General features: G+C 40.3%; 7 protein-coding genes across 9 annotated transcripts; 5 read left to right on the top strand and 2 right to left on the bottom strand.

Moving 5' to 3' along the window:
* Positions 1 to 2,321: 2,321 nt before the first annotated feature.
* nup98 (nucleoporin 98 and 96 precursor) lies at positions 2,322 to 48,460 on the top strand. Of its 3 annotated transcripts, none has more exons than XM_020048276.2 (33): positions 2,322 to 2,525; positions 9,983 to 10,089; positions 15,299 to 15,397; positions 16,060 to 16,107; positions 17,001 to 17,183; positions 19,091 to 19,239; positions 20,321 to 20,428; positions 20,540 to 20,726; positions 20,820 to 20,995; positions 27,584 to 27,727; positions 27,855 to 27,987; positions 31,554 to 31,646; positions 31,799 to 31,939; positions 32,216 to 32,537; positions 33,488 to 33,607; positions 34,620 to 34,803; positions 34,886 to 35,087; positions 35,179 to 35,317; positions 35,612 to 35,789; positions 35,871 to 36,026; positions 37,127 to 37,354; positions 38,399 to 38,528; positions 39,195 to 39,454; positions 40,100 to 40,281; positions 40,438 to 40,670; positions 41,605 to 41,871; positions 42,538 to 42,695; positions 43,055 to 43,341; positions 43,544 to 43,765; positions 45,372 to 45,613; positions 46,078 to 46,232; positions 46,778 to 46,889; positions 47,056 to 48,460. In XM_020048276.2, the coding sequence occupies exons 2-33, from the start codon at positions 10,011 to 10,013 to the stop codon at positions 47,241 to 47,243; spliced, it is 5,505 nt and encodes a 1,834-aa protein (XP_019903835.2). In that variant the 5' UTR covers positions 2,322 to 2,525; positions 9,983 to 10,010; the 3' UTR covers positions 47,244 to 48,460. The 3 variants fall into 3 exon arrangements, with proteins under 3 accessions (XP_019903835.2, XP_019903834.2, XP_010864364.2); XM_020048275.2 differs by having other exon boundaries at positions 27,852 to 27,987; positions 31,802 to 31,939; XM_010866062.3 differs by having other exon boundaries at positions 27,852 to 27,987.
* A 3,178-nt stretch (positions 48,461 to 51,638) lies between these two features.
* Positions 51,639 to 54,740, top strand: LOC105007227 (olfactory receptor 1052). Its single transcript, XM_020048277.3, has 3 exons — positions 51,639 to 51,782; positions 52,417 to 53,079; positions 54,024 to 54,740. The coding sequence occupies exons 1-3, from the start codon at positions 51,639 to 51,641 to the stop codon at positions 54,186 to 54,188; spliced, it is 972 nt and encodes a 323-aa protein (XP_019903836.3). The 3' UTR covers positions 54,189 to 54,740.
* Positions 54,741 to 55,459: 719 nt separating this feature from the next.
* Positions 55,460 to 57,247, bottom strand: LOC105007226 (olfactory receptor 13H1-like). Its single transcript, XM_010866070.5, has 2 exons — positions 57,180 to 57,247; positions 55,460 to 56,427 (listed from the first exon to the last, which is right to left on the bottom strand). Exon 2 carries the CDS (start codon positions 56,399 to 56,401, stop codon positions 55,460 to 55,462), a length of 942 nt encoding a protein of 313 aa, XP_010864372.5. The 5' UTR covers positions 56,402 to 56,427; positions 57,180 to 57,247.
* Positions 57,248 to 74,552: 17,305 nt separating this feature from the next.
* On the top strand, positions 74,553 to 77,763 carry LOC105007225 (olfactory receptor 1052-like). Its single transcript, XM_029120658.2, has 4 exons — positions 74,553 to 74,673; positions 75,105 to 75,300; positions 75,561 to 76,223; positions 77,584 to 77,763. The coding sequence occupies exons 2-4, from the start codon at positions 75,157 to 75,159 to the stop codon at positions 77,761 to 77,763; spliced, it is 987 nt and encodes a 328-aa protein (XP_028976491.1). The 5' UTR covers positions 74,553 to 74,673; positions 75,105 to 75,156.
* A 1,535-nt stretch (positions 77,764 to 79,298) lies between these two features.
* On the bottom strand, positions 79,299 to 80,240 carry LOC109615920 (olfactory receptor 8U9-like). The gene has a single exon (XM_029120659.2). It carries the CDS (start codon positions 80,238 to 80,240, stop codon positions 79,299 to 79,301), a length of 942 nt encoding a protein of 313 aa, XP_028976492.2.
* A 6,607-nt stretch (positions 80,241 to 86,847) lies between these two features.
* LOC114839453 (olfactory receptor 1L3-like) lies at positions 86,848 to 87,786 on the top strand. The gene is made up of 2 exons (XM_029120660.1): positions 86,848 to 87,201; positions 87,331 to 87,786. The coding sequence occupies exons 1-2, from the start codon at positions 86,848 to 86,850 to the stop codon at positions 87,784 to 87,786; spliced, it is 810 nt and encodes a 269-aa protein (XP_028976493.1).
* A 17,732-nt stretch (positions 87,787 to 105,518) lies between these two features.
* On the top strand, positions 105,519 to 106,430 carry LOC106024369 (olfactory receptor 1L3-like). Its single transcript, XM_029120661.1, has 2 exons — positions 105,519 to 105,845; positions 105,975 to 106,430. Exons 1-2 carry the CDS (start codon positions 105,519 to 105,521, stop codon positions 106,428 to 106,430), a joined length of 783 nt encoding a protein of 260 aa, XP_028976494.1.
* Positions 106,431 to 112,100: the final 5,670 nt, after the last annotated feature.

Below are 112,100 nucleotides of genomic sequence, written 5' to 3'. Positions count from 1 at the left end.
TAGATCTCATATGTAAAATATTTTATAATACAACATTCCAACATTGTTGCTTTTTCTATTCCAAATATGTAACATTTCCAGTGTTTTATCCATTTCAATTTAAGGATAAATTTGGAAATTCAAATACTGTGAGGCGATACTTACATTTAAAAGTGCTATTTTGTGTGACAATCGCATATTTGCATATTACTGGAGGAGGGTTTATCTGCAGATCTCAAATCGGGGGCATAACTTAATATGGGGGTTCCTTAATATTAAGTTACGCCCATTGACAGTTGCCATTGGTGTGGTGTTTTTTGATTTAGTGCATGCGTCTATGAAGGAAAAATTACAGGATCAATGACGAAGATTTCAGTAAGTGTTTCCATATGACCAACTCTAGCTATTTATTTAGAGATAGTTTACATGTTCACTAATATCGCTTATCTACTAAATTATTTTAATCCGAGATTCGAATATGCTTGAAAACAGAAAAGACAACAACCCTTATACCTACTTTTAAAGACATCTAGCTACGCGAAGAGGTAGGCTACTTGTTAGCCAGCTCTAGTCAATTTGTGTACATTATAACTAACTAAAGATGCATGATGCACCTGTTACTTTATGCAAGCAGGCAAGATCCATTTATTATTTAGCTTCATATACACTATGTTGTCATTATTTGAAAATACCATTTAATTTCAGATGTTTTGGTACAAGATAATAGGACTAGAGCGCTTTTTCAACATGTAGTCAAAGCAAATACACTTTTGTTTTCTATATCAATGCTTGAACCGCTTGAACCTAGTGTTGTATCTTGACATAAGATATTGAATGAAATCACATGGACTATGAGATAAAGTTGTAACATTTGGTAACTCTTCTTCCTCCATTAGCACACTCAACGTAATGACGTCATAACCATACATACAGTAACACCTAGCGTCGAACCGTGTGTCAAACCAGGATGTCCCCAAACTGACCAATGGCAAACATCAGTGGGTGTAACTTAATATTCAGGAACCCCCATTTAAACTGACCAATGGCAAACATCAGTGGGCATAACTTAATATTCAGTGGGAGTAGCTTAATATTCAGGAACCCCCATATTAAGTAACGCCCCCAACTTGCGGTCTGCAGATATACCTTATTGGATTACTGTCGCGTGGCTATGTCACACAGGCCTGTGTATGTTTCAAGACTGCCACGTTTTTAGGCTATTAATGTGCGCTTGCTAGTTCAACAAAATAGAATAAATGCACATTTGTTTCCCAAATTTTGAGAAATACCAATTTTCTGCATTTAGAACATTACTGGGATCTTTTATTCAGCTTATAAAACATGGGACAAACAGTTTATGCATACATATTGAGTTTATACATTTGTTCAGTTTAGACAGTGCCGTCAAGATTTTATTCACACACTATGAAAAATATATTAAATAGAGTGCATTCAGAAAGTATTCAGACCACTACAATTTTTACACATTTTGTTCAGTTACAGACTTGTTCTAAAATTTACAAAATATTTTTTTCCACATCAATTTCCTCAAAACCCAATAATTAATTTTCTGTAAATGTATTCAAAAATAAAAATATCAAATGTACACAGGTATTCACACCTTTTGCTATGACACTCAGAATTTAGTTTAGGTACATCCTCTTCCCATTGATCTTTACAGTAATCTACAAGTAAAATAGACAGTGGTGTGGTGCTCTCTTGTGAAGCTGAGTAAGACGCGCACTACATACAGGGGAATCTGAGGAGACAGAGAGGAAGTAAGCCACGAGAATGGTTAGTACAGAAATTGACATTTTTCACTGAGTCTGAAAAAGAACCTGAATATGCTTTTCCAGGAATTAACATTAGAAATTCTACTGGGACAGATAAACTTGATCAAGTTCTGCTGCTGAGTGCTGCTTTTATCTCCAGAGCTCTAAAACACATTATCAACCTTACAGTAATTTCTGGGGTCATTCTGAAATTTTGGAAAACCGCCCATGTACTGCCACTACGCAAGAGTGGGGATACTTAGACTACTATTGTCCTATATCTAAACTATCTTACATTGCTAATATCCTGGAGTATTTACAGTTGTTTTCTTCTCATCTGAAAATTGCATTTTGGACAGATATCAGCGCTATTTAATGAACGAATCGGAAAGATCCGAGTCACTAGAAAGAGTCGAACTTTGCATCACTACTTCTTACTAAACCTTTTATTCAAACCATCTTTGTGTGTACTGGAGGACCTATAAGCTCCGCGAAAAGAGAGGGGAAACGCCCACTCATCAAATTGGACCATAGAAAGCAGTTCAGCTTATAAAGATCCACCATCTTTGACCGACATTTTCAAAACGTCTGTTTGCGTCGTGACGCATTTTGGCCTCGTTACTGCAGTTTCCCTCGTTGTACGACGACATAGCCGCAGTTACGAAAATATTGCTATTTATCTATTCCAATTGAGAGTTGCTGGCCTTATTTTAACCAGTTTGTGATACGGTCACAAGGCACGTAGGCTCTGCATCGACCACACTTTTATTTACGGTGAGTTTTAACGTTGTCCTTTGATTATATTTAAACCACGTTAAATGGTCTTTAGCTAGCAGGTTAGCACAACAACAACACTACCAACGGTAGCTATCTAACGTCCAAGTTAGCATTTTGAAAAAAAAACTTCACATTTTGTCCAGTTTCAGTAGTTTTAAAGTATGCATATCCACAGTTTCAACACTATTACACGGTTATCTTCCCAGTTTAGTCGCTTGTGTAACATAATTCCAGAGTTTAAGTTGGCATTAACAGGAGGTCGTGAAAGTTATCGGAAGCATGTTAGCTGATCAGTTAGCTAACTGTTAGCTAGCCAACAACGTTACGTAGCACTAGCAGCAGTGTTTTGTGTGTCTCTCACGGCAGAGTCGCACCGTGGTCAAAGCTAGAGCATATTGTTATTATAGCACATGTAACATTGGACACGTAAGAAGAACATCTACAAACCTCTACGAGGCAGATATTTTATTTGCTTTTACTTATACACGGCTCGCTTTCCTCCACAACGACACACCATAATAGAGTAGGAATATACTGTACCTGCTCTATGCCATGGTCCTCTAAATTGGTGGGAGTATACGATTTATTAGTAATCCTGCTGACTGTGACAAAATAATATATTTAAACATTTGTTTCGTTTGTGGTGTTGATTATTTATCAAACAAATATTCACACAGAATATAAAACTATCTAAAAACTGATGGTTAGAGAGTGCGCAGCTCTAAATAGTTGGTCGTCAGGAGCAAATCACTGAAGACCGACAGGTTTAAGACCTAGTTGGGATGAATGTATTTGTAGTATTATAATATACCGTTTTCATAATGTATTCAGACTTACATTTTCTCAATGTTCAACATGTCACAGACATAATTCATGTTACTCGAAATGTTATTATTTCTCCCAGTAATCTACACAAAATACCCCATAATGACAAAGCGAAAACACATTTTTAGAAAATTGTGCCAACAAACCAATATGTCATGTACGTAAGTATTTAGACTCTTTATTCAGTACTTTGTTGAAGCTACTTTAGCAGCAATAACTGGTTAGTTTTCTTGGGTAGGTTATTGCCAGGTTTGCACTCCTGGATTTGTGCCGTTTCTCCTTTATTGTAGGTCCTCTCAAACTCTTTCAGATTAACGGGTGGTGTGGATAACTCCCCACAGATGTTTAAAACCCTTTCTAGCCTGAGCAGAATGTTCAATTTCTTTATTGACCCAGAGCTGCTGTTGTATTAATGGGTATAATTTAGTGTGGCAACACCCTATTTGAAAACATGATAGGTATTACATACTATAGGAACCCAGTCAATGAACTGTTGATCATACTGGAACTGCAGTTCTCAAAAGTAACTGCAGGTAAAATAGTTGTGACTGTGCCGATTGTTGGTTGGCCAGCAGTAGGAAGCAGGGCCAATGGGGAACTTAATGAAAAGACCAGAAGGAGTTGAGGAAGATGAGACGAGGGTGGTGTTGGTCTTGAAAGGGGCAATGGGAGGCCAGGGAGGGATGCTGGGTCACTGGCAGACCTAGTCAGTGTAGACAGATGGGCAGCCAACAGTTGGATGTCAGTGACCTCTTCCTCTGCTTATGCCGGTAAACGTTAACACCACCTCCATCCATCTTTACCTACTTATACAAAATGTATCACAATACACTGTAGTTTTATTGTTTCATAAATCCATAACATACTATAAAATAAAGGGCTTACTAAAAACAAATGGATGGAAGCATCAGGGAAGGTGATACAATAATGAACAAAACCAATTAAGTTATTATATAAACAATTTTTGATTTTGTAATGTAAAAGTTAACTAAGTACAGTAACAGTGCCATACTCTTGTAGAAGTATAATTGCCATGATCGAAAACCACATCAGATTGAAGATGACAGCACCTTTTGCCTAGTTTGTAGATACAGTTAAGCCCAAAAGTCACATTTTGAAATAGTTACATTATTAATTTGTATCTCCAGCACAATGTCTTACTGTGTTTTGTCACTTGTTTATGTAATTTCCAGCCAGAAATCTGTCTCAAAGTACTTTTGGGCTGAACTGTATTTTTTACATTGATGGCAGCTAATAATGTCTAATCAGACATGCTTTTTCTAATACACCATTCAATCATATGATACACACCTCACCTAAATGTGATTTTCAAAACGTTAGTAGATTTACTACTGAACAGAAAGTAAATTATCTGTAATTTTGGCTTGATTCTTAGCTTGCGGCTACTGCACCTAATTAGCTAGGTTTAGTGTATTTGCTGAAAGTGGGGACATACTCAGCTCTATCAAACCCATTGCTGTGCACAACATATTTTTCTATTTACATCATATATAGAGAGAAATAGCCACATTCATTCTAAAACTGTAAGTGGGTAACTACTAATGTAGAGCAGGCCAAATAGCTTACGTCAAGCTAATTTAAATGTTAAACTGGTAGAAATTCAGTCTTGGAAATCTGCCTTTTAAAAATAAAATGTAATCTATTTGTAATAAATTGTAATGAGCAATTTTGTCTTTACCTTAAATGGTTGATTTCGTTTGTACTTAAAATCTACAAAAGTAAGAAAAATGGGGGCAAAAGTAAGAAAAATCACCTCAGGAAAATGGGGATTTTGCTTCGTCATATTTAGGTGCCGATATTGCACTAACCAATTATCAGTTTGTAGCTAATGTACTCTTGTATTTATGGCAGTTTTCCGATTAAAAATGTGGTTGGACTGCAAAGATATTAGGAGTAAAACAATCAGAATAAGAATTCCCAAATTTGACCTCTCCGGCTGGAAAATGTTAATTGAGTTCAAGTCCGGGCTTTGGATCACTGAACATTTATCTACAATATGGCGTAAGTTTAGGCAGCTGGCAAATCTGGCATCTTAGCTTCTGCTCCCATGTTTTAGAAAAAAAGTTAGCTTTGGATCCTGACTCAAAGCTGCGATAGGTAGGATTTTTTTCTGGTGTTTCCACGATTCTCTCGTATTTTCATGAATGAAACATAATTGCTGTGTCATGACTGTGGTCCATGAATGGTTTCACCCACTTCACAACATAATAGGACGTCATAATTCATTTTTTAATTTGGCTACGCATCGCCTCATTCGTTAGGAGCAGGTGGATGTTCATTGGTGCAGCCGCAGGGTTATCAACAGTGTACGAAACTAACTAGCTCACCTGCCCAGGGGACTGCTAGATGAAAATATCCACCGGATTCTCTGGCTAATAAATTGCCTTTTTGTGTCACATATACATTAATTTCACAACACTTCATTGAGATTTAGGTATTATGTTGAGTACAAACTGTTTATTTCCAATGACAAATTAGTTGTTTCTGCTTTTGTCTTTAGCCTACTGGCCACGCACAGAACAACACATCACCACAGCCTCAGCATCATACTGTAGCCAGCCTCTTGAAACTCCTTTTTATCTCCAAACCTCCAATTCTCACAAAGCATTATAATTCTGTGTGACGCTACAAAAGTTTTTTTGCTGGACCGCGTAAGTGGAGCCCTCTAAGAGCGAATGTCTCCTACTGAGTGACTGATTGACTACCCTTTGTTAAATAGCGTAGTGGTTAGAGAAGTGGACTTGTGAGCTATTGGTACTGAGTTCGTATCTCTTCGCAGGTGATGCGTAATACGCATTATGAATTATTTGGTATTGACAGACTTTGTTGGCTAAACCCGTTAATATCTACGTTATGGTAACCCTGAAATAATAGTTTACGATTATATTGCGACTGTTTCTGATGGATTTTCAAAGGATGCATCCGTGCATGCGTTTTGGGTCAGGATAGACAAACACATTTTCTGGCTTAACAACGTAGTTAGGATATCTTAAGCCCTAACTGAAACTCTATGGTTATATTGCCACTAATAGTTCATCTTCGGTCTCGCTAGCGACTGCTCAAATCTTTTGATTACTCCTAGGAAGGTAGTAGATACTCGAAAGCCTATTTAACACAATCCTCAATGGAGTCTAGCGACTGCTGAAACTTATACTGCTGTGGCGTAGTGGTTAACGACTGTCTCTCATATGGAAGACCTATGTTCGATACTATTGAGAGCAATGACATTTATTAATTATTTCTGGTTTCTGGTTTCTACGATTCTCATCTTTTCACTTGATGAGAAATTTAGTAATCATCGCCTTTATTTATAGTTATTGTATAAATGTAATTCACGAATGACAGAAAAATGTGTTATTTTGCCTTGAAAGAGAAAATGCGTTCCTGTGCCATGAAATGAAATAGCTTTGGCAGACTCGCTAGCAATTGCTCAATTCTTATGACTATTCCAGTAAGTTAGTAGATACCGGTAAAGCTTATTACTGGCTAGTACGCTGTTAAACGGCATAGCTGCTATTTGTGGTCCCTTTACGCCAGTATCTCTTCCATGTCAACTTTCTTAACATTATTTGACAATACTTAAACACCTTTCCCTAATAACCTAAGTACTCCCCCTCAATTAACCATTCTCTAAAACTGTTCATGTATTGCCTACCAGATTTATAACAAATCCTCTCCTAAGCTAATGAGCAAAAGCAAATTAACAACAATTGTTATTTTATATTACAAAAGTTCTCTACATTACCTTAAGCTCTAACCATTTCTCAATGTGCTCCACCTTATATTCCTTACTTTATATAGTGTTATTAAAATATAATTTGTTAAATTTATATTTTACCCCAGGTAGTTTTTCCTTGTGACAGTTGGGTAGTCGCTCAGATAATGGCTACCTTCTTTATATCAATGTGACAGCCACTTACTGACAGTTCAACATAAACATGCGCATGCACAGACACAGACAGTTACTTTTCTCTGACCTCACTAGCTAGCTTGATACTCCAGAAGTTGTTGCTCTGCTCTGATGCTCGTGTGATAGTAACCTGCGCCCGATGGAAAATGAGTAGCATCATGCGGGCCACATTAGAGATTCCGGAGCAACAATAAGACTTCTGCCTTCAAAATAGAAGTCAGGGGTAAAACGTCATTTTAATAATATTAAATCTATCGATTTTAACACTTTGCTTAGTGTATATTGTAAAAATGGATTGAAGGAAATGTTCAGGAGAGTGTATAGAATAATTATATGCAAAGAAATCAAGGGGCACTGTGTATTTGCAATTGTTGCTGGCATTTTACTCCACCCACCCTAGATCCTATTGGCCACAATGTAACTCAGTGGATAAGAAATATTTCCCTATAATAAAAAAAAAACTGTACTATACGCCGCAGTGAATGTATTGTAGGAAATGGCAAGGAGACTCTATAGAGTAAATATATGGTGGTTAGCCTTTTGTGATTTCCTCGCAAAGCATAAAATCTTCCTGCATTTGATGCTTGGCAGGTGTTCATTGTGGACCCTGGTTGTCAACATCCTGTTTAGCTGCAAATGCACGCGACATGGTGCAGGGATATAAGATTAGGTTTTTGGTTTTTTTGTAGTTTGTTCCCTTTATAAATGACCCTGCCTTATCGGCTTTCCTCGGGAATGTACAACATGAACGGCCGTACGTGTCCGCTGCCATTATCATTTTCGACCAATGGAACCTGTTCTTTCCTGGAAAACAAAAATGATCACATTTGCTTTGCCTCGTACGATATAGGGGTTGGCGGACCGATCCCAAAATATCGATACTACAGATGGTTGATTCTAGCGTCAATAGGATCAATACCAGTTTCAGTTTTTCTCTTCTAAGTTTTACCCATTTTATAAAAGAGTATAACTATCATTATGTGCAAACAATGTTCCGTTATCGTAAACACATCTTAACTTCTCCGGCTCCCCTCCTGTTGCTGGTGGCGGTGCACTCAATGAACATACACATCGCGCAAGAGCGAAGCCGCGCACCGGCCTGACTACCGGTGCCAACTGCCAATCCAACCCATAGGCCTACATTTAGTGCATGCATGAATGCCATGGCTGAATAACTATCGACTATATTCCAACATTCAAATAGTATATTAATCCCATTGAAACTTATCTAAATTACTTATTTTAATGGAATTTAAAACCACATAGACCTACCTCAAACCTAAAAGATGGAAATATGTAGTTGGTCATAGGCAATAGAGGTAATTATTTTATTTTACCTAGGTGATTCCCCAAGAGCTCTGGATATTACAAGAAGCTGTCCCCTAGATAAAATTACATAAGACACTTTTTTTTAAATAATAAAATGTATCAGTATTGATATTGGTGATTCTGGCCCTGTATTACTTGGAATCAGATCGAACCCAACATTTGTGGTATCGCGCACCCTTACTCTATAATGAACTGTGATTGGTCAAAACAGACGAGACATTGAATATTATTGGTCAGAAAGACGGACGGCACCAGTACTGTACCTCACCAAGGGGGGAGAGGAAGCGTCACAGACTCAATTTAATGCGAGAACAAGTTGTCTTTGTCTCCTGGCCCGACATTAGGTCTTACTGGCCCCGGGCCACCGGTTGATCTTTAATGTTGAACCCGGCTTTGCGGGCTTTGTATTGGTACTTGGCATTGGCACATACTCCTACTTGTACTCGGTCTGAAAAGATATCGGTGCTTCCCAAATATTTTTTGTTGCACCATTCTTCTTCCATAAAATAACCATATGTAATCTCAGTAGATTGTCTGTTGTTGATACTGTGCCATCCCCATGCCCTCAGCAGTACAGTAGTAAACTGGCTCAAGTGGGAATCAGATTCGTGTCACGTAACCGTGCAACTGCTCAACTAAAAAAGAAATATCGACCAACATCCTACCAGTGTGATCAGCCCCAGTGACAATGCAACCGGTGTGCTCTGTTGCACCCTGACTCAACTGGCCGTGCCTGTGTGTCCCTAAGTTTATTTTGTCTGTCCCCACTGTTGTAGATGTGATCATGATATATCAAATTGGACATCTCTAATAGCCAATACTCTGAATTTAGTTTGAAGTGGACAATTTTTAACTAAATGCTATGTCTTCTCAATCAGTCAAGCTACCTTCAGGTTGCAAGCCTAACCTGGGTCAAGGCCCAGAACCTGAACCTCCATGAGTCCCCGGGTACCCACTCTTAATTGCTGCTTCGCAGGCTGACGCAATTATGCCAGATGTTTTTTTGTGTGAATGTTTTTTATATTTAAGGAGTTAGGATTTAAATGTTCCCCACCTTACTGACAAGGCGGCACGGATGAATTGGTGGAAATCACATGCTATTTGTACGTGGATTTTGCAATGCTTGCACTCGTCTTTGAAAATATGAATGTTTTTTGCGCCATGACTGCTAGTTACTGTATTTTGCCAGTGCCACCTTCTGCTTGAATTCCTAAGAACATACCTAAAACTTGTTACAATCAATTGTTTCATGCTCAAAAAGCATACAGAGTGGTAGCTATATTGACCTACATATTTCAGTAACTTCAAATCTGTTTGTAATTTTGGTCTATTTGCTAATGTAAACTGACATTTGTCTTATGTTGAGCAGACATATGCAGTCCTGGTAGCAGGAGAAGATGTTCAACAAGTCATTTGGTGCTCCCTTCGGGGGAGGGACGGGAGGATTTGGCACTTCATCTAGTTTTGGTCAACAAAGTAAGTAAAAACTCGGGTTTGTAATTAACTTCAGGCTGACAGGTATTTTTTCCTTATCAAAAAGCTAAATTCATAAATGTTCCCTCCAGTAATTGCAAAGGGGTTATTGAAAATTGTTGAATGCAATCAAAAATAACTTTACAAAATACATTTATTTGTAAGCATGGTCTCTCTTACTTGATGGTTTGCCAGCCTTTGTGGCAGGTAAATTAATATTTACCCGTCACTGGAAATATTTTACCAATGAAATTCTCTCAAGCCCAACCCATTGACAACATACACCAATAACAAATTACTATGTATAATATTTCTTAAAGAAATATTAGTCCCATGCAGTATCTCAATATCCTTTTGTAACCTGAGTCTTAAAATCTCTCTGTCCGATGCAACTTTTAAAAGGCTAATTAACCCCAGAAAAACATTATGCAAAGTTTTTGTAAAAGGCTTTTCCATCAGTTGGTAAAATACGTTCTGTGGCTGGTAAAGCATGTTAGTGGCTGTTAGTTTTAATCTGTTTGCCATGGTGTCTGGTTTACCAAATAAGTTTATTGCAGAGATTTACAACATTTCCTGATATTATTTTTCTTGATAGTACATGTATTACATTGTTGACAGCACTATAAATGTACTCTATAGTAATTACTTTCTTAACACTACAAGAATTATAGGGATATAAAATCCTCAATGCATACTGATCCTGTAAGATTATTAATGGCTAAATCAACCCAAGCAAGATGAAATGTTTTCTGCAATTGCTTTTTTAGGTCTTAGTTTGGAGCCTGGACATTGATTACAGTTCATGAATCATTTCTGCCTTTATTGCAAATATTTTGATGTCTGCTGTGTATCAAGTAGCCTACCAATCCCTGGTTTGTTCTGGGTCATGCAAATTTACAAAGCCTACTGTGCTGTATTTGACTGAATAACCAATTTTTTATTATATACTTTTTTGCACTCAGTCTGCAATAAATTACCCCATTAATCTTATAATGTGTGTGAATCAGTGGCAGAAAGTAGCTCTGGTATGTATGGTCCTTGACCTTAGGATACAGACTCGGGATGGGCATGGTTAGTAAGAATAACCCAAGTTAAGGTAGTACTCGAGTACTTTTGTGTGTTCGGTTTTGTCCCATAATTATTTTGCATTTGTTTTTTTGTTGTTGAAATGAATACAACCCTGTTTCCTTTACAAGTTGGGGAGCTGTGTAAAATGCTAATTAAAACAATGCAATGATGTGCAAATCATTTATTCCTATAAACAGTTGAAAATAGTACAAAGACAACATTTCAAGTGGTATTATAGGGTATGGTGTCACCAGCCCCCAACATGCAAAAAATTCCCTCGAAATAAGCTCAAATGTTTGTGTTCCGTTTGTGCATTAAAATGTTTCGTTCATGCGTCAAAATATATTCCCAAAATGCCCAATTAATTGCATGCAAACAATAATTCTCACTTAACAACCACCTGGAAAATTACAATAAACTCAATGCACAATCAGAAAGTGTGAATAATGTATATAGATCAAACAAAAGTGTTGCCGTACATTTGTTATAGATTCTGTTATTTCAATAATGTTTAAAGCACATAGTGTTTGCAGACAATGGTTTTCAGAAGTGTTCCTGAGCTCATGCAATGATGTCCACTACAGGATCGTGTCTGTTTTTAATGCAGTGGTGCCTGAAGGCCCAAAGATCATGGCCATCCAATACTGGTTTTTGGCCTTGTTCTTTGTATATGAAGATTTGTGTTCACTGAATCTTTTAATGATATTATTTACTGTAGATGAGATTCCCAGATTTCTTGCAATTTTACGTTGCGAAACGTTATTGTAAAATTCTTGCTCTATTTGTCTGCGCATCAATTCTCCAATTGGTGAACTCTTCCGCATCCTCACTTCTGATAGACCCATCCTCTCTGGAATGATCTTTTAATACCCAGTCATGTTACTAACCTGTTTCCAATTGACCTAATTAGTTGTGATATTCCACCTGGGTTTGTTTTAACGTCACAACCTTTCCAGTCTTTTGTTGCCTCTGTCCCACTTATTTGAAAATTCGCAGTGGGTATATATTTTTCAAGGAGCAATTTTCTGTGTACTTTTTTTAAAATTGAATATAGGGTTTAAATAATTTGCTCATCATTGCACTCGGTTCTTTACATTTAAAATAGCGTCCCAACTTTTTTGGAAACGGTTGTAGTTCTGTAAATCATTTTTCTTAATACTAATAATTCTAATCTAGAATTTCTATATGCGGTAATATAGGTCCACATTTACGAAAATGTTTCTAATTAATTTTTATGGCATGCTTTCCTTGACAAGTGTTTTTGTTAACAATCGTCAGTCAGAGCCCTAGGGGTGTGGTGGCCTCATCAGTATATTTGTGGTCTAATGTTAGCAAGTGGATGAAGGTAAACTAATTCAAGGGAAGATGTAATATATTATGGGAAATAATTGTTACTTATGGAAATTGTTTGGCTACAAAACGCCATGTGAAGTTAGGCTGTGGAATCAAAAGGCTGTTGGGTGTGCTTAAAACGGTGCGTTAAGCAAATAGTTTATAGCTGGCTAGCTTAGCTATCTAGCTTCTCTACATTACTCCATTCAATTATCTCAATGTTATGCATTGATACATTTTGGCTTCCAGTTCTGTAGCCAAGCTTTTCTTGCACAAATGGCCATTGAGCCAACGTTAGATTAGAACGACCCCCACTCATTTGCGGCTATCTAGTAGCATCCATGTTCTATTAGGTAGTTGTAAAAAATTTAAGTATTTCGGTTATCCGAATACTATTCGATTAATGACAATTGCTATTCTGATAATATTGTTATGTCCAGTGACGTAATCGCCTGTAATTGAATGTCTAATATATAAAATACAGAAGCAGCACAAACACAAATTTTAATGGCACAAAGCGAAACACAAACAAATCAGACTATTTTGATTGATTTTTGAATGGTGTTGGGAGGCTGTGACTGCATAAAATATTATTTAATATCTATAAAATGATAGCTGCACAAAACGAAAGATTTTAACTGCACAAACCAGCACAAACGTTTGAGCCTATTTTGTCAAAGTTTTGTGTTGGATGGCGGGCCACCTTCACACAGGTGACTGGTAGATGAAAAATTCACCAGGCAAGGATTTTTACCTGCCAAAAATAATAAATTGCCTTTTTGTCTCTCATACATCAATTTCAATGCATTTCCAATGACAAATTAGTTGTTTCTGCTTTTATCTTTGGCATAGTCACACACAGAACAACTCGTCGCCTCAGCATCATACTGTAGCCAGCCTTTTGAAACTATTATGTATTGCAATAATGTCATCCCTTTACACCAGTCTTGCTTCCTTGTCAACTTTCTTAACATTATTTGACAAAACCTTCTGAAAATCATTCTCTAGTAATAACCTAAGTACTCCCCTTCAATTAACCATTCTCTGCAACTGTTCATGAATCACCTCCCAGATTTGACAATCCCTCTCCAAAGGTAATGAGCAAAAGCTAATTAACAACATAAAAAAACTGAATTCTCTACATTAACTTTAACCATTTCTGTGTACTCCACCTTATATTCTTTACCTTATATAATGTATGTAAATAGTAATTTGTTATATTTTGTAGTTTTTCCCTTGAAAATTTACACAATGTACACTACACATCCCAGACATATTTTGAAAGTAAAATAGGAAAATCAGATGTCCTATTCTTGCTGACAAATGTATATAATGTTTAACGGCGGGCTTATTTTAAAGGCACAAATACGAAAACCGGAAGTCTTATGCCCGTTCCAGTTACCTCGGAAGTTGGAACTCTGCACTGGGAATGACATCACACCCGACTTAACCCAATTTGATCGCGTTCCAGTGTCCAGAGTTGAAAAACAAGATGGATGCCCCCATTAAAGCCTTTGTGGTGCTTGCCCTTTCGGGAATATATACAGTGTGTAGAAAAATGTTTTGACCGCTTTTTAATCAGCCATTCCGTAACCGATAACAGCTTGTGCATCAATAACTCACAGCCCTGCTGTGCAAGCAAGAGTTTTTAGTGTCTCTTCATGGCGGAGCTGACTGTCTTTTTCTGCGTTTTGTAGAAACTGCATAACATCATCCACTCTTGCGTTTCTGAGATGGCATTAATGACCACGTTGGTGTGGAAGATGTGCTGGATGCAGGGCAGTGTCAGCTATAGCAGTCACACTGCTGTAATGGCCTAGTGTCTACTAAAAACATCACACCATGATAGAGATCTTATTTCAGTCATTAATTTACTATATAGATAGATTTATAGACTTGCTCTACATGTTCGAAAGTCAATCAAAGCTGCTTGGTCAGTCAAAGCTTGGGTTGTTGCTCAGACGATGGCCTCCTTTATATGAATGTGACAGCCACTTGCTGACAGCTCAACACAGATGTGCGTTTGCACTGACACAGCCCGTTTCTTTTCTGTGCCCTCACTCGCAAGTTTGATACAACTTAGCTATTAGCATTACAATAGGAGGGAAACATTGGGTACAAACATTGGCTCGCCACTGTGGCGGATATCCTTCTCAGATTTAGTTGCCAAACGTAAAATCTACCTGCATTTGGCGCTTGGCGGGTGTTCATTTTGGACACTGGTAGGCTCCCATATCTATATGTTTTGACTTGGAAATGTTCCCATTTCTAATGTGTCCGGCTTTAGAAAACATTTGTCCGACCGAAATGTTTGGCTATGTGCTTAAAATCTGACATTTTGGTGTACTGTCGTGTTCCAGGGATCTCTCTTGACTTTCTGATGTTAATGGTGCTCTCCTGCTGTCATTTAAGTGAGGCTTGCAATGTTCAAGCATAGTGCTCCTTGTTTGTCATTGCGCATGTTTCATTGTTACAATCCCAGCTGATTTAATGTCAACTGACAAAACACATGGGGTTGACCAAAAAACTGTCCTGTTAACAATAGCATATGTTGGACTGCCCAGCCTAACTATTTATTATTATTTACAATATTATTATTATTAGTGCTGTTAAATTTTTGTGTCACAGGCAAGCATTAATGAGTCCTAACAAGGTGAATACCAGTTCCCTGTATTTGATGTTTACCCAGACAACTTAAGTACCTTTTTAAGGATTTGCACTTGCCTCATCGTCTTCAGCTTAGCCTTCACTTTCAAATCAATTTAAATTGTTGTGGATTATAAGAGGGGTGGTGTTGACCCTGTGTTTGCAGACACTGGCTTTGGGGCTGCAACAGGTGGTTTCGGGGCCTCTGCGTTTGGGGCGACCAACAACTCTGGAGGACTCTTTGGGGCAACACAAAATAAACCAGGTTTGTCACATCTCCCTAAAGCTGACTTTAACACACGTTACGCTCGCAGTAACCACCTAGTCCTGTCGGTTATCAGAACTTTTCTATTTTAGTTAACTTCCTGTAGTATGGGGCGGCCATACAGTAGTTCCTTTCCTTTGGTCAGCTGCGGCCCAATAGGAATGTGGTTTCTGCCACTTCATACTGGGTTTAGGTCTAGGCCAGTATTCTCCAATACTGTGGTTTTGGAGTTGACTCTGCTGCCATCTGAGTTTTCAGGGCAGCCATGTACATTGGAATGTATTGCCACAGGAAAAAAAGCATTTGGTATAAGGTATTTCGTGTAACTTTTGCATAAGCACTGAAAAACAAGTTTCCATTGTAAAATTTCCTACTGGCATATTTACACCATAGCTTCAGGAGGTTTTTCATATGTCAATAAGATGGCACCGAATTATGTACAATGTACATAAGAGTATGTGCTGTGACGTCTGCCTGAACAGTGAACCTGCATGATCACACTGCCACTCGCAATATACAAAGAGAGGTGACTATGTGCTCTATACGTTATTCAATACACAATGGTGAGTGTTTTCTGTGCCCGCTGTGATGCTGCTACTGTCTGCTGTGGTGGTTGAATATGTGTGTCTAACCCCACCTGTAATGCTTTACTCTCTCAAAAGTGGTGACAGCCAATCCTCAGCAAATCCACACTGGTGCAGGTAGAGGAGGTAAGCATGGGCTGCAGCGCGCTCACACACAATCCGCTCTTAAACCGGCGGCTGTGCACACACAAAGGCTGCACACCCACAGTCCCTCTTACTGTTGAGGGGCTTATGTGCATCCAAAATATATCTATGATATGTAGAATTTCTATTGGAGCAAAGCCACAGTCCGCTTTCTGCACTTAAAGGGAGTGTGATCATGTAGATGGGTGGCACTGGGTATGGCCCTATGGTCTGTTTGTATGTGAGAATAAGAGGTGTTTGTGCTTTGAGGGTTGACAACTAGGTGGGGTTGGCAGGATGAAGTTATCCATGTTTTGAGGCTATTTGTGATTATTAGAGTGTAGAGGGATACTTGGGCATTTTTGCCAATTTTCTAGTACCCAACGTCAGACTAATTCATGTCAGATAGTATTTGTCCATCTGTGTGCAAGATGGTTGTAGGTACCATTTGATTAGCTCAGCACAATTATTATAGAAACAAGAAATGCAGCCTAGGAGAGTGCCAGTTTTGAATCTTGCAACCATGACTAAAGATTATCTACCCTGCCCGAAGGCATTTCAAGCTATTAATTAGCTTCACTGATTATTTTTTATTTATTTTTTGTCACTAGTATTAAAGATTTATAGTGGTTGTTCTAAGCTATCCAAATTGTATCTACAACTTTGCTTTTAGGCAAATGGTTTCCATGAATTTGTCTGACTTCCCCAAATACTGAAGTATCAGTTTAAACATTTGTCTGTCCTGGCATTATTTAGATCACCAATGTATAACTTCTTCTAGAGGAACCCTCAGGGAACATGAAACCATTGGCTCAGGCCATAAAATTATCCTGTGGGGTTCCCCTACGATTTATAGGAACGTTTATGTGAGTTTTGATGTGGTGTGTTCCCTCCAGGTGGCCTGTTTGGTTCCAGTACGTTCAGCCAACCTGTGACATCGTCTACCAGTAGCAGCTTTGGGTTTGGTGCAGCCAGCGGCACGTCCACCAGCTTGTTTGGCAGCACCAACACCGGTGGTGGTGGACTCTTCTCCCAGCAGAGCAATGCCTTTGGAGCCGCCAAACCAGCTTCTTTTGGCAGTCAGTTTCTCTTTTGAGTATAGCATGGATATTTTTTAAATAGGTGTACCATATAGGTTTGCCTTGTAAATAAAGTTGCAATGGCCACATTTGAAGTCTAATGTGACTAAAACCTGATTTCTGACTAAAATTTGACTATAATCAATTTCTAAATGTTATTTTTTGGTATGATAGTTGCATCTGGATATTACTGCATTATATAGGCATTTCACTGTTTGGACAGTGGAATTCTATCAGTGGATAGAGCACATTTTGTATATGGCCTACCCATTTTAAGGGGACCATAAGTGGTGTCACTGCAAGTCAAGCTGGCCCACATGATGCTTATAACTGAGAATAAATCGATCAAAGACAAGGCCAAAATATTGTGCATGCCAAAATCAACTGTTAGCACTCCAAGGGGTAGGCGCAGGTGTCAAAAACTACCATACACAAGATGCTTCAGATGATACAGCACAATATGTAAACCCCTACAAAGCTTCCACAACAGAAAGTCCTTGTTACATTTAGCTAAATAGTACCTAAAAGAGCCTGTAGAGTTGTGGAACACAGTCTTATGGACAGATGAGACAAACATGTACGAGTGTGATGGGAGGAGGAGTGTGGACAAAGGAACTGCCCATCATTTTAATTAGGCTCCCTCATCTACATGGAAGAGGTGGTTGTATGGTTGCATCTGATCCTGGCTCCTAAATTGATCAGCTGAATACTAACGTGTGCAGATACAACCAAATGCATCTGAAGTCATTGGATGGTGTTTCATCATGCAGCAGGACAATTGCTCTTAACTGGAGTTCTTCACGGGCCCAAAAAGTTGGATCCGTTCTGAAAGAAACTTTTCCGGCTGATCCAATTTGTGTAAATTAAAATAAAAAAATGTAGGCCACTTCCTAATGGGTCTGAAGAAAAACTGATCTGTTTCAAAAAGACATTGTGCACTGCAGCAGTTGTCTAATAGGAATAAAACCACACCTTTTCAGATATTTGTAAACTTTATTAATGATGATAAATTTGGTAAAATCAAATTAACTGGCCAATTATAGTAATTAATAATTAAAGAACAAAAGGAACATTTTAAGTTTGAAAATGCTAGCTTCACATTATACACGAACCAAACAGTTGGCCTGGCTTAAATAGTGCAGTTTTACTACAGGGAAACTATGTAATGATATAATGAAACACAACAGTGTACTCTTCTAGGTTTCTTCTTACATCTGTGAAAAAGGCCTTGCCCTCCATTTTCCATCAATCTACAATAAATTGTACCTTTTTTCTCTCCAGCAGCAGCCAGTTGCACATGGTGATCATGTGCATATAATTTTAGTTTCAACTGACTGAATGTTTTAAGATTAACTGGATATCTTATTTAATATCTTATTTAAGGTAACAACAGCCGGATCCAAACAGTCCAGTCGCTAACTATAATATTATTAAACCCGAGGCCTGTTGCAATTACGTCAGAAAAAAGTAATCCGATCTGCTCTGGTCCCCGACTTTTGGGTCTGATGGACCCAATGAAGACCTCCACTCCAAACACTGCCATGGCTGCCAAAGAGTTTTTGGGGAAACCAGACAGAAGGCACAAATACCCCAAAACAAGCCAGAACTAAATATGGCCAATGTACTGCCAGATACAACTCTTTCGGATGTGTTTTGGTTCCCAGAAAATCGTATAGTTTAACTATTTGTAATATTTTTCATTGATTTGGTGTACAATGAAATTGAGTAATACTGTACATTGTCAAGTCTTTTCTATATTGGTTGTGTTCGTATTATTTTGTAAATTGCTCTTAACCTTTCAGAAGAATTTCAGGTCGGTTATGAACCAATGTATGTGTTTCTTGGTCAGGCCAAATGGTCTGCATCACTGATATCATTCTGAGTTGTAACATGTATGTTATTTTTAGCTTTTGGCACAAGCACTGCCAGCAGTGGGGGGCTGTTCGGGGCAACCAACACAAACTCCAACCCCTTTGGAGGAGCATCTGCCTCCCTGTTTGGTGCTTCAGGATTCACCCAACAGGCCGCCCAGCCAGGCACCACCGTAAAGTTCAATGTGAGTTTGGCCTGATCTTAGCTATCTTACAACACCAGGGCCAAATTGCTGAACTGAATTCTGTAATGAAGTGCATTTTATATTTTCCTGAATATACTGTAGTTATTCTGTTAGCTTATTCTGTCATCATCCTGAAGCGCTCAGGTGTTTGTCGGTAATAAAGAAAGGCCGAAATACTACTGGGCCGAACAGAATTTATTTTGGCCTAGGTTTCTTTTTAGCAATGCAAGTCATTAACTTATGCTTTAGAATTGCATTGCATTGTATTTATTGCATGAATTTCTTTGTTAGACATTCTGAATGGTTTTTAGTTATCAAAATCTCTCAAAATTGGACATTCAGGGTCAGTGGGTAGCCTAGTATTTGGGGCATCTGACCAGTAATCAAAGGTTGCTAGATTGAGTCCCCAAGCTGGCAAGATTAAACATATTTTCCTGTGCAAGGCTGCAATGAATGTTCTGTCATTATTACCTGATTTATTTTGTAAAGGACGCTTTCCCTTTAAGATAAATGCATTCCTAATTAATTTGATTGGTTTTGGCATTTAGCTGACCGAAAAGAATGGTGTTGCAGTTTTCTTTCCTAATACTATTAACGGTTTCCAGTGTATTGCAGGGATTTGTTTGCTATTGGTATTTAACTTTTTATTTTTATTTCCATAAAATAAACTTAGCCAGTTGATGTTTTTGAGAACTCCTTTTGCTCTGTAAAGCTCATTACAGCCTCCTGTTCAAGTGCCTGTTGTTTTAACATGTCGCTTGCAGAAGCATTGTCATTGCTTAAATAAACAACCAGGTTTTAGTTTAAACATTTTTACTGTCTATTTTAGGTTCCAAATAATACAGGTTAAATAGGCCAGAGTTGAAACAGTGGGTCTTGATGGTTGAATTGAGATATTTACAGAGGAACATATTTGTTGAACATGTCAAATCATTGTGTTCTTTTGAAAATCACTGACCCTTACTCTAAGCCTTTATTACAATTGCAGTCAACCCACCAAAGCATTGCAATTATTTATCTACTCCTTGGCCTTGCATCCAACATTTGTGTCCTAATGAATGTTGTCTTCTGTCCTACTCAGCCTCCGACAGGAAGTGACACTATGGTCAAAGGGGGTGTAACCACGAGCATCAACACCAAGCACCAGTGCATCACGGCCATGAAGGAGTATGAGAACAAATCACTGGAGGTCACTTATGCTATTACTTTCACCTGCTTTCTTGCAGATTGGTGAAAATTGAAGAGACAGTTTCAGATTATACATTGTCTCAACCCACTCTTCTGTATATTGTCCATGTAGGAACTGAGGTTGGAGGACTACCAGGCAGGGAGGAAGGGACCCAGTAACCCTATGGCTGCACCAACTGGTGGTCTGTTTGGGGCTGCAACTGCAGCCACCCCTAGTACAGGGGCTGCAGGGCTGTTTGGATCTTCTGCCACCAACACAGGTTTCTCTTTTGGCCAGGCCAAAACTTCCTTTGGCACCAGTAAGTCACTCAGGCCCATAGACTGAAACAAAAATGTATGTTAAATGTTAATTTACGTAGTTTTAATTCCGGGTTCTTCCCTACTGATGCTAGGTTCAGGTGGCTTTGGTGCTGCTACAGGCAGTCTATTTGGTCAGCAGCAACCTCAGCAGGCCCAGCCGGTAGCCGGTCTGTTTAAGCCCTTTGGCCAGGCCACGACTGCCCCCAACACAGGCTTCTCCTTTGGCCACACCAGCACCATGGGCCAGCCTCAACAAACCAGTGCCATGGTGAGTCCTAGGGGTGGGTAACGTAGCCAAACAATAGAAGTATTCTTCCAGATGTAAGGAATTTGCCGGTAACGAGAATTATCTGATTATGTAACATTATCTTAGAGTTGGGTAATAAAAAAATTAAAAATAAATCTTGTTTGGAGAAATCCTGAATTTGGCTTCATTAATCTATGCATTTTGTCTTTGGAGATGTTAAATGATTGGGAGTTTGACTGTTAATTAAACTTACACTCTCAGGCTGCTCTTGAACATCAAGTGATCGCACGCTTGTTTGGTTAGGCGGGGGACAACCTTTTTTCATAGTAGCTCTGCGGCTAACCTTGTGCTTAAAGAGAGAAATAGATCATGCCAGGCAGATTTATGAATACTTGTTTATAACTGATAATTGGATGCAGGTTGAAATAATGAATGCAGATAATGTATTATTGATTGTGATGATACTCACATTTATATGACAACATACACTGATGTTTTGTTGAAAAGACTCTTGAGCAACTGACTCAATTCAGTTTTATCATTCATTTAAACTACTGTTTAGTTCATTCAAAAGGCTGGCAGCAGAGTTAAAAAATATCACAGACTGTTTTTTTATATACAGCTCCAGAAAAAATGTAGACCACTGCACCTTTTTCTTTCCTTTCCAAAAAAGTAGAAAAAAGGAAGGTTTTGAGTGAGGAACAGAAGGGTTAAAATTAAGAGGCCACTGCAAATTGAACGCGTCTGTTCCTCATTTAAAGTCTTCCTTTTCGATTTTTTTGGAAAGGAAAGAAAAAGGTGCAGTGGTCTCTTAATTGTTTCCAGAGCTGTATTGTTATTGAATTGCACTTTTCTGGAACATCTTGCACTATTTTGAAAGACAAGTCAGAACCTTAGCTAATTTGCAATTATTTCATTATTCATATTTTGTTTAAGAAAGTGAAAAGCTATTTGTTTTGGTTATTTGTACTTGTTAGATCAATTTAATTTTATATATCAAATACATTTTAGTTTTTGTCCTGGTTGTCCGTGTTAAACATTTAATCTTAAGTAATCCTCAATGTTACACAATCTAGAGGGTTCCCTGTGTGTTTCATAGCTTTCATTGTCAGAGGTTCTCTTTATAACCAATAATAGGTTTGTAATTACAGCTATATCCAAATCAAATGGGGGCCCTTTGAATCGAGTTTGAGTGCCCATACCCAGCCCTACTTATGTCTTTCACACAGGGTGGAATGCTGAGCCCTCAATTGTCTGATTCAGGTGTCAGTCAAGACAGGGTTGTTTGTTGACCCTGCTGATACATTTTCAAATCGGCGCTTTCCCTGTTTTCCCAGTGAAGTGCTTACACATGGATGTAGCCCCTTAAACCAGGCCTGGCTTGTCGCTGGGCCTGGGGAATACCGACAGTGAGGGGAAACAATATTTTATGTTTTTGTACGTTTGCCCACTGACAAAGAAATGATCAGTCTATCTTTTTGATGGTAGGTTTATTTGAACAGTGAGAGACAGAATAACAACAGAAAAGCATGCATGAAAACAATTTATAAATTAATTTGCATTTTAACCCTTGGTAGGGGCTATGGGGCTTTTGGCCGGATTTTACTACTGGGACATTTTGGGTCCTAGATTCATTTCTGTAACAGATACAACCTATTATGATGTATCCTGGTAATACCAACCCCTCTGGCTACAATAAAAACACATAAAAACAGACTTCTGGGTCACTATTTATAAAACTCATCTGTTTGAAAGGCAAAAAAATTGTTTTCGGAAAACATTTCTGCCATTCAACATCAAGGTTTTTTTTTAAAGCATTGAGATTTTGTGTCAATGGTATTTCCTCATACTTTCTTGCCTTTACTATCAAATTACACTAATTGGGTTGAAAATAATGAAATAATTATATAATAGAAGGTAAAATATATAGGCGCCCCCAAAAAATTTGGTTCTTCAACCTAGAAATGAAACATTATAAAGCAATAAAACAGTTCCTTTAGGTGTAATGACACAAAACGGCCAGCAGGTGGCAGCACTAGATCGCTAGTTACGTTTGGACTTATATATTTTATAAACTCAGAAAAATTACCAACTTCTTCCCAAAAACTCAAGAACATCCCCATACTATTTTGACTAAATATTTATTTTTATATCTTATATATAATACAAATGATGTTTTATGGTTCAAAACATCATATATAGTGATGTACACGCTTGTAATATTTATTCTGGTGTACATATGAGCCTTTCTAAGATGCATTGACAATGTCGTTGCCTGGTGAAAAGTTCTCATAACAACCCAAACTATACAACTATACAACCCATATTATACACGGACAACCCCAATTATACACGGAACGCTTCAGGAAAGTGGCTACAAATAATATACCATTGGAATCGGACGATTATGGCGAATCTATTTATGCAAATGAGCACTGTCCGCGGTATCGCGGATGTCGACTATGGATGGTTAATGAGTTAAGTATTTGACCCCTCTGCAAAACATGACTTAGTACTTGGTGGCAAAACCCTTGTTGGCAATCAGAGGTCATAGACATTTCTTGTAGATTGGCCACCAGGTTTGCACACATCTCAGGAGGGATTTTGTCCCACTCTTTGCAGATCTTCTCCAAGTCATTAAGGTTTCGAGGCTGATGTTTGGCAACTCGAACCTTCAGCTCCCTTGACAGGTTTTCTATGGGATTAAGGTCTGGAGACTGGCTAGGCCACTCCAAGACCTAAATGTGCATCTTCTTGAGCTACTCCTTTGTTGCCTTGTTTGTGTGTTTTGGGTCATTGTCATGCTGGAATACCCATCCATGACCCATTTTCAATTCCCTGGCTGAGGGAAGGAGGTTCTCACCCAAGATTTTACTTTACATGGCCCCATCCATCGTCCCTTTGATGCAATGTTGTCCTGTCCCCTTAGCAGAAAAATACCCCCAAAGCACAATGTTTACACTTCCCATGTTTGACGGTGGGGATGGTGTTCTAGGGATCATAGGTAGCATTACTCCTCCTCCAAACACGGCGAGTTTAGTTAAAACTACTATTGATCTATGAAATTTGGGAGAGGGAGCACTTCGCAGCCACGCAAAAACCGTAAGATGCATGCTACCTGTATGAAGCCTAGAGGAGCATCATACAGGTACAGGATCATAATTGTACATTACACCGATCAGCCATAACATTATGACCAACTGCCTAATATTGTGTAGGTTCCCCTTTTCCCCCATTACAGCCATGACCCGTCAAGGCATGGACTCGACCTCTGAAGGTGTGCTGTGGTATCTGGCACCAAGACGTTAGCAGCCGATCCTTTTAAGTCCTGTAAGTTGCGAGGTGGGGCCTCCATGGATCAGAATTGTGTCAGGCACATCCCACAGATGCCTGGTTGGATTGAGATCTGGGGAATATGGAGGCCAAGTCAACACCTTGAGCTCTTTGTTGTGTTCCTCAAACCATTCCTGAACCATTTTTGCTTTGTGGCGGTGCGCATTATCCTGCTGAAAGAGACCAATGCCATCAGGGAATACCATTGAGCTACAGTAGCTCGTCTGTTGGATTGGATCACACGGGCCAGCCTTCGCTCCCCATGTGCATCAATGAGCCTTGGTCGCCCATGTTGCCTGTTGCCCTGTTGCCTGTTCACCGCTTTTCCTTTCTTGGATCACTTTTGATAGGTACTGACAACTGCAGGCCAGGGACACCCCACACGTGCTGCTGTTTTGGAGATCCTCTGACCCAGTCTTCTAGCAATCATAATTTGGCCCTTGTCAAAGTCGCTCAGATTCTTACGCGTGCCCATTTTTCATGTTTCTACCACATCACCTTAGCGGACAATGTTCACTTGCTGCCTAATATATCCCAACCTTTGACAGGTGCCATGATAACGAGATTCACTGATATTCACTTCATCTGTCAGTGGACATAATGGTTTGGAAAACGGTCCATCGGTCAAACTTAGTTTTGTACTGAAAACGTCTGTGAACTAGTAAATAAAGTTCACAAATTGATGGGTTTAAAATACTTTAGGCTGGTGTCTGCTCAGTGCTTTGCACAAAGGCTGTTTGTTTTTCCATTCATTATCGGTCATGGAAATTCAGCTTTTTAGTCAGTGAAAGTCAGGGAATTTAACAATTAACTTATAGTGGGAACCCTGTATTCATTTCTTTCTCCAAACACATTGGTGTCAATATTTTGTTTACAAACTATTAACCTGTTTATCAACATTTAGCTATTTATGTTACAAATGCTACCTATTTGTCATCTGTACATTAATTTCTCACTAGCAAACAATTTCTCCCCATTTCTTCATTTTTCTCAGGTTTCGTCTTTCTCACTTATCCATATAATAAAACAATCTGTAATCCGCTATAACTTTGCAATAATATGGTTTATTTGTATAGCGTTGTTTAGAAAATAAACTGTTTTTAAGTAAATGCTGATATTTACATATTTGGCAAAGCCTACCTATTTTTATTTTTTTTAACCCTTATATATATTTTTTTATTCTCAAAATGTAAACAGCTGACTCTGGAAGTAGCAATTATGAAAGTACCCAGTAGCCTAGCATTATTTGCATGTTTATTTAACTCCTGAAAGTCTTTACATTTCTGGAATGGCTTGAAATGGCTTTGTACGTTTTAACAATATTTGTGTAAACATCGTAAAATATACCTTCTCAAAACATTTACTGTATTCACATTAGGTGTGAGAACAAATAGTCAAATTGTTGACATTTTAACAAGGATGGCATTTATCGACAGTTAATTTTCGAAAGTTACAAAAAAAGCTGTACTACCGATAGAATCACTTGGTGGCAGTAATGCCGGGTAATTTCTTATAGACTAAACAAATCTGGCTAACAGTCAAGTACAATAAATGATCACAGCTAGCAAAAGCATAACTGTGCATTGCGGCTACATCTGAAATGGTTTTATTTGACTGCGGGCCTGATGGTCAACAGACTACGTAAGCCAACTCATCTACTCCCGGAGTATGTGGACATGCAAATTTTTCTAGACAAGAATAAATTAACATAGACATTGCCTAATGATTCTTAAAATGTTTACGATTTTGCAGATTCTGTTTGGTTTTTGTTCAATCATTTTATATATTCCTATTAAGTCCTTCCAAGAATATTGTTTTATTCACTGGAACTGGGATGTGTCAGTAGATTTTTGATTTAATGCACACTAATGTTACCCCGTTAGTTTCATTTTGCACTATATAGACTAAGTGTTACGTTTAGTTTTTTTGTCAAGGCCAGAAAACACTGACGTTAGCTAATGTAAGGCAATTAATGCATATCGCTTTGCTAGTTCATGTGTTGACAGTGCATGTCTTTCGACGACGTTTATAGTTCAAAGCAATTTTAATTGATGGGGAGCTTGTAACAATTATTTGAAATGAATCACTTATAAAATACTAACGACTTGACATTATGCATTAGCCTATTTGCTGCTGTTATGGTATTTCCGAATCGGAATGTCTTTTGAGTAAAAGTATATCTAGTTTTCTAATTGTTTATACTAAAACGTTATTGCGTTTAACAAAAATTTTTCAATAAAACTTTTAATTGATTGCATAACATTACAATTTACATTCATTCTTTTCATTTATTACCTCTTTTTGGCACGAGTGGATGTGGTCAAATATTAGACGACAAAAGCTGACGAATTATCGATAGTGAAAATATTTGTCATGCACATCCCTAATTCACATGTATGTTGTCATTTATTAGAAACCAGAAATGGGGTATGCTGTCATACTTTTTTAAATTTAATTCAGTAACAAAGCGGCCTCAACTTTTCAGCATTCTAAACTTGTAGTGCAATTCCGAGTTTTTCTATCGGTTGTATCCAATTGCAACCATCTACTGTGTTATAAACAGATATGATTACAGATGTGTTACTGACAAAATCGGCGCTTCCTTAGTAATTACACTTGCGTGATTAAACATTAGCTCCTCACACCTTGACCATCTTTTAGATTCAGCTGCTTGTTAATGCAAATAGCCAATCGTGTGACTGCCAATCAATATAAATGCAACTCATGTATCCAGTCGCTATTTCTGGTGCTATGGCGGCCCTTTTGTTAATGCATTTTTTTTTTACCACACAACTTAAAGCACTCACGTAAACCGAACTAATCTATATGGCAATAAGTTTGTACCAAATATTTATATTATCAATTTCTATCAGGTAATTGTTGCAGCCCTAGACTCTAGTGAACATATAACCAATTCTGTTGAACCATACACTGAATGCAGATATCAAGTTTAAAACACTGCTTTCACTTCAGGATGATTTAATTCAAGCAATTCATTTAAAAATAAGATTTTCATTGCTCCACTTACCAGTAGGCTACAGTGCACAGTCTGTGGCTGCCAATGCTGTGCTTGGTCTGATACCGTTAAAAGGGATTTGTTGTCCAGATGTGAACAGCAGGCATTCTTTGTAAACTGCTATGGCAGGGTTTATAACCAAATCAGTAGGTTCTGACTTAATCTAATATTAAGTCAGAACCTACTTAGATAACGTACTAATGTATGAATGTTGTACCATTCCCATTGAGAAACATTCTGTCTCTGTGACTCTAATTCAGGGAGGTCTGTTTGGTGCCACAGCAGCGTCCCAGGCAGGTGGTCTGTTTGGAAACACAGCGCAGACCACACCAGCTACAGGCTTTGGGACAGGCACAGGACTGTTTGGACAAACCAACACGGCTTTTGGCAATGTTGGCACACAGGTACTAACAGACTGAGATCCTAACAGACTGCCTTTACATGACTCCCTTTACAAGATGTTAGGGAGCTATAGCGATGGTGTGATGGCTATTTATTAATATGTTCTGTCTGTACCTCTGTTCTTAGCAGAGCTTGTTTGGTAATAAGACCGCAGGGTTTGGTGCAACCACCACCAGTGCCCCGTCCTTCGGCACCGGAACTGGCCTTTTTGGTAGCAAACCTGCCCTGACCCTTGGAACTGGCACGAACACATCTAACTTTGGTGAGTTAATCCTGTCCTTATGTAAATGCACTTGTAAAAATACATTCCAAAGAATATTTAAAGCCAATTGAAGAGAAGGATAAAAAGTATGCTTGTGGTACTTAAATGTAAATAATCCTTTAAAATCTAAAACAAATCAAGAATATATGTAAATGGGTCTGTTATCTTTCCTATTGCAATGGAATTGGTATTAAAAACATTAGGTAGAATTTTGCGTATTCTACCTAATGTCACATTGCTTATAAATGGCAGTTCGTCCATTTTCTTTCAACTGGACGAATCTATTTACTCAATGAACATTGTATCAACCAAAGCTTCTGCTAGTGAACCTTCCACCATGAAAGCTGTCAGACAGTTGCACAGAAGAGTGAAATAAATCAGTTTTTTGGACATTTCCTCTGAATCAAGGTACCTCCAAAATGATTGCAACCATTGAAAATGAGCAAAAAATTTAATTAAGCACAGGTGACTGTACTTTCTATCAAAAATCTGTGGGGGAAACCTTTTTATTATACTCTATTTTATAATATAACATACATTACTTGATAGTATGTGAACCCAGTTCCACTCCGTTTCTTCATTCCAACCCTCAAATCAGGAAATCATTTAGTACTGGGACACCAGGTGGGTGCATTTAATGAGGTATAACAGAAAACCACCAGGCTCTGGACCTCCTAGGGTAAGATTTCCAACTTTGTTTAGAGGAATTTAACCATGTAGTACAAAAACTAAATTTTAAAAAGGAATTTGTGTAGAAGTGTACCCTGAGTTGCATTGGTCTAATCAAGTAGGTAAGTTGAACAGGTGGGTAAATAAATGGGTACAGAAGGAACCAATCAAATGATGGATCTGTTGGATAGAGCTTGGTTGGGACTACGACAGAGACAAGAAACCTGGGGCCGTATTCCCAAAACATTTTGTCTTACCACAAGGAGGACTCCTAAACAGCACAAAGTTCCTAGCTAAGAGTTTCTTCTTAATACCATTCACAAAGAGGCTAAGACCAACTATTACTAAGGAATGGGGAGAAATCTTAAGCTAGGAGAGGACTGGGTTGACCCCTTGGCCATGGATGATGTCATGTTCCACAAACAAGCCTACTTACTATGACCACTGTGATTGGCTGGTAGGAGAGGAGTCTGTCAGTGAATTAATCATAACATGACAAGATTGTTCTACAATATTGTTGTCATATTGAAATGAAGATAAAATAAAAATGTAGGGTAAGTGTCACTGATTAAACATGACTAGTCAAGATATGTTCAGCTAATTGTCAGCCTCTTACATGTTTGTCTGCTCGTAAAGAAATGCATGTTCATCTTTTGATGAATGAGGAAAATTATTTGTCGGTCAATATGGAGAGGGCATTTATTGTTTGATGTAAAATTGAAATAACAGATGACAGATTTATGTAGTTATCTGCGCTGCATAGCTGCATTTTCCCTGTGGCCAAGTGGTGTAGAGTTGTCACAACCTTGCAATCATTTATTAACCCTTCTATTGTGTCCGAAAGGGGTATACACCTATTTGGTCAAATTTGATGCATGTTTGAATTAATTAACAAGCACTGAAAAGAAAACACTTCATCATCCAATTAAATATCTAATCTGCTAAGTAACTTCTTTTTGATGGATGGAAAAAATTTACCACTGCACGTTATACTTTCCTTTCCAAAAAAGTTGAGAAGGAAGGTTTTGAGTGAGGAACAGAAGGGTTCAAATTAAGATACCACTGCAAATCGAACGCTTCTGTTCCTCGCTGAAAACTTTCCTTTTCAACCTTTTTGGGAAAAAAAGAAAAAGGTGCAGGGTCTCAATTTTTCTTGGGGTGCACAATTAGGCAAATTGTAATTCCTCAAGATTTATTTTATTGTTGAACTAACACAATTCAAAATATAATTGAACCTGAATGTTTAACAAAGGAAAAGTGAGTTTTCATCTTTCTCAGGGAAAACATAAGAGTGCAGAAATATTAGACAACAATTGGTGTGCAAAACAATTAGGCAACTAATTAAAAAAATTATTTCAACTCATGTTTTCTCAAATAAGTAACACAAAATGGCAAACGTTTTTGTCCTTTCAAAAATATTCTGGGACCAATATAACCTCCCTTTTCAATAACAGCCATAAGCCTCCCATCCATGGGGTTTCAGTTTCTTGATCTGTTCAAGATCAGCTTTCTCTAAAGCAGCAACCACAGCCTCCCAAATGCTGTTTAAAGAGGTGTATTGTCATCCCTGACTGTAAATCTCATGTTTGAGAAGGGCCCACAAATTCTCAATAGGATCTATGTCAGGAGAGGAAGGGTGGCAGGTAATTATTCGGGCATCTTTGTGGCCCTTGCTGGTTAACCAAGCAGTGGAGTACTTGGATGCATGTGATGGCGCATTGTCTTGCATGAAGTTCATAGCTTTCTTGAATGCTGAGGTCTTACTTTCTTCAAACTGTGGTAACGGAGGATCTTCCAGAAACTGACAGTATGTTTCGGAGTTGAGTTTCAGTCCATCTTCAACCCAAAAAGGTCCAACTACCTGATCCTTAATGATAGAAGCCCATACCAATACCCCTACTCCACCTGGCTGGTGCCTGACTGAAGTGGTGCCGTGTGTCCATTAGGCATCCATCCACGTGCCCATTCACCTGGTCCATTGAGTCCTTCTCATTTCATCTGTCCATAAAACCTTTGAAAAATCTGTCTTCAGGTATTTCTTTGCCCTGTCTATACTTTACATTTCAAATCTTAAGTGGTGGTCTTCTGTAAACGTTATTGACCTTGGCCACTTGACACCTTGTACACTTCTGGACACTCCAGGTAGGTTGCAGTTCTGGAAAATGGTGGCACTGGAGGATAATGCCAAAACATCAAAGATGTTGTAAAAGGTGACCAGTGGCCACCTTGCTGAAAAGGCTTTGTAATCCATCCCAGTCTCATGGGCATCACTCGTCTTTTTTGAGGGCCTCTGATAGGTTTTTTGGTCTTGACATAATGTGTCACCACACACCCATATGGTTGAGACCAAACCATACAATGTTTGTAAACTTTATGGAAGCCTGGTAATGAACGCATGGGTGATAGATCTGTAGGGAATAAAGTAATTACATAACTTGTTTTCGGTCTGTAAATATATAAAATAAAAGCCACATCCATGCCAATTGGATATTTGGAAAGTTTTGCCGGGAGTTTTTATTTAGAGCAATCCACAAATGTGGAAGCAATACACTGCATTGGCACATGCGTAGTACCCAGTGCTATGGTCAAATGTTACAAAAATTATTTGGACACATACACTAGCTGTACGTTTTGCTTTAACAGAAATCCTGATGTATGGGGGCTTCATAAATTATATATTAGTTAATTAAAGGGTTCATATTCAGCCATAGGGCTGTTTTTGGAAGAATCGGGCTCTACTTAAAGTACTGTATGATGTTTTATGGATGGAAAATGTAAATTCCACTGTCACTAGATTTTATTCCTGAGGGCTCGAATACTATCTTGTACATGCATCCTAATACATTGCACTGTTACTGGTATTGGCTAAGTTAGTGACCTGGTTATGTTCTGTCAAGGTTTTGGACCCACTGCTGCTGGGGGAGGCCTCTTTGGGAACAAGACTGCAGCAGGAGGTCTAGGAACAGGGTTAGGAGCTGGCTTTGGAGCAGGTATGAATGGAACTGATGAGTCCCTGGAATTAATTTGTTTGTGAAATGTTTACATTGTATTTTGTTTACAAGTATTTTGCGGATCATAAATAAACCGCAAATGCATAATATTGAAAACAGGCAGAAACCTATCCAACTGTTTTATTTGTTAGCAGTGGGTACTGGGCCAATGTCTCTATTTGGGAATAACAAGACACTAACTTCAAATCTGGGAACAATGGGAGCATTCGGAAACCAGGGATTCACCACAGGAACCAGCACTCTGGGCTTTGGAGCACCTCAACAACCTGTTGGTAAATATCCCTTCCGTAACTCACTCTTTACAGTCTTGAATATTTGAATATTTTTTTAGCTGACGGATATGATTCCATTACTCAACAATCATCAAGCCTTTGACTAATGGAATCTTCTGGTTTCTCCGAGAGGAGAGGGTTTGGAAGGACTGCCCTAGCCTTGTTTTCTATGACCAAGTCATTACTCTGGCTTTGCGCTGAAGACACTATCTGGATAATAATACACAATGTAATGGAAATCCTTCATCTGTTTAACTTGTCTTTGTCTAATCCCAGCGCTGACGGACCCAAACGCGGCGGCGGCCCAGCAGGCAGTGCTGCAGCAGCAGATCAATGCTTTGGCCTATTCTCCCTTCGGAGACTCCCCCCTCTTCAGAAACCCCCTGTCTGATCCCAAAAAAAAGGAAGAGCGACTTAAGCCCACCAATCCGGCAGCCCAGAAGGCTTTGACGACACCCACTCACTATAAGTTGACGCCACGGCCTGCGACACGTGTGCGCCCCAAAGCTCTGACCTCATCAGGCTCCTCAAAGTCCCAACTGTTTGATGGACTGGATGACGATGAGCCTTCTCTAACCAACGGTGCCTTCATGCCCAGGTACAGGGGTTTCATGTAGTCTTTGCACCCAACTGCTGTAATGATGTCCTGGCTAATTAATATATTCCATTTGGTTATGTGTTTATGGTGAACCACATGGGATGTTAGTACTCTTATTATGCTTTTGTTTGCCCTCAGAACAGATTAATTTGTCTTACCTCATGACCTACTCATGAGTAGATAGAATTTTGGGAAATAGCTAAATGTATTTGTGGAACAGCCACTGCGTCAGTCATGTCACCATAATCTGGTAGAGCCATTGCGCATGCTTTGAAACAATCATGGGGACCTCAGGGAACTTGGGGAATCAATGTCTGATTTTTGTTTTCACTGAATGTCTTATGCATACTGGGACAGAGAATATCTTCCATGCAACTTTCCCCTTGATACTTGAAATAAGTTATTTGTACATAATCTTTAAAAAAGGAATTGTCAATTAATTATTGATTAGTTAGGACGCTACAAAAGTGTATGAGCACCTAAAGGGGAAACCCATTGGAGCAGGGATGGATTTCCCACTGGTCATTCCCCTTTAAATGGACTTAATAATCGCAAAATGTTTCCCTTTTGGCTGTTGTGCCTTATACTTGTCCTGACTGGGAGGTGGTCAAATCGATATAGGACTTTATACAAAGCAAGTTTACGCCCCCCTATGTACATATCTAACCATGCACAGCAGTGGTAGTTCCAGGTTGTGAACTGTAGCCTACCTTTGGAGTCACGAGGGATGTATTTTTTAGAAGCCATGCTACGAGTCATTTATTGGAAACTTCTATTTCATTTGGTTCATAGGAATTCTAGTACTACCAATAATTATGTCATGAACTTAGGTGCTGCTATTTGCTTGTCTCTCTATGATATTGGTATATGGTATGATGTATTTGTTTCTGTATAGATGTTAGCTGATCTGTGGGTGTCTCTACTGTGTTCTTATTGGCGTTGTAAACCAGGAAGAGCATCAAGAAACTGGTGCTGAAGAACCTGAACGGCAGCAGCTTGTACAGCAGCCCGATCAACAGAGACACAGATGACCTGGGCTCTCCACCAGAGTACCCCCTCAATGGACTAAGGTCTCTTTCTCATGCACACACCGCACACAGGGCCAACTCGCACATTGAAAAGGATTAAATAGGCTGGCATATTCACAAGGGCTGCATTTTTCGGACTAAACTAACAACGCCTCAGGTTCTGTGCAAAAAATACAAAATGTAATTGTCACCATGGCTAATTGGCTTTAAAATGAGCGCTAGTCTGACCCATAAGCGGTAACCCGTTACCACTTGGCCAAAAGACAGGAGAAAAGTATTTGCCCTGCACAACCCTACAGGTTGCTATAGTAGAGACGCACCGTTACCAGTGCTACACCAAGGCATACATTTTATATAGCATGTACATTTAGGGATATCCTATACTACTTTTTTTTTTTTGCTTTCTATCTTAATGCCTTGAGCGTCTTGAAGACTTTGATTTCTTTAAACCACCCAGATATCCCACATCCATTGCAACATTACTGTTCTAGGTCTATTTGAACACAACTCTTGTGTGGGGCCAGGATAACTCAATGCATAAATAAAAACTGGTAGATTAGCAATTGAAGCAAAATAGCAAATACCATTGATTCGGTTCCTGGATGGTGTTTGACTGAAACGTTGTATTTTTCCATTAAGTAATAAAACTTGTAATCATCGCCAGTGTGCAAAATTCTTGTTTATCGTTGTTTTTTTCTGCTTGCATCTGGTCATTCCACTACCGGTGTGCGAGTAGATCGTTTTTGATATTGCTTAAGTTTCCCGAAAAACCCCAATGTTAATAAAATCACACAATAATTGCCAGACATTTCCCACCTCTACCTTGTTCCGGTCCTCCTGCCCTTGTCAATTGTGTGTGCCATAGAACTGTAAAGAAAGTATAATCAATTAAAACTACACCTGCTCTTTGCAAGTAGTTGGAATTTCAATTCAAGCCTGAATGATACCATCAATCATGTTAACAATGTTTATTGTTAAAATAAAAAATCTGAAATGACTGTACTTTAAGCCAGTAGTGAATCTACACTCCGCTAACCGTGACTGTCTCCCACAGTGCCAGTGTGGATGAGGACGATGATGTGAGGGAAGTGGTGGAGGCGGGTATAGAGGATGACCTGGAAATCAACAAGTTCTACACTAATCCCATTGCCAAGCCCGTTCCCCAGCCCAGCCTACAAGACACTATCTCAGAGCTGAACGCCCATCGGGTGGGGCATGGGGGTAGGAACGGCCTGGAGGTGAGCCGACAGTCTGATGTGCCAGGCTCGTATGTATTTGGAAGTTTGTGACTAGTTTTGACCTGGTCTCTTATATTTCTAGGTGAGTAGCGAGGATATATCCCTGGGAGAGGACTCCATACAGGAGGAGCGAGAGGAGGTGGAACAGGAGGCGGCCCCACACCCTGCTGGTATTCTTCTGAGCCGTGTGGGCTACTACACCATCCCCGCTATGGACGAGCTGGCTAAGATGGTGGATGAGAATGGAGAGTGTGTGGTGGAGAACTTCACCGTGGGCCGAAGAGGTAACTTCCTGTCATGACTAGTTGTTGCCCACAGCTTGGTGGTGGAAAAAAGTTCGCTAGCTCATTTCGCTGTTTTGTGATTGGCTCTCAGGTTACGGCTCAGTGTTTTTCCATGGTGAGGTGAACGTGACGGGGCTGAACCTGGATGAGATTGTTCACTTCAGACGTAAAGAAGTCATCATCTACCCTGACGACAAGAACAAGCCGCCTGTTGGGGAGGGGCTGAACAGGTCAGTGACATGATGGGACGGAGCAGGGTAACGGACTTCTCTTCAACACTGCATTGTGTACACATTCTCATAGTGGTTGCAGTTGAGGCGTAACTACAATAATCCCCTTTTTATTTCTTCCGCATCTGCAACTGTGTTAGTGCCCATCAGGTTAAGTTTGCCAGGTGGGATGTCTATGCCACCCGTTAGTGGTAAATAAGTGGCCATGAGTAAGGTCAGCGCTAGAAGAATAGCAAAACAAGATTTAGTAGAAATCCCTTCTCCTTTCTCAACGCTTGTCTCTCCATCCTTCAGGCGAGCAGAGGTGACTCTAGATGGGGTGTGGCCTAACGATAAGACCACCTGTACTCAAATAAAAAGCCCTGAGCGCCTGTCTGAGATGAACTACGAGGGCCGCTTGGAGAACGCCTCACGCAAACAGGGCGCACGCTTCCTTGAGTACCGCCCTGAGACGGGCTCCTGGGTGTTTGAGGTACGCATGCCTAGGCACTGTACTTCTGTCTTCATCCTTTTCCCCCCTTCCAGGGTCTAACTCCTCACTGTATGTCTGCAGGTGGCCCATTTCTCCAAATATGGCCTACAGGACTCTGACGAGGATGAGGAGGTCCCTTTAAAAGTGGATCCCAAGAAGCTAAAGACTGCTACAGCAATTCCTTCGGGTCTGCAGAAGCTTCCTCCTTCCCAGCAGCAGGTGGCGCCACAGGCTCAGGTAGATGGAGCAGCACAGTGCGTCCTCCCACACTGACATTCAGACCCAGTGCTTTCTACATCACCTGGAAGGCCAGAGTCCAGATATAGACTTAAATACTTTTTTGTTTTGTTTTTTTTCTGCTAGACTTTTTACCACGTGGGTTCTTCTGCCTATGTCTTTTTTTGCATCAAACCTCATGGGCTTTCAATTGGTTTGAATGGGAGCTGTTTTCAAAGTTCTTACAAAAATTATCGACAAAAAAAAAACAACTGATTATCGACATTTCTTAAAAAGTAGATTGTATATCTAGGTGGGTTTTGTTAATGTACTCTATATTGTTTTGTAATAGGTTTCTTTGCCAGCTCTTTCATGGCTGTCTTTTTAAAGTCCAATACAGTTTTTAGACCAAGAGACTGATAGTGGTATTTCAAAAAACTTCACGTTACCATGTATTTCTTTTAAATACACTTTATTCAGAGGTGTTTTTTTTGTATTCATCTTTTTCAAACAACTATTAAAGAATTTGATGTTTGATTACCTGCTGATTTTGTGCAACTTTACAGGATATATTTATGCAATCAAGGCACAAAAGAATTGTTTCATATGGCCAATATTACATGGCTAAGTGTGGGCAATATTAAATGGCTTATGCTCAACACAACGTGTTTTTGGATAATTTCAACAGGAAAAATAAATGGCTTCCAGCCAATTGGTGTTCAAGGTTTAAACCACCAGTTTATCATTTGAGTGTTCGCTCTTAGCTCTGGTTTAGGGTTTAAGATTTTTCAACTTACTCTTGGGGCATAAATGAGTGAAGCTATCTATGAAATATTGTATTGGATTTGATAATGCTAAGTAATAAACTGATTAAAGATGCAGCGTTTCAGTCTTGTGTGTAGAATATTGTGTGTCTTTTGTGAGTGATGTCCACGATAATCCACACGTCTGTACCATTTGCTGCCCGCTCTGACCTGGAACCAACTGCTTTCTACACAGACTCTTATTTCCATTCACCGCCATGTTTTAGAGAGGATTTTTTTGTATGTGCCTCTTTTTGGTGTGTGTAACCTTACACTCTGTTTCTGGCTGTGGCTGCACTTTCCATGGTTTGTGTCCAGTCCACGGGCGTGCTAGAGCTGCTGAGTCGTGTGTCAGAGGTGGACAGTGACATGGCAGACATTACACAGGACGCTCCTGGGGACAGCTTGCTGGAGGAGGAAGGGGAGAGTTGCGTCGCGGATGAGAAAGGGATTCGGCTGGGAACTGTGACTCCGATGGAGCACAACCCTGTCTCAGCTTCCAGTCAAATCGCCTCCTCTCTGGGGATCAACCCTCACACGTTGCAGGTAACACGTTACTCTCACACACTACCTGCCTGTTCAGGTTAATGGTCAGGTGTCTTGGCCTGTGCATGTTTTACCTTTTATATAACATTTCTGCATCACTTATTGCGTTGTCTTTCCAATAGCAAAAATAATCTTAGTAAAGATAGCATGACGGAACAAGGTGTTTCCTAAATACGTTCTTAACTCTCTGGTCTGAAAGTAGCCTACATTTGGAACAGCCCTCAATATACTTTATGAATATGAAGAAAACATTAAGAGAGCTTTGCGCTGGTATTATGCACCGCATACATTAGATTTGGAACAGTAAAGGCTGGAAAAATCTCAGGAGGGTGTATAGACTAGGAAATGCGGTTGGAGAATGTAGAGCTTTGAGCAAGATGATAAATTCAACAGCTACTTATCTACTCTCGGGGGGGAAATTGCTAGACTTTTTTTTTTTTTTTACCAATAAAACCTGTGCTGCCTTTGTTTTGAATTTCAGAAGACAGCTTGTGTTTCTTAACCAGGCAAAGGGATGTTACCTAGAAGGCTGTTGGTTACTGGTACTAGCTATGTCGAATCAGGAGAGCCGCCTGCGTGATTTGTATGGGTGTAGACTGGGTGAAAGCAGTGCCTGTCTGCCTATAATCATGGCCTGTTTTCCCCGCTGCTCACCGCCTACTGCAGGATGTGTTCGGTGTGTCGGATATCCTTCCCACCGCTGAACAGTACTGAGCTGCATCCAGTGCCTGCTAATACAGTTGTGCTGATCACTGAACCTCAATCTCTCCAAAAGCTTTTGTCTGATCTATTCGTCACATTCTAATTACAAACGTGTGTGTGTTTTAGGGGTGTAACGGTACACAGAAGTCACGGTTTGGTACAATTTGGGTAAAGTGGGGAAAAAAAACATGCATAACATGTATTGAAATTTATTTTGAAGTTATAAACTTTACCACTGCATTTAAAGCATGCAGTAGGTTGGATTTCTTTCCGTAAAAAAACATTTACAGCATTTTGCAATTACTCACATGAACTCTGATTTGTGACACAAAACATTTTCAGATAATGAAGGCGTCTTTGTTTGCTGAGGATGATGATGGGGACATGTTCCAGGAGCAGGGAGGAAAGAAAAGCTATGTATCTGAGGCCTCCCCTCGTATCCTTCTGCCTGGCATGCAAGGCCGTCCCTCCAGTAAGTCTGACATCAATAGTTTGGACACACCCATTCTAGTGAATGGATAAGTGTGTACTGCACATGTACTTTACTTGTGCAAATTATTTTCTTTCAACCTTCCTAAAGTGACAAATGACATGTCCTCTTATTAAAACTGAACGCAAAACTCATTTGACAGTTACCTAAAAGGAACGCTCTAAACTGAACATCCCCAGAAAATATCAGTCACTGATATTGTATCAGATACTGTGGGTAGTGGTTCCAAATGGACCACCATTTTTTGTTTGGTAATTTCAATAAATAATCCTTTACATACAGCAGCGTATAAATACGAAAGATGCTTAACAGCTTGTAACACATCAGTAGCCATTGGTGTGAGGGTGCACAAGACTCATGGGTTAGCTGTTCAGAGTGTTTGGTATACTAAGTTGATTAAGCTTTAAGGGAATTTTCACAAACTTTTTTTATTGGACGATGAAGACCCAGTTTGATGCATTCCACTAGAGCTTCCATGTAATTGGGTGGGACTGTGAACAAGATTGTTCAAATTACAATGAGACAATCCAACAGTCCTTCTGAATGAAGCTGTTCCTTTTATTTGGATGAATTAAGTGATTGTCTTTGGTGCACTCAGTCTTTCAATTCGATGTTAGTAATTGTTGCCCCCTCTCTCTCTCTGTCCAGTTGGTGGGCTCCTGCAGACTCGTTTTAGTGGTGCAAGTCTTTTCTCTCAGCTCCCTGAGGTGTCCTTTGGAGGTGGCCTTCCCGGGAGGCTCTCTGTGTCTCGGGTGGCTGTGCCTGAACCGTCACGGCTCTCCCCGTGGCCCTCGCTGGGAACCTCCTTGCTTTTGCCCGCCCCAGCGGCGGAGGCCACTGTACGGACGGTGGGGGCTCGACGCCTGGGTGGCCCTGTGGCCTCAGACCACTCTGTCACACTGGGCAAGGTAACGATAAACACGCTTTGTCATCATGATGCTTGGTTAGTGAAATGTTATCTTGGCAGTAGAACCATGAGGAAGAAAAACATTCAGTGCCAACACATTGTTAACAGTCACCACAAACGGGGCCTGATTGGGGACTAAAGTAAATATGCCTTCATTCCGATCTGCCCCTTTCCGTGAATGTCAGGAACTTAATGGAAAGTGGTGTAAGACCTAAACTGTAGGCTTTTTTTTTATTGCCAGTTAAAGATGTAGTGTATTTCACAATCTGGCAAAGTACTAGCTTAATTTAAATGCTTAATGTTGGAGAACTGAAATGTTTCATGGTTCTTGGGCCATGAAACATAAAACACTTAGGCATTTTAAACACCATTTGGAAGCCCAAATTATGCCGGCTTACCGGAATGTAATCATAATTGCAATGCCAATGCAAAGTGTCATTGAAAATGCAAGGCGATTGGTAGGAAATACTTTTGTGATTTAACATGTTGAACTGAAGTCGAAAGGGCTTGAAAAACCTCTGTGAATGTCCTTTAATATGACTTTCTGATGTCTATACGGGAACTGAATCAATTAGTTGAGCCACTTTTGTCTGTATGACTGCACGTTGTATGAAAAGTTGTAATAGGACTATTCCCATCCATCCAGGGCCGTCTTCTAATGGATGCGGCTTTGTTCATGGGCCAGTCGTTCCGGGTGGGCTGGGCTTCCGGCTGGACACTTGTCCACTGTGGAGACAGGCTGAGTGGGCCTGGGGACAAGGTGCAGGACCAGGGAGATTTCGGAGCTGGGGGCTTTGGATTCTTGGCCAAAACTGCGAAGAGCAAACCGTAAGCACCACACTCACCACATCAGAATGGGATCCAGACGAGTGTTTGAGGCTTGTTGAAACTAAAGCCTAAACTCTACCTCACATTTCTCTCCTCATTCTTAATCTCAACCATTCCCTCCTCCACTATCTCCTCCTTTCCCGTTCCACCCCACAGACTGTCCGACAGTCCATTCAAGGTGGTGATTGAGAAGGTGGTTGGCCTGGTGCCGCGGGACAGTGAGGAGAGCCAGGCGGTGTACCAGCGGCCCCTGGAGATTGGTCTAAAGCACAGCGACATCAGTACCAAAGGGTCCTGCCCCTTCATTCAGCCCCAGAGTGGGGTGGCAGCCCTGCACGAGTATGCAGAGTGGATCACTAACCTCAACCAAGAGGCTGGTGCTGGCGACTGTAAGGAATAAAATACACACACAGGGCTGTCGCGATTATTTTAACCAGATAGTTTTAACAAAAACTCATGTTTCCTATCATATGTTATGTGTCGATCATTTACTGAAACTTGTTTTCTTAATTTCAGTATCTTTAAGACTAGTTTAAATTGTTTTGCTTTGCTCAGTAGAGTAATTTTGCAACATTATTATTTAAGCGTGTTCTGTAATCTGTTGCACCAATCTGATCGACAAAAAAAAAAACTAGTGTGTGTAAAATACTTTTACTACTATTGTAAGTCACATTTTGTCATTTCCAACTGTATTTCCTAATTAGATAATGCACATTACAATGTATGGATAGAAATGTATGTTGTCCCATACCATATTAACATTTTTAACAAGTTTTGTTGTATGGAGTAAGGCTGTTTTAAAAAGAATAGACTATAATATTTGCTGCAGAGCGAGAGGTGAAATGTCACAATGCGCTGCAAAATGTCATTGCATTGCGATTGTGTTTTGTGAACATTAACAGGATTGATTTAGTGGTAGATCAAAGTCGAATGCACCGCATTTTGGTTTTAAGTCAAATTGAAAGAGGTGTGCCCAATAATTTGGAGGCGCTCTAAAGAGCAAACACCGCAAATCTAAAGAATCATCTCTGGATCCACCTAGTGTGTTTTCACAATTTTATTAGGTTTACGTTATAAGTGTCATAACATTTACAGTATAGACAAATTAATTGAAATTTTTTGTGTGGCAATTGTCAGCTTAAATGTCATAATCGTGACAGCCCTACATACACACTGGTAGATGGCTCCCACTAATGTTTTGGTCCAATTTCAAAATGTCCCATCTTTTTTTATCATCCTGTTTCCTAAGGCAGTCTCAGTAACTTGAGACATAACTGCATGCAAATGTATACTATAATAATGTTATCCCATCATCCGTTCTAGCTGTTCTGGGTCACTGGGCTCAGGTGTGGACTCTTTGTGAGGCCTTGTGGGGGCAGCTGAGCTCAACTGAGAACGAACCTGGTACCAGTGGCTACTTGGAGCAGCTGCAAAGGAGGAGGAGCTTCTCAGCCTGGCTGTCCCACAGCGCCTCCCAGAGAATCGAGCAGGAAGTAGGCCTGAACAAGGGGGGAGGACACGTGGAGGCCATCTTCAGCTACCTGACTGGACACCGCATTAGTGACGCCTGCAGGCTGGCCCAAAAGAGTGGTGAGGAGAGGGGGGATTGAAGGGATGACTGAGGTGGGGGCGAGTTGAATTTGAGGAGACGTGTAGGAGAGGATCAGGGGACTGATGTCAGGAAGTAGAGGGTAGCAGTATATTGGTAAAGCCTGCCGTCAATCAGTGAGTTGCCAACCGTGTGCTAATGTACAACAGGTTTGGGTTTTTATGCAACGGTTATGGTTCTCAGCATTTCCATGTTTCAAGATTTGGTCAAATGCACACAGATTATGATACCACATGAAAAGTAGGATGAATTTTTAAGTGTACAGAAAGTGCTGCGCAAACTCCTAACCAGTCCTAGCATATTTTCTGCTGGAGTTTCCAAGACCTCTATGTCGTCCAGCAATCTGTGAAAAGATTTGCTGGTGTTCAAAGGTAAACTTGTGTATTAGCCACACCCATGTATTAACCCCTGTGATTTTTGCGTTTAAGCTGCTGTTCATAATTGGGAAACAACAATACTGTTGTTTATTGGACTTTCCATTGTGTTGCAAAACTGCCTTATATTGGGAACAAGTCTGAATAATTGTTCACACCTTTTAATGTAGATTTTTATTTTTTAAAGGGATGAATATCAAAATTGTTTTAGGAATTTAAGGGCAATCAACTTGTGTCCCCTTTTTAGATGGCTAATTAAGTGTGTCTGTGTAGGGGACCACCGCCTTGCGCTGCTGCTGTCCCAGGCTGCAGGGTCTCAGTTTGGCCGGGAGCTTCTGGTGCTTCAGCTTGCGGACTGGAACCGGATGCAGACAGACTCATTTCTGCAAGAGGAGAGGCTTCGCATCTTCGCCCTGTTAGCAGGGAAACCTGTAAGAAACCTTGTTTGTTTCCATGTGCTCCAGTTTGTCATGCCAGTCCTGTCAAACATACTGCTGCATCTGTATGAGAGTCATCCAACTGATGAAAACGCACACGTTTTTTTTTGTTACATTCCCTTATTTGGATGGAAATATATAATTGTGGAAGATTGTGTGAATTGATTGCGGTCAGGTCAGAATCTGCCAGGTGATCTTATAATAATTGTGACAGGCCAGTCTGCTACCTCCCCAATCTCTCCCTCACCCTGCTTTAGACTTTATTGCTTTTTATTGCCAACCCAGTCACATCTTAGAGTAAGTGAAAAACTCTCTCTGTCTCTCTGTCTCTCTGTCTCTCTGTCTCTCTGTAGGTGTGGCAGTCTACAGACTGTGTGGTTAATGTTTGTTCGGAGCTGGACTGGAAACGTTGTCTGGCTGTCCACTTGTGGTACATGTTACCTCCAACCGCCTCCATCGCTGATGCCCTGGCCAAGTATGAGGTTGCCTTTCAGGGCACTGATGAAGGTCAAAAGTACGCCTGCGCCCCCCTTCCCCCTTACCTTGACCAATCAGAACAGCTGGACATGGAAGAGGAGGACGAAGATAAAAGGCCGCTCTACGACATCTGCTTTCACCTTCTCAAACTCTACAGTGACCGGTACTATGCTACGCACAACACGCACCTGCGTAAACTTCCCACAACGCAATGCTTTAGTTTAACAGAGATGGGAATAGATTACTGCTTTGTGTAAAATTCCTCTAATCCTTCATTTTCGTTCTCATGCCAGTTCAGTAGGATTAAGTGAAATACAGATGGAGTGGTTTTGACTGATAAATGACACCTCCCCTTTCTTTCCTAGGCATTACAGCCTGCAGCAGTTGTTGGATCCCCTGACAGTGACACACGAGCGTCTGGACTACCGTCTCAGTTGGCACCTGTGGTCGGTCCTGCAGGCACTGCACTACACACACCTTGGCCTCTCCCGACAGGGCCTTATACACACCAGCTATGCTGCCCAGCTGGAGAGTGCTGGCCTCTGGGACTTGGCCATCTTTGTCCTTCTGCACATACCTGACGACACGTATGTAACGCACACTATTAGAAATATTTATTACACTGTTTGTGTATATGTATGGAATAATAATGGCTTCTAGTACTGTAGCGGAGTTTCGCGTGGACATTAATTTAAATATTGAGCAGAATCTAATCTCGCTAGTTCAATTGGGAAACCGCTTCTTAACTAGGTTGTTGTTAAGGGTGTAAACTTTAGACAAGGCAGCGATATGATACTGTGTCAGTACAATAACAAACAGTGGTCAATGATTAAGTGTATTGGCGTTCCCCTAATGTTGCTACGATATGATTAAATTCAGTCAGGTATGATCCGCTACACAAAAACCTCTACCTGAAACATCCTTTAGTTTGCCGATAACTTGACACATGCAACCCCATTATTGAGAATATTTTACAGATGGTAATTCTTATGGAAGTTTAGTATGCTTCAGGTAAGTAGCATAAGGATGTGTAATGATTGCCTGTGCCGTCCTTGTGTGCATAGCTTATTGTATTTGACTGCTTATTATTAACCTGATTGCTAACACAAGGTATTTGGTTTGCTATCAAGATAGAAAATGTTCAGTGTCAGTATTTCTGGAAATGGATTGTTACTGGATAGTGTGCACAATGTGTGGGAGTGTCTTTATCTATGCATTTCTTTTCCTTACTTGGTGATAAGTTAATACAGCTGTGCAATCTGCTCCTTTTTTGTCATCTGGTTTTGTAAAATGTTTGCATAGTTCTGTGGCTCTAGGTGCATAACTACAGACTCGGTTTTTGAGTGAAGCAGTGCTTTTCAACTGTGGCTTAGTCTGTGGAAACAGACTGGCTTAGTGTGTCCAACAACAAAGCCCTACTCTCCACTGTTATGCATAATTTTGTTCCAACCAATTTTGTTTGCTGTAGGAGTCCCCTTTCTCTCTCTAGGGTATTGGAACCCTGGTGAAAAATCTTGCAGAAAAAGGTTGACATTTCTCGCTTAGCTTGATATTGCACTCAATTAGAAATCCGCCTTTTACTGAGGTAAAATTTCGAAGCAAAAAGTAATCAAATGGTTTTTCTAGTTTTATCCACCTTTTGAGAGATCATGAATCATATGCAAATATACAGGTAGCTGGCTGACCATACAACTGATGTTAGCATAGCAAATGTTTTTCTAAGGCATTAATAATAATGCTTTGTTTAGTGTCAGATTTAACAACACATCTGAAATAAATGTGAAATTTGAATCAGTACAAATGTATTGTTCTCTCGCAAGTCAGTGCATCAATACCTATTGACACATTACATTATTTTCATACTTTGCAAAATATGATAAGGACGTTTTCAGTTGCTACATGTACACATCTACCTTGGGAACCTCATTGCTGCTATCCCTGCATTTCAATTGCTTTGTACATTTAGAATTGCCATTTGTACTTGCGTTTGCCTTTATTATACCTATGAATCTATACACCCCTCTTGTAACATGGATTATTCTTGAACATTTTCTGCCCTCTTTTGTATTTGCTCTTCTGGTTAGCTGCTAACGGCAAATGTCATGTTGCTTGTTATAAATTAGTAGGATATGTGGACCATAGGCATGTGTATTGCTCTATTAATGCCATCCCATAATTTCCATCTCTACCCAGGCTAAGAGAGCGTGCAGTAAGGGAGATGCTGCATCTTCATTGCCCCCTGCTGGAGACAGAACAGTCTGCCAAGAAGGAGCGCTTCCTCACGGAGAGACTACTGATTCCGGAACAGTGGCTCCACCAGGCCAAGGCTACCAGAGCCAGAAGAGAGGCTGACAGACACCGAGAGGCACTGCACCTGTATAGAGCAGGCCACTGGAACCTCTGCCACCGTCTGGTCATACAGCACCTTGCTTCAGGTATCGTGTGTATGCTCATTTTTCCTCTCCCATTTCTCCTTTTTGATACGCATATACAGCTCTGGAAAAAATTAAGAGACCACTGCACTGTCACTTAATTTTAACCCTTCTGTTCCTCACACAAAATCTTAATTTTTGGCTTTTTTGGAAAGGAAAGAAAAAGGTGCAGTGGTCTCAATTTTTTCCAGAGCTGTATATCAGGAAGATCATCCGGCAATGATGTGTTGAAAAGAACATCATTGCAAGTCAGGTTTGCTGCCTGGTACAATTTACTCTGTTCTATAGGGCTCTGTCTTTTTAAGTTAGGTTCCAGGAAGGAAAAAGATCTTTCCAGTTTTATTAGCCTTGCAAATAAAAATAGAAAAACTGCCTTGCTTTGATGACCCCAGTTTTATGTGTTGCAAACTCCCTAGTTTGTAGAATACTTTTCTAATCCTTTTCCTTGTCTCTGATTTTGCCAATAGACTGTATCATTAATGACAACCATGACTATCTGTTGGAGTTCCTGGAGGGGCTGGCTGTTTCTGAGCGCAGTGCTCTAATCCAGGACTGGGACATGGCAGGCAGAGTCTACCTGGATTATATAAGAGTCATACACACCCTACAAGCCATACAACAGGTCTGTCTGTCAGCTGACGTTAGATAGCATGACTTTTCTGTCTGCACTGTTCTGTTTCAAAAATCATCCGTTTTTTTTCTTCTGAGATCAATAGTGATCTTTCTAAGGCATTCATATTAATGCTGTCTGCGTTAGATCAGACCACAGCGGTAAATAACGGTAAAGTTTTCTGAGAGAGCACTTGACTGTATAAATGGATAATCTGTTTACTACAAACGAGAACCCCTTGTACTATGTAAGGAATCCTTTATGTCAAAAATGCTATTTATTATTTTTGTCAAACAGTACCATCTAAATGCTGTTGAGAGCACATGCATGACAAAATGTATGGCCAAAAGAGCATAAACAGCAAAGCAGCACGGCATTTCATTATTGATTCTATTTTTTTTGCAGTCATCGACCCATGACTTGAGCAGACTGGATGCATTTTTAGGCAGAATATCGTCCATTTCAAAACAACCAATTATTAACTTTCTTTGCTTATTATTGTCCGAATTGCTGATCGATGTATTTGTGTTAATGTGTCTCTCTCTCTCTGTATTCAGATGGACAGTGCTGGTTATGAGCTGGAGCGTCTACACACTGACGTGACGTCACTCTGTAGCAGGGTAGAGCTCCTCCCGTGTTCCACCGCTAAGGACCGCCTTGCCCAGTCAGGTGAGAGCTGTCAGCTCCTATTCGTGGGCAGCTGACTTTTGTCTCTATGATACAGAACACTCATGTAGTGCTTTTGGTCGTCCTTCTTGACCCTATTCTCTTCTGTATCATTTGAGGTTGCTGGGTTCCTAAATATACCTAACACTGTTCTTGCTTCTGTCTTCAGAGATGGCAAAACGTGTGGCCAACATTCTGCGCGTGGTGTTGAGTTTGCAGCAGGGTGGTGAGGGTGGCGAGATACCCCTGTCCCAGCTAGCTCCCCACATTGGACGTCTGCCCATGCCCGAAGACTATGCCCTTGAGGAGCTTCGCAGTCTCACTCAATCTTACTTGAGGCAGCTAATTGTCAGTTAATGATTTTGTCCAACCACACCCCTCTGCCCAGTCTGGACTAAGGATTATTTTTTTTTAAGCAAATGGAGGGGACTAGCCAGGACTGTTTAGAAGGACTGCAGGACTTGGTTGAGAATGGCAGCAGTGGACTTGAAGTGTATCTCATGCTCCTTTATGGCTTTGACTTCCCCTGAAGAAAATGGCACAAGAGTATTGGGTGACGCATTCCTGTGTGTATGTTTTTGTGGAAATTAAATACCTTTTCTTTTCATTATTTTTTGTAATGGCTTTTGTACTTAGTGGAAGCCCGAGGTGTTTGCTTGTATAAGATGTGTGCTTAAATATTGAACTGCTGAACCCTACTGACAAAGGATTCTTTCCCAACCTTTGGCCCTGTTTAAAGGGACACTCATTTGGTGCTGTGTGTTAATGCCACACAGTTAATCCGTTTCCACTATTTATGCATTCTGCCAAATGCTTGTTTGGTTTTTGCATCCCAATATCAAAATAAAGTCTTATCAGATTATTTACCATATTTCTTTTAGGAAGTGGAATAGCACACAACACCTGATGAACTGTCAATATGTGTATACATGGGGAAGATATATATAGCTTACAGTAGAGGGGACTCATTTTAATGTTGTAATATTGTACAAACAGAAGGCTTGAAATGAACATCTGTTTTTGGATACCAAAAGAGATCTTAAGAGTCTAAAATGAAAATAGGTTAACTTCTATTTTTGTAGTATTTTGTTTTGCTAAGAGCGGTAGCATGTGAGTATTGGAATGAATAGAAAAAATGCATTGTAATTAGCACTTGATCAAAGATATTCTTTCATTTTCCTATTTTAGTGCGACTGTTCTATTCGGGCTGTCCGTTCATTGGTGATTGGTGATATTTTTCTTGTAAGCAGCCACCCATCAGAAGTCAATTTGTTTTCTCTGTGATCCTTGTAAGGAGTTTGATTACGAGATATCATATATTTTAAATATCGTTTGCAATTCCCCTGTCCTTGCTCTCTTTGATCTTCCTTACACCCCAGTTTTCTGAATTTAGATGTTCTCTTTGAAGAGAAACGGATGAATGTGGTTTGGTGTGTGCTGCCACAGTATGTGTATGGCCTAGACCACTCCCCTCATGCACAGTGCCTTTGATGAGGACGGTCTCCATACTTCTGTTGCCGCCTGTGCTCTGCATGATTGTGATATTGTTTTTATTAAAGTCTGAATAAAATGCATTCAGTTTGTGTTGAATTGTAAAACAATGACGCCCGGTCCAATAATTCTCATGCATTCCATAGACAAAGATGTCTAGATCTTGGTTTATCATTTTAGTCATTATATTGTAGTGTGAGTACCTTGCTGTTTTGCTGTCATTCCAATCCCTGCCAACACAATGACACGTAGCAGAGGGGAATCTAATGTAAATCGACCAAAAACCCAGATAATTATATTCTTGTAATGCCTCCATTCTTCTTGGCGCGCGCGCGCGCGCAACTCATGGGGTCCGAATGTCCCAATGAGTATAGTAAAATCTGAAAAAATGACTCATTGGGTCCTTTTGCCGGTCCCCGTGACTCACAAGTCAACTTCCGCCTCAGGGTTTAGGGTCAAACTTACAAATGATTTCGTTAGAATTGGGGTTTCTTTAAGGTCCATGGGTTGTTGGTTAAGTTTAGGGTTAAGGTTACTTGATTGAGGTTAGGGTAAGGGTTAGGTTTAGGGTTAAGATGAGGGCAAGGGAGCATGGAATTTCTGTTTTCTGGTCTCCATGAGGGTAGCTGTACAAACTTGGTGTGTGCGCGTGCCTGTGCCTAGATTCTAGTGAAGAATGTTCTGTACAAGGCTTGCGTGGGAGTACTGCAAACAATCCCATATCCCTCTGCCCGGGCAGGAATTTGATGCTTTATTGTTTAAGGAAACCTGTGACAATGGTAATCCAAACGGGCACGACTGGCAAAATGCCTCTGGGCTTTTCTGTGTTTCTTAGCTGTAATTTCCATGTGAAGTTATATGGAGATATATTTCTATCAAAAATGTTTATATCGTATAGTTTCACATACTATGTATGTGTTACGATCCAAATGTACATTAGTCATCATTAACAAAAAAAGTATGATTAGCAAATAAATGCTGTTGTGTACTTTTGTATGTTTCTTACTTTCAAGAGCAAGTGGTAAAATGTTTTAACATTTAACATGCAACATTTAAGCTACATTTTGTCCTTGCATGTGGCATTTGTGTGTTACATTATACATTATACACCTCTGGGTGGTTTGTCGGATGCAGTCGGTAATCTGGGAGGTAGGTTGAGCATAGCCGGAGAGCAGGGCTTCTCATTGGGTGTGGCAGGGTATGTTGGGCCTCATTTGGAAAAGGCGGTGAAGACATCACCTTTACATTTTTGTTGATATTGATGCATCTATCTGATAACCTGAATGTGACCCTTAATTTTTAAGTGACATGATTGATGCGTGGCAGCCAACAAATAAGGATCTTTCTCTTATATGTGCATTATGTAGAATAACCTACCACACAACATACCATTTAATGCAAGATGTTTTATGACAGTTGGAGTCAAAAATGCAATGGAAACCCATCCAAATTAAGATTTTTATTCTGCACACAAAGTAGAAATGTACTCTTAATATAAACAGCATTAACACAGTTTTTATTCACAAATGTCTGTTAGGTGGAAACTACTCTGGGGGAGGAAATGTATGTACTGTCTCAACAATTTTTTTTTAATTTCAATTGGATGGAAAGTTAGCCAATGTCAAAAATTATTCTCAACTCGTTACAAGAGAATGAGACCCAACACTTCTGCTGACAGTAATTGAGTTATTTAATCATGTTTAAGAAATATTATAATCTCCGGATCACAAATGTAGTACAGGGTCATTTGTTACAGTTGACTTCTGTCCTTTGTTCATAGAACACAGAAAGCTTTGGATTGTATGATTGCAGTTTGAGGCTTATCCTAATTACACAAACCCGCCAATTAGAATGAATTTGGTAGCTAAATAACATGATTACATTTCTGTAATGAAGCAATTTGCCATGACTTTACTGTAAACATACTTTGCCTGTGGGGATTTACCATTTAATTAATCCAGGACATGTTCTCATTTACCTTTATAGACATGAAAACTAGGTAACTAACATAATCCCTACGGCCACTCACATCAACCTGTACAAAAACAGAGACTAGGGGATGCTGATAAAATGGTTTTATTTAAGGTGCTGTTTCATTTAATGATCTGGATGTATGACTTACTTTCAGGTAAGTGGTTGTCTCTACTTCACTTAAATACATTTAGTTATTCACATTTATTGTGAACACATTATTTTTGTGAACACATTACTTTAAGAAACCCTATGTTAATTTGTATTCAAAGTATCGAGATATATTGAAATGTTTGTTTTGTCATGTGTAGTTTCATGTAATTACCCCTAACCATCTTCATTAAATAACATGTCTTGTTTTTTGGGCTGGAATAATCAAAGACCCATAAAAGCTTTTTTTTAATTTTAGTATTAAATAGTGTTTGATAATTTAATACCTTACTATAATGGGAAAATGGGAGAAAAAAAAAACGGTTTCTGAAACTTGAAGTGAAGACCACCTTTTTTAAAGATCTATGATCTACCCTGCCTGGTACTAGGCATGCAAAACCAGCTCATTAAGAGGTTCTGTGTTAATTGTATTTTGAACCACCACAACTAAAGAATGTGACAGCTGTTATACAGTAAGAAAAAAGATCTTAACACATTGTGTAAACCACAGATTTTCCCATTCTGACACCACTATGGTTTAGAATCAGAAAGAATGGGTTATCATGTTTGCTTCTGTGGGCAACACAACATATATCATCCTAACAATGTTTGTTAATCTAACTACAGGGGGTGGAGAAAAATGACAGAAACACTAACAACATACTAATATCAAGGACCTAGTTTGGAAGAGGACCACACTTTGCCTTCAGAACAGCTGCAATCCTTGGAATTCTGTCAATCCAGTCCTGAACTGTGTGTAGTGGAATATTGCACAATTTTTCAAGAAGAAAAGACTCCAGTTATTACTGGGATAAAGGAGGTGAAAGTTTACACTGCACTCCAGAACTTCTCATAAACGTTCAATGATGTTCAGATCTGGTGATTGAGGAAGGCCATGGAAGGAGTTTGATGTAACCCTGGTGTTCATTAAACCACTCTTGAATTAGTTTAGCAATGTGTGTATTACGGCATTTACAAACTCAGAATACTATAACATCATAAGGGAACAGTGGTTACACCAGAGGGTGCATCTGGTCCTTGGCTGTTACCCAACCATGTAGAGCAATCATCGAACCCAATGATACCAAAGATACTAATACCTGCAGTTTTATCTCAGATCAGACCCACTGGCACAGCGGTATGAACAACACCCAGCCCAGCTCTGTTACCTTCTTCATCCTCCAAGGTCTGGGTAGTCTGGGGGAGAAGAAGATGATCCTGTTTGTCATCTTCCTGCTGGCCTACACCATAATACTAGGAGGAAACAGCATGATCATCTACCTGGTGCTGTACACACTAGCATACATATGCACAAATATTTGTGGAAACTATGCCCGCACCATTTCCACCAAACATGTGAGATTTATCAATATTAATGTTTGCTTGAGAATGTGCATAGATAGCCCCGGATCTCAAATTGACCAAAAATTATAATAATAAAGAATAGCCTCTGATCGCGCATTATGACAATGCAGACAGGTAGGCATTCAAAACGCGTGTACATTCAATACCCTGTACTTTCTGTCCCAGACAGGGCGGGGCTAAGCCCCGAATGTATTGTGATCCTAGCGACGCCTCTGATCATAAAAAATGAACAGACGTGGTCAAATTACATTAAATATCATGCATGATATTTTTTTAAACAATGCATGAATTCACAAAAAAATAAAATATAATATTGTATCAATTGAATTCACACATTTTCAAATGTATTTTATTAAGATTTATTAAGATTTTCCAGAGTAAATAGATTTTCTTGACAAGCAGTTCTCTTATTTCATCCTTTACACTGTACATGGCTGTGCGTCAATGTAGATTATTCTAAAGCAAACATTTATAACGATTAATCACAGTTTGCGTGGAAATAATCGCAGGACTTGTTAACACTTTGCAATACTACTCTTCTGTCTTCCTATAGGTGCGGACTGACCCAAAGCTGGGCTCCCCCATGTACTTTTTCCTCCACAACCTGTCCTTTGTGGACATGGTGTATACCACGGTCACCATCCCTAACATGTTGTCAGGCTTCCTGACTGACGTCAAGATTGTGTCCTTCCCCGGCTGCTTCCTCCAGATGTACAGCTTCATTCAACTTGGCCTTACCGATCGCGCCCTTCTGACTGTCATGGCCTACGATCGCTATGTTGCCATCTGTAATCCTCTCCGGTACACCACCGTGATGACCCGCCCTGTCCGTCTGCTCCTCATCGTCGGAGCGTGGACCTTCGGTGCTTTCTTTACCTTACCAGCAATTACCATGGCAACGCAGCGTTCGTACTGTGGACCCAATGTGGTGCGCCACTGCTGGTGTGACCCGTCCTCACTGAGGGTTCTGGTGTGTGGGGACACACAGGTGGAAAATATGGTGTCGCTCTCCTCTGCGGTGATATCACTACTTACCACAGGCCTGCTTATCCTGATTTCCTACATCCTCATCGTTATGGCGATCGCTAAAATGGGCGCTACCCAGCGACTGAAGGCATTCACCACCTGTGTTGCCCACCTGACAGTTGTCACTATATCTTACACCTCTGCCGCGTTCGTCTACATCTCCTACCGTGTGGGAAACATCTCTCCAGAGGTGACCCAGATCTTCCTACTCGATTTTCCCTTCTCACTTGTTGTCTTCATGTGTATGTTGCAGTCTGTTTACTTGCCGGAATGCCAACATTGCAGCTGCTTTGCATAGGTCTCTGTGTCGACGGCAGTCTATAATTCTAAGGCTTTCACATATTGCATTATAAGGGATGATTAAATCCGACATTGAATCAGTGGTTTATCAGCATGAACAGTTCTGGTAAAGTAACCACAATTATTTTTTACCAGCAAACTAGTTCGACAGCATACGAAAGCAGGGGGTCTAGTCTAATAGGTAATGTGATGGGTTTTTGGCTGTGGTTACATTACATTAATGACTTTTTGAATTTGTCATCTCAGCAAACAATTAGTATGAACAATATATTTGAGCTTCAATCTAATTGTTACACTCAGACATGCTTTTAGACATGCTTTTAAACTTTTTGTGTATAACAGCGTTAAAGGCAAGTTGTTCTGTTTTTTAGGTTAAGTATACACATGCAGGTTTTTAAATGCCAATTTAAATTGCAAACATATACATTTAGTTAACACAAACGAAACATTATTGCTAGTATTAAATTAGCTATATTAATCAAACAAACCGGAGTCAACAAATTGACCACCTACCATCAACAGTTGATGTGTTAATTATCTGTTATCATAAGACTATGTGCAATTACCCATGTCCTCTGATTTGTGTAATTTCAATGTTAACGGCGGCTCAGCAAAATGTGTTCCCACCAGGAGATGGCAGTGTTGCACTAATTGTGTGTTGCATATTGCGCTTATGTTGTTCATTAGTCAGTTAATCAAGTTGTTCTATGGTCAGATAAGTGTTCATGATGGTGTTGATGCATAATTATGTTTGATTAATAATATAATATATTAATTGTTGTCAATATTGTTCCATTGTGTGCTCTGTATATTATTGTTGTTTTATTGTTGCAGGTGCGTATCATTGTGTCGGTTCTGTACTCAATTCTGACTCCGTTCCTGAACCCGATGATCTACAGCCTGAGGAACAAGGAGCTGAGAGATGCCATCAAGAGAGCATTCTGCCCACACACAGACATTTTGCCACAGGGCTGCAAAACACTCAACATAATGTCTTGACACAAAATACATTATTCTATCAATCACATTTTTTATTAAAATAATTGTATAAACCCCCTTTTACAACACCAGCAAGAAACAGAAATATTAACAAAATGACCTCAAAACACTCAATCCAACATACTGACCATAAAACACTCAACACATCTATCAATCACATTTTTATGAAGCCTTTTTATATATGCAGCAAAGCCATAGCATTTAGCAGTCACTTATTCTAAATCTGAAAAAGGCAACTTCTAAATGTAATGCAGCAATTAAGGCATAACTTATCTAAATCTGACTTGAGTATCCACTTTCTGTGCCTGTGACTGTCTACTACTATTAGATGGTGTCCTTCTATCCCCATTACTTGTATTCCATTGACCTCTTTACCACATCTATGATTGATTGTTCGGAAAGCAGAACAACTTCATCTTTATTTATCCAGCTTTACACATGTTGTGAATTATACATCTTAATACATTTGAGTTAATAGCTCAAAATTCAAATGGAATTGCATTGTGTGACATGGAATGTAACTATATTTGTTTTTAATGTATCATAAATAAGTTAATGAGCAATTGTTTGGTGATTGTTGTTATTCATTTCTAAATATGAAGAAAGCACAATGTAAAAGTATAAGTAAATGAAAATCAAATGTTTACAATAAAAAACACTGGAGAATAAAAAAGAAGATATTCTCTTGTATGATGTTTTGCATGTAAAATGTAATTAATATATTATTAATGGAACACCTGTCTTCCTGTCATCTAAAAATACATTTCAATTTGAAATTAACTAACAATAGGCTTCACATAATCAGAAATATTATGGCTCTGTCAAGAGATAGTTTAGGAGGCACCCTAGTCTTGTACAGTGAATGCCACATACAGCAGTTCTCATAAAAGTATACAACATTTTTATTTTAAGTTATTTAACGCTGTTCAGCAAATGCATATTTTGCCCTACATTGTTTTTTCCTGCATTTACATCTAGGTGCTGGTAAATTCTTATTTTTTGTTTTTTAGGAATTACTTGAAATAGCTCAATAGCTTAATTGGAAAACTGCTTTTCAACTAGGAAGCTGTAGTCTGTTTGTGCATTTTCTGAACTTCCAGTTGCACATCATTTGGCATTTCGAGTGCTTCAAAAATGCATGAAGCACCCAAAATGCCAAAATGCTCCAGAGTAACATTCCCAACATAGAGTTCTATAATCCTCCATTGACAATGAATGACTTCCGGTCTAAGGGTTTGGTGCATGTGCTGAACTTGAGATGTAACACATCATCATGAGGCGGCCACATTGGCCCTGTGAAACACTGTAAATATCACGTGTTTAATCTCTTTAGTTTGTAAACCATATATGATAGGGTTGACACAGGTAGATACCACACGACCCAACACACTACACAGTTTACGTAAGTCTGCATATGCTGGGAAGCGGTGGAGAATGACAATGGAGAACCCACATCCCAGCAGAATGAGGTAAACCAGTAAGTGTGTGCTGCAGGTTATCAAGGCCTTGCTGTTCAAAGTACTGCTTTTTCTACGTAGACACACAATGGCGATCAACAGATAGGTGAGGCTGATACTTCCCATGGACGTGACAAACAACACAACAGTAAACGTTAAGCCATAAATGTCATTTATGAGCACACTCTCGCAGGAGAGCTTGAATAAGGAGGCATTGTCGCAGAATGGGTTAAGTATGCTCGTCCTACAACGTGACAGACGAATGGTGAGCCCCAGAAGAATCCCCACCAAGACAATGGCCACGCCCCAGGCAGACACAGACAACTTGATCACCATTTTGTTGTTCATGATGGTGGTGTATCTCAGTGGGTTGCAGATGGCCACATACCTGTCAAAGGCCATGATCATTAAAATGGTATGTGAAGTCGTAGCATAAACATGACTACAGAATGCCTGAATGACACAGTCTATATATGTGATATATCGCTCAGGAGCAGTGGTCAAAATGTCCAATAAAAGACGAGGCATCACCACCGTAGCCCCAACTATGTCATTAAGATGCAGGTTGCAGAAGAGGAAATACATGGGCTGGTGTAGGTTTCTCTCCAGGGAGATCAGTACTATGAGGCCAAAATTGGCCATGATTGCGAAGATGTAGATAAGGAGGAAAGCAATGAAGGCAGGGTAGGAGTAATCTTGAGTGACCTTTAACCCCTCCAGTAGGAGAATTTGTTCAGGGTATGTATGGTTCTCCATTTGTCAATCAGAGGGGAGATGAGAACCTTCAGGGGAGAATAGAATAGAAGAATCAACACAGTTCCATAAAATGCTTGTTATGCTATGTTCTTTACCATACAATGAGTAACATTGGCTACATTTTGCTGGGTGAGGTGATGTGGCAGGAAGAAATGTGTGGCTCTACATAGTTTTTTTTGAGCAACGACCTTGCTGACATCATCCTCCAACCATAAGCCAACCACTCACCTGTTTCAGTTTAATTAAATGTTCCAGCAAGTTTTGCTTTCTTCCACACATAGACCTGTTTTTGGTAGCAGTAGCAGATACCAGTTTTCCTATTGGGGCAGCTAGTTTCTCTCCTAATTTATAGGGATGGGGCTGTTTTATTATTAGCTTCTATCCCACTCCAGCTGACAGCATTATAATCACCACTGAAATGATAGTTATATATTATAATGGATGTTAAATTTCACACACAGAAGTAAGATTTTATCTGTAAACAGAATAAGAACCCTTTAAAATTTTTCTGTTAACAGAATAAGTAAATATAGACATACCCTGAGTTTTACTTAATATAAAGTACCAACAGATTACCTTATAGGGAGCTAATTGTAGAAGCACATTTAGGCAAATATACAACCTTATTTTGACAGCCAGCTTGCTTTCCAACATTACCTAAACAAAATTGGATGGACATTTTATGTGCCAAAAGACATTCAACTAGATTAATTAGACACCAGACTTTACACTAGACAACAAATTAATAATTGTTGCATTGAGAAGCTGAAGCACTTACGTTAAATGGGTCTTCTATGGCTTCTTAAGTGTTCCACATGAGTGCTATGTTCTCTGTTTCCCCTAGACACTATAGCTCAGTTCTCCACACTGACTACATAAACAGCAATACAGCCTTATATTTACAACAAAACCCAATACGTGGTTACGAAACTGTCACGTAAGATGTAAACAAGGAGATCATTGCTCTTGGGGCACAAGCTTCAAATCTAACAAGGAAAGTAAATACAGTAGATGGAAGTTGTTGAGTGTAGCATGTTGACCATTTGGGCTTGACAAAAAACACATACAGTTGAAGTTGGAATTTTACATACACTTAAGTCATTAAAACTTTTTTTTCAACACTCCACAGATTTCATGTTAACAAGTCAGTTAGGACATCTACTTTGTACATGACACAAGTTATTTTTCAGCAATTGTTTACAGACAGATTATTTCACTAATAATTCACTAAGGAGATGCGTTCTGTATCCTGGAGATTAACATACTTTGGTGATCAGCAAGGAAGAAGCCACTGCTCCAAAACCACCATACAAATGCTAGACTACCATTTGCAACTGCACATGGGGACAAAGATTGTACTTTTTGGAGAAATGCCCTCTGGTCTGATGAAATAAAAAATAGAATGGTTTGGCCATGATGACCATTGTCATGTTTGAAGGAAAAAGGCATAGGCTTGCAAGCCGAAGTGCACCATACAAACTGTGAAGCACAGGGGTGGCAGCATCATGTTGTGGGGGGGTGCTTTGCTGCAGGAGGGACTGGTGCACTTCACAAATTAGATTGTCATAAGGAAGAAAATGTATGGGGATATACTGAAGCAGTATCTCAAGACACCAGTCAGGAAGTTAAAGCTTGGTCGCAAATGGGTCTTCCAAATGAACAATGATCCCAAGCTTACTCCCAAAGTTGTGGCAAAATGGCTTAAGGACAACAAAGTCAAGGTTTTGGAGTGGCCAAGCCCTGAACTCAATCCTATAGAGAATTTGTGGGCAGAACTGAAAAGGCATGTGCAAGCATGGGGGCCTACAAACATGACTTAGTTACACCTGTTCTGTCAGGAGAAATTGGGCAAATTCACCCAACTTATTGTGGGAAGCTTGTGGAAGGCTACCTGAAATGTTTGACCCAAGTTAAACAATTTAAACTTAATGTTACCAAATACTAATAGATTGTACGTAAACTTCTGACCCTCTGGGAATATAATGAACAAAATAAAAACTTAAATAAATAATACTCTCTACAATTATTCTGACATTTCACATTCTTAAAATAATGTGGTGATCATTAGTGACCTAAGACAGGGATTTTTTTTTTAACCAGGGTTAAACAATTCAGTTCAAAATTTATTTTGATAAGGTGTATGTAAACATCTGACTTCAACTCTACATGGTATTTAACACAGATGTTTATTAAAAGATTATAGAGTACAATGATTATATTGATACCTGAATTTTCCAACATTTTCCAAACCAAAACATTACTTATTTTGTGAAAACGCAGTTTGATAAACATTTTAGAGATCTTGCAAGATGTTAATGGCAGTCTAGACATTGTGATTTTACAGAGCAGCAGGTAAACATTGGGCTGGTAACTGAAAGGTGGCTGGATTGAATCGCAGAGCCAGCAAATAAAAGAAAAACCTGTTATTCAGCTGGCCAGCTAGCTTGACTTGCTCTTAGACTGCCATCAAAAATTGCTGATCCTCTGTATCTGACTCCACTCATCGAATGTGCCTTCAGGAACAATGGGTAATGCAAAAAAACATATCCAATTCATAGATGGATATAAAATGACTTGTGTGTGTGAAGTAGGACAATACAGTATGTGTACCTGAATAATTATGTTCCCACTTTAAATTATGTTTTACTAATAAATGCTTCATAATGCCTTCATAATTACAACATGAATATATGTCTCATTGTTATTCTAAACTTGTTACTAACATACAGTGGGGAGAACAAGTATTTGATACACTGCCGATTTTGCAGGTTTTCCCACTTACAAAGCATGTAGAAGTGTGTAATTTTTATCATAGGTACTCTTCAACTGTGAGTGACGGAATCTAAAACAAAAATCACATTGTCTGATTTTTCTGTTATTAATTTGCATTTTATAGCACAACATAAGTATTTGATACATCAGAAAAGCAGAATTTAATATTTGGTACAGAAACCTTGCAATTACAGAGATCATACGTTTCCTGTAGTTCTTGACCAGGTTTGCACACACCGCAGCAGGGATTTTGGCCCACTCCTCCATACAGACCTTCTCCAGATCCTTCAGGTTTCGGGGCTGTAGCTGGGCAATATGGACTTTCAGCTCCCTCCAAAGATTTTCTATTGGGTTCAGGTCTGGAGACTGGCTAGTCCACTCCAGGACCTTGAAATGTTTCTTACGGAGCCACTCCTTTGTTGCCCTGGCTCTGTGTTTCGGGTCGTTGTCATGCTGGAAGACCCAGCCACGACCCATCTTCAATGCTCTTACTGAGGGAAGGAGGTTGTTGGCCAAGATCTTGCGATACATGGCCCCATCCATCCTCCCTTCAATACGGTGCAGTCGTCCTGTCCCCTTTTCAGAAAAGCATCCCCAAAGAATGATGTTTCCACCTCCATGCTTCACGGTTGGAATGGTGTTCTTGGGGTTGTAGACCAAAAAGTGGAGTTTAGACCAAAAAGCTTTATTTTTGTCTCATCAGACCACATGACCTGCTCCCATTCCTCCTCTGGATCATCCAGATGGTCATTGGCAAATTTCAGACGGGCCTGGACATGCGCTGGCTTGAGCAGGAGGACCTTGCGTGCACTGCAGGATTTTAATCCATGACGGTGTAGTGTGTTACTAATGGCTTTCTTTGAGACTGTGGTACCAGCTCTCTTCAGGTCATTGACCAGGTCCTGCCGTGTAGTTCTGGGCTAATCCCTCACCTTCCTCATGATCATTGATGCCCCACGAGGTGAGATCTTGCATGGAGCCCCAGACCAAGGGAGATTGACTGTCATCTTGAACTTCTTCCATTTTCTAATAATTGCGCCAACAGTTGTTGCCTTCTCACCAAGCTGCTTGCCTATTGTCCTGTAGCCCATCCCAGCCTTGTGCAGGTCTACAATTTTATCCCTGATGTCCTTACACAGCTCTCTGGTCTTGGCTATTGTGTAGAGGTTGGAGTATGTTTGATTGAGTGTGTGGACAGGTGTCTTTTATACAGGTAACGAGTTCAAACAGGTGCAGTTAATACAGGTCATGAGTGGAGAACCGGAGGGATCATGTAAGTGTTGCGTCATCCCTTGCATTTCTATCTGGGCCCAAACTCCAGGAAAACCACAAAAACAATCGGCACGTGGGTTAGTGCACAATGTGTGCAGTTGGGAATCCAGTACATTTGTCTGATTGTCACTCGACAACCTCCCCGGACCTGGAAAGCACCACATGTTCTTGGTCTAGTCATTGTGCTATTTGTTCAGCACACATCCTGTTTCTGGGTTACATACACATGTACCTCGGGTACGTATATTGTGGATTATGACCAGATGCACGACTGTGCCTGTCTTAGGTTGTCCTGATATCACTGTTGGGATCTTACCCGTCATTGGCTAACCAGCCCTCTTCACTGGTCACACTTCAGCTCACATGCAGGGGTATTGAACTCTTACCCAACGAGGGACATACCTCATCATCAATTACACCAAAACCCAGTGTCCCAGGTCTAAATAAGTCACTGATTATGGGGTGAAACTGGAGTGAAACTGGCTTTGAAGGCTTTGATCTTCCTTACACTCCAGTTTTCTGAATTTAGAGGTTCTCTTTGAAGAGAAACGGATGAATGTGGTTTGGTGTGTGCTGCCTAGACCACTCCCCTCGCGCACAGTGCCTTCGATGAGGAACGTCTCTATACTTCTGTTGCCGCCTGAACTCTGTGCATGTTTCTATTAAAGTCTGAATAAAATGCATTCAGTTTGTCCTAAAATTTTAAACAATGACACCCAATCCAATACACTGTCTCATGCATTTCATAGGCAAAGACGTCGAGATCTAGATTTATAATTTTTGGTAATTATATTGTAGCCTGAGTACCCAGAGAATGAAGTTTGACTAAAATGCTTGAGTGGGATTACTGCAAACAATCACTTATGCCTTTCCCAAGGCAAGAATTTGATGTCTTAGTACAGGCAGGACTTGCAAAATGCCTCTGGGCTATTCCATGTTTATCATAGCTGTTGATAGATATATTTCTATCAAAATGTTCATGATGTATAGTTTCATATATTGTGTATGTCATGATGAAAATGTACATTAATCATCAATAAGAAAAAATTATGATTTGTAAATAAATGCCATGGCACAGTTTTGTATGGTTCTTGCTAGTGGCATTTCTAGAACAGTTTACATGGAGTGGCAGCAGGGTGGCAATTTGAAATTCAAGGGTGGCATCAAGGCTGTCGCAATTATTACATAATTGCCTGATCGCAAATATTTGAGCCAGAACGCAATAATTTTTAAGACAACAATCCTTTTGCACAATATTTTGATTCCAAAATCATGTTTTCAGTCTGAATAAGGGATGTCTACACCAATGTTAGAAACGTCTCAACAAGTACCATGCAGATTATGTCTGTTTCCATCAGTTAGGATGTCTAGTGCATGAGCGCAGAAGAGCGTGTGACAGCTCTGTGGAAAGTTATACAGTAGCTGCAGATCATTTACTGAAAGCGTAAAACAAACGGATAACGTATTCTGTAGATCGCACAGTGGCAATGACAGAGGTATTTGATGTATTGTACTGTGCGATCTACAGAATACGTTATTCGTTTGTTTTACGCTTTGAAGCTTCCTTTCTTTTGGAGACTGTTTACGGGTTGTGTTCAGTTGTTTTTCCTGTATTTGGAATATCTTATTACTTCTATAAAGTTATCAAATACTACAACTCCTGCGTTTGGCTCTTTCTCCCTGCACACCACCACAACATCTATTACAACTTGCACAATTGGTGGCTGTCCAAATACTTTTTTGCCCCACTGTATATCAAAGATAAAACTTATCTGGAGATTTAAGATGCTGCAAGAGCAAAGATGCATGCAGAGGTGAGGAAAGTTAAGAGAAAGTTTTCCCAAACCCCACTCTGGTTTATATCCCAAAAGTAAAGTTGTGGGGGTTGGTTAACAAGAATAGTGAAAATTTAACCCTTATCAATTAGGGACATATTCCGATCTGTTCCTGGGGCCATCTCATATGACAGAATGGTTTTATCTTGAGGATCAAGCAGGCTAGGAATTTAAAAGCAAGCCTTTTGTCCCTGCGTTCACACCTTAAATAAAATGTTGTTGCCCATTAACATTCAGATTATAGCCTACTAGGAGAGACAGTACATAGGTATAAATGTCTATACTAAGTAATGGAGAATCATTTAATATGTAAGAAATGTAGAAAGAACATATCATTTTTTTGTTCCTTCATCGTTGCCACCAGCGTCACCAATAGGGTTGCTGCTGGGTTGACTCCAGGGCTGGGTGCAGGGGAAACAGGGGACAAGACTGACAAGACTAAACTAGGCACAGGTGAAAAGACTAAACTAGGCACAGGTTACAAGACTAAACTAGGCACAGGTGAAAAGACTAAACTAGGCACAGGTGAAAAGACTAAACTAGGCACAGGTGAAAAGACTAAACTTGACACAGGTGACAAGATATAACTAGACACAGGTGAAAAGACTAAACTAGGCACATGTAACAAAACTAAACTAGGCACAGATGACAAGACTAAACTAGGCACATGTAACAAGACTAAACTAGGCACAGATGACAAGACTAAACTAGGCACATGTAACAAGACTAAACTAGGCACAGATGACAAGACTAAACTAGGCACATGTAACAAGACTAAACTAGGCACATGTAACAAGACTAAACTAGGCACAGATGACAAGACAAAACTAGGCACATGTAACAAGACTAAACTAGGCACATGTAACAAGACTAAACTAGGCACAGATGACAAGACTAAACTAGGCACAGATGACAAGACTAAACTAGGCACATGTAACAAGACTAAACTAGGCACATGTAACAAGACTAAACTAGGCACAGATTACAAGACTAAACTAGGCACAGGTTACAAGACTAAACTAGACACAGGTGACAAGACTAAACTAGGCACAGATGAAACCAATAAACACAGGGGATCTAAACAGAACACAAACTAAAACTAAAGTACATAGAAATGTATGTGAACATGTTCCCTTTATGTGAACTGCATCAACACACACTGTTTTCATTCACAACTGTCTTAAGTGGAAGCAATACTGGTAGAGGAATTTATGCATGTTCTGTTTTATTTCAATTGGATGGAAAGTTTTTTTTACAACAGAAGTAGGCCCAATGCTTGTAAGATAAAGGTGTTGTCTGAGTCTGTTTTGTTTTCATAGTCTGTTTTTCTTCTCCTGATAGTAAATGAATCATTTAATCATGTTTAAGTGCTAATATTATCATCTCAGAATCACACGTGTTGTACATTGCCATCTGCTGCAGTTGACGTCTAGCCTTTGTTCATCCACCTAGGATCTGGAGATAGAACACAGAAAGAGCTTTTGAACACGATTGCAGCTAATGAGGCTTATCCTCATTATACAAACGCTACCAATTAGAGTGAAATTCAGTAGCTAAATAACATGATTACTTTTATGTAATGATGCAATTTACCTTGACTTTACTGTAAACATACTTTGCCTGGGGGGGATTTACCATTTAATTAATCCAGGACATGTTCTTATTTACCTTTATAGACATGAAAACTAGGTAACTAATATAATCCCTATGGCCACTCACATCAACCTGTACAAAAACAGGGACTAGGGGATGCTGATAAAATGGTTTTATTTAAGGTGCTGTTCAGCTTAATGACCTGGGTGTGTGACCTGCATTCAGGTAAGCATTATTTACCTCTACTGAACAATCCCAGAAATACATTTAGTGCTTCACTGTTATCTAACAAGTGGATTTGTCTAAACATATTTCCTGAGGGAAGACTAAATAAATTTATATTCACAGTGTAGAGATATTTAAAAAAAATTTTTTTTGCTATGTGCAATTTCATAAGATTTGCCGCAAAACATTCGCATTTGCTAAAACATTTTAATTAGTGTTATGTTTCTGGGCTGATCTAGCCATTTTTATTTAAATATAAATTGTGTTTAGATAACAATGAAATACCTTACTACAATAGCAAAAAAACAAGAAACCAGGCAAGCCTAGTTCAGCCGGCCCACATTAGAAAGTGTTGCCATCTCGAGATCCAAACCCAAGCGGCCCACATGAAAGGCTGTGTCATTAACCACTACACCACGGAGCTGTACCTTTGTCAGGTGTCAGTATAGCCTTTTGTCTCTATCTTGAACAAATCCTCTTTTGCCACTGGCTGTTTTAATAGTTAATTGGCAATTTGTGAATGAAATTGATAAATTTAAACTGACTAACGTTTCTTACTAAGTTTACCTCTACCACAAATAGCAGCTATGTATTGCATTTGCCATTGGCCATTTTAACAGCGTATTAGCCAGTAATAAGCTTTACCAGTATCTACTAACTTACTGGAATAGTCATAAGAATTGAGCAATTGCTAGCGAGTCTGCCAAAGCTATTTCATTGCATGGTCTGCGAAGAGATACAAACTCAGGACCTATAGTTCACAAGTCCGCTTCTCTAAACACTATGCTATTTAACAAGGGGATAGTCTGTCACTCAGTCATTCACACACTCAAACAACAGAAAGCGCTAACAATATATTAATACCAAGCACCTAATTTGGAAGAGAACCAACCTTTGACTTCAGAACAGCAGCAATCCTTCTTGGAATTCCAGTCCTGAACTGTGTGTTGTAGAATATTGTATTTTTCAAGAAGATAAGCCTCCAGTTATTACTGGGATTAAAGGAGGTGAAAGCTTTACACTGCACTCCAGAACTTCTCATAAACGTTCAATGTAGAGCAATCATCAAACCCAATGATTTCCACAACATGGCTGCCCATACCATTATGGAACCCTGAATAGATGAGGGTTGGAGAAGAGTTTCAGATAGGATTAGTAAGGATTATGTATAAGTTTTCTTAAAGAGTGAAGTTCAAGGTAGAGGCAAACATTCACACTGGTCAAATGTCCTCTCTATGCATGCAACCTGTTTTATATCCACCATCAATATTGAGGCAACTTATCAGATAATTTGTAGAGGCAACAATCAAAAACAAGACTAATGATGAAAAATACTAATACCTGCAGTTTAATCTCAGATCAGACCTACTGGCACAGCGGTATGAACAACACCCAGCCCAGCTCTGTTGCCTTCTTCATCCTCCTAGGTCTGGGCAATCTGGGGGAGAAGAGGATGGTCCTGTTTGTCATCTTCCTGCCGGCCTACACCATAATACTAGGAGGAAACAGCATGATCATCTACCTGGTGCTGTACACACTACACTCACACCTACATGAGATCACAGTGACATCAGCTAGATAGTGTGTTTAAGAAAACACCAGGAACCTAATTTATCAAGCGTATATACACAAATCTGTGTGTATGCTATGGGCGCAATCATTTCCAACGAACAGAGGTTTATCAACATGAACGTTTGCTAGATGTATGCACATACATTACCATGTGTATACAGTGTGCCAAATGCTGGAATTATGGAACTGCTTGTCAAAAGAAACCTAGTTTAAGTAGTTTAAATCCTATTTGGAATTCATGCAACCTGTCTTATCGATATATCTTGTAGTTTGACCCGGTCAGTGTATATGTTATATGTAACCTAAAAATAATACTTCATATGAAAAACATTCATTTATTAAAATATAGCCAAGTGAAAAACCATGGTTTTTAATCATTGTGTTTTAAACTGAAAGGTGAACTCTGTGCCTGGCATCCTGTTTACAAAATCGTTACACAAACATTCATAACAATTTATCTCACATTTAGCCTGGAAGTGATCGCAAGCCTGGATTAGATGCAGATTTCTGCCTGAATGTTAGATTAAAAATGATTCCCCAGGAGTTGTAGTTAGGTCTCAGGTATAATATAGAGTTAGGTCTGGAAATAATTGGACACTGACACAAGGTTTGTTATTTTTGGCTGTTTATCTAAATATATTAAAGTTACAGTAAAATAATGAATATGAATGAATATTTCTTCATCAATTAAGCAGGTAAAAGGTCTGGAGTTTATTCCAGGTGTGGCATTCACACTTGGAAGCTGTTGCTGTAAACCCACAACATGGTCAAAGGAGTTCTCAACGCAAGTGAAACAGGCCATCCTTAGGCTGCCAAAATAATATCCATCAGAGAGATAGCAGGAACATTAGGAGTGGCCAAATCAACAGTTTGGTACATTCTGAGAAAAAAATAATGCACTGGTGAGCACTACAACACAAAAAGGCCTGGACCTCCATGGAAGACAACTTTGGTGGATGATCGTTGGTGGATGATCGTTCCATGGGAAAGAAAAACAACGTCACCACATCCAGCCAAGTGAAGAACACTTTCCAGGAGGTAGACATATCATTATCCAAGTCAACCATAAAGAGAAGACTTCACGAGAGCAAATACAGAGGGTTGACCACAAGGTGCAAACCATTCATGAGCCTCAAGAATAGAAAGGCCAGACTAGACTTTGCCAAAAAACATCTAAAAAAGCCAGCCCAGTTCTGGAACAGAATTCTTTGGACAGATGAAAATAAAAATCAACCTGTACCAGAATGATGGGAAGAAAAAAGTATGGAGAAGGCTTGGAATGGCTACGAAGCATACCACATCATCTGTAAAACACAGTAGAGGCTGTGTGATAGCATGGATATGCATGGCTTCCAATAAGGTGACAGAAGACCGAAACAGCCGGATTAATTCTGAAGTGTATAGGGATTAGAGGTCGACCGATAGTGGATTTTTAAAGGCCAACAGAATAATGAAAGTTTGGAGCAGGAAAAAGCCAATAGCCGGTTAATCGGGCTATGATACAAACGCTATGATCAAAATGTTTTTTATTTACATTTGTAAGCAGAATGAACTCTTCACAATCTTTCTGAACTGAGCATATAGGCTACAACTAGGTTGGTGGCATTTATTACATAATTGCCTCATAGCAATAATTGGAGCCAGACAACTATCTTATTGCACAATATTTGGAATAAAAAATCAAGTTTCCAATCTGAATAAGGGATTTTTAAGCTAATGTTAAAAAAGTCTAAACATATACCATGTGAATGATGTCAGTTTCCATAGGATATCTAGGCCGTGGGTGCAGAAGAGTATTTGACAGCTCTGCCCAAAGTTATAGGCGCAGATCATTTACTGAAACAAATTTGCTTCTAAATTTTAGTATGATTAAACCTAGCTAAGAATTGTTTAGCAATGCACCATAATGTAGCCTAATTTTGCAACATTATTATTTTAATGGAGTCGCTTATTTGCCGGTGCATCTCTGATCGACAAAAACAAGAAGAAAAACACTCAAGCAAATATTTGGACTAATAATGTACGTATAATTTTGTCATTTCCAACCATATTTCCTAACTAGATTATCCACATTAAAATTTATGGTAATAAATATATGAAAATTTGATATCAAGTTTGGAGGGAACAATTACATAAAATGTTCTCAAGAGCAATTTTTGAGGGGGACACCAAAAGTAGTGCTGTAATACTGTTTTCGTTTGCACCATCGGTTTGCTTGCTACTGTAGCTCGATCTGCAAATTCAGCTTTTCAAATTCAAATGTATTTACTGGAGTAGCCTCACATTAGTTACGTGCATTGAGTGCTTTTCATACGGTTGACACGAACACTGTCACCTTGCCAGCTAAGGAACACTACATACACTGCATTGCAAGCTTCTCTCATTTACTGCAAAAGCTGGTTGATGTTACTGTAGCTTGCTAGCAAACATCAGCTAACCGCTAGCTTACATAATGAGTGACCTGTAATTCAATGCAGAAAAAATGATGGTGACCATAGACTGTAGCTGGTGACGGTTAGAAATGTTTGCTTTGTATTGAGTGGTAGAAGTAAAGAAATGTCGCACTGTTGGAACAGTCTGTGATTTCAATTGTTTACTTAGATTTTCGGCGTGTGTTTGAATCCAGCCTTCAGTCGGTTGGTGATTTTGGTTTCCATTGACCGTTGTGACGTCATTTTGTTCTCAACAAATTACACAATGTACAGTACAATGTATTTAGTTAATCGAGACCTGATATGTGCTTTAAGTGTTCTGAAAAAAAATTGAGCAGTGTATATAAGCACTATTTCTACATAGGATCAATTCAATGTGCTTTACAAAGAAAAAGAAAAATATCAATATACAGTACTAGAATACAATACTAGTAATACTATTATACAATAGGAACATCAAAATTAGGCAATTCAATGTGCTTTACATAGAATAAGAAAATAGAAATAAAATAAAAACATAGCTGGTAGATTCCTTAGTAGATTCCATGAGTAAGCTATAAAAGCTGTAAGCCTAAGAGTTGTTAAATTTAAGCGCAGAAGTGTTTTTAACCTGCTCGGTTTATAATCTTCAAACATAATCAGAAATGTATTCGAGGCCTAAACCATTATAGTCTAAAAGCACCACTTTAAAATCTATTTTGTAACTGACTGGAAACCTCTGCAAATATTTAAAAACCGGAGTGATGTGCTCAGTTCTCTTGGTCCTGGTTAATATTCTAGCAGCAGCATTCTGAATGAATTACAGACTTTTTGGAAAGTCCAGTTAAGTACGGTGTCATTGTTTGACTGTGTATTCAGATGTCTAATACTTTAGAATGTTTCACTAAATTGACAAGCAAATTCATTACCTTTCTCAGTGGACAAGAATTCTGATGTTATCTGCTTTAGGGGGGCTTTAAACTTGTCGACAATGGCAAATAGAGTGCAAGTATTGTTGATGTTCCTGTTCCTATAGAGAAGGCTGAGATGCTAGCGAAAGCATTTGTCCATTGCTCTGACAATCTGTCTGGGGAGGGTCGTAGAGGGATGGAGGAAATTATAGAGCAGCACCGCTCGGAGGCAAGATGTTAATGATACAATGAGCACATCTTTACCATTGGGTAATTGAGGAGGGCAATAAAAAGTCAGGATGATGTGTGTTATGTAATGTTGAGGCATTTGATGTGTGAAGCTCTTGAGAGAGGAAGGCTCTGTATAACAAAGTTTGAGAGGAGAGGAAGCTGCCAGGTAGCTCAGGGGCGCCGATGCTCAGGGTCAGTGCAGAGGAGGTGAGGTTGCCCATTCTCACCACCTGGGGTCAACTTGTCAGGAAGAGAATCCTCATGTATGTGTTACCCTTTTCCAGGTGGGCGCGGGTGGTGTATATAATCAGGGCGATGGCATCATCCGTAGATCTACTGGGGCAGTATGCAAATGGAAGGGGGTCCAATGTGTCAGGAAGGGTGGAGCAGATGTGGGTTCTGATCAGCCGCTCGAAGCACTTCATGATGATGAAGCTCTGTGCAACAGGGCGGTAGTCATTCAGGCAGGTGATGGAAGGTTTCTTTGGTACAGGGACAATGGTGGTCTGCTTGAAGCAGGTGGGCACTGTTAACTGAGGCAAGGAGAGGTTGAATATAGAGGTAAAAACCTCTGCTAGCTAGTTACTGCACCCCCTGAGGAAACGGCCTGGAATGCCATCTGGCCCTGGTGACTTCTGAGGGTTCACTCTTAAAAGCTTTCCAGGGAGTGTTGATCTCATCAGGGAGCGGATCGGCGGGACGAGCATCACCGCTATTTCTCCCTTTGTAGTCTGTGATGTGCTGCAGCCCACACCACATGCATCTGTGGCCTTAGCTGTGGTAGTTAGACTCCAGCATATCCCTGTAGTTACTTTTTCCATCACTGAAAGCCTTCCGTAGGTCATATCTGGATCTCCTCAAAGCCTCCAGGTCCCCAGAGCTATAGGCACAGGACAGTACTCTGAGCTTAGCACGGATATTACCATTAACCCAGGTGTTTTAGTTGGGGAAAGTCCTGACATTGACCTTTGGGACGACATCATTGATGTACTTGGAGATAAAAGTAATAAAAAAAGATTTGATCCCCTGCTGATTTTGTATGTTTTGATAGAAATGATCAGTCTATAATTTCAATGGCAGGTTTATTTGAACAGTGAGAGACAGAATAACATCAACAAAATCTTGAAAAACGCATTTCAGAAATGTTATAAATTGATTTGCATTTGAGTGAAATAAGTATTTGATCCCTTCTGCAAAACATGACTTAGTACTTGGTGGCAAAACCCTTTCTTGTAGTTGGCCACCAGGTTTGCACACATCTCAGGAGGGATTTTCTACTGTATCGTAAGCAGATTTTCTATTGAAAACAAAAATGTATGCCAGGTATTTATAGAATAAATCAGACGTTGTTTGATGTGTATATGTCAATCAATGAAGAGGTTATTCATTTTCAAAGCTGCAATTGCACTATTACAGATTTCATGAATTTCTACTGAATCATAAGTAAATATTCTATTGAAAACAAAGGTTGTAAAAGTGTGCTAGGCATTTATAGAATACATCTGACTGTTTAATGTGTATATGTCAATCATTGAATAAGTTATTGATTTTCAAGCATGTAAATGGCTATTGGCAAATGTCTGTTGAATGTCTGTTGACAATAAATGCGTAGGTGAACACCATTATAGTGTAAGTTAGCGGTCATTTACACAAACTATGTCATTAAGATTGCAGGAGAGGAAGTAAATGGGCTTCTCTCCATCAGAATTCCATCAGTACTGGATATCAGTACTTTGATGCGATTATTGGCCACAATTGCAAAGAAAATCTGAAGGGAGGTTTGGAGGAATGTTGAGTGTCCTTTAACACATCCAGCAGGATAATGGGGTCAGGTTATATAGGAATCTCCATTTGCCAGGCATAGGAGCATAGAACCTTCAGGGGACAACAAAATCAGTCAAGTCAAAGTAAAAATATTATATTTTCAGAATCACAAGTGTACTGCCACGTATTACAGCTGAATTCTATAATGGGGTCTCTGGGCCACAGAATGTAAATGTTCTAGGTTGACATGTTTTCTTGTATGTATTAGCGAGAACAACCATCTCCAGCGAAAGATCGCTGGAGAACCAACATTTTTCCACTATATGTAAAGAAAATTGGACAGTTGCAAGCAGAAACCAACTCGAAAAGACTTCCAACTAAGACTAGTGGTGTTGTTTATTTCAAAGAAACTATGTTGTATTCCTCAAAACAATGTTTCATTTGTCGCTACATACATTTCATTATCGACTAATCTGATACTTCCTATGTTACCGGCCCATTTTTTTGTTGATACAATGGTATCAAGCCACTTTTTTTATCGTTTTGACATAACAATTGTTAACAACCCGGAACAACAATTAAATGGGTTACAATTAAATGGGTGTTACCCTACTCTCACTCTGCGCCTCGTGTCCTGCCTTCCTTCGACTGTAAAAGCAGCTTTTGTTGTTTGGGATGCACAGTTTCAAGTATAGATTACAGGTGCTGGTCATAAAACTAGAATATCATCAAAAAGTTGATTTCTTTCAGTAATTCCATTCAAAAAGTTAAACTTGTATATTATATTCATTCATTACACACAGACTGATATATTTCAAGTGTTTTTTTCTTAACATTTTGATGATTATAACTGACTGGATTGGATCCGCCTCCTTGTCGCACCTCCTGTTAGGACCTTTATGAAGAGAAGAACATTTTCCATCATGTATAACATTCCTGGGAGTGTGTAACCCTTGTTTTTAATCACTTTTGTACTGTTGTATGTTCTGTGTAGGTATGAACTTGAAAATTCATAATGTGTTCAATTTGGCACAAAGTGGCCAATCTGTAAAGGACACTTTGGCCTTGCTTTACAAATGAGTACAGGTGCTGGTCATATAATTAGAATATCATCAAAAAGTTGATTTATGTCAGTAATTCCATTCAAAAACTTAAACTTGTATATTATATTCATTCATTACACACAGACTGATATATTTCAAGTGTTTATTTCTTTTAATTTTGATGATTATAACTGACAACTAATGAAAACCCCAAATTCAGTATCTCCCCGAAAATTAGAATATTACTTAAGACCAATACAAAAAAAATATTTTTAGAAATGTTGGCCAACTGAAAAGTATGAACATGAAAAGTATGAGCGTGTACAACATTCAATACTTAGTTGGGGCTCCTTTTGCCTGAATTACTGCAGCAATGCGGCGTGGCATGGAGTCGATCAGTCTGTGGCACTGCTCAGGTGTTATGAGCCCAGGTTGCTCTGATAGTGGCCTTCAGCTCTTCTGCATTGTTGGGTCTGGCGTATCGCATCTTCCTCTTCACAATACCCCATAGATTTTCTATAGGGTTAAGGTCAGGCGAGTTTGCTGGCCAATTAAGAACAGGGATACCATGGTCCTTAAACCAGGTACTGGTAGCTTTGGCACTGTGTGCAGGTGCCAAGTCCTGTAAGAAAATGAAATCTGCATCTCCATAAAGTTGGTCAGCAGCAGGAAGCATGAAGTGCTCTAAAACTTCCTGGTAGACGGCTGCGTTGACCTTGGACCTCAGAAAACACAGTGGACCAACACCAGCAGATGACATGGCACCCCAAACCATCACTAACTGTGGACACTTTACACTGGACTTCAAGCACCATGGATTCTGTGCCTCTCCTCTCTTCCTCCAGACTCTGGGACCTTGATTTTCAAAGGAAATGCAAAATTTACTTTCACCAGAGAACATAACTCAGCAGCAGTCCAGTCCTTTTTGTTTTTAGCCCAGGCAAGACGCTTCTGACGCTGTCTTGTTCAAGAGTGGCTTGACACAAGTTATGCGACAGCTGAAACCCATGTCTTGCATACGTCTGTGCGTGGTGGTTCTTGAAGCACTGACTCCAGCTGCAGTCCACTCTTTGTGAATCTCCCCCACATTTTAGAATGGGTTTTGTTTCACAATCCTCTCCAGGGTGCGGTTATCCCTACTGCTTGTACACTTTTTTTCTACCACATCTTTTCCTTCCCTTCGCCTCTCTATTAATGTGCTTGGACACAGAGCTCTGTGAACAGCCAGCCTCTTTAGCTATGACCTTTTGTGTCTTGCCCTCCTTGTGCAAGGTGTCAATGGTCGTCTTTTGGACAGCTGTCAAGTCAGCAGTCTTCCCAATGATTGTCTAGCCTACAGAACTAGACTGAGAGACCATTTAAAGGCCATTGCAGGTGTTTTTTTGTTAATTAGCTGATTAGAGTGTGGCACCAGTTGTCTTCAATATTGAACCTTTTCACAATATTCAAATTTTCTGAGATACCGAATTTGGGTTTTTCTTTAGTTGTCAGTTATAATCATCAAAATTAAAAGAAATAAACACTTGAAATATATCAGTCTGTGTGGAATGAATGTATACATTATACAAGTTTCACCTTTTGGAATTACTGAAATAAATCAACTTTTTGACGATATTCTAATTTTATGACAAGAACCTGTATACTAATATTGCTAACTCCAGGTTGGGACAGCGGTGTGTAGCACCGGTATTGCACCACTTACTGCGCCACTGGACCAGTTCTAGGTTCTAAGGAGTGGGGAGCAAAAAATTATTACACCAGAGGCTGTTGCTATAAATTCAAAAGGCCGGCAATTTACAGTACACAAAACAAAAATACCCTGCAGGTTCTTAATATTGAGGTAAGTATAATAAATGAAAGGGTATTTCACTCTTTTTGTTCAAAGTTATTTTAGTTGAACTAATCTAAGTTAAATTCAAGTTCAAGTCCAAATGTGAGTCCATGTCCAAGTATCACTGGTGCGATGGAGAAGATGAATTGAAGGTCTGGGCCTGGCTCGCCATCTTGAATCCCATCTATGCACGTGCACGCCTGCACGCTGCAGACCAATCCTCGCTCCGACACCAAAAAAAACGGACTAAAACCGGTGTGGCTTAGTTCTCATAAAATCCCTGTCAGTTCCCGACCAGGTAAGTTATGTTTTTCAACTTATTTATGCTTTTAAACTATTTATTCATACTTATGTCATATTTTAACATGGGTTACAGGTGACTAATGGCTTGTCATGAAAAATAACTCCAAGGGCCTTCAAGAAAAATGCAAGGTATGTGTTATTTTACTCAAATATGAATCTATCCCTTTAACACCTGTTTGTAGCTAATGAGGCAATACCTACATAAGCCATACAATCATACACACAGCCTTCACTAATTAGGGTTAACGAAGTAGCTAGCTTTTTATAATTACTTGTCTGTGATCAAATAAAGCTAGACTTTACTGTAAACATACATTGCCTTGGGGTTTTCCCTTGCTTCATTTTTTCAGGGAACGGTGTTAATTAACTTTGTAGACATACAAACTAGGTAACTAACACTTAGTCCCTTCGGTATCACCCTGTGGAAGGAAGAGACATATAATTCTTCATTGCATTTAAGAAGCTGCTCAGCATAACGCTCTGAGTGTGAGTGATCGGCAATCACTAAGGTAGGCGGTGTTCACAACACTATTTATTTTGTTACTGTTATTTATCAAGTGGATTTGTCTGAAAATATTTCTCTAAGAAACACTAAAATAATTTTTAATTACAACATTTCAGTGTAAATATTAGGTTTGCAACTTTTGGTTTTTGATTTAATCAGATTAACAGAACATTTACATTGAATAACACATTAGAATTTTATGGCTGCAACTGTAAAAGCCATTGCTTTGCAACTAATTTAATCTCAGTACTGCTAATTAAAAGGTTATTCAAATCCTGATTTAAATGTCCCATATAAATTGCTAAATCAGCAATGACAAGGAAATAACACTAACACATTTTTCACACTTTTAAATTTCATTTGACAACTAAATTATGTATCGTATGACATAATTCATGTTTTTCCTGGCACTGACATCTCTATGTTTTATGTTAGAAAATACTTGCAGGTTTGTCTCTGATCCTAGCAGACCCTCTGGCACAGCGCTATGAACAACACCCAGCCCAGCTCTGTTGCCTTCTTCATCCTCCAAGGTCTGGGTAGTCTGGGAGAGAAGAGGATGGTCCTGTTTGTCATCTTCCTGCTGGCCTACACCATAATACTAGGAGGAAACAGCATGATCATCTACCTGGTGCTGTACACACTACACTCACACCTACATGAGATCACAGTAACGTTATTACAGAAAAGGCTAGGAGTTGTATTAAGTGAAAGTGATTAAAAGGTTTCATTCAAGACTGTTGATGGAGTATTTGCTCTTAAGGGATTATAGACTACTGTCCAGGATTTTCAATCTTATGACGTTACAGCTTAGTGTTTACATGGTTTGAGTCACAAACTAGGCCAATATCTGACATCATTGTGCAATACTACTCTTCTGTCTTCCTATAGGTGCGGACTGACCCGAAGCTGGGCTCCCCCATGTACTTTTTCCTCCACCACCTGTCCTTTGTAGACATGGTGTATACCACGGTCACCATCCCTAACATGTTGTCAGGCTTCCTGACTGATTTAAAGACTGTGTCCTTCCCTGGCTGCTTCCTCCAGATGTACTGCTTCATTCACATGGCCACAACCGGCCGTGCCCTTCTGACTGTCATGGCCTACGATCGCTATGTTGCCATCTGCAATCCTCTCCGGTACACCACCGTGATGACCCGCCCTGTCCGTCTGCTCCTCATTGTCGGAGCGTGGACCTTCGGTGCTTTCTTCACCTTACCAGCAATTACCATGGCAACGCAGCGTTCGTACTGTGGACCCAATGTGGTGCGCCACTGCTGGTGTGACCCGTCCTCACTGAGGGTTCTGGTGTGTGGGGACACACAGGTGGAAAATATGGTGTCGCTCTCCTCTGCTGTGATATCACTACTTACCACAGGCCTGCTTATCCTGATTTCCTACATCCTCATCGTTATGGCGATCGCTAAAATGGGCACCACCCAGCGACTGAAGGCATTCACTACCTGTGTTGCACACCTGACAGTTGTCTCCATATCTTACACTTCTGCCTCATTTGTCTACATCTCCTACCGTGTGGGAAACATCTCTCCAGAGGTGACCCAGATCTTCCTACTCGTTCCCCCTTTGCCAATTTTTGTTTTCATGTCAGTTGTGTGTTTGCATGCTGGCATGTCAACATTGCTGCTCCTGTGCATAATTCCCCTCTGTGATGCCAACTTTTTTTTTTGTCTGAGGCTTTCACATTTTGCACTGATTGAATCTGAGATTGAATCAGTGGTTTATCAGTATGAGAAGTTCTTGTGAGGTGATAATTATTATTTTATTTTTTTAAACCACAAACACAGCTCTGGAAAAAATCAAGAGATCACTGCACCTTTTTCTTTCCTTTCCAAAAAAGTCAAAAAGGAAAGTTTTGAGTGAGGAACAGAAAGAAAAAGGTGCAGTGATCTCTTCTTTTTTTCTGAAGCTGTATGTGATTTAGAAACCAAGTGAAAAGCAGGGGTCTAGGCTGATGGTTGGTGTTTTGGGTCTTTGGCTGTGCTTACATAAAATAAATGACATCCTGAATTTGTCATCTTTGAAAACAAATACAACAGCCAAACCATTTTGGGCTTCAATCTAATTGTTACACTCAGTGCATTCAGTGGATTCTTTTGAACTCAGAAGGTCCATTGGTTTTCCAGTAAAGGGGAAGGATGACTAACAAAAGCATGGAAAAAATATAGAGCCAAAGTAGCCTACTGGTCAGAACAACCACTTTAGAAATATTTGGCACTTTAGAAATGCATTTTCTATTGTTTTCCACGTAGTATGAAAGGACATTCATTCTACTTTTCTTTAGGTTTAATTTACACCCGTTGGTTTTCAAATGCCAACTCGAATTGCAAAAATATCCATCTTATTAACTTTGTAAAGTATGAATAAATTAGCTTAGCACACATTGGAAATGAAAAGGCAAGACTCCTAAATATTAATGAAACAGCTCCGGAAAAAATTAAGAGGCCACTGCACCTTTTTTCTTTCCTTTCCAAAAAGTCGAAAAGGAAGATTTTGAGTGCGCAACAGAAGGGTTAAAATTAAGAGACCACTGCAAATTGAACGCTTCTGTTCTTCACTCAAAACCTTCCTTTTCAAAATTTTTCGAAAGGAAAGGGAAAAAAGTGCAGTGGTCTCTTAATATTTTCTGGAGCTGTATATTATTAAAGCAGCATGGTAATCTAATGGTAATCTACTGATTTACTGAGTACAATTTTTAACCCAAATTGCTCCCAGCTCATTGTTGCAAATATGAATGTGTTCTGAGCATACTAACTGTACCTTGTAAAAATAACAGTAAGAAATGTGATAAAAAATTATGATGTGTAACTTTGTGATTACTAAAAATTTGTGGGGGGGGCAGGTCAATATTGTTCCATTGTGTGCTCTGTATATTATTGTTGTTTTATTGTTGCAGGTGCGTATCATTGTGTCGGTTCTGTACTCAGTTCTGACTCCGTTCCTGAACCCGATGATCTACAGCCTGAGGAACAAGGAGCTGAGAGATGCCATCAAGAGAGCATTCTGCCCACACACAGACATTTTGCCACAGGGCTGCAAAACACTCAACATAATGTCGTGGCACAAAACACATTAATCTATAAGTCAAATTGTAAAATTAAATGTATTGTTTAAAGCCCTTTTTACAACACCAGCAAGCAACAAAAATATCAACAAAATGACCTTGGTGCAAGCTACTCGTCCAACGTACTGACCAAAAAGCACTTAACACAATAGTCCAAGCCATAGCAGTCACTTATTCTAAATCTGAAAAAGGCAACTTCTAAATGTAATGCAGCAATTAAGGCATAACTTATCTAAATCTGACTTGAGTATCCACTTTCTGTGCCTGTGACTGTCTACTACTATTAGATGGTGTCCTTCTATCCCCATTACTTGTATTCCATTGACCTCTTTACCACATCTATGATTGACTGTTCGGAAAGCAGAACAACTTCATCTTTATTTATCCAGCTTTACACATGTTGTGAATTAATGATTTAATAGGAAAAACAAAGTATTAATGGAATTGTATGACATACAGCTCTGGAAAAAATTAAGAGACCTCTGCACCTTTTTCTTTTCAAAAAAGTTGAAAAGGAAGGTTTTGAGTGAGGAACAGAAGGGTTAAAATTAAAAGACCACTGCAAATTGAATGCTTATGTTCCTCACTTAAAAGTTTCCTTTTTGACTTTTTTGTAAAGGAAAGAAAAATGTGCAGTGGTCTCTTAAATTTTTCCGGAGCTGTATGTAATTATCTTTGTTTTGATTAACCCCAAAGTTAAGGTATTGAGCAATTGTTAGGTGGTTTATGTTGTTCTTAATTTCTAAATATAAAGAAAATATCACACATATATAAAAGTGTATTCACTGATTTTTTTATTTTTTTATTTTTTTTAAATTCCTTCTAAGCATCCCAAATGAAAATAAGAAGTTTACATAAAAAAAAAACTGGATAGTAAACTGGATTGTAAAAAAGAAGAAATGCTCTTATATGATGGTTTGCATGTAAAAATTTAATGAATAAATTATTAAAGATAAATGTCAATTTGTTAGGTCTTCTGATTTGCTCTGCTGAAGGAATAAGTAAAACATTTTCCTGTACTAAAAGCACAATGAAATAAGGGCTCTCTACCAACAATATGCCTCACTTCATCAGAACTCGGATCCCTCAAGTGATAGCTGAGGAGACACCATAGTCATGTTCAATGAATGCCTCATATTGCAGTTCTCATCAAAGTATGTACAATACATGTTATTATCCTGTCATTCTTTTTTTCTGCATTTTACGTATTTGCCACACATGTAATTCACTGGAATCTATGTGCTGGCTACTTTAAATATCTCAATATTTAATATTAGGTCTTACTTGAAATATCATAATTGCTGAATTGGGTTTTTCAATTAACAAGCCGTAATCTGTATGTGTATTTTATTAACTGATTGTTGCACCTCATTTGGCCAGAAATTGTAAAAACAAAGTTAAAAATATTGAAAGCACGCAGCGCCAAAAAATGAAACTTACACCAGAGTAACATTCCCAACATAGAGTTCTGTAATCCTCCACTGACAATGAATGACTTCCGGTCTAAGGGTTTGGTGCATGTGCTGAACTTGAGATGTAACACATCATCATGAGGCGGCCACATTGGCCCTGTGAAACACTGTAAATATCATGTGTTTAATCTCTTTAGTTTGTAAACCATATATGATAGGGTTGACACAGGTAGGGACCACACTACCCAGCACACTACACAGTTTACGTAAGTCTGCATATGCTGGGAAGCGGTGGAGGATGATAATGGTGAACCCACATCCCAGCAGAATGAGGTAAACCAGTAAGTGTGTGCTGCAGGTTATCAAGGCCTTGCTGTTCAAAGTACTGCTTTTGCTACGAAGACACACAATGGCGATCAACAGATAGGTGAGACTGATACTTCCCATGGACGTGACAAACAACACAACAGTAAACGTTAAGCCATAAATGTTATTTATGAGCACACTCTCGCAGGAGAGCTTGAATAAGGAGGCATTGTCGCAGTATGGGTTAAATATGCTCAACCTACATCGTGACAGACGAATGGTGAGCCCCAGAAGAATCCCCACCAAGAATATGGCCACGCCCCAGGCAGACACAGACAACTTGATCACCATTTTGTTGTTCATGATGGTGGTGTATCTCAGTGGGTTGCAGATGGCCACATACCTGTCAAAGGCCATTATCATTAAAATGGTATGTGAAGTCGTAGCATAAACATGACTACAGAATGCCTGAATGACACAGTCTATATATGTGATATAGCGCTCAGGAGCAGTGGTCAAAATGTCCAATAAAAGACGAGGCATCACCACCGTAGCCCCAACTATGTCATTAAGATGCAGGTTGCAGAAGAGGAAATACATGGGCTGGTGTAGGTTTCTCTCCAGGGAGATCAGTACTATGAGGCCAAAATTGGCCATGATTGCGAAGATGTAGATAAGGAGGAAAGCAATGAAGGCAGGGTAGGAGGAATCTTGAGTGACCTTTAACCCCTCCAGCAGGAGAACATAGTCAGGGTATGTATGGTTCTCCATTTGCCAATAAGAGGGGAGATGAGAACCTTCAGGGGAGAATAGAATAGATTAGAAGGATCGACAAAGTTCCTTAAAATGCTTTTCTATGTTCTTTAACATATACTGAGTAACATTGGCTACCATCGATCTCCAACATAAGCCAACCCCTCCCTTGTTTAAGTTTATTTAAACGTTCCAGCAAGTTTTTATCTCTTCTACGCAGCCATGTATGTGTTAGCAGTAGCAGATAAACAGTATTCCTGAAGGGGCAGCTCCTCTCTTAATTAACAGCGATGGGGCTGTTTTATTATTAGCTTCAATCACACTCCAGCTGACAGCATTATATTGATCACCAGTCAGATGATAGTTATATATTATAACGAATTGTTCAATTTCATACATATTCAGATCTATGTTAGCTATATTTTCTGTTAACAGAATTAAAAAAAGTTTTAACTGCAAAGTAAATGTACATATACTATGAGCTTTACTTAATATAATGTACCAACAGATGACATCATAGTGAGCTAATTGTAGAAGCACATTCAAGCAAGTAAACATCTTAAATTTTATAGCCAGCTAGCTTTCCAACATTACCTAAACAAGATTGGATGGACATGTCATATGCAAAAAACACATTCAACTAGATAAATATATCGCCAGATAAATAGACTACAAATGAATAATTGTTGACATGAAAAGTTGAAGCACTACCAGGTTAAATAGGTCTTCCACGGCTTAAGTGTTCCACATGAGTGCTGTTCTCTGTTCCCCCTGGACAGTATATCTCAGGTGCTCCACACTGTCACAATACACAAACAGCAATACAGCCTTATATTTACAACAAAACCCACAACGTCGTGACGAGACTGTCACGTAAAATGTAAACACGGAGACCATTACTCTTGTGGCACGAGCTTCAAATCTAATGAGGAAAGTAATAGTTGGAAGTTGTTAGTTGTAGTATGTTGTCCATTTGGGAATGACTAAAAACACATACACTGTATTTATTTTTTTAAGTAGATTTTTATAGATTTTATTATTACATTGATATTTATCATTTCCAAAACATTGCTAATTTTGTGAAAACTTCAGGGTCTCCAACACTGACCTGATAGTTTTCTATCCCCATCTAACTGCAGCGTCATTTATTAATAACCACTAAATGAATAGAGTCGGGTGTGCTATATTAGCTGCTTGGCGATGGTCTTGTAGTCCATTCTAGCCTTGTGTAGGTCTACAATCTTGTCCCTGACATCCTTGGACAGCTCTTTGGTCTTAGCCGTGGTGGAGAGTTTGATATCTGATTGATCGATTGTTTCTGTGGACAGGTTTTCTTTTATACGGGTAACAAGCTGAGACTTTTTGTTGTTATTCTGTCACTCACTGTTCAAATAAACCTACCATTAAAATTAAAGGCTGATAATTTCTTAGTCAGTGGGCAATTGAACAAAATCAACAGGGGATCAAATACTTTTGTAAACCTGCTGCTAGAGTAGTGTTATGTTTGTTGTTGCTTTATTTTTTTGTCTGGCTATATATATATATATATATACACTCACCTAAAGGATTATTAGGAACACCATACTAATACTGTGTTTGACCCCCTTTCACCTTCAGAACTGCCTTAATTCTACGTGGCATTGATTCAACAAGGTGCTAAAAGCATGCTATAGAAATGTTGGCCCATATTGTTAGGATAGCATCTTGCAGTTGATGGAGATTTGTGGGATGCACATCCAGGGCACAAAGCTCCCGTTCCACCACATCCCAAAGATGCTCTATTGGGTTGAGATCTGGTGAGTGTGGGGGCCATTTCAGTACAGTGAACTCATTGTCATGTTCAAGAATCCAATTTGAAATGTTTCGAGCTTTGTGACATGGTGCATTATCCTGCTGGAAGTAGCCATCAGAGGATGGGTACATGATGGTCATAAAGGGATGGACATGGTCAGAAACAATGCTCAGGTAGGCCTTGGCATTTAAACGAGTGTGCCCAATTGGCACTAAGGGGCCTAAAGTGTGCCAAGAAAACATCCCCCACACCATTACACCACCACCACCAGCCTGCGCAGTGGTAACAAGGCATGATGGATCCATGTTCCCATTCTGTTTAGGCCAGATTCTGACTCGACCATCTGAATGTCTGAACAGAAATCAAGACTCATCAGACCAGGCAACATTCTTCCAGTCTTCAACTGTCCAATTTTGGTGAGCTCGTGCAAATTGTAGCCTCTTTTTCCTATTTGTGTGGAGATGAGTGGTACCCGGTGGGGTCTTCTGCTGTTGTAACCCATCCGCCTCAAGGTTGTGCGTGTTGTGGCTTCACAAATGCTTTGCTGCATACCTCGGTTGTAACAAGTGGTTATTTCAGTCAAATGTGCATTTGACAAATAAAACTTGAAACTTCACTGTTTTGAAAGCTTTCCTCATGTTAGCCATGGCTATACATGGAGTGCAGTCGTCCTGGTACTCAGCAAGCTTTCCAGAATGGATGGTGGTAGTCGCCTTAAACCGTGCACAGAATCAGTTGAGCTCGTTGAAGAGGGAGGCGGCAGGCTGGGCATCATTGCCCAGGCTAAACATGCATGGGAGGGGGACACAGTGGGCTGTACTGAATGTATACAGGCTGTTAGCCAGCCTGCTAGCATAGTGGAGTCTGTCGATAGCATAGCCAGAGTAGTTAGTACAGCTTTACCTATTGCCACTTTGACTCGTTCCAGGGTGAGAAAAGTTAAACAACGTAGTGCTAACAAAAACAACCTTATTAAGATAAAGCATTCCTCCACCTTATTCACAAATAAAAATGACCGTATCACCTCACATGCTCGTTTTAGGACCCAAGAAACAAAGAGCTTTGTTAGCAGATCTCACTGTGAACCTCGACGGCTGCATGGTTGTATCCCAAAAAACTGGAAAAAACCTTGGCGTTACCCTTGACCCTGACCTCTCCTTTGAAGAACATATAAAATATGTCTCAAGAGTTTATTTATTTTTATCTTTGAAACATTGCTAAAATTAGAAACTTTCTATCAAAAACTGATGCAGAAAAATGTATCCATTCTTTCGTTACTTCTAGACTAGATTACTGCAATGCTCTTCGCTCTGGTTATCCAGACAAATTAATAAATGAACTTCAATTAGTGCTGCACATGGCTGCTATAATAACCAGAGCGATCAGCACAATAACCAGAACAAAAAAATTTGAACACATTACTCCTGTCCTAGCGTCCTTACACTGGCTGCCTGTTAGGGTTAGGGCTGATTTTAAGGTTTTACTCTTAACCTATAAATCAATACATGGACCTGCTCCTACTTACCTTGCTGAAATGATCCAGCCATACATACCTATATGTAACCTACGATCGCAAGATGCAGGCCTTTTAGTTGTACCTAGAATTTCTTAACAAACAGCTGGCAGCAGGGCCTTTTCTCATAGAGCTCCACTACTGTGGAATGATCTGCCAATTAAGGTTAGAAATGCAACCTCAGTGCAAACTTTCAAGTGTCTACTAAAAACTCATCTCTACAGCACGGTTTATAATTAGGTGTAGCCTGGCCCGGGGGCGTGAAGGTGACCAGTAGGCTTGATACTGTCAACCTTTGCTGTCTTGCCAGGTGGGCTCTCGGCGCCACTGATATGCCCTACCTCCAATGCCTTTCGGGGGAAGAGTCACTGTCTTGTTGTTGACTCTCTGTTGCGCACTTGTGCAATTGGGCTGTATGCTGCTGGCAATACTCGGCCCTCATTCAGGGGGGTTGCGGTTGGTGGGTGTCCCTTTGGTTGATACCTAGCAATGTGGGTGGATTGATTTCCTGCCTTTTGGGCCCTGTCCGGGGCCTCCCCCGGGTAGGGCTACAGTGTCACCGGACCCCCCCGTCTCAGTTCCAAGGTGTTAAGCTGCTATATTATTGTGCTGGGGGATATGAGGAATGTACTTTCTAACTTTTCCCAGTCTCCTATAGATTTACATTTGAGGAGGAGATGAGGTCCTGGTTCACACCTGCAGAGCATAGGCGCCGATACCGTGGGTGCTCCGGGGCTCGAGCACCCACGGAAAATAGCGAGCACCCACGGAAAATAGCGAGCACCCACGAAAATACCTAGCACGAGCACCCACGTGTGCCAGACCGCCAGTCCGCCAGTAGGCTACATTCATTTATAATTAAACTTGCCGTTGGTGATATGTAAAGCGTCTGTCACACTGTGATTGGTTATGTCGATGTTAGTGACAGCGACATAACCAGTCGCTTGCTCCGGGTGCTCCCTACCCACCAATCACAGCGTTTCTCAGATGAAAAAATGCCACTATCAAAAACTCGTAGCAGAAATTAGGGAGAAACTCCCAGAAACTATATGTGTCGTTTTTTTTTATCGATATTTAGATAATAGCGCAAAACATTAATTTCCCACGAACTGATCGCGGTTAGACCTACGTGTCAGTTAAACTTTTCATCTCCAATCCTGTATTTGTGATAAGTGGTAAATTTTGAAAGATCTACTTTATGGCTTTATTAATAAGTAAATGAATAGGTGTGCGTAGTGCGTTTATATATGTATACATAGGTGTATATATAGGTATATATAGGTGTGTATATATAGGTATATATAGGTGTGTGTATATATATATATATATATATATATATAAATGGCGTGCGCCTATGAGCACCCACGGAGGAAAACATAAATCGGCGCCTATGCTGTAGAGTACCTGGTTTGGGAGGTCCGTTGCTGTCCCTGTCCTTGTCCACCTGGTCATACTTTTGACCTAGTCTAAAATCAAATAGACTCTGGATTTAGCCCAGAGACATTTATAAACTATTCCAATTGGACTCTTAATATCTCACCCGGCACAGCCAGAAGAGGACTGGTCACCCCTCTGAGCCTGGGTCCTCTCTAGGTTTCTTCCTTAAATTCGGCCTTCTTAGGGAGTTTTTCCCAGCCACTGAAATCCCAGGCAGTCATATTTGCATTTCTTGTAGTTCACAAATGAGTTCTCCAGTGCAAAACTTTCAGTCCTTTACTTTACACTCATTGTATATTAATGATGTAATGCACACTAATGATTTAATCTAAAGTATTTAAGTAATTTTTCATGTTGAGCATCTGGGAGTCGCCTCCTTACTGTTGACATTGAGACTGGTGTTTTGCGGGTCCTATTTAATGAAGTTGAGGACCTGTGAGGCGTCTGTTTCTCAAACTAGACACTCTAATGTATTTGTCCTCTTGCTCAGTTGTGCACTGGGGCCTCCCACTCCTCTTTTTATTCTGGTTAGAGCCAGTTTGCACTGTTCTGTAAAGGGGGTAGTACACATCGTTGTACAAGATCTTCAGTTTCTTGGCAATTTCTTGCATGGGATAGGCTTCATTTCCCAGAACAAGAATACACTGACGTTTCCGATGAAAGTTATTTTTTTCTGGGTAGTTTGAGCCTGTAATCGAACCAACCGTTGCTGATGCTGCAGATACTGCACTGGTCTAATGAAGGCCAATTTTATTGCTTCTTTAATAAGCACAACAGTGCTGAAAGTGACCCCAAACGTTTGAACATTATGCTATATATTGATTATATGTCATTCACCTATAGTTACTCGCTTTTTATTATTACAAATGAACACATTTCAAAGATCCCCAATACAGGTTTCCATTCTGCTTTCAAATCAAACATTCAAAACAGATTGTACATACAATTCCCATGTGAGTAACTATCCGATAGTCGTCACTTGTTTTTCCTGGAGTTTGATTTCACCTGAGGCCACTGACTTTAATTATGGCTCCCATTGTTGCATCTATGATAATACTGGTGAGCTACGATTGGCCGTGTCACCACGTCAGAGTTTTAGATTAAAGACTGTGATGCTCTTTCAGTCTTGAGGCGTAAAAGAAAACCCAGGAATCGAAGTAAGGAAACTCTGTAAGGTGTTATTTATCATCTCTTTAAGTCAGGGACATTTCTTGTTATGAGGCTGTGATGATGATTTTTCTATCTGTCAGAGTAGGATATTTTCAATTGTATTGAAATGTTTTGAATTATAAAATATTTTATAGTCAGTTTACTTTTTTTAAATAGTTTACTTTTGAATTAAATTCAGAAGGGAGTATGGAAGAAAATATTGTTTCCCGGAAACAGCCTTACAGAGTGATTTGAACTTTGATTTGCTCAGTAGAGCAAAATGATTATTCTAAAAACACAATTATCAAACACCCACATGACAACTCTGCTTCGGTTTAAATGAAAACCAAGACATACTTAAGCCAATGACTGGCAGACATTGCTAGGTAACTGACTAGCTTTTTTCTCTGGAAAGTTAGTGGCCTTCTATAATGCACCAGTATAGGTCTGTATATTTTGAGGCTACTATGTTCTAAATGTTTCCAAAAATGTTTGCCTACTCCCCCTACAATGCTGTATTCTGTAAATGCTTGTGCTATTTAGTTTTTTATACTGAGATCTTTTTTAACAAATCACTAATTATAATTATTATTTGATATATGGGCTTGTGTTCATAATACAATTATGGCCACATAAAGCATTCTTAAATTATAATTTAACTGGTATTTATTATAAAAATAACACTCTTGCAGTCTTCCCCGCTCTTCAGGTTCCTGTGATCCTCTGCCTGACAAATGGAAAACCTTTCCTACCCAAGGAACATGTTACTCCTGGAGGGGTTAAATGTCACACAACAGTCCTCCTACCCAGCCTTCATCCTTTTTCTCATCATCTACATCTTCACCATGGTGTCCAATATCAGCCTCATTGTGCTGATCACAATGGAGAGGAGCCTGCACCATCCCATGTACATTATTTTCTGCAACCTACCTCTCAACGATGCACTTGGAGCCACTGTTATCATCCCCCGTTTGCTGAGTGACATATTCGTGGCAAGCACAGAACGCTACATAAACTATATTGAATGTGCTATCCAAGCATTTGGCGCTCACATGTTTGGTACCACCTCACATACAATATTGATGATAATGTCCTTTGACAGATATGTGGCCATCTGTAAGCCCTTGCAATACACTATGATAATGACCAACAGGATGATTGTTAAACTAATTGTGTTTGCATGGGGTTCTGCTTTTCTCTTTGTTGGGGTTCTCCTGGGCCTCACCCTCCGACTTTCTCGTTGCGGATCGGAAATTCTTCACCCTTTCTGTGACAATGCCTCAATATTTAAACTCTCCTGTGAAAGCACTGTTATTAACAATATCTATGGACTCACTTTTACCATCTTACTCCTAGGATCGTCAATGGGGAGTTTGATATTGACATACTTTAGGATAGCTATAGTGTGTAAGAAAAACAAAAACCGGGTTCTGAGTAGCAAGGCCCTGCAGACCTGCTCCACACACCTGTCTGTATATATAATTATGCTGGTTTCCGGTTTCACCATCATCTTTCTTCATCGCTTCCCTGAATGGTCCAACCACAGAAAACTGGCAGCCATTTTGTTTCATGTCATCCCCCCTTGGGTTAATCCTATTATCTATGGTCTTCATACTAAAGAGATCCGACAGAAACTTTTCAACAAGTTTTCTCCAAATAAAGTGAATGTATGATGTAAGGTTATACACTAGGAAACGTGCCATGTAAAATGTAATCATTTTTCTGATGCCGTAAGAAAACTCTCAGACCTGTTATTTTGACCTCAAATCTAGGTGTTAAAAGTTATGTTTTTCCAGATAGCAAAATCAATAATAAATAACAGCAGTCTTGCTAGTCCTTAACAGTTGTTTATTCTATGGATATGGTCGGTGTCACATCAGGGGAAGAAATGTGAAATACTATACCTAAAGTAAAGAGCAAGAATAGAAGAATATTCAGAAATGATCAGGTAAGGCTTTTGCGATAATTTATGAATTCTGACCAAACACTGTCGTACCTCTGCTTTCTATGTTGCAAGATTGATGTTATTCTCTCCACGTCAGCATTTCACCCCATTATCCTAACCACATATCCCTGGAGGGCCATGCTTACATTTCCAGCACTTTGTTAAACACTTCCTTGCTGCTGCTGGAATAGATCATCTATTAATTTAAATGTAGTTGGGGCAGAGAGCATCCACAGGATCAATACCCAGACAAAGGTGGCATGGGTCTTTCTGAATGTTGTCATCTGTGATGTCCTGTGTATCGCTGAGAATTTTGGCCCAACTTAACTGATTTTTGGACACTGCAAAAACTGTCCTTGTTTGTCCACACTCCTTCAGCATGCTTATCCATATTCATAAAAAAAACCTTGAACTGGAATTCCCCTGTTCGATTACAGGCATTGGCTTTATATTTTGTGTTTCATATGTTCACCCAAATGTCCTCTGATAATTGGACCTGCAAATCACCTTGCTATGAGGTCCTAATATTTTCCAAAGAACACAATGTATTTTTTGCTGCAATCATCCCTAGTTGTATTTGCATTTAAGGAAATGAATTAGCTACTTTAGCCTTTTATACATTCAGTGTTGTTACCATCACTGATAAAATGAGGTAGGCCTGTCATCTTTTGCTTGTCCACACAGGCTGTGTGGCTACACATACCAAAATATGAATTAAATTGGATTGAGCTCGAAGTGGGATAAAACAGATTAGCCTTGAGAACCTGGCTTCTTGGATTTTGGAGGTGTACATGACATGGCATGCCTTTATAAGCATCAAAGACATAACATGCTTGTGTAGTTCACTGTGGGATTGTTTTGAAGTATATCTTTTGTCTTGTCTGGCAACTGTGATATATGGCTCTTGCACAAAATAAAAATAAGTTAAATAACTATTACATCGACCAAAACAACTGTCTGGATGATGCTTCAATGTAAGAAGTATGTGGGAAATAAGTTCTAACAAGCTAAACAATTTACTAATATAAAACAGAAAATAATTCATTGCGTAAGGATTCACCCCCATTGCTATGGTTTGTTGCGAAAGTATTCACCTGAATTAGCTACTGTGCAACTGTCTTTAGAAGTCACACACACCAGCTAAGATGCTGATATACACCAATTGAAAGCATTTATAACTAGTTTTGTGAGGTCATAAATCCAAATCTCATTCTGCCTCCTTGGATGTCTAGAAACGATCAGATATTAAAAATGATTTGAATGATGCAATGACTCCCATTACTAGGATTTACATTTTTATGTAAGTAGAAGACTGAAGCAACTAGTTCACCCCAAATACAAATACCTTTGTATGATACTGTTGGGTTTGCATGTATAAATAAATGAATTATATGTAGAACACCCTTCAGTAACCATGCACCCTGTGAACATATACGGTGTCTTTCAAAAGTATTCACCCACTAGTACCTTTCCACAATTTAAGATACAACATTAAATTAAAATGGATTTAATTATGAATTATTGCCACTGATCGCCACACAAAAGTCTGTCGAAGTGAAAAATAAAATCAATCAAACTGCTCTGAATAGTCTACAACTACGGAAGCCCTGAAGACCAAGACAGTAAAAAAAATTTTTTATCTCATTTGAAGGAACTTAGTATCTCATATAAACGACTTGGTACAAACACATTTTTTCTACTACTAATTTTGTTTTTTGCTATGTTTCTCTTTAAATAATTGTATTTATTTTATAATACTGAAAACTGACTTCTTGGTGGCTCCAGTGTTCAACTTGTTTGTTCTGTTTAGTGTGAACATTTTCATTGATAAGAATCTGAGTTGTAGCAACCATTACATGGCCTTCTAATGCTGCTGCATAATAAATTTGGCCTAATTAGACATACTAATGACTATCTTGTTTGAACGACTTAGTAACTCATTTGAATGGACTTACGACAGTGGGGAGAACAAGTATTTGATACACTGCTGATTTTGCAGGATTCCCACTTGTACCATATAGAAGTCTGTAATTTTTATCATAGGTACTCTTCAACTGTGAGTGACGGATTCTAAAACAACAATCCAGAAAATCACACTGTATGATTTTGAAGTTATTAATTAGCATTTTATTGCATGACATAAGTATTTGATACATCAGAAAAGCAGAACTTAATATTTGGTACAGAAACCTTTGTTTGCAATTACAGAGATCATATTTTTCCTGTAGTTCTTGACCAGGTTTGGACACACTGCAGCAGACCTTCTCCAGATCCTTCAGGTTTCGGGGCTGTAGCTGGGCAATATGGACTTTCAGCTCCCTCCAAAGATTTTCTATTGGGTTCAGGTCTGGAGAATGGCTAGGCCACTCCAGGACCTTGAGATGCTTCTTACGGAGCCACTCCTTAGTTGCCCTGGCTGTGTGTTCTGGGTTGTTGTCATGCTGGAAGACCCAGCCACGACCCATCTTCAATGCTCTTACTGAGGGAAGGAGGTTGTTGGCAAAGATCTCGCGATACAGGGCCCCATCCATCCTCCCCTCAATACGGTGCAGTCGTCCTGTCCCATTTGCAGAAAAGCATTCCCAAAGAATGATTCTTCCACCTCCATGCTTCACGGTTGGGATGGTGTTCTTGGGGTTGTACTCATCCTTCTTCTTCCTCCAAACACGGCGAGTGGAGTTTAGACCAAAAAGCTCTATTTTTGTCTCATCAGACCACATGATCTTCTCCCATTCCTCCTCTGGATCATCCAGTGGAAAACTTCAGACGGGCCTCGACATGCGCTGGCTTGAGCAGGGGGACCTTGTGTGCGCTGCAGAAATATAATCCATGACGGCGTAGTGTGTTACTAATGGTTTTCTTTGAGACTGTGGTCCCAGCTCTCTTCAGGTCATTGACCAGGTCCTATTGTGTAGTTCTGGGCTGATCCCTCACCTTCCTCATGATCATTGATGCCCCACAAGGTGAGATCTTGCATGGAGCCTCAGACCGAGGGAGATTGACCGTCATCTTGAACTTCTTCCATTTTCTAATAATTGCGCCAACAGTTGTTGCCTTCTCACCAAGCTGCTTGCCTATTGTCCTGTAGCCCATCCCAGCCTTGTGTAGGGATGGGCTATTTGTGGAGAGGTTGGAGTCTGGTCTTGGCCATTGTGGAGAGGTTGGAGTCTGTTTGATTGAGTGTCTGGACAGGTGTCTTTTATACAGGTAACGAGTTCAAACAGGTGCAGTTAGTACAGGTAATGAGTGGAGAACAGGAGGGTTTCTTAAAGAAAAACTAACAGGTCTGTGAGAGCCGGAATTCTTACTGGTTGGTAGGTGATCAAATACTTATGTCATGCAATAAAATGCTAATTAATTATTTAAAAAAATCATACAATGTGATTTTCTGGATTTTTGTTTTTGATTCCGTCTCTCACAGTTGAAGTGTACCTATGATAAAAACTACAGACCTCTACATGTTTTGTAAGTAGTAAAACCTGCAAAATCAGGAGGGTATGAAATAATTGTTCTCCCCAATGTATAACATATGCTATCTATCAGGCAATAGTTGGTGTGTACATCATTTATTTCCGTAATTATTCAGAAGCTCTCAAGGGTTTATGACAAATTATGAATTCCGATTCTTGCATTAAGTAATGGACAAATACGATCAGTGAAACAATTTATTTTTGAAGATTATGTTGAGGTTTTTTCATTAAATAAAATCCATTGTTTGAACTAGTTACTGAAAGTCAGCCACCAAAAACAGACTCCCTCAGATCACCACACACACACTGTAGTTATGTAGTATCTGCATGATGTACCACTGCTGAGGACTGAATCAAAATATTGTGAGGCAAATGGCGGTGGGTCACAAACATTTGAAAATTAAAAATGTGCTATTAAGTGTCTATATCCAGTGCTTTCATTGCATGTTATAAATATTATTGAAATTACAGGTATTTTTACAGTGATATATTGGGGAGGAACAAATCATAGTTTTCCCAGAAAGACTGTCAAATGTAAATGACCATAAGTTCTTACAGTTACTCACCTTTTTATCTTTGTTTGATAAACAAGGATAGCGGTTCCCACAAACGGGTAACGTAACTTCTAGAAAGGTTTACAGCTTTTCCAGGAAATTGTAAAATGCTCTACAGTAGTTGCTAATATCATTGGTTTTTGTGTCAGACGGATTATGTTTATTTTAGAAAAATATAACTGCTAGTGTTGGCTGCCTGTTGTTACGTAAGTAACACTTCTTCTCCCGACTTGAATGCTTGCTACCTGGTTATTATCATAGTGTGGTCTTCAAACAATTACAGTGAGTAAATAAAGTTATAAACACTGTTTGAGCTAAATGTGAGTAAATAAAAGTGCGGTCTGACCAGCCATTGTTACGTCACTCGTACCTAGAATGATGAAACCACGGTTGGAATGTTTGGCGCATAAACAACACTGCACATAATCTTAATAACACCATACCCACAGTGAAGCATGGTGGTGGCAGCATCATGCTTTGGGGCTGTTTTTCCCCCGCTGGAACCGGAGCCTTAGTCAGGGTGGAGGGAATTATGAACAGTACCAAATACCAGGCAATTTTGGCACAAAACCTTCAGGAGTCCGTTAGAAAGCTGAAGTTCACCTTTTAGCACGACGAAGACCCATAGCACACATTAAAATCCACAAAAGCGTGGCTTCACCAGAAGAAGATTAACGTTTTGGAATGTCCCAGCCAGAGCTCAGACCTGAATCCAATTAAACATCTGTGGGGTGATCTGAAGAGGGTTGTGCACAGGAGATGTCCTCGCAATCTGACAGATTTGGAGCGCTTTTGCAAAGAAGAGTGGGCAAATATTGCGCTGTCAAGATGTGCCATGCTAATAGACTCCTACCCAAAAAGACTGAGTGCTGTAATAAAATCTAAAGTTCCTTCAAAAAAGTATTAGTATAAGGGTGTGCACACTTATGCAACCAGGTTATTGTGAGTTTTTAATTTTTCCCTCTAAGAAATTTCAGTTTGTTTTCCAATTGAATTTTTCATGTTATAGGTCACATTAAATGTGGAAAAAGGTCTGACATGATTTATCATCACAAGAAACTGGCATATTAACAGGGGTGTATAGACTTTTTATATCCATTTTGTTGTTCATGATGGTGATCATCGAGAGGGGTCAGCTGAGGTGGCTTGGGCATCTTTTTCGGATGCCTCCGGAACGCCTTCCTGGGAAGGTGTTCCGGTCCCGTCCCACCGGGAGGAGACCCCGGGGAAGACCTAGGACACGCTGGAGGGACTATGTCTCCCGGCTGGCCTGGGAACGCCTCGGTGTCCCCCCGGAAGAGCTAGAGGAAGTGTCTGGGGAGAGGGAAGTCTGGGCATCCCTGCTTAGACTGCTGCCCCCGCGACCCGGCCCTGGATAAGCGGAAGAAGATGGTATGGTATGATGGTGGTGTATCTCAGTGGGTTGCAGATGGCCACATACCTGTCAAAGTCCATGATCATTAAAATGGTATGTGAAGTCATAGCATAAACATGACTACAGAGTGCCTGAATGACACAGTCTATATATGTGATATATCGCTCAGGAGCAGTGGTCAAAATGTCCAATAAAAGACGAGGCATCACAACCGTAGCCCCAACAATGTCATTAAGATGCAGGTTGCAGAAGAGGAAATACATGGGCTGGTGTAGGTTTCTCTCCAGGGAGATCAGTACTATGAGGCCAAAACTGGCCATGATTGCGAAGATGTAGATAAGGAGTAAAGCAATGAAGGCAGGGTAGGAGGAATCTTGAGTGACCTTTAACCCCTCCAGTAGGAGAACGTAGTCAGGGTATGTATGGTTCTCCCTGAGAACCTTCAGGGGAGAATAGAATAGATTAGAAGGATCGACACAGTTCCTTAAAATGCTTTTCTATGTTCTTTAACATATACTTAGTAACATTGGCTACCATCGATCTCCAACATAAGCCAACCCCTCCCTTGTTTAAGTTTATTTAAACGTTCCAGCAAGTTTTTATCTCTTCTACGCAGCCATGTATGTGTTAGCAGTAGCAGATAAACAGTATTCCTGAAGGGGCAGCTCCTCTCTTAATTAACAGCGATGGGGCTGTTTTATTATTAGCTTCAATCACACTCCAGCTGACAGCATTATATTGATCACCAGTCAGATGATAGTTATATATTATAACGGATTGTTCAATTTCATACATATTCAGATCTATGTTAGCTATATTTTCTGTTAACAGAATTAAAAAAAGTTTTAACTGCAAAGTAAATGTACATATACTATGAGCTTTACTTAATATAATGTACCAACAGATGACATCATAGTGAGCTAATTGTAGAAGCACATTCAAGCAAGTACACATCTTAAATTTTATAGCCAGCTAGCTTTCCAACATTACCTAAACAAGATTGGATGGACATGTCATATGCAAAAATCACATTCAACTAGCTCCTCCATGAACTGCCACCTTAACGTGGTGGAGGGGTTTGAGTACCCGAGTGACCCTAGGAGCTATGTTGTCTGGGGCTATATGCCCCTGGTAGGGTCTCCCAAGGCAAACAGGTCCTAGGCGACGGGTCAGACTAAGAGCGGTTCAAAACACCCCTTAATGATGAAAAATTATTTGAGTTCCGTGACGTCGCCCGGTATGGCGCAGCCGGGGCCCCACCCTGGAGCCAGGCCCGGGGTTGGGGCTCGCACGCGAGCGCCTGGTGGCCGGGCCTTTCCCCATGGGGCCCGGCCGGGCATAGCCCGAAGGAGCGACGTGGGGCCGCCTTCCCGTGGGCTCACCACCCACAGGAGGGACCATAAGGGGTCGGTGCGAAGAGGATCGGGCGGCAGTCGAAGGCAGGGGCCTAGGCAACCCGATCCCTGGACACGGAAACTAGCTCTAGGGACGTGGAACGTCACCTCGCTGGCGGGGAAGGAGCCTGAGATAGTGCGTGAGGTTGAGAGGTTCCGACTGGAGGTAGTCGGGATCACCTCTACGCACGGCTTGGGCTCTGGAACCACACTCCTTGAGAGAGGATGGACTCTTCACCACTCTGGAGTTGCCCATGGTGAGAGGCGGCGGGCTGGTGTGGGTTTGCTTATAGCTCCCCAGCTCTGCCGCCATGTGTTGGAGTTTACCCCGGTGAACGAGAGGGTCGTTTCCCTGCGCCTTCGGGTCGGGGATAGGTCTCTCACTGTTGTTTGTGCCTATGGGCCAAACGGCAGTGCAGAGTACCCGACCTTCTTGGAGTCTCTGGGAGGGGTGCAGGAAAGTGCTCCAACTGGGGACTCTATCGTTCTACTGGGGGACTTCAACGCCTACGTGGGCAACGACAGTGACACCTGGAGGGGTGTGATTGGGAGGAACGGCCCCCCTGATCTGAACCCGAGTGGTGTTCAGTTATTGGACTTCTGTGCTAGTCACAGTTTGTCCATAACGAACACCATGTTCAAGCATAAGGGTGTCCATCAGTGCACATGGCACCAGGACACCCTAGGCCGCAGGTCGATGATCGACTTTGTTGTCGTTTCATCTGACCTGCGGCTGTATGTCTTGGACACTCGGGTGAAGAGAGGGGCGGAGCTGTCAACTGATCACCACCTGGTGGTGAGTTGGATCCGATGGCGGGGGAGGAAGCTGGACAGACTCAGCAGGCCCAAGCGTACTGTAAGGGTCTGCTGGGAACATCTGGCTGAGTCTCCTGTCAGAGAGATCTTTAACTCCCACCTCCGACAGAGCTTTGACTGGATCCCGAGGGAGGCTGGAGATAATGAGTCCGAGTGGACCATGTTCTCCACCGCCATTGTCGAAGCGGCCGTTCGGAGCTGTGGACGTAAGGTCTCCGGTGCCTGTCAAGGCGGCAATCCCCGAACCCGGTGGTGGACACCGGAAGTAAGGGATGCCGTCAAGCTGAAGAAGGAGTCCTATCAGGCCTGGTTGGCTTGTGGGACTCCTCAGGCAGCTGACGGGTACCGACAGGCCAAGCGGACTGCAGCCCGGGTGGTTGTGGAGGCAAAAACTCGGGCCTGGGAGGAGTTCGGTGAGGCCATGGAGAAGGACTATCGGCTGGCCTCGAAGAGATTCTGGCAAACCGTCCGGCGCCTCAGGAGCGGGAAACAGTGCCCTACCAACGCTGTTTACAGTAGAGGTGGGCAGCTGTTGACCTCAACTGGGGATGTCGTCGGGCGGTGGAAGGAGTACTTCGAGGATCTCCTCAATCCCGCCGTCACATCTTCCATTGAGGAAGCAGAGGATGAGGGCTCAGAGGTGGACTCGTCCATCACCCGGGCTGAAGTCACTGAGGTGGTCAAGAAACTCCTCGGTGGCAAGGCACCGGGGGTGGATGAGATCCGCCCTGAGTACCTCAAGTCTCTGGATGTTGTGGGGCTGTCTTGGTTGACACGCCTGTGCAACATCGTGTGGCGGTCGGGGACAGTGCCTTTGGGATGGCAGACCGGGGTGGTGGTCCCTCTTTTTAAGAAGGGGGACCGGAGGGTGTGTTCCAACTACAGGGGGATCACACTTCTCAGCCTCCCCGGGAAAGTCTATGCCAGGGTTCTGGAGAGGAGAATACGGCCAATAGTAGAACCTCGGATTCAGGAGGAACAGTCTGGTTTTCGTCCGGGCCGTGGAACACTGGACCAGCTCTATACCCTCTACAGGGTGTTGGAGGGTTCATGGGAGTTTGCCCAACCAATCCACATGTGTTTTGTGGATTTGGAGAAGGCATTCGACTGTGTCCCTCGCAGCATCCTGTGGAGAGTGCTTCGGGAATATGGGGTCCTGGGTCCTTTGCTAAGGGCTGTCAGGTCCCTGTACGACCGAAGCAGGAGCTTGGTCCGCATTGCCGGCAGAAAGTCAGACTTGTTCCCAGTGCATGTTGGACTCCGGCAGGGCTGTCCTTTGTCACCGGTTCTGTTCATAATTTTTATGGACAGAATTTCTAGGCGCAGCCAGGGGCCGGAGGGTGTCAGGTGTGGGGACCACACGATTTCGTCTCTGCTCTTTGCGGATGATGTTGTCGTGTTGGCCTCTTCAAACCAGGACCTTCAGCATGCGCTGGGACGGTTTGCAGCCGAGTGTGAAGCGGTGAGGATGAGAATCAGTACCTCCAAATCCGAGGCCATGGTCCTCAGTCGGAAAAGGGTGGCTTGCTCACTTCAGGTTGGTGGAGAGGGCCTGCCTCAAGTGGAGGAGTTTAAGTATCTAGGGGTCTTGTTCACGAGTGAGGGAAGGATGGAACGGGAGATTGACAGACGGATCGGTGCAGCTTCTGCAGTAATGCGGTCAATGTATCGGTCTGTTGTGGTGAAGAAAGAGCTGAGCCGCAAGGCGAAGCTCTCGATTTACCGGTCAATCTACGTTCCTACTCTCACCTATGGTCATGAGCTTTGGGTCATGACCGAAAGGACAAGATCCCGGATACAGGCGGCCGAAATGAGCTTTCTCCGCAGGGTGGCTGGGCGTTCCCTTAGAGATAGGGTGAGAAGCTCGGTCACCCGGGAGGAGCTCGAAGTAGAGCCGCTGCTCCTCCACATCGAGAGGGGTCAGCTGAGGTGGCTTGGGCATCTGTTTCGGATGCCTCCGGAACGCCTTCCTGAGAAGGTGTTCCGGTCCCGTCCCACCGGGAGGAGACCCCGGGGAAGACCTAGGACACGCTGGAGGGACTATGTCTCCCGGCTGGCCTGGGAACGCCTCGGTGTACCCCCAGAAGAGCTGGAGGAAGTGTCTGGGGAGAGGGAAGTCTGGGCATCTCTGCTTAGACTGCTGCCCCCGCGACCCGGCCCCGGATGAAGCGGAAGAAGATGTATGTATGTATGTATGTATACATTCAACTAGATAAATATATCGCCAGATAAATAGACTACAAATGAATAATTGTTGACATGAAAAGTTGAAGCACTAACAGGTTAAATAGGTCTTCCACGGCTTAAGTGTTCCACATGAGTGCTGTTCTCTGTTGATACTTATCATTTCCAAAACATTGCTTATTTTGTGAAAACTTCAGGGTCTCCAACACTGAACTGATAGTTTTCTATCCCCATCTAACTGCAGCGTCATTTATTAATAACCACTGAATGAATAGAGTCGGGTGTGCTATATTAAGATTGAAGTGAAAATAATCAGGACAGGAGTCAAAGTCTTTTTTATTCATAAAATGCACAGAATAACACAACGTCATTCTGAACAATTAAATTCTTGTGTTGGTCGGCGCTATGTTGGAACTAACTTGAAACTTCACTGTTTTGAAAGCTCTCCTCATGTTAGCCGTGGCTATACATGGAGTGCAGTCGTCCTGGTACTCAGCAAGCTTTCCAGAAGGGATGGTGGTAGTCGCCTCAAACCGTGCACAGAATCAGTTGAGCTCATTGAGGAGGGAGGCGGCAGGCTGGGCATCATTGCCCAGGCTAAACATGCATGGGAGGGGGACACAGTGGGCAATCTCTGTGCCTTTCCCATTTAGTGATTTCCACAACAATCAATAATTGCTGATTATCTGTATCAGACTCCACTCTTGGAATGTGTCTTCAGGGACAATGGGTAATGTAAACGTAACTAGAAGGGTTAGAAATGTGTTTACAAGTTGGCTTTGCACCAAAAATACCTTTTGGAATAAATGCCAAAATGTTGTGTCTTGGTCTAATTAGACCATAACACAGTTACACAGTAATAAGCCCATAAATAATATTTACAAATGATTTATGGGCTTGGATGTTATTTCTGTGAGATATGGGTATCGTCTAGCGACCATACCCGAGAGGTGAAGAATATGCTCAATGGTTGTAATGTGTGTAGGTGTGTAGGGAGTGCACAGTTCCTGTTAGAAATTCCTGCAGTTTCTTAAAGGTCCCTGCTGACCTCTGGGTAGCTTACCTGATATGCATTCTCCTAGCCCTGCCATTCATTTTAGAGGGACTACATATAAATGATGGTCACAGTGTTCCATGAAATATTTAATGCCTTTTATAAAATATTTTAAGAACACTTTAAATTCTTAATGGATGCAGTCATTAAAATTGATCGACGAATTGCATTGTGGGATTGTTGAGATTGCTGATTGTTGACATGATGTACGCTGCCTGCTGTTACCTACCTGGCTACCTGCCAAACTTTTTCGAATTTACTCGATATAAACTAATTGGTCAAAATTCTATTTTAAGAGTTCTACCAACGCAATATTTGTATCTGTTGACCTCTTACCCAACTTTACTACACCGGGACTCTTTTTGGACATAATTAACAGAACTACTCACCCCTGAACACCAGAAGCTAAGTATCATTAAAATGCCTTATCACTGTGATTGTTGTAACAACAACACGGAGGAGAACTATCGTCTTCAGTTAAAGATAGCAGAGTTAGAGGCTCAGCTTCTGACGTAAATGTCAGGCAAGGATATGCTCGTGTAGAAATAGATAAATAAACTGCATCTGTGCCACCAGGAAGAAACAATAGTCTTGTTAGCCCCCCGGCACAGCTCCTGCAGCCAGGCAATAACTTTCTCTTGGTTACTGGGAAGAAATGTCGTCGACCAGTTAAACCTGAATCGTTGCTAAATCCAACTGAGGCTTTCAACAGGTTTTCTCCACTGGAGTCGGAGTCAAGGCCCGAGCCGTCTTCGGAGGAGAATGATCGGCAGACATTTTCTATCGGTGGCCTTGAAAAACTGAAAAATTTAGTCATTGGCGATTCCATTACCCGCAGTATTAGACTAAAGAATCAGCCGGCGATCGTACACTGTTTACCAGGGGGCAGAGCCACCGACGTAGCCGCAAATCTAAGGTTGGTGCTAGCAAAGTCTAAAACTGGCAAGTATAGAGAGTACAGAGATGTTATTCACGTTGGCACCAACAACGTTAGGATGAAACAGTCAGAGGTTACGAAGCAGAACATAGCATCAGCGTGTAAACTAGCTAGAAAGATGTATTGGCATTGAGTAATTGTCTCTCTCCCCTTCCCAGCTAGGGGTGGTGACGAGCTCTACAGCAGACTGGCGCAACTCAATCGCTGGCTGAAAACGGAGTTCTGCCCGTCGCAGGAGGTAGAGTTTATAGATAACTGGCTTTCTTTTTGGGACTCTCCCAGAAATAGGGCCAGGCCTGATCTGTTGAGGAGCCACGGACTCCATCTTAGCTGGAGTGGTGCTCTTCTTTTATCTAGGAACATTGACAGGAGTCTCACTCATATAGCCTTAACATGAGATTAGCCTGTTAGCCAGCCTGCTAGCATAGTGGAGCATGTCAATAGCATAGCCAGAGTAGTTAGTACAGCTTTACCTATTGCCTCTGTGACTCGTTCCAAGCTGAGAAGAGTTAAACAACGTAGTGCTAACAAAAACAACCTTATTAAGATAAAGCCTTCCTCCACCTTATTCACAAATATAAATGACCGTATCACCTCGCATCTCAAAATGGGACTACTAAATGTTCGATCCCTTGCTCCAAAGTCAGTTGCCGTAAATGAATTAATCTCTGATCATAAACTAGATGTTATTGGTTTATATAAATTTACTCTCAAACATATCACTGAGTTTCATTCTTTTGAAGTTTTACTAATGAAAGTTAACCAGGATAAATCATTTTACATAGCTACTATTTATAGGCCCCCCAGGCCATACACAATGTTCCTCAATGAGTTTCCAGAATTCTTGTCTAACCTTGTAGTCATGGCAGATAGTATTCTATTTTTTGGCGATTTCAATATTCATATGGAAAAGTCCAATGATCCTCTTCAAAAAGCCTTTGAAGCCATCATTGACTCAATGGGTTTTATCCAACATGTCTCAGGTCCAACACATTGCCACAATCACACCTTAGATTTAGTCCTGTCACGAGAAATAGATATTGTAGATCTAATAAATTCCCCACAAAATCCTGGATTATCGGATCACTGTCTTATTACATTTCCCGTTAAAACAAGAACTCCACTTGCTCCGGAAACAATGAGTTTCAAAAGCCGTACTATAAATTCTCGGACTACAAATAAATTCCTTGATATTCTTACAAGTTCGCTCATTAACGACAGAGTAAATAAATCTGTAAATGATCAAATCGAGGATCTAAACTCAACACTGCGAAATACATTAAACACAGTTGCACCACTAAAAACAAAAGAAATACGCAACAAGATACTTGCTCCCTGGTACACAGACAATACTAGAGCACTTAAGCAAGCCTCCAGAAAATTGGAGCAAAAGTGGCGCTCCACCAAGTTGGAAGTATTTAGCCTGGATAGATAGTACACTACAATAACGAAAATCACTCACGTCTGCTAGATCAGCTTATTTCTCCAACCTGATTGAGGTGAACAAAAACAATCCAAAATTTCTCTTCGATCCAGTTGCAAAGTTAACAAAAAAGCAAAGCTTAGCAAGTGAAGTGGGTCTTCACTTGAGTTGTAATGAATACATGAACTACTTTGATGAAAATATCACCATTAGAAAACAAATAACTGACTCCTACTTAAATAGTTATGGTCCTCAAAATCTCAGTTGTCCTAAACATTTTCTGAACCTCCCTGAGCAGGTGTCAATGGGAACACTTGAGATTTTTGATACCGTATCGCTCGACACATTTACTTAATTTGTAATGAGTTCTAAACCCACACACTCTCAGCTAGACCCGATTCCAACAAAATTACTTAAGGAGCTATTTCCTGTGCTAGGTCAGCCAATGCTGAACATAATAAATTGCTCCCTTTCCTCCGGATGTGTACCAAACTCAATAAAATTAGCGAAAATTAAGCCTCTTCAAAAAAATAAAAATCTGAATCCCGACATACTAAACAATTATAGGCCAATATCGAACCTCACGTTCCTCTCAAAAATCTTAGAAATATGTGTTTCCCAACAACTGAATGCCTTCCTGAGGACAGATAATATTATGAAATACTCCAGTCCGGTTTCAGATCCCATCATATTACTGAGACTGCACTCGTGAAGGTAACAAATTACCATCTAATGGCCTCAGACAAAGGTTCTGCATCCGTCCTGTTGCTTCTTGATCTCAGTGCTGCTTTTGACACTATTGATCACTCCGTTCTCTTAGAGAGACTGGAAACTCATATGGGCTACGTGGACATGTTCTAGCATGGTTTAAATGTTCTAGCCTGGTTTGAATCTTATCTGAAAGATATCAGTTTGTTAGTGTGGATGGCATTTCATCTGACAAGTCAAAGGTATGCTTTGGTGTTCCTCAAGGCTCGGTTCTGGGCCCATTATTGTTCTCACTATATATGCTCCCTCTGGGCGATGTAATCTGAAATCACAATGTAAATTTCCACTGTTACGCTGATGACACACAGTTATATATTTCAATGAAGCATGGAGAAGCCCCTAAATTAGCTACTTGGGAAGCATGCGTTTCAGATATTACTAACCAGAACAAAAACATTTGAACACATTACTCCTGTCCTAGCGTCCTTACACTGGCTGCCTGTTAGGGTTATGGCTGATTTTAAGGTTTTACTCTTAACCTATAAATCAATACATGGACCTGCTCCTACTTACCTTGCTGAAATGATCCAGCCATACATACCTATATGTAACCTACGATCGCAAGATGCAGGCCTTTTAGTTGTACCTAGAATTTCTTAACAAACAGCTGGCGGCAGGGCCTTTTCTCATAGAGCTCCACTACTGTGGAATGATCTGCCAATTAAGGTTAGAAATGCAACCTCAGTGCAAACTTTCAAGTGTCTACTAAAAACTCATCTCTACAGCACGGTTTATAATTAGGTGTAGCCTGGCCCGGGGGCGTGAAGGTGACCAGTAGGCTTGATACTGTCAACCCTTGCTGTCTTGCCAGGTGGGCTCTCGGCGCCACTGATATGCCCTACCTCCAATGCCTTTCGGGGGAAGAGTCACTGTCTTGTTGTTGACTCTCTGTTGCGCACTTGTGCAATTGGGCTGTATGCTGCTGGCAATACTCGGCCCTCATTCAGGGGGGTTGCGGTTGGTGGGTGTGCCCCTTGGTTGATATTTGGCAATGTGGGTGGATTGATTTCCTGCCTTTTGGGCCCTGTCCGGGGCCTCCCCCGGGTAGGGTCACAGTGTCACCGGACCCCCCCGTCTCAGTTCCAAGGTGTTACGCTGCTATATTATTGTGCTGGGGGATATGAGGAATGCACTTTCTAACTTTTCTCAGTCTCCTATAGATTTAAATTTGAGGAGGAGATGAGGTCCAGGTCCACACCTGTGGAGTACCTGGTTTGGGGGGCCCGTTGCTGTCCCTGTCCTTGTCCACCTGGTCATACTTTTGACCTAGTCTAAAATCAAATAGACTCTGGATTTAGCCCAATTGGACTCTTATCTCACCCGGCACAGCCAGAAGAGGACTGGTCACCCCTCTGAGCCTGGGTCCTCTCTTGGTTTCTTCCTAAAATTTGGCCTTCTTAGGGAGTTTTTCCTAGCCACTGAAATCCAACACTACTGTTGTTTGCTCCTTGGGGTTTAAGGCCGGGTGTCTCTGTAAAGCACTTTGTGACAACTGCTTTTGTAAAAAGGGCTTTATAAATACATTTGATTGATTGAGTCATATTTGCATTTCGTGTAGTTTACAAATGAGTTCTCCAGTGCAAAATGTTCAGTCCTTTACTTTACACTCATTGTATATTAATGATGTAATGCACAGTAATGATTTAATATAAAGTATTTAAGTAATTTTTCATGTTGAGCATCTGGGAGTCGCCTCTTTACTGTTGACATTGAGACTGGTGTTTTGCGGGTCCTATTTAATGAAGTTAAGGACCTGTGAGGCGTCTGTTTCTCAAACTAGACACTCTAATGTATTTATCCTCTTGTTCAGTTGTGCACTGGGGCCTCCCACTCCACTTTCTATTCTGGTTAGAGCCAGTTTGCACTGTTCTGTGAAGGGATTAGTACACATCGTTGTACAAGATCTTCAGTTTCTTGGCAATTTCTTGCATGGAATAGGCTTCATTTCTCAGAAAAAGAATACACTGACGTTTCCGATTAAAGTTATTTTTTTCTGAGTAGTTTGAGCCTGTAATCAAACCAACCGTTGCTGATGCTGCAGATACTGCACTTGTCTACTGAAGGCCAGTTTCATTGCTTCTTTAATAAGCACAACAGTTTTCCGGTGTGCTAAAATACAGTAATTGCAAAAGGGTTTTCTAATGATCGCATAACCTTTTAAAATAAAAAATGTGGCTTAGCAAACACAACATGCTATTGGAACACAGGACAGATTTTGACTGATAATTGGCCTCTGTTTGCCTACGTATTACATTTAAAATCAGCCCTTTCCTGCTACAATAGTCATTTACTACGTAAACAATGTCTACACTGAATTTCTGATCAATTTCATGTTATTTTGGCAAACAAAGTGATTTTCTTTAACCAAAAAAAAAAAGAAAATGTTTAAGTGACCCCAAACTTTTGAACATTATGCTATATATTGATTATATGTCATTCACCTATAATTACTCTCTTTTTATTATTACAAATGAACACATTTCAAAGATCCCCAATACAGGTTTCCATTCTGCTTTCAAATCAAACATTCAAAACAGATTGTACATACAATTCCCATGTGAGTAACTATCCGATAGTCGTCACTTGTTTTTCCTGGAGTTTGATTTCACCTGAGGCCACTGACTTTAATTATGGCTCCCATTGTTGCATCTATGATAATACTGGTGAGCTACGATTGGCCGTGTCACCACGTCAGGGTTTTGGATTAAAGGCTGTGATGCTCTTTCAGTCTTGAGGCGTGAAAGAAAACCCAGGAATCGAAGTAAGGAAACTCTGTAAGGTGTTATTCATCAACTCTTTAAGTCAGGGACATTCCTTGTTATGAGGCTGTGATGATGATTTTTATATCTGTCAGAGTAGGATATTTTCAATTGTATTGAAATTTATTGAATTATAAAATATTTTATAGTCAGTTCACTTTTTTAAAATAGTTTACTTTTGAATTAAATTCAGAAGGGAGTATGGAAGAAAATTTTGTTTCCCTGAAACAGCCTTACAGAGTGATTTGAACTTTGAATTATCAAACACCCACATGACAACTCTGCTTCAATCCTGTTTAAAGGAAAACCAAGACATACATAAAGACAATGACTGGCAGACATTGCTAGGTAAAAGACTAGCTTTTTCTCTGGAAAGTTAGTGGCCTTCTACAATGCACCAGTATAGTCTGTATATTTTTGAGGCTACTATGTTCTAAAATGTTTCCAAAAATGTTTGCCTACTCCCCCTACAATGCTGTATTCTGTAAATGCTTGTGCTATTTAGTTTTTTATACTGAGATCTTTTTTCAACAAAATCAACTAATTATAATTATTATTTGATATATGGGCTTGTGTTCATAATACAATTATGGCCACAGAAAGCATTCTTAAATTATAATTTAACTGGTATTTATTATAAAAATAACACTCTTGCAGTCTTCCCCGCTCTTCAGGTTCCTGTGATTCTCTGCTTGACAAATGGAAAATCTTTCCTACCCAAGGGACATGTTGTTCCTGGAGGGGTTAAATGTCACACAACAGTCCTCCTACCCAGCCTTCATCCTTTTTCTCATCATCTACATCTTCACCATGGTGTCCAATATCAGCCTCATTGTGCTGATCACAATGGAGAGGAGCCTACACCATCCCATGTACATTATTTTCTGCAACCTACCTCTCAACGATGCACTTGGAGCCACTGTTATCATCCCCCGTTTGCTGAGTGACATATTCGTGGCAAGCACAGAACGCTACATAAACTATATTGAATGTGCTATCCAAGCATTTGGCGCTCACATGTTTGGTACCAGCTCACATACAATATTGATGATAATGGCCTTTGACAGATATGTGGCCATCTGTAAGCCCTTGCAATACACTATGATAATGACAAACAGGATGATTGTTAAACTAATTGTGTTTGCATGGGGTTCTGCTTTTCTCTTTGTTGGGGTTCTCTTGGGCCTCACCTTCCGACTTTCTCGCTGCAGATCGGAAATTCTTCACCCTTTCTGTGACAATGCCTCAATATTTAAACTCTCCTGTGAAAGCACTGTTATTAACAATATCTATGGACTCACTTTTACCATCTTACTCCTGGGATCGTCAATGGGGAGTTTGACATTCACATACATTAGGATAGCTATAGTGTGTAAGAAAAACAAAAACCGGGTTCTGAGTAGCAAGGCCCTGCAGACCTGCTCCACACACCTGACTGTATATATCATTATGCTGGTTTCTGGTTTCATCTTCATCTTTCTTCATCGCTTCCCTGAATGGTCGAACCACAGAAAACTGGCAGCCATTTTGTTTCATGTCATCCCCCCTTGGGTTAATCCTATTATCTATGGTCTTCAGACTAAAGAGATCCGACAGAAACTTTTCAACAAGTTTTCTCCAAATAAAGTGAATGTATGATGTAAGGTTGTACACTAGGAAACGTGCCATGTAAAATGTAATAATTTTTCTGATGCCGTAAGAAAACTCTCAGACCTGTTATTTTGACCTCAAATCTAGGTGTTAAAAGTTATGTTTTTCCAGATAGCAAAATCAATAATAAATAACAGCAGTCTTGCTAGTCCTTAACAGTTGTTTATTCTATGGATATGGTCGGTGTCATATCAGGGGAAGAAATGTGAAATACTATACCTAAAGTAAAGAGCAAGAATAGAAGAATATTCAGAAATGATCAGGTAAGGCTTTTGCGATAATTTATGAATTCTGACCAAACACTGTCGTACCTCTGCTTTCTATGTTGCAAGATTGATGTTATTCTCTCCACGTCAGCATTTCACCCCATTATCCTAACCACATATCCTTGGAGGGCCATGCTTACATTTCCAGCACTTTGTTAAACACTTCCTTGCTGCTGCTGGAATAGATCATCTATTAATTTAAATGTAGTGGGGCAGAGAGCATCCACAGGATCAATACCCAGACAAAGGTGGCATGGGTCTTTCTGAATGTTGTCATCTGTAATGTCCTGTGTATCGCTGAGAATTTTGGCCCAACTTAACTGGATTTTTGGACACTGCCAAAACTGTCCTTGTTTGTCCACACTCCTTCAGCATGCTTATCCATATTCATAAAAAAACCTTGAACTGGAATTCCCCTGTTCGATTACAGGCATTGGCTTTATATTTTGTGTTTCATATGTTCACCCAAATGTCCTCTGATAATTGGACCTGCAAATCACCTTGCTATGAGGTCCTAATATTTTCCAAAGAACACAATGTATTTTTTTGCTGCAATCATCCCTAGTTGTATTTGCATTTAAGGAAAATGAATTAGCTACTTTAGCTTTTATACATTCAGTGTTGTTACCATCACTGATAAAATGAGGTAGGCCTGTCATCTTTTGCTTGTCCACACAGGCTGTGTGGCTACACATACCAAAATATGAATTAAATTGGATTGAGCTCGAAAGTGGGATAAAACAGATTAGCCTTGAGAACCTGGCTTCTTGGAATTTTGGAGGTGTACATGACATGGCATGCCTTTATAAGCATCAAAGACATAACATGCTTGTGTAGTTCACTGTGGGATTGTTTTGAAGTATATCTTTTGTCTTGTCTGGCAACTGTGATATATGGCTCTTGCACAAAATAAAAATAAGTTAAATAACTATTACATCGACCAAAACAACTGTCTGGATGATGCTTCAATGTAAGAAGTATGTGGGAAATAAGTTCTAACAAGCTAAACAATTTACTAATATAAAACAGAAAATAATTCATTGCGTAAGGATTCACCCCCATTGCTATGGTTTGTTGCGTAAGTATTCACCTGAATTAGCTACTGTGCAACTGTCTTTAGAAGTCACACACACCAGCTAAGATGCAGATATACACCAATTGAAAGCATTTATAACTAGTTTTGTGAGGTCATAAATCCAAATCTCATTCTGCCTCCTTGGATGTCTAGAAACAATCAGATATTAAAAATGATTTGAATGATGCAATGACTCCCATTACTAGGATTTACATTTTTATGTAAGTAGAAGACTGAAGCAACTAGTTCACCCCAAATACAAATACCTTTGTATGATACTGTTGGGTTTGCATGTATAAATAAATGAATTATATGTAGAACACCCTTCAGTAACCATGCACCCTGTGAACATATACGGTGTCTTTCAAAAGTGTTCACCCACTAGTACCTTTCCACAATTTAAGATACAACATTAAATTAAAATGGATTTAATTATGAATTATTGCCACTGATCGCCACACAAAAGTCTGTCGAAGTGAAAAATAAAATCAATCAAACTGCTCTGAATAGTCTACAACTACAGAAGCCCTGAAGACCAAGACAGTAAAAAAAAATGTTTCTCTCATTTGAAAGAACATAGTATCTCATATAAACGACTTGGTACAAACACATTTTTTCTACTACTAATTTTGTTTTTTGCTATGTTTCTCTTTAAATAATTGTATTTATTTTATAATACTGAAAACTGACTTCTTGGTGGCTCCAGTGTTCCACTTGTTTGTTCTGTTTAGTGTGAACATTTTCATTGATAAGAATCTGAGTTGTAGCAACCATTACATGGCCTTCTAATGCTGCTGCATAATAAATTTGGCCTAATTAGACATACTAATGACTATCTTGTTTGAACGACTTAGTAACTCGTTTGAATGGACTTACGACAGTGGGGAGAACAAGTATTTGATACACTGCTGATTTTGCAGGTTTCCCACTTGTACCATATAGAAGTCTGTAATTTTTATCATAGGTACTCTTCAACTGTGAGTGACGGATTCTAAAACAACAATCCAGAAAATCACACTGTATGATTTTTAAGTTATTAATTAGCATTTTATTGCATGACATAAGTATTTGATACATCAGAAAAGCAGAACTTAATATTTGGTACAGAAACCTTTGTTTGCAATTACAGAGATCATATTTTTCCTGTAGTTCTTGACCAGGTTTGCACACACTGCAGCAGACCTTCTCCAGATCCTTCAGTTTTCGGGGCTGTTGCTGGGCAATACGGACTTTCAACTCCCTCCAAAGATTTTCTATTGGGTTCAAGTCCGGTGAATGGCTAGGCCACTCCAGGACCTTGAGATGCTTCTTACGGAGCCACTCCTAAGTTGCCCTGGCTGTGTGTTCGGGGTCGTTGTCATGCTGGAAGACCCAGCCACGACCCATCTTCAATGCTCTTACTGAGGGAAGGAGGTTGTTGGCCAAGATCTCGCGATACAGGGCCCCATCCATCCTCCCCTCAATAAGGTGCTGTCATCCTGTCCCATTTGCAGAAAAGCATCCCCAAAGAATGATGTTTCCACCTCCATGCTTCACGGTTGGGATGGTGTTCTTGGGGTTGTACTCATCCTTCTTCTTCCTCCAAACACGGTAAGTGGAGTTTAGACCAAAAAACTCTATTTTTGTCTCATCAGACCACATGACCTTCTCCCATTCCTCCTCTGGATCATCCAGTGGAAAACTTCAGACGGGCCTGGACATGTGCTAGCTTGAGCAGGGGGACCTTGTGTGCGCTGCAGGAATTTAATCCATGACGGTGTAGTGTGTTACTAATGGTTTTCTTTGAGACTGTGGTCCCAGCTCTCTTCAGTTCATTGACTAGGTCATGCCGTGTAGTTCTGGGCTGATCCCCCACCTTCCTCATGATCATTGATGCCCCACAAGGTAAAATCTTGCATGGAGCCTCAGACCGAGGGAGATTGACCCTCATCTTGAACTCCTTCCATTTTCTAATAATTGCGCCAACAGTTGTTGCCTTCTCACCAAGCTGCTTGCCTATTGTCCTGTAGCCCATCCCAGCTTTGTGCAGGGATGGGCTATTTGTGGAGAGGTTGGAGTCTGGTCTTGGCCATTGTGGAGAGGTTGGAGTCTGTTTGATTGAGTGTCTGGACAGGTGTCTTTTATACAGGTAACGAGTTCAAACAGGTGCAGTTAGTACAGGTAATGAGTGGAGAACAGGAGTGCTTCTTAAAGAAAAACTAACAGGTCTGTGAGAGCCAGAATTCTTACTGGTTGGTAGGTGATCAAATACTTATGTCATGCAATAAAATGCTAATTAATTATTTTAAAAAATCATGCAATGTGATTTTCTGGATTTTTGTTTTTGATTCCGTCTCTCACAGTTGAAGTGTACCTATGATAAAAACTTCAGACCTCTACATGCTTTGTAAGTAGGAAAACCTGCAAAATCAGCAGTGTATGAAATACTTGTTCTCCCCACTGTATAACATATGCTATCTATCAGGCAATAGTTGGTGTGTACATCATTTATTTCCGTAATTATTCAGAAGCTCTCAAGGGTTTATGACAAATTATGAATTCCGATTCTTGCATTAAGTAATGGACAAATACGATCAGTGAAACAATTTATTTTTGAAGATTATGTTGAGGTTTTTTCATTAAATAAAATCCTTTGTTTGAACTAGTTACTGAAAGTCAGCCACCAACAACAGACTCCCTCAGATCACCACACACACACACTGTAGTTATGTAGTATCTGCATGATGTAGCACTGCTGAGGACTGGATCAAATTATTGTGAGGCAAAGGGCAGTGGGTCGCAAACATTTGAAAATTAAAAATGTGCTATTAAGTGTCTATATCCAGCACAAGTGCTTTCATTGCATGTTATAAATATTATTGAAATTGCAGGTATTTTTACAGTGATATATTGGGGAGGAACAAATCATAGTTTTCCCAGAAAGACTGTCAAATGTAAATGACCATAAGTTCTTACAGTTACTCACCTTCTTTATCTTTGTTTGATAAACAAGCATAGCGGTGCCCACAAACGGGTAACGTAACTTCTAGAAAGTTTTTCAGCTTTTCCAGGAAATGGTAAAATACTCTACAGTAATTGCTAATATCATTGGTTTTTGTGTCAGACGGATTATGTTTATTTTAGAAAAATATAACTGCTAGTGTTGGCTGCCTGTTGGTAAGTAAGTAACACTTCTTCTCCCGACTTGAACGCTTGCTACCTGGTTATTATCATAGTGTGGTCTTCAAACAATTACAGTGTGTAAATAAAGTTATAAACACTGTTTGAGCTAAATGTGAGTAAATAAAGGCGCGGTCTGACCAGCCATTGTTACGTCACTCGTACCTAGGCGTTCTAATGGTGCTGTTACGTCCCCAGTGCTTTCTTTTGCTCTGTGTTCGTATGTGGTTTTGTCCCTTTGTGTTCTGTGTGGAGGTTGCAGGCTAATTGGCTTCCTGATCGCCGGTTGCAGCTGATTGGTCGGTTTTGGGCTGATTGGAGAGCCCCTACACCCGCTCGTCAGTGGTTGCAGCTGGTTTAGCCTGCATATAAGCCACAGTTCTAGTGTCTCAGAGAGAGTCACACATGCTGTTGCTATCGGTCTGTGTTGCTGGCTAGAGGTAGAAAGAACATTTGTGATTTGTGATTAAGTGTATTGTGTGTTGTGGCAAGTGTCTGTGTTCAAGCTTTATGTGCATTGTGTGTTGTGGCATTTGTTTGTGTTTAAACCTTTTCCATTTGTTTCCAGGGGGAAGGGGAAAGCCATTGTGCTTTAGGCAAGTGGCCCTGGGGCATACACCTCCCGTAGCTTTACTCTGTCTAAAACCACTAGGTAAGACCTGGGCGGACCACCCCCTGTATTTTGGTTAGAGCACCGGCGCAAGAGGTGCTAGTTAGGTAAGTTCTTGGTTTGACAGGTAAGGTAGGTTTAGAGGGTTTGGGTTTACTTTTATGTTCTTTGCTTTGGTTCCGTCCAGCCCCTTTTCCCTGAATTACCGTTACGTTCATTAAATAGTCCTGAAAACGGTAATCCTGTCTCTGTCATCCATTCTCGCACCCACGACCCCATACCCATTCTGTCAAGTCATAGGGTGTTTTACGTGTAGCGGGGTGTTGCGCTCTCTCCTCCGGGAGGCGTGCGTAACAGGTGCGTTCTGAACAATATGTTCTAATCACACTGGTGTGATCATACGCTTCAAGGACCAATCTAGCCTGATCACACTGGTGTGATCGTACGCGTCAAAGGGTTTAATGTTGCTGTAGGCCTCTTGGAAGCCTCCCTGACCAGTTTTCTTCTCGTCTTTTCATCAATTTTGGAGGGACGTCCAGTTCTTGGTA

This window comes from Esox lucius, chromosome 7 (assembly GCF_011004845.1).
Source record: "Esox lucius isolate fEsoLuc1 chromosome 7, fEsoLuc1.pri, whole genome shotgun sequence".
Lineage (NCBI taxonomy): Eukaryota > Metazoa > Chordata > Actinopteri > Esociformes > Esocidae > Esox > Esox lucius.
The sequence above is the reverse complement of the archived record's forward strand: the minus strand, read 5'-3'. Positions and strand labels throughout refer to the sequence as shown.

What these genes read in the sequence shown, in the direction of transcription:
- nup98 (XM_010866062.3), top strand. Translation starts at nt 10,011, where the DNA reads ATGTTCAACAAGTCATTTGGTGCTCCCTTCGGGGGAGGGACGGGAGGA. An exon ending in TACCCCCTCAATGGACTAAG is followed by an intron (nt 33,608 to 34,619) that starts GTCTCTTTCTCA and finishes TGTCTCCCACAG; the next exon opens with TGCCAGTGTGGATGAGGACG. An exon ending in GGACCGCCTTGCCCAGTCAG is followed by an intron (nt 46,890 to 47,055) that starts GTGAGAGCTGTC and finishes TTCTGTCTTCAG; the next exon opens with AGATGGCAAAACGTGTGGCC.
- LOC105007227 (XM_020048277.3), top strand. Translation starts at nt 51,639, where the DNA reads ATGAACAACACCCAGCCCAGCTCTGTTACCTTCTTCATCCTCCAAGGT. An exon ending in ACAGCATGATCATCTACCTG is followed by an intron (nt 51,783 to 52,416) that starts GTGCTGTACACA and finishes GTCTTCCTATAG; the next exon opens with GTGCGGACTGACCCAAAGCT. An exon ending in TGGGAAACATCTCTCCAGAG is followed by an intron (nt 53,080 to 54,023) that starts GTGACCCAGATC and finishes TTATTGTTGCAG; the next exon opens with GTGCGTATCATTGTGTCGGT.
- LOC105007226 (XM_010866070.5), bottom strand. Translation starts at nt 56,401, where the DNA reads ATGGAGAACCATACATACCCTGAACAAATTCTCCTACTGGAGGGGTTA.
- LOC105007225 (XM_029120658.2), top strand. Translation starts at nt 75,157, where the DNA reads ATGAACAACACCCAGCCCAGCTCTGTTGCCTTCTTCATCCTCCAAGGT. An exon ending in ACAGCATGATCATCTACCTG is followed by an intron (nt 75,301 to 75,560) that starts GTGCTGTACACA and finishes GTCTTCCTATAG; the next exon opens with GTGCGGACTGACCCGAAGCT. An exon ending in TGGGAAACATCTCTCCAGAG is followed by an intron (nt 76,224 to 77,583) that starts GTGACCCAGATC and finishes TTATTGTTGCAG; the next exon opens with GTGCGTATCATTGTGTCGGT.
- LOC109615920 (XM_029120659.2), bottom strand. Translation starts at nt 80,240, where the DNA reads ATGGAGAACCATACATACCCTGACTATGTTCTCCTGCTGGAGGGGTTA.
- LOC114839453 (XM_029120660.1), top strand. Translation starts at nt 86,848, where the DNA reads ATGGAAAACCTTTCCTACCCAAGGAACATGTTACTCCTGGAGGGGTTA. An exon ending in CACATACAATATTGATGATA is followed by an intron (nt 87,202 to 87,330) that starts ATGTCCTTTGAC and finishes GGGGTTCTCCTG; the next exon opens with GGCCTCACCCTCCGACTTTC.
- LOC106024369 (XM_029120661.1), top strand. Translation starts at nt 105,519, where the DNA reads ATGTTGTTCCTGGAGGGGTTAAATGTCACACAACAGTCCTCCTACCCA. An exon ending in CACATACAATATTGATGATA is followed by an intron (nt 105,846 to 105,974) that starts ATGGCCTTTGAC and finishes GGGGTTCTCTTG; the next exon opens with GGCCTCACCTTCCGACTTTC.